We start from the raw sequence: 144,179 nt of genomic DNA, 5'->3' as shown, positions 1-144,179 counted from the left end.
CATCTAGAGTGCTGGGATTAAAGGGGTACATCACCAATGTCTGGCTTGCAAATGTCTTGAATTCTATATTTGATAGTGGAATTACTCAATAAATCAGATTAATTCTGGCATAGATCCAAAAGGTCATGGGGTTGATTCTTGAACTGCAATAGACATTTGCTGTAAACTCTGGTACTTTATAAATAATACTCAAGCTGTTTTTTGATGTTCTTTTATAACCTGCAATTGACTACATTCCACCATCTTTCTTGTTCATGACACTTATTGTATATTGTTACTTATACCACTTCATTATTGACCTTGATCGCCTGTATAACTCATGATTCACTCAAGCTTTTGCAATCATTCTCTTACATATATTTTAGCTTCACATGCCTAATTTTATGTAATTTAGGAAGGAGTGTGCCTGCAAATCAGCTAGTCTGTATTTAGATATGGTTCATTTATTTATGAAGGAAGTAAATCTTTGTCACCAGCCAGATGTTTTTCGGGCTATGTATTGAAAGTGGCATAACATCTCTTTTTACTCCACCACAGCAGTAAAGTAATGTAGTAGAGTACGAAGATAGAGGGTAAAAGATGCAACAATTCCTTGTGGGATAATTTTTATAGATTAAATAATACATCTCCTGAATATTTCATTCTCCATCATTTGGTAATGGTGGATTAAATGGTACTCAGATAAATTAATGAGAGCATTTTCACAAAAAGCACTCACAATGCACTTACCATCTGATTTTGATAAATTTATTTCACACATGTATCATCTATAGGATAAGTTCTCAATCTAGAAAATATAAACTGATAACTGTGTCTTACTCTGAAAAGAGGAAGGATTATGCCTAGGAAGTCTCTAGCATATCTGTCATCTATGTGTATTGATTGTGGCACCTCACATTCGCTATTTGATTTCTGGAGACACTGATGATGTAAGTGACAGAAACAGAGATGGTAAAAGGCAAGAGGTTTAGAGCTAAAGACTCAGTCACATAACCTGTGACTTGCAGAGCCAATACTCAAGTCTATGCAGCATTTGTTCTCCACTGCTGGGTGTCATCTCCACCCTGCTGTTCTATCACTATTATTTATGCAGCTAAGTTCATCACCATAGGAAGGTGAACAAAGGTGCCAGAACCCTGACATTATGAGGACTTGTTATTTCTAATCAACAAACTCACTTTAAATAAAAAAAAAAAAAAAAAAAAGATAGTGAATACAGGTTAGGAATCCAGAATCCCAGACCTTTCTCCATTGGGCTTAGGCATCCCAAGAGTAGAACAAAGAAATACAAAAGGGAATTGAGATTTTATTAATTTCACAGGGGAAAAGCAGTAGATTACAATGGGGTAAAATAGGAGGTACCATCGTTAGAGATGAAAGAACATGAAGTATATCCTACGTAAAATAGAGTAGTCCAGTATGTCCTAAGACTCTAACTGGTGATAATTGCTCACCATTCATTAGCTATATTAGTGATACTACAGTTTGAAAGGTACTGTATCATGGCATGATAAGTAAAGGGCAGAATCAATCTGCTATCAATTGCTAAGAAAATAATTTATGTTTTCTTCTCCTTGTACTGAAAATTCTTGTAATTCTATCTTAACTATTGTTCTTTACAAGCAAAGAATATGCCATCCCTGAAAAGAAGGACGTTTGTTTTTTTGTTTTATTTTGTTTTTTTTTTTCTAAGTTTTTGCTTTGTAGGAATTAGGGCAAGAAAAAGAAGGAAGCAGACATATCTTTTTGTAGTCAGGTAATGAAATAATGTAAATAATTGTAGTTTTTTAACTTCTAGAAATGAAGAAAATTCACAATGTTATGAATTTCCTCAGTTACTCACTGAAGAGTTCCAATGCCATTGAGTGATATAAATGCTATACTCATTTTCATTACTAAAACATTTCAGGTTATCAGGAGAGAAATACACTATAGATGCTATGGTTTGAAGTCAGTTTTGAGACAGGGGTTCTCAATGTAGCCAGGGCTGTCCTAGGACTTTCTATGTGGACTAGGCTGTCTTCAAACAGAGATTTTTCTGCTTCTGTCTTCTGAGTGCTAGGATTAAAGATGTGTGAAACCCTGCCCAGCTTAATTTAGAACATTTTTGATTACAAGAAACAGCTAATGATATCTAATATCTGGAAACACTTGGAAATTTAAAACCAGACACCATAATCCTTGGGATAGCTGTTTGACTGAGAAATTTCAACAGCATGATGATGGTGATTGAAGGGAAACAGAAATGCTAATTATGCCAATACTAGAGGTGGAAGATTGGTGTTCATACTATGAGACACAACTCATTATTGGGAATTCTAACAAAGCATTTTCAGCACTCACATGCTCCTGTCAAATAACTTGTTAACTTTTTATGTAACTAAATAGTTTCTAGGGAGTTAGGAAAGCTTAAAATACTAACTTTGACTGTTCTTTATACAACTGTTCACATAAGTTGTTGACAGTTTTGACTGTCAATAAAATGAGACTTTGAGTATGAATGTAGATACCATTAAGCTAAGTTGGTTATTCACATCAAGTTGATGATTTATAAGTTACAATTCTTCTCTATCAAAAGAACATAATACTGTTTAACCCATGGAATTAAAAAAAAAATCAAAACATAAAAACTAAAACAAAACCACAGTGAACACTTAACACAAGCATTCAAGACACTGGATGTAATTAAAATTTATGCTTTAAGTTCGTGGGTCTTTTTATACTATTTTATTTTTGTAAGTTCACCATATCTGAGGAGTGCTATTATTTTATGTATTTTATTACACATAGTCTCTAAGAGGTCATGTTGGAAATGAGAAAATAGAAAGATCCATTATTCTTTTCCTTGCTTTTGAAGTTATTATTGAAGTTCACAGGTGAATGTTCTTTAATGAAAGAGGATTCAAGGTATTCATTTGTGTCAGGGACCCATAGGTAGAGTGCAATATGGTGAATATGGGAAAATTTTGTTGCATCACAAAGTTTATGTTATGCCTTAGGATGCGCCACTGACTAGTGAGTACCTCCATACTTCCTTAGCCTCAGCCTACGAAGATGATGTCATATATAGTTTTTTGACAAAATTTGCTAATTATCCACCACTGGTTTGTGGGGAGACTCATATTGTTATATGCCTCAATGAAAATAGAAAGTCTTTTATTAGTTCTTATACTCTTGATTCAAAGGAAACTAAATAGAAGAGAATAGAGCATGTTATAATTTTGGAATTATCCATCTCCTTTGAGTGATGCAAAATTCAGTCTTTATTTCCCATTTTAAGACAGGGATTTACACTTATTCTAGTACATTATTATTTTTTTTTATTATTTAATGATATGAGGATTTGACTATAATTGAAGCAATCTATAGATAGTTATTGCTATTTATCTTATTAAGAATAAGTAGACTGGACATCTATCTTACTTTTTACCTATGGCAGTATATGCATTCCAATTTCTATTTGCAAGAGTAAATTGGTTTTCCCATTTAAATTATATGCTATTAAGTTATTGTATTTATCCAATGTGGTGCTAGAAAACTTATGCTGTCTCGTGCTTTTGTGTTTATTCATCATAATAAACATTATTATCGCTATATATTTGGTTTACTTATAACTAAAAGATAAAACAATATATTCTAAGGAGCTAATGAATGAACATTTGATACATATATGTTCTATAATATATGAATAAGGTTAGCATATTTATTTTTTCAATGTTTATTATTCATTAATTGAAAAACATGCAGAATGCTATATTTGAGGTCATGGAGATATCCAGCACATAATAGCTATACATTCTCAACTATGATTGAACACTTATGTTTCTGTAAAGGCTTGCATGCTTCTGGAAGGGCTTGTCTTTTTGATAAAAACTGTCATGCCAATTTTACAATCTGATTCTTTAATTACTAGAGTTCCTGAGCATTGAACAGATATTTTTATAGCTCCTAATTCTCTAAAACTAGGGTGATACCAAAATCTTACTGGATATATAATAACATCCCCAATTTCTTCCTTTGGCTATAATAATTCATAGTCCATTCCCTACTTCAAATATTCAACTAGTTACTATTGGCCTTACTGTTGATTATTTTTTGTCAGCTTTCCTTTTTTATTGCTTCCATTAGCACTCTGGTTTCTCTTCAGATCATATAAATCTTTAACCTTTTAATACTTCTATTAGCACTGTGAAGGAATACTCTGTTGTTTAAAAATGTGACATTTTCTCCACAAAAATATCAGTTTAATTATAGTAAATAACAAACATAAATATATGATAAGGATATGTTGTAATTAACCAATAAATAATAAAATTTGTGAACAAAGTTACTGAATAATAAAGCACTCCTCATACAAGGCATTCCATGAGGAGTCAAAAAAGTCTGGCATACCAAGTTGAGGCAGGAACAACAGCTCTCCAATGTATCACAGCTGAGCAAAACATTCCACCACAGGGAAAGGGCTCAAAAATCCTGGCACCACTGCCAGGGTCTTCCCAACAGTTCAAGTCACATAACTGTAACCCACATTCAGAGGGTCTAGTTTCATTCCCCAGCTGTCAGTTCATAGTCCACAAGCTCCCACTAGCTCTGGTTTGCTGTGTCTGTAGTTTTCCCCATCACGATCTCAAGCCCCTTGTTCATATGATCCCTCTTCCCTTCTTCAACTGAAATCTAGGAGATCAGCCCAGTGCTTGGATGAGCTGACACAATATTCTTAACATGATATCAGATGTATTAAGTTTTAGAAATTGATCTCCCTCACTTTTACTATTCTTTTAGGATTTATGTTTTAAATATATAATTCTGTCTGTGCAACATATTCATCTAAATAGATGCAATGCTTTTCTCTAATATTACAGCACAGATGGTCAAAACTCTGAAAGGAGTCCAAGACAAAAATGACACAGAAGTGACAGAATTTATCCTCGTAGGGCTCTCTGATAATGCAGACGTACAGGGCATCCTCTTTGCCCTATTTCTGGTAATTTACATGATGACGCTTGTGGGTAACTTGGGCATGATAGCCTTGATTAAGATTGACCGCTGTCTGCACACTCCTATGTACTTCTTTCTCAGCAGCCTTTCTTTTGTTGATGCTTCTTCCTCTTCTTCCATCACTAAGATGCAGTGAAAAAATTAAATTAATAGATAAATAAATACACAGTGAGAGAAAGAGAGAGAGACAGAGAGCTAGAGTCATTTACACATATTAGGAAGATGTTGGCCTCATAGGTAAATACAATTCCTCAAAACACATAATTAAGATTATTCTCTTGAGGATCAAAGAATATTTAAATTGGATCTTTAAAGTTGTGTTGGACACTTAGGGAATTATACTAAGAAAATACATTATAAATCCTCCTACTTTGTATGATGTGCAAAAAGTCAATACTTACAGGTAGGTTAAATTTGATATTTGATAACTAAAATATATTTGTGTGTTGTGTATAGATTGATATCTATTATTGTGGAAAATATATTGCATATTACTTTTGAGCATTTTGTACATATGTCCATATTTCTTGTGACTTTAAAGAATCCATTATTATATGTATGTGTAAGAAGCAGGTATATAATGGCTTTAAATAAAGACAATTTTATTATGATATCACAAATACATAGAAATCTTAAATGATAGCTCATACTGTCATTGATACCATAATTAAGGATCTGTGCTTTCCCAAACAAATGAGCTTATGAATGGGTTAGAACATAAGAGCATTTTACACACACACACACACACACACACACACACACACACACACACACACACACAAATTCATACTGTAAAGAAGATGGGTCTTATTCTAAACACCTGATTATCCTTTTGACTGTTCAAAGTCCCCCTTTCATCCCTTTTATCAAGTGTTTATATTCCATCTGAAACCTTTCCACCTTTGTTTTTTTTTATATCACATCTTGTTTTCATTTGAAAATACATTGCATAGCTTTCTGTATTATTTAATATCAATTCACGTTGCTCTGTAACATACACTCTGTGAGACTGTGATGTGATAGAAGACTGTGAGGACAAGATCTAATGACTGCTGTTGTTGAGTCATGCCAGCAAATGGAGTTTGCTGTGCACAGGAGTTAATATATTGATAAACATGCCACATAGAACAATTCTTGTTTTCTTTGGATTGTTTCTTTGCTGTAATTGGTGGTGCTAGTGGGGGTTTGGATTTTGAAAACGTGATTTTGCTATGTTGATTAATTATCTCAAGGCTAGCCAGATATTGCCAGTTTTTCTTCTGTAACCACCCAGGTTACTGAGAATTCAAGCAATTGGCACCATGGTCTGTTGAAAATTTGCTTTGATTATTGAGAGACTATCATAATTTTTTAAGAAACAAATTTCAGAGCTTCAAGGACTCTTCATTCTCTTACTGGTGGTTGTGGGTTGTAAGTTATATGCTGCATTGGATGTTCATATTTTATAATGGCTTCAAATAGATAGGACATGTTAGCTTCAGAAACTGGAAACATGTATTTCTTCATTTCCTATATGTTTGACAGAAATGACAAAGTTACATACAGTTAGAAATTTTTCCTTAAGATCATTTGTTAAAATATGCAGAAATTTATTCTACATGGATATTACTAAAAATATAGGTATATATGTGTAAATATAGATGTGAAAGTATTTGTCTATGATGAATACGCATACAATTGTGAGAGAGAAGAAGAAAGACAGTGAGACTTCAGTTTTCTTTGCTTGTCTGCTGTGTGTTTAAGATAGATACAGTGAAAAGAAAAATTAGAAACAGATAACCAAAAACTTACAAGTTGGGTATGATATGTAGGAATTTAGAAATATTTTAAAAGAATAGTAATTGTGTTGCAGATGAATAACTAATCAATCATGAATATTCTATTCATCACTAAATGAGAAGTCACCGCTTCCATTTCTTGTCACTTTCAACTTGCAAGGTGTAAGAAAATGACCCGCCTAAACCACACTGCAGGGAAGGACTTCATTCTCATGGGACTCACAGACAGCCCCGTGCTGGGGAGGATCCTCTTTGTGGTGTTTCTGCTCATCTTCGTCATCACACTGGCAGGAAACCTGTGCATGATTATGCTGATCAGGACCAACTCCCACCTGCAAACGCCCATGTACTTCTTCCTGGGGCACCTGTCCTTTGTGGACATTTGCTATTCTTCCAATGTTACTCCAAACATGCTGCATGGTTTCATCTCAGACGAAAAGACGATCTCCTATGCTGGATGCTTCACACAGTGTCTCCTCTTCATTGCTCTGGTGATCACTGAGTTTTACATCCTTGCTTCAATGGCACTGGACTGCTATGTGGCCATTTGCAGTCCTTTGCATTACAGTACTAGGATGTCCAAGATTGTTTGTGTCTCTCTAGTCACTTTCTCATACGTGTTTGGCTTCCTCAATGGGCTCTCTCAGACTCTGCTCACTTTCCACCTGTCTTTCTGTGGCTCCCGTGAAATCAACCACTTCTACTGTGCAGACCCTCCTCTCATCATGCTGGCCTGCTCTGATACCCAAGTCAAAAAGATGGCCATGTTTGTGGTAGCTGGCTTTACTCTCTCTAGTTCTCTCACTATTATTCTTCTGTCTTACCTTTACATTTTTGCAGCCATCTTGAGGATCCATTCTGTTGAAGGGAGACAAAAAGCCTTTTCTACCTGTGGTTCCCACCTGACAACAGTCACCATATTTTATGGAACACTTTTCTGCATGTATTTAAAGCCTCCATCTGAGAAATCAATAGAGGAGTCCAAAGTAATTGCAGTTTTCTACACTTTTTTGAGCCCATTTCTGAACCCCTTGATCTATAGCCTAAGGAATAAGGATGTCATCAATGCTATGAAGCAGCTAATTAAGGGAAATTTCTGTCAGAACATTTTAGTTTAGGAAGATGTTTATGGTTATTTTCTAACAAACTTTTCCTAAAGAGGACAAGGTAAAATCAAACCCTAGGAATGATGACATCCTTAAAAGTATGAAAATTTTCATAAAAGATGAATGATATTATAGGCTTTTTTTTTACAATGTTGAATTTGTTTCTACTGTTAGGAACACTACAAATTGATTGCTTTAATGCCTGACTCATCAATCAAATGATTTAAAGCAAATAAAAAATCATTACTCAAAACAATTTTTAATTCTCATTTTGTATTACTGTTTTGTTTATATATTATTAATAATATAATGAAAAAATCATTGTGTATGTTTATGGCTCATAGAATTTTTGGCACAGAAGTTAATAGCCTTAGACAGATTCCATTAATAGTACAACACAAATGAAAATCCTTTATTTTCTCTTACCCCCTTTATTATCCTTACTTTGGGACCCATCAATTCTCAACCCATCAGAATGATGGATAGATGTTGAAGATGATGGTCTCAAAAGGATAAATCATGCATTTACTGGTGTGAATGAAAATTTAAAGATGACTATGTTGCCTGTGATTTTGGTCTTTTATGGTCTAGTTTTGTGATGTTTCTGGGTAACATGATAATTTTAGAATTATTTTACTGTTTCATAAGAAAGTAGAGAAATTTGATTATTATAGACTATTTGGACTTCATTTCCTTAGTGTAAATATATAGTCCTTAAAAGAACTATGAAATCAGGATAAATGCGGAGAAGGAATTTATGATCTTTATATTTAACTCTATGAGTGAGGTAATATATACTCTTTATATTTTTGTTGTTGCTTATTTGTGTGATTTGTTTTTAGGTTTTCCAGACAGAGTTTCTCTGTATTGTTTTGGAATCTGTCTTGGGAATAGCTATGTAGACCAGACTGGTCTTTAACTCACAGAGATTCACCTGCCTCTGCCTCCCTAGTACTGGGATTAAAGGCATGAGCCACCAATGCCCGTCTCTCTTTATATTTGTTTTAAGTAAATTCATATTCATATGTTTCAATCAAGCTGATAAAATTGAGATCTTCTGCCAAACAGGAAAATCAATATTGATTTGCAGAAGAAAATGAATGTCTATAAATAAACACATAAATAATGCATTGTTTTATATTTAGCAATTGTTATTTGGTCTTCATAAAAAAATGCATACCAATGCTGGCTTCCTGTTAGCTCCTCCTTGTTTAGGTAAGCTGTCTCTATGTGTTTCTGCCACCTGGTCTTGTCCTCTCCATCTGTATCTGGGTTCTACTTCGACTCAGTGTTTATGTATGGATGTTTGTTCCTGTTTCCAACAGACATTAGTTGAGGGCTCCATGAATAAGGTAGTTGTTGATCTCATTCTCCAGGAAGGGCATTTATGGTAGCCTTTCCACGGAAGCTCAAATTGTTAGGTGGCAGCAGTCTTGTAGTTCTCTAGACCTTTCTTTGTGTTCAATTTTCTCTTCAAACCAATATTGGCTCCCTCTTTTATGTTCTCTCTCTCTCTCTCTCTCTCTCTCTCTCTCTCTCTCTCTCTCTCTCTCTCTGTCTGTCTCTCTCTCTCCTGTCTTCTATTCCTAACCGGGCTCAATCTTCCTGGTCCCAAATGTTTTCCTTTCCTCCCCCTCATTTTCTCCTGCTTCTCTCTCCATTCGCCGCCCCTCCCACTTCCCCTGTGCTCTGGGGGACTGGTCCCTTCCTGGTTCTGTAAGGGACTTTATATGAATCTCTTAGAATACACCTTGTATCCTAGTTCCTCTGGTGGTGTGAATTATAGGGTGGTGATCTTTGCTCTATGTCTAAAATCCATATATGAGTGAGTACATACTGTGTTCCTCTTTTTGTGACTGGGTTACTTCATTCAGGATGGTTTCTTCAAGTGCCATCCACTTGCCTGCGAATTTCAAGATACCATTATGTTTTTCTGCAAAGTAGTATTCCATTGTGTAGATGTGCCCCCTGACTCAGCCCCCCCCCCCCGAATATGGGTCTCAGCCAGAAGGACTGAGCAGTCTAAGGGACCTCAGACAGTGGAGCCAGGATGTATCCCTGGTACAGAAAAGGACCTTGCAAACACATCCCCAATGGAGGATGCCTTAATCTAGAGACAGGAAAGAAGCCCTAGTCCCTACTTCACATGACCTGTCAGATCTACATGACCCCAACTGGATGGCATTCTCCTACATATGGAATTGGGGTGGGGGGATGGGGGGGAGGGTGGTTAGAGTGCATGTAAGAGGGCAGAGAGGGTAAAAAGAAGTGAAGGAGGGAAGGAGGGAGGGAGGGAGAGAAGGAGGGAGGGAGAGAGAAATGGGATCTACATGTAAAATAATAAATTAAATAAAAAAATGCTTTGACTCCAAAATTTAAGTTCAAGGGCAAGTTACTGGGGACAAGGATTTCTATTTCTCTTTCCACAGAAAATGAAAAGCTGTGGATTCCTTCCAGACTAATGTGGTTTGATCAAGCCAGACCGCCTGAAACAGTGTACCAGGTGATCCTACATTCAAAACAGCTGGACAAAGCATCCTTGCAGACTACAGCCAGGATTTCTTTCTTAGAATCACCCATGACAGCGCTCCTTACCAGCAGGAAGTAGTTTGGAAAGAACGATGCCCAAATTCCCAAATATTGTCTATAAATGTTTGTTTTCATTTAAATGGATTTGGTTATATATATATATATATATATATATATATATATATATATATATGTAAATGTAAAAGAATAAATAAATCATAAAAAATGTTAAAAAATGCATACCAAATATGGAATAACAAATATAAAACTATTGACATATAAAAGCAATAAAAATAATATTTACTTGTAATTTTCACTAAAAGACAAGTTATAAAGTGATATAAAAATATTTTACTATAACATCTATTTACAAAATATTTTTATCATACTATCTCTGTTTAAATCTCTTCATTTGGGATGCATTCTTGGAATCAGTAGTTCTGAGTTAAATATTTTGAATATATGTAAATATATATATATTTATTTTAATTTTTAATTCATTTTATATACCTACTGCAGTTCTCCTCCCTCCCCTCTTCCTACTTCCCCCAATTCATACCCCATCCATTCTTCAGAAAGTTTAAGTCTTCCCATGGGGAGTCAACATAGACTGGGACTTTAGTGCTCAAGATTGAGCAAGGTTCCCATAGACAGATCAAGCTACAGGACTGTCTCCAAATGTAGGGGGCCTAGTTAGTTCCCATGCAGGCTTCTGAGCTGTGTTCTAGAGTCTGTGAGCTTCCAGAAGTTTAGGTCAACTGTCTCTGCACGTTTCTGTGTCATGATCTTGATCACCCTTGCTCATATAATCAATCCCTCTTCCCTCTTTTCAACTGGACTCCCTCAGCAAGAACACAAATCAGGATGTCCCGATAAAAATATTCGGTGTTATTTGGGAGGACTGGAAAATCTAAGGGGCCTCAGGTAGTGGGTCAGTATTTACCTCTAGTATATGAAATAGACTTAGGGAGCACATTCCACACATAAGGATACTCTCTCAGCCGAGACACGTGGGGGAGGGCCTAGGCCCTGCTTCAAATGATATGACAGACTTTGAAGAATCTCCATGGAAGGCCTCACCCTCCCTGGGAACCAGAAAGCAGATTTGAATGGGAGTTGGCGGGAGGAACAGGGGAGGATGGGAGGGTGAGGGAAATGGGATTGACATGTAAAACAATCTTGTTTCAAATTTAAATTAAAAATTATATTGAAAAAGAATATAATCAGTTTTATAGCAATAATCTGTTATGTATATGTATGACTGTAAATTCCTTTTGGAAAATGTCTCTTACATCCTAAGATAATGGAACCTTTGATGTACCTCACAGCCAGAGTTAGTAATACATCTTTACTTAGTACTAATATTTAAGAGTCTTATTCTACTGTGTGCTCAGCCTGATTTTATAACCTACTTTTAAAGAAATGACATAACAATCAAACTTACTTGCCTTGAGTTTCCAATGTATTTCAGTTTATAAACTAAGCCAGTGCATAGCTAGCTGTAATCTAAAATTTTTTGAGCTTCTATGCATTTGACCAAAATAAGCACATGTGTATCACTTACTGAAAGTATCAGCTATAAATGTTGAAAACAGCCTTCTAAAATCTACCACAAAGTTAGAAAGCAGCATTTATGGATATGGGTTGATAAACAGTGATGCTTTTCTAGTGCTGTTAGTTGTCTGGATCAGTGGGGATCAACTAGATCTAGTGACTTAATCCTTTGTAAAATTCAGAAAAGGATAACATTCCTTTCCCACCTGAAGCTTTCTGTGCTGCTTAGTAACAGCAGAGTGAAGTCTTTTTGTTAGAAACAGACACAAAGAAACCCACATACACACATGACACAAAATCAAGTCAGCTTTCTGGCAGGAACAGATTCAGACTCCGACAACAGACAGATAGGATGGAAGACACAGGGAGCATGACTGACTTTCTCTTTGTTAAATTTCATAATAAAATAGTTATTTTACATTTTATTATAATTAATATAAAAACAATTTTGCCGACATAAAATTAATGAAATAAACTTAACACTTGAGACTGCTGCCCTACTCAGCTTGTTTCTTTAGCCTGTCTTTAATAGAATTACATCAACACTTTACTTGTCTTGGATATCTCAGGTAATCAGATTGCAAGCTAAACTTTTATTTCTTTCTTAATGTGACACTGATGCATTATTGGAGACTCAGAGTTTATTGCTAAGTGTGTTTAATTCATGCAACTCTGTGTGTGTGTGTGTGTGTGTCTGTGTTTCTGAGAGAGAGAGAGACAGAGAGAGAAAATTTGAGGTTGAAATACAATCTCTTCTCCAAAGGCCTTCATTTCATTAAGTCTATGGTTTCTAGATCCTTGAAGAAACACCATGACCATAGCAACCCTTATAAAGGAAAAACAGTTAATTGAAGTGGCTTTGTTTCAGAGGTTTAGTACATTATCATCATGGTAAGACATGGTGGCTTGTAGGCATACATAGTGCTGGGAAAGGAGCTGAGAATTCTACATTTTGACCCTTAGGCCAAGTGGTCTGTGTCACACTGAGTAAGCAAAGGTAACCACAAAGCCCAACTGCACAGCAACACACTTCTTCCAACAAGTCCATATCTACTCCAGTGAAACTATACTTTCTAGTGGTGACACTTGCTGTGCATTTATGGATGCCATTACATTCAAACCACAACAATAGCTAAGTAGACATCAGCTAAGTAGCAATCAGTTAAGTAGACAAGTAAGATTTTACTGACAGAAAAAGAACACAGCAGAGTGGTGTAGTTAAATATGTTAACCATTCTTAGTGGACCAGTTTTCTTTCACCTGCTAGGTCCCCATAGCCACTTATGAAATAACTACCAGAGGCTAATATATTAAATATAATTTTTTGAACAATGCTCTGGCTTCTTATTGGCTAGCTCTACCTATACATTAACCCATTTCTAATAGTTCATATTGTACCATGAGGTACCTCACACCTCGCTTCCCCAGCAGCTGCATAGCATCTCCCTGACTCTGCTTTCCTTCTCTCTGCATCATTGTTTCGATTTCCTGCCTGGCTATATTTTTCCTGGACATTGGCTGAACCAGCTTTATCCATCAACTAGTAAAAGCAATGCATATTCACAGCATCCAGAAGGATATCTGTCAAAATAAAAAGGAAGGTTTTAATTTTAACATAATAAAATTACATACAAAAAACAGTTATTAAGCAAGGATTAGTTACAATATTTCATCTATTTGTATTTGACAAAATTAAAGAAAATACTGTATCCTCTACCTTATCTTTATGAGTCTAAAGTTATATCTAATGTAATTTTTAACATAACTACCGAAAACTATTAATACAGCTGTCTTTGACTCCATCAACAACCCCAGAAGGATATAATAATACCAAAGTAAACAGAAAATGCATGGTAAGCATTTCCACAATTTTAGAAATGATAGAGGCACCTGGCTGCATGGACAGTCAACCAAATGTTGCAGACATCTATTTTCAGCCTATAGTCTGACAGACTTCTTAGTGAGGCAGGAAATCTTTTCTTGTATTGGCAAAGTTTATCAGTTGCTTTCTCCTATCTCCTGCAGAATGTCAGGCAGGTTCCTCTGTGAAGAAGGGACCTGAAGGACTGTCCCATCTTGTTTAGCAGTCATTTTCTTGTGGGTCTTGCATGTCCAGTTTATACAGCCAAGCATTCTAGGTAAGAGCAGTTTCCTTCCATTCTCCAGGGGACCATGAATGTCTCTCTTAGTGTCCTCCTTGTTTCCTAGCTTTTCTGATGGTGTGAATTACAGGTGGTAATTCTTTGCTCTATGTCTAAAATCCAAATAAGAGTGAGTACATACTGTGGTGTTTGTCTTTTTGTGACTGGGTTACCTCACACAGTATCATTTCTTCTCGTTCCATCCATTTCCCTATGAATTTGAAGACTCTCCATGGAAGGCCTCACTCTCCCTGGGGATGGGTTGGGGTTTGGTGGGGGGTAATAGAGGAGGATGGAGGGTGAGGGAACTGGGATTGACATGTAAAACAACCTTGTTTCAATTTTAAATTAAAAAGGAAAAAGAAAACAAACAAACAAACCAAAAGAAAAAACAAACAACAACAACAACAAAAACAAAACAGTTTCTTGGCTAATTGGCTAGCTTTTTTTAAAGGAAACAAACTCTATATGGAGTATCTATCTTTGGTCCCCAACATCCTCTCAGTAATGGATTGGCACTTCCAGGAGCACATCAGCAGAATTCTAAACTATTGATGCATTTGAATGCCATATTCTGGAGGTCTTTTGAAGATTTCCTATCTTTTCAGAGTACATCTCTGTGCACCTAGAGGACCCAACTAACATAACTATGAGTGTGGCAAACATAGGTGACTATGGCCTATAATTCTCAATAACTGATACAGCTTACAAACTAAAGCTTCTTGTTATAAATAATCTTTAAACAGATTTATAGCATGAGGACAATTATCTCAAAATTGTAACTATATATAAAAGTATGTTGAACAGAGGTAGAAATGTATAGTGTAATTTGACCAAAAAATACTTAAATTGTATCAGTATAAATACATACATACAGTATGACAAAATTAATTTATGTTTTTGTGCAAAAACATTGAATATGACAAATATAATTTTGAATTTGTATCAATATACAAATATTCTTAAACAGCAATACAAAAGTAATTTTACATATGTATCAATATACCAGAAACTATATCAATATTAATTGTCTATAATTAATAGTAGTTAAAATAGTTTACAAGTGGATACATTAATCTACCTTATAATACTATTTAATTTCCTATTTTTCTTTGCTAATTGAAATTCTTGAGTCTAACTATTATTATGCCCCTAAACCTATGATAAATTATAATCAATCCAGAGAAAAAACGTCCATTCAACTGTTTTTGGGAGAAGGAGTGTCATTTTCTTAGAATTACATCCAGCAATCTTGGGTGCCAGAGTGTCTCTATGGGATCATGAAAAAACAAAACAAACAAACAAACAAAAAAAACCCCAAAACATTGTTAAGTCTCAAGAGGATTAGCAGTAACATTTGTAGCCAGTCTCTGAGTAGCAGGTAAAGCTTATCTTAGGTTCTTAGCTGAATTTGTGGCTAGAGTGTTGTAAGAAGGTAGACAATCTCAGCTACCTAATTTGGAATTGCCATGGGAAGTTTTAGTCTAAAGCCTATCCTTGTGGGGTATTTATTTGCTTGATGTCATTATTATGAACCAGGTAGAATCATTGTCATGGGGCCCATCTTCTTTCTGAAGACTTTAGAGAAGGCTGCTGAGAAAATTTAGTATTCACTGTGAAAAATCAAAACATTATTAATATCAAAACAAAATTATAATTTTTGCTAGATATTATTCAAAGAAAGGAAATGTAGAGATGAAAATAATTATAGGAGCAAGTAGAATATTGGGAAGATAGCAAAGTTTTAACAACAATTTTTATGATAATTTTTTTATCTAAATTTGAAACAAGCTTGTTTTACACATCAATCCCAGTTCCCTCAACCCCCTCCAACCCCCTCCTCACCTACCCCTCAAAACTCCTGCCCTACCCCCTTTCTGTTCCCTAGGGAGGGTAAGGCCTTCCATCAGGAATCTTCAAAGTCTGTCATATCATTTGGAGCAGGGCCTAGGCCTGACCCCATGTGTCTAGCCTGAGAGAGTACCCCTCTATGTGGAATGGGCTTCCAAAGTCCCTTTGTATACTAGGGATAAATACTGATCCACTACCAGAGATCCCATATTCTGCTCAGGCCTCCTAACAAACACCCACTTTCAGGAGGTCTGGGTTGATCCTATGCTGGTTTTCCAGCTATCAGACTATCATCTATGAGCTCCGCCTTGTTCAGATCAGCTATTTCTGTGGGTTTCTCTAGCCTGGTCTTGACCCCTTTGCTCCTCACTCCTCCCTCTCTGCAATTGGATTCATGAGTTTAGTTCAGTGTTTAGCCATGACTGTCTGCTTCTGCTTCCATCCACCACTAGATGAAGACTCTAGGATAGCATATAAGTTAATCATCAATCTCAATATTGGGAAAGGGCATTTAAGGTAGCCACTCCATTATTGCTTAGATTGTTAGTTGGAGTCATCCTTGGATATTTCCTTAGTGCCAGATTTATCTTTAAAGCTATGACTCCTTCCATTATGGTGTCTCTTTTCTTGCTCTCCTCTATTCTTTCCCTGACTCTATCTTCCTGCTTCCTCATGCCTTCCTCTCCACTCCTCTTCTCCACTTCTCTTTCTCCTAACTCCCTCTCCTCTCCCCACAAGCTCCCAATTTGCTCAGGAGATCTTGTCCTTTTTCCCTTCTCCAGGGGATCATGTATGTCTCTCTTAGGATCCTCCTTGTTTCCTAGTTTTTCTCTTGCTGTAGATTGAAAGCTGGTAATCCTTTGCTCTACATAAGAAATACATATATGAGTGAGTATATACCATGTTTGTCTTGCTGTGATTGGGTTACCTCACTCAGGATGGTTTATTCCAGTTTCATCCATTTGCCTGCAAATTTCAAGATTCCATTTTTTTTTTTCTGCTGAGTAGTACTCCATTGTATAAATGTGTCACATTTTCTCCCTCCATTCTTCAGTTGAGGTGCATTTAGGTTTCTTCTAGGCTCTAGCTGTTACAAATAATGGTACTATGAACATAGTTGAACAGATGTCTTTCTTGTATGAATTGCATCTTTTGGGTATATGCATAGCAATAGAATTGCTGGGTCTAGTGATAGACTGATTCCCATCTTCCTGATGAACTGCCATACTGATTCCCAAAGTGGCTGTATGAGTTTGCACTCCCACCAGCAGTGGAGGAGTATTGCCCTTTCTCCACATGCTATCCAGCAAAAACTGTCTTTGGTGTTTTTGATTTTAGCCATTCTGACAGGAGTAAGATGGTATCTCAGAGTTGTTTTGATTTGCATTTCCCTGATGGCTAAGGATGTTGAGCACTTTTTTTTTTTTTTTCTTATTTTACATAAGGATCCCTGATCACTCTAACTTCCTCCCTCCCTCCTATGCCTCCTACTCCTTTTCCATCCCTACCCCTCCACAGGAAGTGTGATACATTCCAGGAGGGATCAGTAAAATCTGTGAAGTCATTTGGAGTAGGGACTAGGCCCTGTACTTTCTTAAGTGTCTTTCAGCCATTTTGGATTTCTCTATTAAAAATTCTCTATTTAGTTCTGTATTCCACTTTTCAACTGGATTATTTGATGTTTTGGTAACTATCTTCTAGAATTCTTTGTATATTTTGGAAATCTGTCATTTGTCTTACAAAAGGTTTTCAGTTTCAGGAGGTTATTTGTTGATCTCAGTGTCTGTGCTACTGGTGTACTGGTGTTATGTTCACAAATTTATTGAAGGGTACATTCCATTTTCTCTTCTAAGAGATTTAGTGTGGCTGCATTTATGTTGAGGTCTTTGATCCACTTGTACTTAAGTTTTGTGTGTGGTGATAGATATGGATCTATTTGCAGTCTTATACACACCAGCATCCAGTTATGCCAGCACCATTTGTTGAAGATGCTTTTTTTTCATTGTATAATTTTAGCTACTTTGTTAAAAATCAAGTGTTGGTAGATATGTGGGTTAATATCAGGATTTTCAATTTCATTCCATTGGCCTACCTGTCTTTTTTTGTGTCAATGCCAAGCTGTTTTCAGGACTATAGCTCTATAATAAAGCCTGCAATCAGGGATAGTGATGCTTCCAGAAGTTCCTTTATTGTACAGGGTTCTTTTGGCTACCCTGGTTCTTTTTTTTTTTTTTTTTAACATATAAAGTTGAATATTGTTCTTTCAAGGTATGCAAAGAATTGTGCTGGGATTTAGAAGGGGCTTGCACTGAATCTGTAGATTGCTTTTGGCAAGATTGTTATTTTTTACTATGTTGATCCTACTTATCCAAGAGCATAGGAGATCTATCCATTTTCTGGTATCGTCTCTCTCTCTCTCTCTTTTTTTTTTTTTTTTTTTGTATTGAGACAGGGTTTCTCTGTTTAGCCCTGCTGTCCTGGAACTCACTCTATAAACTAGGCTGGCCTTGAACTCAAAGAGATCCAACTGCCTCTGCCTCCTGAATGCTGGGATTAGAGCACTGTGTCACCATTGCCTGGCATGAATACAAAGTTTTAAAATGTTAATTTTTGTTATTGTGAAAGAAACAAAATTTTGCATTAGATATTTTAGACACTAAAAATATTATAAAGAATTGTATTATGAAAGTTTAAAAACCAATAACTCATGGGACAATTTTAATTTTATTAGAATTTAGAATTTAACAGGATACAATGAAATAAAAGAAATGACAGGTTTTTTTTTATTTGTACAAGTTTTAATGCATTCAAGCATGAGCAGTTTCAATACATTTTTCTTTAATTACTTCCCAGGAATCATTAGCATTTATCCACTTTTGTTTCTTTTCCTCTTTCCCACTCCCTCCCTTGACCTTTACCCCATATCATTAAATTTTATATTGCAAGTGAAATGATTATACCTAGCTAGGCATTTCTTACTCATGCTGTGCCCTAGCGAGCAGTGAACATTCAATTACAAAAAAAAAAAAAAAAAAAAAAAGAGATTCAAGTCCTATGATTAGTTTTTAACAATGTGATACTTTCATATTTTTTGGGGTGTGGTAATCCTCTAAAGTTCTTAATTTCTTTTTTTTTTTTCTTTTAATGTTGATTCCAGTTCCCTCTCCCTCCCTCCCACCCTCTTACCGTCTCTCCCCCCTTACATGCACCCTGACCACCCTCCCCTTCCATTCCCCCACCCCAATTCCACATGTAGGGCAATGACATTCAGGTGGGGTCATGTAAATCTGTCAAGTCATTTGAAGTAGGGACTAGGACTTCTCTCCTGTCTCTAGGTTAAGGTGGTATCCCTCCATGAGGGATGTGCCTGCAAGGCCCTTTTGTGTACCAGGAATACATCCTGGTTCCACTGTCTGAAGTCCCTTCAACTGCTTAGTCCTGCTAGCTGAGACCCATATTCAGGGAACCGATTCAGTCCCACGTTGGATTCCCAGCTATCAGTCTGGGGGCCCGTTAGCTCCTCCTTGTTCAGGTAAGCTATCTCTATGTTTTTCTGCAACCTGGTCTTGTCCTCTCACCCTGCATCTGGATTCTAGTTCGACTCAGTGTTTAGTTATGAGTGTTTGTTTCTGTTTCCAACAGGTACTAGATGAGGGCTCCAGGATGGTGGATAAGTTACTTGCTGATCTCACTGTCCAGGAAGGGCATTTATGATAGCCTTTCTACAGATGCTCAAATTGTTAGTTGGCAGCAGTCTTGTAGGTCTCTAGACCTTTCTTTAGGTTCAGTTTTCTCTTCAAACCAATAATGGCTCCCTCTTTTATGTTCGTTCTCTCTCTCTCTCTCTCTCTCTCTCTCTCTCTCTCTCTCTCCCTCTCTCTCTCTCTCTTTCCATTTTCTATGTATCTTCTTTAATTTCTTTCTTTGAAGATGCAAAGTTCTTGCTATATAGGTCTTTCACTTGTTTGGTTAGCATTAGCCAAAGATATTTTATGTTGTTTGTGGCTGTTGTAAAAGATAATGTTTTTCTGATTTCGTTCTCAGCCCATTTATCATTTTTATATAGTAGGGCTAGTGATCTTTTTTTTTGAGCTAATCTTGTGTCCTGTAACTTTGCTGAAGGTGTTTATCAGCTGTAGGTGTTCCCTGGTAGGGAACTTGTGTAAACTCTCATATCATCTGCAAATAGTGAAAGTTTGACTTCTTCCTTTCTAATTTGTATCTTCTTGATCTCTGTTTTCTTATTGCTCTAGCTAGAACTTCAAGTACAATATTGAAGAGATGTTGAGAGAGCAGACAGGCTTGTCTTGTTTCTGATTATAGAGGAATCACATTAACTTTCTCTCCATTTAGTTTGATGTTGGTTGTTGGTTTGCTGTGTATTGCTTTTATTATGTTTAGGTAAGTTCCTGTTATTCCTGGGCTATTTTTGGTTGGGAGAGTTTTGATTACTGCTTCTGTTTCATTAGGGGTTTGCGTCCATTTAACTTGGTTATCTGTTCTTGATTTAAGTAATAATATATTATTACTTAATAAGTACTTAATAAGTAAGTGATATATATCCAGAAAATTATCCATTTACTTTACATTTTTGAATTCTGTAGAGTACAGGTTTTCAAAGCATGACCTGAAGATTATTTTTAATTCTTTAGTGTTCACTGTTATGTCCCCTCTTTCATTTCTGATTTTATTAATTTGCCTGTTCTCTCTCTGTCTTTTGGTTAGCTTGATTAAAGGTTTATTTATCTTGTTGATTTCTTGAAGAAACAAGTCTTTGTTACATTGCTTCTTTGTATTGTTTCCTAGTTTCTACTTTATTTATTTCAGCCATCAATTATATTATTTACTGGCACCTCCTCCTCTAGGGTGAGTTTGCTTCTTTTTGTTCTAGAGCTTTCAGTTGTGCTGTTAAATCTCTAATGTGACTATTTTCCAGTTTCTTTATGTGGGCTCTTAGTGCTCTCAACGTTCCTCATAGCACTGCTTTAAAAGTGTCCCATAAATTTGGGAATATTGTGTATTCATTCTAGGAATTCTTTAATTTCTTTCTGTATTTGTTCCTTGACCCAGGAATTGTGCATTTGTGCATTGTTCATTTTCCCTGAGTTTGTGAGATTTATGCAATTTGTGTTGTTGAATTCTAACTTAAAAGCAAAGCGGTCTGATAAGATACAGGGGGATATCATTAATTTTTGGACCTATTGAGGTTTGATATATTGCCGAGTATGTTTTTAATTTTTGAGAAGGTTTCGTTGTATTTTGATTACATATAGCAAAACAGCTATCAAGGAGGAACTACAGTTCTAATATTTACTCTGTGTGATGCTGGAATTTACAAAAGTATTATGTGAATTCAATGGGAAATATGGACTCACAAATACAGGACGATGTCAAACTCACTGTGTCCCACAATTGTACCCAGGGGAAATGTGAACGACTACAAGGCTTGCTTCTGCTCTGACTTCCTAAGATGCAGAGTGAGACTTCTTCTCCTCCCTATAAGAGACCATGTCTGCAAACAGAAGCCACACTCTGAGGTTGGTATCCCAAAACTATTGGCTGAATGTATTCTTACAATGGAGTGGAAATAGCACCCAGTTGGAAGTTAGATGTGAGAAAAAACTCCTCTGTGATTATACTGTGTCAATTTATTTCTTGGTATTCCCAACATTTGAGATTTCAGATAGAACTTTGGAGACATTTCATTAGGAATATTAGGCTCAAAAATCTCTCAGTTCTTAATGGGATGCTGGAATCCAGAACTAAGTTGTACTGTTGTATACTAATTTTTTCATATAGAAGTTGAGAAAGTTTTTCATAATCAGGTTGAGAAAGGATTCACCTGGTATGCCAAATTCTGTAGTTTTACCATGAAAAGAAAAACATTTTGACTTAGAAATGTAGAATAGTATGTGGATTGGACATAGATTTTTTTTGGATACCTATGGAAATTGAGAATGTCTCCCCATAGTCATCACACTATATGTTGACACATTTAAATGGTTTGACTTGTACTTATCTCCACATTGAAAGACATGTGCCATTGAAAACATTTGCCTCCTGACCTTGCCTTCAACTACTAATGGATACCTTGTCAAATAGTATTCAAGCCTTTTTGAATCTGTTATTAAATTTTCTCTTCAATTTTAAGTTGTAAGCCATCTTGTTTGCAAATGATCATGTTTTCCAGACACATCTATGGTTCTTGCTGTTTTGAAAACTTAACTGCATGGGTCAAATTAATACTGAGGAGCACTGGCTCCTACATAGATGTCCTTAGGACATTTCCTGATAGAGAATGTCAGGCAGGAAGGAAGGTAGATGAGTGGGAGAGGCAGTTGAGTAGTCAGAACTCCTGAACTCCTCCACAGCGTAGGTGTCTTTCCTTCCCTTCCTTCCTTTGATTGTGTGTGTATATGTGGTATGTGCAAATATTTGTATGCTGTTTTCACATACTCATGAGGATGCATCTCCATATATGTGTGCAGGTGTGTGTACATGTGTATGTCCATTTATGTGGAGACTAGAGGACAATTTGTGTTGTCTTCGTCAATCTATCCCCACATTATTTTTGAGACAGGATGTCTCTTACCCTGGAACTCATGTTTCATCTAAGATGGCTGTCCAATCAGCTCCAGACATCTGTTTCTTCCCCAACAGTGCTAGAGTTGCTGGGCACACACCTCTGCACTTGGCGTTGTGTGAGTGTGCTGGAGATCTGAACTCAAGTTTGTCAGTTCTAAAGGAAACTCCACTCCCCTAAATTCTAGTGCTTGCTTTCCTCTATCAAAGGAGCCATTTCTTTATATCTGTCAGAAGGGACAAATGGCTATCTGTGGTGCCTATTAGTACACCAAAGTGAACCTTGGCCTCCAGGCTTCCTTAGCATCTCACAAGAACTTAGGTCTCTTTTCAATCCCCCATACTTCTCCAGCTCATAGTCTCCACCCTCAAGTTTCTAATTCCCTTGTAACCCTGAGATTTTGGCTATGTGCTCTCTTGCTCCCTCTTTTTTTGTTCTGCTTTGTCCACACTCTGTCTTCCTCTCTTGTTCTCCCTTTTCTATATCTTCTCATAGGCCAGTCCAGTCTGTTGGCCATGTTCAGTCTTCTACTTTCTTTCTTTCCCAGATCTGGACTTTTCCAGATGCCTCTGGCTGTTCTCTCCCTCATATCTACAATAAAAACATTCCTCTCAACATACCTTGGAGTGGTTACATCCTCACTATATAGAGAGTTGTCATATGCCCTTCCTACTTCATCCATCCCTCCCTCCCCATCCCTCTACTTAGAGATCAGGACGTAGCTCTTAGCTACTTTTCCAGGACCATAACTGCCTGTGGTCATGCTCTCTTCCATGATGATAATGGACTAAGCTTCTGAAACTGTAAGCCAGCTCCCAGTTTTCCATTATGAGAGTTGTCTTGGTCATGGTGTCTCCTCACTGAAATTAGTGACTGTATTAGTTAGTTTTATGCAGTCTTCACACAAGCTAAAGACATATGAGAGGGGAGAACCTCAATTAAGAAAATGCTTTCATATGAGCAGATAGTAGGCAGCCTATAAGGCATTTTCTTAATTAGTGATTGATGAGGGAGGGCCCAACCAATTGTGGGTGGGGCCATCCCTGGGAAGATGGTCCTGGATTCTATAAGAAAGCAGGCTGAAGTCAGTAAGCAGCATCCCTCCATGGCCTCTGCATCAGATCCTGCCTTCATGTTCCTGCCCTATCTGAGTTCCTATCCTAGCTTCCTTCCATGATGGACTACAATGTGGAAATATAAGCCAAATAAACACTTTCTTCCCAAATCTGCTCTTTGGTCATGGTGTTTCATTTCAGCAATAGAAGCCACCACTAAGACATTGACTGAGATAGCAGACAAAAAACAACTTAATAGAGGAAGGGATCATTGTGGCTTATACTATGAGGAATAGTGCATGTGGGGAGGGAAAGCACTGCAGGAATATGAAGCAGCTGGTAGCATCACATCTGTTGTCAGGATGCAGAATGGTACATGCTAGTACTCAGCTCACTTTCTTCTTTCTATTATTTCAACTAGGTTCTGTCTATACCCAGAGTGACTTTTCACATTTCAATTAACCTAATCTAGACAATTCCACATAGACATTCCCAGAAGTATATTTCCAAGGTGACTATAAATCCAGAGTACGGTGAAGGATAATTAACACTAAAAGCCTTTTTGAAAAAAAAAAAGTGGACAGTACTATTGTAGAAACTTCCTAACATATACATATACAAATATAAAAAGAGTTATATCACAGTTTAATAAGGATCAGGATAAACAATTAAGCCAAACAGATGTTTATTAAGGGAGAAATAACTCACAACATAGACAGGTGAACAAAATCAGCAAATATAAACCTAAGTACCAGGAATAGGCTGCCTCTTTTTCAGTTATTGGCAAGTGGGGTCCCATAGACACCCAAGAATTATAGGTTTCTGTCATTGTTCTTGGTTACCCTCCAGAAATTGACAGTAAGACCCTATTGCTGAAGATACCACATTCTTGAGTTATTATGTTGAGCAGATAATGGCCGAGAGGCTTCATCTTTGCTGGTGAGCTTTCATAGTGATATGAAAGTTTCTGGAGGAGAGTAATCACCAATCTACTCAGCTGCAAACCACGAGAGCTACAGTAATGGTGTAATAGTGACATGGATGTTACTATAACAACCAACCACTCTGTGTTTGATTGCAGAAGACCTTTTACATGAGATGGAGCTCAGACCTGGCACCATTATCAGAGTCAAGAACCTGGAACTAGGAAGATCATAGGACACAAGGGAGAAACTGCCATTCTTATTCTGCTAAATAGACATAGTATTAAAACAACTCCTAATAACATTTTGCTATTTTCATAGATTAGTACATCTTTTGACCCCCATTACAGAAGCTTCTTATTGCAATAGATGGAACATAACACAGACTAGATCAATGTGGAGCAAATAAGAGAGTTGTGATTTGAATAACAATGGCCCCCACAGACTCAAATGCTTGAGTATTTGGTTACCAGCTTGTAGAACTGTTTGGGAAGGTTTAGGAAGTGTAACCTTGCTAGAGGAGGTTTATCACTGGATGTGAACTGTGAGGTTTCAAAAGCCTAGGCCCAGGCACAATGTACTTTTGTGTGTCAAATTGAGGAGTAAGACTCAGTTGAAGAAATGCACCTATGACATGCAGCTGTAAGGCATTTCCTCAATTAGAGACCAATGAGGAAGGGCACACACAGCACATTGTGGGTAGTGCCATGCTTGGGCTGTGTCTTGAGTTCTACAGGAAAGAAGGCCAAGGAAGCAATGAGAAGCAAGCCAATAAGCAGTTTCCTCCACGGCCTCTACATCAGGTCCTACATCCAGCTTCCAGCCATGCTTGAGTTCTGGTCTGACTTCTTCCAATGATGGACTATGACCTGAAAGTCAAATAAACCATTTCCTCCCCATCTTACTTTTTCGTCATGGTGTTTTACTGCTGCTGCAATAGAAACCCTAACTAAGACAAATTGCTGCCATTATAATGGTACATTTCTGTGACAGACCTGACCATGTTTTGGGGATGATTGTGGAAGGAATTTGGAAATCTGGGCTAAGAAAGCCACTGAGTGTTAATAGTTCTGTGGGATATTTTGTGGGAACTTGGAAGATAAGAATGTTGGGAACAGTACAGAAGATGGAGACTTAGATTGTGAAGTTTTGAATGAAACTTTAAAGACCCTATCAGGGCCATTTGTTATTTTGAATTAAGATTTTGTTCTGGTTAGCTGGGGTTGAAGAATTGGTTGTGATTAACAAGATATCAGAACTACTAAAGTGAAACCATTTTTACTGGGACAATTGGTGCTGGTCAGCTGGAGCTAAGAAATTAGTGGTGATTTAGAAGAGACCAGCATCACTGAGATGAAATCCGGAAGTATTTCCTGAAAGCACTGAGAAACTGTGTTCCATAGGCAGCCAAGGCTGTACCTCATCCTGGCAGCTGACTTGGTAATGTGTAAGAATCACCCAGGTGGTAATGGTTTTGAAAGCATGCATGGAGAGTAGCTGAGGCTTGCCACTATGAGAGACCAGGAAAGGCCATTGGTGAAATGGCAGCCTCAGGGTAGTTGAAGACCCAGGACTGGAAGGGTCATACAAAGAAACTGAGGCTTTGCACTGTGAGGAAAGCCTATAAGATGCTATTGGTAAAAGAATCTACTGCCCAGTTTCAGCATAGGACCCCAGTATTGTGGAGATGCCAGCACCATGAGAATAGCACCAAGAGCAGCAGCAGCTATGGAGCCAGCACAGCTGTAGCCAAGACAAGCTGTATGTGTCAAAGGGGGCAGTGGCAGATGTGGCCCAGGCCCCATGGAGGAGTCCAGAAGAGCTCGAGTGGATCCCAGATGGTTGGAATTTGGTTTTGCTTTGACTTGATTGTGACTGTGCCCTACATTAGCCCTGTGGAAAATCTTTCACTGGAACCCACAGTTGAGAGACTTTGAATTTTGAAAGACTTCAGATTTTTAAAGAGCTTGACTATTTTAAAAGGGACTGAAATTTTAATTTGTTTGAATTTGTAAAGACTGTGAGACTTTTAAAGTTTTTAAAGATCTTGGGGATGAATAAGAAAAGAAAAATACCAGCTTAAGTCCCGGAGTCCGTCTCTAAACATGCCTGAGACTCAGTCGGTTCTTTCATAACAGTTGAATGAATTTGCTAAAATCTCTTCTCAACTATTTTTTCTCACCTCCCAAAAGCAGATCTTCTTCCACCTGACCTCACTCTGTGCTCAGAAGAAGAAACAGTTGTATACCTAGTGAACTTGGTAAAAAAAAAGCCAATAAAATCCCAAATGGGGTTTGCTTGCATATTGAAATTTCTGGCACACAATTTATTTATTGTCCTTTCTGTGAATTATCTTAGGTTTTGCTGCAGTATCAGGTTGACATGTGAGTGGGATGGTACTAGTCCTTTTTCAAATCATAATTCTAAAAGTTCATTGAACATATTTTCTTCATATTAAGGATGTAACAAGTATTAAGCTGATAATAAGAGATATTCTACTTGATCTTAGCCCAAAAAGCTAATAATGATGCCAGTATACTTTTCTAACCATGTGATATTTCATGCACACTATGAAAAGCTGTGTACACAGAAATTCACTTGAGATTTTGACCCCAAAGGAAAATCAGTTCCTCAAACCATCAAATTAATATTCTTCCCCTGAGAATCAAAGAATTGGATCTTTAGAGTTACTTTTCAAACCCATGGGGCTAATTTTAATCAATATATTATCTATCTCTCTACCTAGCTCCTATAATATATGGTACATACATATCCACAGGCACTTATTTTCTGTACTTGGTAAGTAAAGATTCATCTGGAATGTTTATATATTATCTTATCACTTTAGAAGATGTATTTATTTGCTTAATTGCCCTTGACCATTTTATTCATAATTTGGCATTTTGTGTCACTGAAGAATCCACATCATATGCATGTTCTTCAAATATATACTTGGAGAACAAACACATAGTTGTCTGAGGGTGTGATGCCTGAATACTAATATATATATATATATATATATATATATATATATATATATATATATTCACCCCTTCATACAAAATAACAGAGGGCCCATTGTTCAAACACCTGTGGTTCCATAAGGTAATATTTTCATAACATAAACATAAGAACTAAAAATCTATATAGTTGTACTTTTTTTGACTATATATTACTGTTCTCAGAGGAAGAGACTTTCTAACATGACAAAATGGCTCATTTAATTTCCATAGTGTTGCTATGGAAATATATAGTGTAATTTGTGCTGCAGGAAAGGGAACCCTTGCTTTACTCATATAACCTCCCATAATGTAGCAGAATAAATAAATGGCACTTATATGTACACTTGGATAAATGTGTGGCTTATCAAGAGAAAGATTAAATTTTTATTATGAATCTTTTTGTAAAAGACTTATTAAACGAAAAATTTTGTATATTAAGTTATCTCTAGAGAACTAAAGTTGCACAAGACATCCACTGGTTGCAGGTGAAAAGAAGCACTTAATACTCACTTTTTATCTGAAATGTGAGATTACCACTGATGATAAAAGAGGGAAATCCAACACATACTTCTGGTTAATATTGTCTGCGTTTTTTATTTTGATCTTTTGGATTTACTTTTATTTCCCAGAAAGGTTAGAAAAATATAATAAAAGAATGGTCTTTCAAAACAGAGATATAATGTGAGTGTGTGTGTGTGTGTGTGTAAGGAAAGAAGTATAGAAGACATGAATCTAAACTTGTATGTGTGCCTATATATGTGTGTGTTTGAGAGAGGGGGATTATATAACAAAGATGCAGGGTGAAAATATAACACAGGAAAGATGGGGTATATACTGAGAAGAGAATCTGTCCTGCAGGTTAAAACAAGGATATGAAGAAATGAATGGAATCTGCTAGGGAGTACAGAAGGGAAAGCACTGCTTCCATTTCTTATCACTTTCAACTTACAAGGTGTAAGAAAATGACCCTCCTAAACCACACTGCAGGGAAGGACTTCATTCTCATGGGACTCACAGACAGCCCCGTGCTGGGGAGGATCCTCTTTGTGGTGTTTCTGCTCATCTTCGTCATCACACTGGCAGGAAACCTGTGCATGATTATGCTGATCAGGACCAACTCCCACCTGCAAACGCCCATGTACTTCTTCTTGGGGCACCTGTCCTTTGTGGACATTTGCTATTCTTCCAATGTTACTCCAAACATGCTGCATGGTTTCATCTCAGACGAAAAGACTATCTCCTATGCTGGATGCTTCACACAGTGTCTCCTCTTCATTGCTCTGGTGATCACTGAGTTTTACATCCTTGCTTCAATGGCACTGGACCGCTATGTGGCCATTTGCAGTCCTTTGCATTACAGTACTAGGATGTCCAAGAATGTTTGTGTCTCTCTAGTCACATTCCCATACGTGTTTGGCTTCCTCAATGGGCTCTCTCAGACTCTGCTCACTTTCCACCTGTCTTTCTGTGGCTCCCGTGAAATCAACCACTTCTACTGTGCAGACCCTCCTCTCATCATGCTGGCCTGCTCTGATACCCAAGTCAAAAAGATGGCCATGTTTGTGGTAGCTGGCTTTACTCTCTCTAGTTCTCTCACTATTATTCTTCTGTCTTACCTTTACATTTTTGCAGCCATCTTGAGGATCCATTCTGCTGAAGGCAGGCAAAAAGCTTTTTCTACATGTGGTTCCCACATGACAACAGTCACCATATTTTATGGAACTCTTTTCTGCATGTACTTAAGGCCTCCATCAGAGAAGTCTGTAGAGGAGTCCAAAGTGATTGCTGTGTTTTACACTTTTTTGAGCCCAATGTTGAATCCCTTGATATATAGCCTAAGGAACAAAGATGTCATCAATGCCATGAAACAGGTGGTTAAAGGAAAACTCTTTCAATAAATGTCAATTTATGGATGTGTTTAGTTGAAATCAGTCTGTCTTTTTAAGCATCTTCATTTTAAGTGACTTCTGTGACATGACTATTTTCAACCTGACCACTTCCTTGTTAATTTAACTCATTTAGACTTGAAATTAATGACTTTAGGGAAGATATTTGCTAAAAGTCTATGATCCTGATACAGAGAAATAAGTCATTTAGTGGAAAACGTGCAAATAGGCTTCACTGAATGTTCAATGGTTCCATACAGTGTCTTACTTCCATGTAGGTCTGTATGATCACAAATATATGATCCTTGTAATTCTTATACCCTGTCTTCTTTCAATAATGTGATCAAAACACATGCCAAAAAATTATTTAAGGCAATGACACATTGAAAATTTATTATCTGTTGCTTTCATGATACTCTAAATACACATGATAAATGACAAAGATATAAGAAAAAGTTGATTGTATTAAATACATATTCTCCCTATTTTCCTGTTGAATAGTTTGAACTATGATGCTTTTTAGTTTAGCATTTTATGAATCATTAATTGTAGAATAAATTCATGCTTCATTTTTTACAATTAAGTACAATTTTACTGGAAGGGAGAGAGAGCTCTGAATTGGACTCAAAGGAGAAATCTTCTTTAAAGGTCACCCTTATTAAATGGCATGACAATTTGATCATGTCATTCCTGCTCAATAGCCTAGACTATTCTCCACACAGTAGCTGAAGTGTCACTTTATAAAATGAAATTCAGAATGTGTTGTTCTCAGCATTCCATCCACTAAGCATCCCACTAAGCCTGTTCATTTCTCTTTGAATAAAAGCCAAAGGTTTTGTAATCAAAAGACACTGACTCTGTTTACCCACCTCCCACCTCTCAAGAATATCACCCTTTCCCTTCCCCAGTCTGCAACAGCCACCCTAGTCCTCTTGTTCATTCCCAAATGTCAAGCTTTTTCAATCACACCACCTTTGTGCCATTTTCTTTCCTGAAAATTGAGTCTCCATCCCTAGCATCCAGAGGTCAATGTCTTAATTTCGAAGTCACTGACCAAATTATAGCTTCTAGATGAAAATTTTTTTAAATTTATTTATTTTATATAACCAAGTCCATTTAAATGAAAACAAGCATTTATAGACAAGATTTGGGAATTTTGGCTTCATTCTTTCCAAACTACTGCCTGCTGGTAAGGGGTGCTGTCATAAGGGATTGTAAGAAGTTGCAGAAATCCTGGATGTACTCTGTAAGGCTGCTTTGTCCAGCTGTTTTGAATGTAGGATACCTGATACTCTGTTTCAGGCAGTCTGGCTTGATCAAACCACATTAGTCTGGAAGGAATCCACAGCTGTTCATTTTCTGTGGAAACAAAAATAGAAATCCTTTTCCCCAGTAACTTGTCCTTGAACTTAAATTTTGGAGTCAAAGCATTTTTTTTTATTTAATTCATTATTTTACATGTTGATCCCAGTTCCCTCTCCCTCCCTGATTTTTTTGAGTTTATCTTGTATCCTGCTAGTTTGCTGAAGGTGTTTATCAGCTGTAGGAGTTCCCTGGTAGAGTTTATTGGGTCACTTATGTAAACTACCATATCATCTGCAAATAGAGACATTTTTACTTCTTCCTTTCCAATTTGGATCCCCTTGGTCTCCTTTTGTTGTCTTATAGCATTAGCTAGAACTTCCAGTATGATATTGAAGAGATATGGAGAGAGAGGGCAGCCTTGTCTTGTTCCTGATTTTAGAAGAATTGGCTTAAGTTTCTCTCCACTCAGTTTGATGTTGGCAGTTGGTTTGCTATATATTGCTCTTATTATGTTTAGGTATGTTCCTGTTATCCCTGATCTCTCCAAGACCTTTATCATGAAATGGTGTTGAATTTTGTCAAAGGCGTTTTCAGCATCTAGGGAGATAATCATATGGTTTTTCTTTTTCATTTTGTTTATATGTTGGATTACGTTGATAGATTTTCATATGTTAAACCATCACTTCATTCCAGGGATGAAGCCTACTTGGTCATGGTAGATGATTTCTCTGATGTATTCTTGAATTTGGTTTGCCAGTATTTTATTGAATGTTTTTGCATGGATGTTCATCAGGGATATTGGTCTGTAGTTTTCTTTCTTAGTTGTGCTTTGTGAGTCTTGGGTACCAAAGTTATTGTGGCCTCATAAAAAAGAGTTTGTAAATGAACCTTCTGTTTCTATTTTTGGAATAGTTTGAGAGTCATGGTATTAGTTCTTCCTGAATGTCTGGTAGAATTCTGCACTGAATCCATCTGGCCCTGGACTTTTTGATGGAAGGCTTTCGATGACTGCTTCTATTTCATTTCAGGTTATAAGTCTATTCAAGTTGTTTGTCTGTTCTTGAATTATTTTTGTAAGTGACAGTTATCCAGTAATTTGTCCATTTCCTTTGAATTTTCAGTTTTTGTGGAATACAGATTTTACAGACCTGAAAATTGTCGGGATTTCCTCTCTGTCCGTTGTTTTGTTCCCCTTTTCCTTTCTGATTTTTTTAATTTGCATGTTCTCTCTCTGCTTTTTTGTTAATTTGGATAATGGTTTGTCTATCTTGTTGATTTTCTCAAAAAAAAAAAAAAAAAAAAAAAAAAAAAAAAAAACAACTCTTTGTTGCATTAATTGTTTGTATTGCTTTCCTGGTTTGTATTTTGTTGATTTCAGCCCTCAAGTTGATTATTTCCTGGCATCTACTCCTATGGGGTGAGTTCGCTTCTCTCTGTTCTAAAGCTTTCAGTTGCACTGTTAATTCTCTTATTTGACTATCCTCTGTTTTCTTAATATGGGTACTTAGTACAATGAACTTCCCTCGTATTACTGCTTTCAAGGTGTCCCATAGGTTCGAGTATGTTGTGTCCTCATTCTCGTTGCATATTAGAAAGTCCTTAATTTCTTTCTTTATTTCTTCTTTGACCCAGGTGTTGTGCAATTGCACATTGTTCAGTTTCCATGAGTTTGCAGGTTTTCTGCTATTTGTGTTGTTGTTGAATTCCAATTTTAAATCATGGTGGTCTGATAAAGTACAGGGAACTATTCCTATTCTCTTGTATCTGTTGAGGTTTGTTATGTCACCTAGTATGTGGTCGATTTTAGAGAAGGTTCCATGTGGAGCAGAGAAGAAGGTATATTCTTTTGTGTTTGGATGGAATGTTCTATAGATGTCTGTTAACCCCAGTTGAGACATAACTTCTGTTAATTCTTTTGTTTCTTTGTTGAGTTTGTGATTTGTTGTCCTGTCTAGTGTTGAGAGTGGTATATTGAAGTCTCCCACTATAAGTGTGTGAGGTTTTATATGAGCTTTGGGTTTTAGTAGCATTTCTTTTATGAATGTGGGTGCCTTTGTATTAGGGGCATAGATGTTAAGAACTGAGATATTGTGTTGATGGATTTCTCCTGTGATGAATATGAAATGACCATCTTCATTTCTTTTGATTAATTTTGGTTTGAAGTCTAACTTGTTAGATATTAGGATAGCCACACCTCCTTGCTTCTTGGTTCCATTTGATTGGAAAATCTTTTCCCAACCCTTTACCCTGAGGTAATGTCTATCTTTGCAGCTTAGATGTGTTTCTTGTATGCAGAAGAAGGATGGATTCTGCCTTCATATCCATTCTGTTAGCCTGTCTTTTTTTTTTTTTTTTTTTTGTAGTTTGAGAAATAAAAGTTTAATGTAAAGACTATTAACAGCAAGGTATTATTGGGTTCTGAACAATTGACTGATGCCTATTAAACAGGCAATGTATAAGGAAAGAATATATAGGAAGCAGAGATCTATAATGGCACATGTATGAGCCAAAGGGAAAAACTTCTATTCTAGCCTGATGGCTGGGCCCCAAGTGTGGAAGTCATGGTCATAGATCACTAGATGTTAGAAAGGTTGCTATTTTACCATTCCTGGGGAATTTTCTGGATATCTTCCAGGGAAATCTGTTCAGAGATTAGTAAGTCCATGACTAAGATATCACTTACAATATGACATGATGGGGCAGGGTTCTTAGCAAATGCATTTCTGAGGCCCCGGAGTTGATCTACAGTATTTAGATACAGCTTCTTCAATTTATCTAAATACTATAGATCAATGCCTGTGTCTTTTTATAGGTGAGTTAAGACCATTAATGTTGAGGGTGAGTAAGGACCATTGATTGTTATTGCTTGTTTGTTTTAGGTTTGTTGTTGGCAGTGGTATTGTGTATATATTTGTTCTGCTTTACCCTAGGTTTCTGGAGTAGCTGGATTATCTGTTGCCTACATTTTTGTGGGCGTAGTTACCTTCCTTGAGTTGGAGTCTTCCTTCCAATACTTTCTGTAGGGCTGGATTTGTAGATACGTATTGGGAAAATCTGGTTTTGTCATTAAATATCTTGTTTCCTCCATCTATATTGATTGAGAGTTTTGCTGGATATAGTTGCCTAGGCTGGCATCTGTGGTCTCTTAATACTTGTAGAACATCTATCCAGGACCTTTTGGCCCTGAAGGTTTCCATGGAGAAGTCAGATGTAATTTTGATAGGTCTGCCTTTATATGTTACCTGTTCTTTATCCTTCACTGCTCTTAATATTTTTTCTTTATTCTGTTCGCTAGGTGTTTTGATTATTATATGTCGAGGGGTCTTTTTTCTTTGGTCCAGCCTATTTGGGGTTCTGTATGCATCTTGTACTTTCATGGGCATGTCCCTCTTCATTTTGGGAAAGTTTTCCTTGATGATTTTGTTGATATGTTTTCAGTACCTTTGAGCTGGACTTCCTTACCATCCTCTATGCCTATTATTCTTAGGTTTGACCTTTTCATGGTGTCCCACATTTCCTGGATGTTTTGTGCTAAGGATTTGTTGGGTTTATGATTTTCTTTGGTCAATGAATCTATTTCTTCTAGTTTATGTTCTGCACCTGAGATTCTCTCTTCGATCTCTTGAATCTGTTGGATATGCTTGAGTCTGTAGTTCCCGATTTTTGACCAGTTTTTCTATTTCCAGCATTCCTTCAGTTTGTGTTTCCTTTATTTTATCTATTTCATTTTTTAAGTCTTGAACTGTTTAGAATACTAATACAATGACAAAGACTCATTTAGTAATATGAACACTGGTCCTACTTCATTTTTATGATCTAAGATATTTATTCTGGGAGATTTCCACTTACATCAAACTTTCCAGTGTTGTTTCCATTTATAGACTTGAAAATGATTTGATGTCCAGATTATAATGCTTTACATATATATGTTTTATAATCATTATAAGTACACATTGAGTTACCTAAATAATTTTATGCTTTTTTTATATATTTTTTAGTTGTTTGATATTATAATTGCAAATTTATGTCTCCTCCCCATTTCACTTGACGTATCCTCCCATGAAACCAACCCTTAATATTTTTCAAATTTCTGCTCTCTTTTTTTACACCCTCACATACACATCCCTAAATATAACCTGCTAAATCTGTATAATTATTAGTAAGCATACATTCTCGAGCTGAGTGAGTATTTGATATTGAACAACCATTTTTAAAAACTTTGATCAATCTTTATGTCTTAGAGTAACCCAAGTTTTTTAAATTCTTATTTTAAATTTTATTATTAATATTTTTTCTTATTTTACATATTGATCCCAGTTACCTTTCCCTCCCATCCTCCCATGTCCCACACAGACCTCCCCCATCCCATCGCCCATCCACACTCCAGGGATGATGAGGCTTTCAATGAGGGATTGTCAAAGTCTCTCAAATCATTTGATGAAGGGACTAGGGTATCCCCCATGTGTCTAAGCTAAGTGAGTATCCCTCCATGGGGAATTGGCTCCTGATCTGTTCCTACACTAGGTATACATCCTGGTTCCATTGTCAGAGGTACCATAGACTTCCCAGGCTTCCTAACTGAGACCCACATTCAGAGGGCCTGAGTCAGTCTAATGCTGGCTTCCCAGCTATCAGTCTGGTGTCCATGAGTTCCCCCTTCTTCAGGTCAGTTGTTTCTGTGAGTGAGAAACCCAACTTCTTTCATACATGTTACCTTCCTTAGTATAAGTGGTTGACCTAGTTTTAGGCTTTATATCACTTTTTATCTACATTTATAAGTAAAAAAAATAGATTTTGTTACAGTTTAATTACATAGTATGTTAGGTGAATTCCATTTCAGCATTTCTTTTATATATGATAAACATGAATTATTATGCATAAAAATATTTGTGAAATTTAGTAATATAATTGCTACTTTTCACATTACTGTTTCTTTTAACCTTTCAATGAAATATTTAAAACATAATTATGAAGAATTATGCAGAGAGAATAAATTGTTTTTCTGAGGAGAAACTCTTTGAAATTTAAGTCCAATGATGTTTGTGTTTAACTCATATTGCTTTGTTCACCCAACTTTGGCTTTCTATTTAGGACAGTGATTCTCAACTTGTGGATAGCATCCAGATATCCTGCAAATCAGATACTAACATTATGTTTTATAGCAGTGGCAAAATTACAGTTATGAAGTAGCAATGAAAATAATACTGTGGTTGGGGTCACCACAGCATGAAGCACTGTATTAAAGGGTTGTAACATTAGGAAGGTGGAGAACCATTGATTTAGAGTATATTACAAAGAGTGGGATTGCTTGATTAAATAGTGTGTGAATATCCATGTCTATGTGTGTTACTTATCCTTTTGCTCCGTTTGTTCTGTTGTATTCTAGTGTGTTTGTTTTTGTTTTCTGTTGTTATTAGTTTTTAGCTGATTGTTTCTTTTGTGAGGAAAGACAGAAAGAGTATGAATTCAGATTGGACAGGAAGATCTGAGAGGATCTGGGGGAACTATAATCAGAATATATTACATAAAGAATATGAAGGATTGCAGAATACTCACCTCTGGACCTGAATTAGGAGCAGACCACACCCAAACATCAGTTTCCTCCACAAAGAGACAGTTTATTAGCAAAGAAACCAAATGGCTGAATATGAATCAGGCAGAAACAGTAGTCAATAGCTTGTCAGGTATGGTTTTCAAAGGCAAAAAGTAAGAGATCTGTGATAGAATGACTTACAAATGCTTAGTAAATTCTGATTAGGCATGTAGCCAAATGGGGATTTTTGATTGCTTAATCTTGATGTTTTGATAGTTAGATTTTGGTGATTAGCATCAGGTATGCTAGTGGCTAAATAAGGGAATGGTCCTTGTGACTAGGGAAGGGGAAACAGGGAGGGGAAGACCTGCTGCCATACTTGGGACTACTAGAACCCTTCAAAATATATTTTAAATGAAGGAAAAATAGAGGAAAAAATAAAGTTAATGTGCAAAGCTTTTTCAAAAAATAAAAATAAATAAATACTTTGAATATTTTAAAATTCATGTTGATTTGTTCTGGAGAGAATTATTTTCAGAAAATGACTAAAAATTGATACTTATTGCTAACGCTTTTTGGTAAGTTCTCTTCAGCCTCTCATCAGCATCAGGGAATACTACTTAACTTGTTTTTTTTTTTTTTTTACAGATAATTTGTTTAGTAACTGGGTATAAGCAGAAACATATTAAAGGCATCATTGTGAGGTTGGGAAATATTTCATAAATATTAAAAATAATTTATATGCTACAGCATGTTATAGAGGAATCACCTGAATGTAAATCATATTTTAAAATTTAGGAGATACATTGTATCTCACCTTGGGAGGAAAACAGAGTCACTTAATACACTCTTACAAAGTGAAAGGAAGAGCTTATATGCCAGGGAAATAGGTAGAGAGATGTTATCAAGCAAGACTAAACTCAGGATATTGTTTCACCATGAGATATGATGTCTGGGATTGCATTTCCTGTCCATCAGCTCTTCCAACAACTTTCAGATCTATAATTTCAATTATATTCTCACTCTAGCTGAAACTATGCACTCTAAAACATATTCTGGTTGTTCCAGAGAAACACATTCAATCAAAACAAATTAGATAATTGTTAAAAACATTTTTAGTTTAAAATTGGAGGTGTTATCTAGGAGTTTTGTATTTGCATAATTACTATCTTTTCTTCTCCTCCACCTTTTCTCAAATTCATAGTTCCTATTAAAATTGAAGGTGTATTTTACTTTAATGGGAGACTGCAGGTGCTGAACGTTTGTCCACTTTGCAGATATTTCTTATAAACACTCTTCTCAGAGCCTGTTTCACATCCTTATTCCTCCGGCTGTAGATAAATGGATTCACCATGGGATTCACAAAATACAAAATACTGCCACAATTTTGCCTTGCTCAATAGACCTCTTATTTGCTGGTCTAAGATACATGCAGAAGAGGGACCCATAGAACGTAGTGACAGCTGTCAGGTGTGAGCCACAGGTGGAGAAAGCCTTTTGCTGCCCATCACTGGAACAGATCCTCATGGTGGTAATGAAGACAAAAATGTAGGAAATGAGAATGATAAGGAGGGAACCTGTAAGATTAATCCCAGCTGACACAAACAGGGCAGTTAGCTTGATGTAAATGTCAGAACATGTTGACATCAAAAGGGGAGGGTCGGCACAGTAGAAATTATTGATGGTGTTGGACCCACAAAAGGATAGACGTTAAGTCAATATCACCTGCATTGTTGTCCACCATAAAGCCCCAGCAGTAGGGGAAAGTGACTAGGCAAATGCAAACTGGCAGGGACATTTTTGTGCTATAGTGTAGGGGGTTGCAAATTACCATATACCTATCATAGGCCATGGCACCAAGCATGTAATACTCAGTTAGGAGCAGAGTTACAAAAACAAAACACTGAGCCAGACACCCAGTGTAAGAAATGGTTTTCTTCTCAGATAGAAAATTGACAAGCATCTGAGGAGAGACATTGGTGGAATAAAATATATCCACACATGCCAAGTGTGACAGAAAAAAATACATGGGGGTTTGCAGCCTGGGAGTGAACCTGATTAATAAGATCATACCAAAGTTCCTTGTCAGTGTGGTTAGATAAATCATGAGAAACACCACGAAAAGAATCGGCTGCAGTTCTGGTCGTGTGCTTAGTTGCAAAGAATAAACTCAGTTGCTTCAGTGCCATTGTGCTTTGTTTCTGAGTGCACCTTCATATTCCTTAATAGAGAAATGAATAAGAAATATTAGTTAAATTTTTTGTAAAAACCTACATAAGTTCTCACTCAAATAAAATACTCCTTAGAAGTATGTATGTGAATTATTAAAACAAACTGTCTGAATAACTGATCAACTGATAAAACCTTCCATGGAATATAGACTGATTGATTATAATTTCATGTGGCTTACTTTAGCCCCTAAAAATATATCCCACATCCACCTATGTATTAGAAAAACATCCTTATAAACTAATAAAAACCCTTTGGAATGTGTAACTTATAACCTTGTTTTCTACCAATGAAAGGCTAGGAATCTGAGTCCTACAAATGAGATGCCTCTGCCTGATGTAACTGCCCATGTATTTTTCTATCAATATATTTTTAAAATGCTATGATTTATAACTTCCTTTGTTTTGTCACTCTAAAGACTCCATGAAGCTGCTTCTATGTTGGACATTGTATTTGAGAACTGAATAAATACACACACACACACACACACACACACACACACAAATACAGGTATATTTAGTTGTATGTGTGTAAGAAAAGAGAAAGTAAAATTACATCCAAAATTGAAGAACTGACCTGTTCCTATTAGTTGGTTTACTGTGCTGATTCTAACATGCGATATAGGAGAGTTTCTAGACTTTGAACCATGATGTTATGGCTGCCATACATCTTTTTTCCTGAAATTTTCTATAAGGGACTTGACTTCAATCATGGTGTTGCCAATAAGGAACTAGGACTCTTGCTCCTTACTAAAAGGTGAGTAAGGAATGGGGTCATTGGATGATCACCCAGAGACCATGTGTTTCCTGACAGCAAAGGTAAATAAATCCTCTGAAATTGCGAAAACCAAGCAGCTGTTTAGAGTCCACCATCCATAGAAGTTCCACTTCTACCAAAATTGTTATTTATTTTTTAAATCTGTGATTCACTATCCAACTATTATTTGTTGCATATGGAGAAAAACTTAGTTTGTATTATATCAACTTGTGCATAAACAAATGCCAGGATCATAGCTTATATTATATAAATCATTATTTGAATCAATGAATAGTTTGCTGGCATGGTAAACTGATTTTTTCCTGAGCATGAAGATTTCTTATCTCTCTGTTATTGACATGAATAACTACAAATACTTGTTACCAAGCAAAAAGCATTTTAGGAGAAATCAAAATTAAAAGAAGAAGAAGAAGAAAGTAGGGATTTACTTAAATAATAAAGCTAGTTCTTGTGGGGCTTGATCTAAACCTTGCTAACATATTCATTAGAGATACCCATTTAAATGAATATAGTTTGAATATCAGATGCCTTTATTCTGGATTATTTTACTTCTTTTAATATATTCTAAATCAACATTAAATGTTAGAAAATCCCCCCAAATATGATACTTTCTAACATCAATTCACATTAAAATATTCTCCCTGAATTCAGAAATAGCAAAAGAAGAATTTCAACAGATCCAATAGCATTAGGTTGCCTCTAGAATATTTGAATGAAGAATCCTTTGGATATACTTTGGCTTGGGCCATCAAGACATGAATAAATTACACTGTTAAGATACTCTTCAGTCAGTGTGATTTTTTTTATTATAAGAAGTGTAGAATGAGTAATAAAATGTAACAGATAGTATTACAATAAAGTATAAGAATTGGGTGCATAAATTATTCCAGTTTCATTAAAACACTCTAGTTATGCTTAGGTAGAAGAATTAAATCCCTGTGTATAATGACATTGTGGTAGCATCCCAGGCCAGTTTCAAGCTTCAAAGAATATTTTTTGAGTTTTAACAAAGTGGTGATTCAGCATAAATGTTGAAATCTATGGGTGTTGAAAAGGCTGACAAATGAGCCTTGTTTGAGCTTAATCTTATAATGTCAAGATGTGGCAAAAAAGGTCATTACAAACTTTGTACAAGTCTGGTCTATGAACTTGCCTTTGTTCACAGTGTTGTTCACTCATCTGAAAGATCCAGGATTCAACCTTATCATCATGTTTAGGCATAAGACAACATGAAAAAGGCTTCTTGCAATGAGGAAGGAAAGGTTTTTGCCATTTGTTTCTCTCCTTGGTTTTATTCAACTCTCTTGTCATTTTGTTTCAAAGTAGAAACTTAGAAAACAATTACATGCATGTGGAGTGAGAATATATAATTTCTTGTCCTAGACTCTATGGTTCTTGGTTTTGTAAAGTTAAAAAGTTAGAAAAAACAACCACACTGAGGGCTCTAAACCTGGTCTGAAGCAGTAATGGTTACAGGACCTCTTTGCTGTCCTGATTCATCAGTTGTCACTTCAGCTTCTCATAGAAGATTCTGGGTCTGTCTGCCTATGGTTTCATTTCATTATAACAATTCTTACAGTCACTGGCCATTCTGTTTATGTTTAGAGGAGAAAAATAATAAGAACTTGGGAAAAGGAGGAGGGAGGAAAAACTGTGGTCAGTATGTAAAACAAATGAAAAAAAATGTTATTTAAATAACATAAATAAAAAAAGAAATAAAATACTATCTCCTCCTAGTTTTTCCCCCCTTATGGACAAAAGACATACCTATGAAGAGACAATGATTTCTGAATATCACAAAAAGTGGGAGTATTTATATCTGAGCCAATAACCTTGGGGACGAAGATTTCCCAAAACATTAATCAAGGATTCATCAGGGGAAATCAATAATTTACCCTCCCCAGTTTTTTATGAGGGGAGAATATACATGTATAAATATCTTAATTTATAATTTCCTTATTAAATGTTTGGAGTATTTACAGATAAACTCAAAAAGATTTGGATTGGCTTTGGTATCTAGGTTATTTTAAGGGCTGATTTAAAGGCTACCACCTCCAATTTTTAAAATCAGATATTTTCATGACTCCATTCATCAAACCCTCACAAAGAATTGTAATTTTGTATGCCAAGTTTCTTAACTGGTTTCCTCATAGTGTTTTAATATTTGTGTCCTTCTGTAATTTTCTATTTGTTTTAATTGTCTATAAATAGTCTGAAAAGAGAATGTCAATTTTAACTTTTTTTGTCAATGTTATCTTGATATCCTGTATATATATATATATAATTTAGATATGCTTTTAGTTTTTAATGAATATAATATATAAATTAATGTGATAATTAGTTTACTTAAAATTAGCCCAAATAATAATTAGTATGTTTGGTACATAAAAATGAACCATTTATATAAAAATATATTATAATTTTAGAGAGTTTTTGGATATTAGTCTGTTTTCTCTACATGTATATTTGAAATCTGATTTTTAATGCTCTGGAATTTATGGGCCAGATTTAAAATAATATGATTATTATGCATTATTAGTTTTCTTTAGGAGTCATATTTTGATATAGTCCTCTTCACCAAAATTTCATTCATCTTTTTCCTGACACTTAAAAAATATAGATTATGACAGAAGGGAAAAATTTAAATTCTTAGACTGTTTCTTTAGCACAAAGAAAAGCAAAACATGGTTGATGTTTTCAGATGGGTGTTTATTTTTCTATGTTCTGTAATTCAAGCATGTGATATCTTATTCAATAAGGTTTAATCATCAACCTTTTTTTTTTTTTTTTTTTTTTTTTTAGATGGTAACTAGAGCAATAGCAATAGCCTATACTGTTTGGAGGTCTATGGAACCTCAATGGCCAACAACTACAAAAGAAATATTCCATTCCAGGACTCAGCTTTTATTTGTTAGTGTCTGGTTTCTAATAGGGGTGTTATTGCCCTAAATTATGTATTCACATATGTGTAATACTGTATGTATATAATATAATGTGTGCATTCTTTCTTTTAGTTTTGAGACTACAGTATAATTACATCATTTTCTTCTTTCCATTTCCTCCCTCCAAACCCTCCTCTATATGCTTTCTTGCTTTTTAAAAAATCAAATTCAAGCTTCTTTTTTCATTTATTAATATTAAATATCTATGGGTATATGTATATGCATATATATTCCTAACCATAATCTGTTCAGTCAATAGTGTTACTTGAGTGCATGTTTTCAGAGCTGGCTGAGCTGTTCCCTGGAGAAGACTATTTTTCCTACCCTCAGCATTTCTTAGCTGCTTGTGGTTCTTTGTGTTGGGCTGAAGCCTTGAAACAGACAGTGATGATTACAGAAAATTGCAACTAAGCAATGTTCACAGTTGTAGAGCCCAGTCCAAAATCTACATCTAAAAAAACTCTCCTGCATCTAAGGTTCAGAATGCATTGTAGAAGAGAGGGCAGAAAGACTCTTAGGCCCGGAGGATCAGGGCGCATGATGTTAAATTGAGTCTCCTATTCATGTTACAAGATACTCCCATAAAATCTCACCACCAACAGTGATAGACACATCAAAGTATATATATATTTTTTTTTATGAGGCTTCAATAGTAGTATTTGTCTAAATACAAGATATCCCAAAGGACCTTGATATATATATCAGCTGTGAATCAACCAATGTGTTGGGTAATCACAACAAAGTGATTCAGGTTGTTTTAAAAGTTCATAATTGTGCTTATGCCATTTATGTACTCTGTATGTAAATTACCAAATTTCATATATGAGAAGGACAATGAGCTTATACCTGAAATGTTATACTGTATAGTTAACCCCACATAGTAGACTCCTTAAGCCTAAGACCCCTGTGGGAGAGCTGTGTAGCTAGGAATGCTAGCAACCAAAAGAGACATCTGACCTTGAGATGTTCTTTCTAGGGCAAATAAAGGTCAAGTAGATTAGAAGGTAGAATAGTAGTGTTTTGTTTTGATTCTCGCTTGTTTTACTTTTGAGACAGAGTTTCTCTATGTAGGTTTGGCTTTCCAGGAGACCAGACTGCTTCTTACTCACAGAGATCTGCCTGTGGCTTTCTCTTGAGTGTTGGGATTAAAGCGTGAACACAGACACAGAGAGGCTAAGTAAAGAGGCTTCAGTGGGGGATGCATTAATCTCCCTGGGAAGGAGAAATAGAATATACTTTTACCAGGGGACTGGAGTCAGGTAGGGATGGGAATAGGAAACATTAGGTGTGTGGGGTGGAACACAAAGAGAGTACTGAATGAGATAACTGAAAGTGAAGGAAATTTGTAGGTCAATGTCTAAAGCCCCTGGAATGTACTAGGGTGACCCTAGTGAATACTTCCAGTAATGAAGGATACAGAGCCTGCACCTGCCATATTCTCTAACCAGTCATGGCTTCTAGTGAATTGACTGGGACATCAACCCAGCCCCTAAACATTTGACTCCAATTTGTCCTACTTGCAAGATGTGCTGGGGTAATGGTGAAGTCAAATTTGTAGGACTGGCCAACTAATGACTGGTCCAACTTGGGTTCTATGCTTCAAGATTAGCATATGCCTGACACTTCCTGGATATCCAGGAACCAGAGGCTGGATAAGTCAGAGACCTACAAAGAATCAAACATGACTGGCCAAAAACCAAACAAAAGGAACAAACAGCAACAACCACAAAAAAACCACTGAAATGATTCCTAATGATATTCTGCTAAACTAATATATCATAGCCTAGCCCAGTTGTCACCAGTGAGGCTTTATGAAGCAAATGATGGTAGAAGATGCTGAGACCATCAGCCAAATAACAGGCAGAACTTGGGGAACCCTGTAGAAGAAAGGGAGGGATTGTAGAAGCCAGAGGATTTGAGAATACCGGGAGAATAAGGCCCACAGATTCAACTAAGCAGGATTCAAGGGACACAGAGAGACTAAAACATCAAGCACAGGGTCTTTATAGATCTATAAAAGGTCCTTTGTGTATGTGTTATGGTTGTGAGCTTGGAGTTCTCATGGAACTTCTAACAGTGGGAGTTGGGGATGTCTCTGACACTTTTGCCTTCTCTTGGGACACTTTTCCTCCAACTGATTTCCTGGTTCAGGCTTGATGTGTGTCTAGTATTTTTGCTACTTGTTAGGCCGTCTTTGTTTGATATCCCTGGGAGTCCTTATCTTCTTTTTAGGGAAATGGAGGAGAAGGAGGAGTGCATGTGAGAGAGAGGAGAGTGTGGAGAAGCACTGGGAGGAGTAGAGTGATGGGACACTTCTGTCAGTGTGTGATGTAAGAGAGGTGGATTTAAAAAAGAAAAAAAAGTAGCTAAAACAGAGCAGAAGAAAATGGGTGCAGATGTAATCAATCTTCTACATTTCAGAGAAGCTCTAAAAATCAGAAAGAGTAATAAGCTAGAATATCACTGAAAGACAATGAGTCTTAAAATGGATGTAGTATCCATTCCAGTGTGTGTGTGTGTGTGTGTGTGTGTGTGTGTGTGTGTGTGTGTGTGCGTGTGCATGTGTATGTGTGTATTGGGGTCAGAAAGTACAATATTAGCACTATACTATGACAGAAATAGTACATGTTGCTTTTTTTATAGATAAAAAGAATTCAGAGTAATTAAATACTTTTGTAAATGGTACAACTAGAGATAGGCTTCAAATCAAAATATTAGCTTCTTAGTTATTCCTTAATATTCATATGGAGAACACTCAAAATGAGTTGGCATTCCAAAGATAATAGGAAGGTAATATGGGGCCAAATACCAGACTAAGAATGTCCCAAAGAGGGAGGGAGCAGGAAAATAACTTGATTTTATTCATTAATGAACTTCTATTTACATCTCTCTTAAGTAAATTATAAGATTAATAATTAGTAAAACTTTTCACAATTTTAAAAAAAATGTATCTCCTGATATTTTTCAAGACATCATTGATATATACTTTGAGTTTCATGACATTTGGGCAATTACATTCTTTTTTCTTTGTAGAAAATTTGACTTGTGAAGCATTTCAAACATCATGGAAGCGAAATCATTATAATTCAGATGTTTCTTGGCAAAATACATAATCACAAGCAAGTTGATGGTATGATAAGAGAGTGACTATAGAGATAGAGGGTCAAGTGCCTTTGAGAAGAATAGTTTAAACTATTCCTGATAATGAGATTGATGACTAACTTATTCACTATCATAGAGCCCTCATCTAGTAACTGATGGAAACAGAAGCAGACACCCACAACTAAACACTGAGATAAACTGGAATCCAGATGCAGAGAGGGAGGAAAAGACCAGGCTACAGAAACCCACAGAGACAGCTGACTTGAACATGGAGGAGCTAATAGGTCCCCAGATTGATAGCTGGGAATCCAGCATTGAACCAACTCAGACCCTCTGAACATGGGTCTCAGTTAGAAGGTCTGGGCAGTCAAAGGGACCTCCGACAGTGGAACCAGAATATATCCCTTGTGCACATAACACTTTGTGAGCATGTTCCCCATGCAGGGATACTTCCTTAGCCTAGAGAGAGGAGAGGTCCTAGTCCCTACACTAAATGACTTGACAGATTTAGATGACCTGTCCAGGAAGGCATCACCCTACATTTGGAGGAGATGGGGGAATGGGATAGGAGGGTGGTTGGGGACATGGGAGGGTTGAAGAGAGGGAGGGAGGGGCAGAGAGGGAACTGGGATAGATATGTAAAATAAAAAATTATTCCTGAATTTTCCCTCAGAACTCATCAGGTGTCTACCATAACAAGGGTGAGATTTGAAGCTACTCGTGTGTTAAATTTCTTTACTTTTCCTATGTCATTGATGAGAACACATGAATTGACCATAAACCTGAAAAGAGAAAGGAGGAGTCATGTCTATACTAATACTGCTTTTTAAAACAATAAGGTCATTTCAGAGAAGAGGTGCAGAAAACATTGCTAAACAAAGTAAAACTCAAAAGTGCCTTTAACGTTGTCAGCCAATAGAGCATCTGCCTTCCATTTTTAGCTTTCAATATGAATCTAGATTCATAATAAAGGGACTTCAAGTCATTCTTAAGGAATGGAGAGATGACTCAGTGGTTAAGTTTACTAACGTTCCTTGCAGAGAGACCTGGTTTCATTAGCAGCACCCACATGTTGGTTTAAAACCCTCTATAACTCCAGTTCCAAGAGACCCAAAGCCCTCTGCTCGCCTCTGGGAATGCCAGGAAGACCTGTGGTATACAGACATACATTCAGGCAATACACCCATATACATTAAAATATATATTCAAAAAATATCTCTTTTAAATCCCAATCATTATGTACAAAGAAATATCCTAACCCTTTAATGCAAAATTATTATTATTATTATTATTATTATTATTACTGTCATTGTCTCCAATTCCATATTTGTTAAGGAATTATTGACTATCACCCTGGCCTGGGTCAAGAACACAGTATACAAAAAATTCTTCTGAAGTAACTTAACTTAAATTAATCCAGCAAAATTACTTATGATAGGATTGAAGATATAATCCAAACAAATTGAATTAATAGTAGCCCGGAAGAAGGCCAGTGGATTTTATTTCCAAAACTGTTTGAAAGCTAGAACGAAAGCATAATCCCATGCAGCTTTTCTCTGTGATAAACACCCAGAACTGCCATCTTAGAAGCTTGTGAGTATATTAGCGTGCTAATGTTGGATCAGGAACGTAATGAGAGGAAACATGGAGCTACTTCTCTCTCCTTCCCATTAGTGACATCTTATGGGTTCCTCCTATTAGCAAAGCCAGCACCAAAGCAACACCTCCAGAGCAGTTACTAACTAATGACTGATAGAGAAAAGGGGCGGAGGGGGAAAGGTGAGGCCAGGGTCAAAGAGACATAGCCTAAACTGTCACAGCAACTATCATGTCTATAACGATACCACATTCTCTATTTTCACTGAAAAGGTAAAGGAAAGTTTTCGAATCAATACATAGCCCAAACACATGAAAATGTACTGATGTTCAGTACATACTCTTATACTCTTTTTCTCCTGTATATTATATCACATTTTAGAGACTTCAAGCAAGAGAAACAAGGCTTTCCCAAGACAAAATTACAAAAAGCATTCATTATAAATAAAAATAAATTGCAAGTCCCCCTGCATTACCATTCTTTGGAGATTTGATTCCTCTATGATTTGAGCAGTCAAACTCAAGTCATCAATGAGTTTATCATTGTCAGAGTTGTTTACAATACATATCACTCCTAGCAAGAAATAATAGAACCATAGGGATTTGATCCCACTGAAAAGATTCTGTTATAAAATCTCGCGAGTTTGCATATCAATACTACCATTGTGAACTTACTCTACTTCTTCAGGTAGGATATACATGGTTCATTTGAAATTAAGAATTGAAACAAACATTTTAGTTAATAAAATAAATACGTTCTAAATTAAGAATCAATTATATTGAAATACCACTGCTCTCAGGCTAAAGTATTCATAGATAAATGCCCGAGAAAACAGACCAAAGTATTAGAAGTACTGACTACTTCCAATAGGAAAAACATATGTAGAAGTTGATGTATCCATAATCATACAAAAGCCAGAGCCTTAGCCCTTAAGGAGTCCATGCTTTGATTCTGAATCTTGCTCATAAACTCACGCTAATCTTCATTATAATTCTAGTCACTAAAACTTTTTAAGTATTGGCTACATATCAGATTGACTTAAATGATTTTCCAGAATTAACTTTCTCACCTAGAATTGACTTTTGTATAAAAAGATTTTATGGGTTAGAAAATTAAGACATAATGATGTTAAGGGTTCACTCAAGTCATAGAAGTAGAAACAAGAGGAACTAAGACTTATTAAACTCAGGAAGTGGATACCAGATATCTGGGCATTGTTGCATCCAGCTGACACTCTGTATTTATATGTTTATTCTCATTTGCTTTATCAGAAACGGTAGTCAGTAATTTTTGTGATTCCTTTTAAGTTCACAATATGTCACTATAATAAAAACATAGTGTCATAATTTCTATGATCACTTGACTGAAAAACTGGACACATTCACATTTCTAAACTTTATTGGTTATTAAAAATTAATCAGATGTCTATTCCAAGGAAGTGAATTGCCTAATTACCTTTCTCACTTGAAAATGAAACTTAAGCCAATTAGTCACAACTCTTATGAAAGCCAAAGATCAATGTTCTGACACTTTGGAGGATTGAATCACGAGGGAAACACACTTAGGAGAGACTTTTACTATACAGTGAATTTCAAGATTGCCAAGCCTGGCATGGTCATGTGTATTTATGCTATTTACAAATATTCAGAAGTTTTTGATTAAGCCTTCATGTAGTGTATTGTGTATTTTTTTTCTCAAAGTTCTTACCCCTAAAGTACTGAGTACATAATGAACAATTCTCATAGCTTTTGCTGGCTCTTCTCCCTTTATAGTAAAGGGAAAATTGAGGTAAGATATTGAATATTTCGAATCTTAATATTTAATCTGTAAATATATTAAAATACCATCCTAGCACCACAAAGTACTTGTCTATGTTGTACCCATAATCAAATAAGGAAATAATAAAATAATTAGAAGACTTTAGTTAGGTAATTTGTTTTGTATGTATCTTATTGTCCAAATCAATAGTTCTAAAGTCTCCAAGTGTAAATAAAGTGCAAATGGAATGCCAAAACAAATAACCTTTAATGTCAATTCACAAAATACATCATAAAGCAACTTACTTTTGTTGCTGCTGTACTTATAAATGAAGATCAGTATCCCAGAGCATCATACGTGTGTGTATGTCACTGAAGGAGGTTGCCAATTTTTGGGGTGCTCCCTATGGACACTTTCACTCTGCCTACATGTTGAGATATAATCCAGAATGGCAAGCATGCTACCTAATTTAGTGGTTAATATGGCTGGTTATTTTTATTGACTTATAGTAGGGAATCTGTATGAGGCTTGTTACTTTATTAAAGCATTTAAGAGTTATATTAATTACTACTATTGCATGGTTGTTCCAGTTTAATGATTTCCTTTCATAAATGGTCACATTGTCCCCTTCCGGTTTCCAGAAGCTGCAGATACACTGTGTTTGCCTTTGACACCAGCCTTTCATGAACAGTGAATACCACCAAGATACGTCCATATCTATATATGTTGCTCATGGTGTGTATTCACTCATTTATTTGTAAACACAAAGTATGTAAGGCACTTTTTGTTGTTCTACATGAGTAAAGTGTACTGAGCTAGTGAGAACTTGAACAGTGTATGAAAAGTCAAGAATATTTGTTGGTAAAAGGTTATTTGAGGTGGATGAGAGTCAGGAAAATTATAGCTTAAAAAATCCATATGAGAATGAAGAGGGTCAGATTAAGTTATTTTGATTTCATTACCCTATGAACTATTTTATAGCTTCACCTTCTGAAACTCATTTAACTGTGAGAAACACAGTTCAAATTCATCACAAAAGTAGGATTACGTATCAAAACAACAAAAACAAAAAAAAACATTTATATCCCTATGTTGAAAGAAATGATAAAGAAATCTGATAAACAATTGTCCACCAAAGGACACTTGAGATATGAAAAGATTTGCAGAAAAAAACTTAGAGCACCATTAAAAAATATACGTACATTTTCTATAACCCAACCCACATATCATCTATTTATTTATAATTTATCTGTGTGTCTATGTTGCTTATTGGTTTTCAACCTGCGTGTCACAACCGTTTTGGTGGTCAAACAATTCTTTCACGGGAGTTGTTTAAGAATAGCAGAAAAGATATTTACATTAAAATTCATAACAGCAGTAAATTGTGGTAGCAACAAAAATAATTATTTGGTTGTGATCACCACAATATGAGGAACTATTCAATGTTTTGAAGCATTAAGAAGGCTGAGAACCAATGATCTAGCTATTATCAATCTAACATCTACCTACATATTATTTATCTATCCACTGATATATTATCTACCTTTCTGCTGTCTATCACTTTTTCTCTATTAATTTATATGTTTAGCACATCAGCCAAATGATTACTAGGCTATTTCTGTAAGTTACATATGTTAACAGTTTGAGAAAAGTAGAAAATGCATCACATAACATGATTGTAATAATGCAGAAGTAAAAAACTCAAACACATTTTCATTTCATTTTTCAGGCTTTGTTTGATGTCAGTAAGATAAAATGCTAAAGAAAAACTACACGGTAGTGACTGAATTTATTTTGCTGGGACTGACAGATCGGGTAGAGCTCCAGCATGTGCTCTTTGTGGTCTTCCTACTTATCTACCTCATCACAGTGGTTGGCAATGTGACCATGATTTTCTTAATCCGAAGTGACACCAAGCTTCACACTCCCATGTATTTCTTCCTCAGCCATCTCTCCTTTGTAGATCTCTGTTATGCCACCAATGTCACTCCTCAGATGTTGGTTAATTTTTTATCCAAGAGAAAAACCATTTCCTTTATTGGCTGCTTCATACAATTCCACTTTTTTATTGCCCTAGTGATCACAGATTATTATATGCTTACAGTGATGGCTTATGACCGCTATATGGCAATCTGCAAACCTTTGTTATACACTAGCAAAATGTCCAGAAGTGTCTGTCTATCTCTTGTAGCTGCCCCGTATATTTATGGTTTTGCAAATGGCCTGGCACAAACAATCTTGATGCTTCGTTTGACTTTCTGTGGACCGAATGAGATTAATCACTTCTACTGTGCCGACCCCCCTCTCATGGTCCTTGCTTGCTCAGACACCTACGTCAAAGAAACTGCCATGTTTGTGGTTGCTGGATCTAACCTCACCTGTTCCCTCACCATCATCCTCATCTCCTACATTTTCATCTTTTCATCCATCCTGCAAATCCGTTCTGCAGAGGGGAGGCGCAAGGCCTTCTCCACTTGTGGATCTCATTTGGTGGCTGTCACTGTTTTCTATGGGACTTTGTTTTGTATGTACCTCAGGCCTCCTTCTAAAAAGTCTGTAGAGCAAGGGAAAATTGTGGCTGTCTTTTATATCTTTGTTAGTCCAATGTTAAACCCCTTGATCTATAGCCTGAGAAACAAAGATGTGAAAAAAGCAATAAGGAAAGTAGTGAAGAAGGAAATGTTCATGAAGTAAGTTGAGACTTATCCAGCCACTTTGCTCTCTAAACCAAGGGGCTCTCTAAAACATTTCAAATTACCAAACCACTTCTTGCCACTGTTTTGTGCTGTTTTGTAAGTTAGATATTACAGTCGATCTTGATTAATGATAAAGAAGAATTCTAAAACTGGACTGGAGATGTTTTTATTGCTCCATAAAGTCAATATGGAACAGGGAAGATATGCTATCAAAGGTAGAATTTCCCAAATCTCTGGCAGTAGGTTCCTTAATTTATGTGTGTGTATTCTTCAAAGTACTTGCCTGAAATTTCCTAACTGTAGTAGATCAGTTCTTCCTTGTTAAGACTTTTAAAAATGTGTTAACTCATACAATTTTCAGTGGTATGTCTCAGATTATTACTGCAAGTAGATGTTTCAAATGATTTTACTGATCTGATGGAATCTTTATGCCTATAATCTTGATGGAAATGCCAAATTTTTCTTAGCCAGCCTTGGCATCCTTCTGTATTGAGCATGAATTCCCATCAGTGTGCCTCTGATCCTCTACTCCATTGTCTAGTGTTTTCAAATAAACAGTAATTTGATTCTTTAACCATTTTGAAGTACATTCATTTTATGCATAAAACTCATCATGTTTTAACAGTCTCATTTGAAATTTCTATTGTGACATATCCCCGTCCTTTGCTGATTTTAATATTATAATGTTCATATTTTCCTATTAACTTAAAATTACTAATTATTAAACAATTTCTTCTAATTGTATATCTAAATATTTTTCTACCTAAAGGCATAGGTTTCCATAGTATATATTTGGTCATAGCATTGAAGTGTTAGCGAGTTTTTTTCTAAGATTTTATTTTTTGATATTTAGTATTTTATATAAGTGAGTGTCATTCCTGCAAAGATGTATGTATGCACCTGGTGTATGTATGTCCTGTGCAGGTCAGAAAAGAATGAAGAATCCACTGGAACTGGAATTAACTGATGATTGTTGGCTGCCATGTGAGTGATAGGAATCTAATTTAGGCACTTAGGAATAGTATCAATGCATTAATTGCTGAGGTATCTTCCCAGCCAAATATGTTGCTACATTACATATCCAGATTCATTTTTCATCTTATCACATTTTTGTTCCTAGGAAATTGTAGTCCACATTAACCTGCAATGTCCTATTAACTTGAGATTATATTTGTTTAATTTGAAACAAACTATTATAGCACACTATCAGCCAACACTATTACATAATTTCCCCCCTTGTAAATTCAAGTCATTTTTATCAGATCTTTGCATAATGTCACAGTTCTTTCTGGTATTTTTTTTTTATAACCAAGTCCATTTAAATGAAAACAAACATTTATAGACAATATTTGGGTTCTTTCTGGTATTTAAAATAGAAGTTTACCTGATTGCTTCTGTTTTTGTCTCATTTCCTACAGGGAATACTTGAAAGTTTCTAGATGCTCTGTAGAACCAACTCAGTAACTGTTTTTTTTTATATATTCATGGGTTAATATAACATGGTTTTGCTAGATTTCAACATCACAGAAGGAAACTGGTCATTTCCCTTTTGCAATTGTATTTTCACTAACATGGATAAACTTATAAACACTAATTCATTTCAGTGTATTTTTCATTTGCATAGTCCCTGACCATAAACCACCTGTTTACACCACGTGCATCTATTCTGTTTTGTTCTGAAGGAACAATTTTATATTTCTGCTTTCCTCTTGATATGAAATCATGCTGGCATACAATTATAAATGTATACATTTGATAAAATGCTGCTGATTTTGAGTTTAAGATATATGAACATCTCTACTCTTTTTGTGTGTAATCAATGCTCTGCCATTGTACTCCCCCCAAAAGCCTTTGTCTTGCATTTCTGCTTATGCAAAAGGATTGTAAGACTTGGTATTGGGTAATCTTTGTTCTATTGTACCTAGTTTATGTCCATACAGAGGGTTGGAAAAGAAAATGATTCATAAGCAATATGGTCAAACTTGTATTTGCTTGCCATATTGCAAGTAATTATAGTATTTGAATGTCATATGATTCTCCAATGAGCAAACAAATCAGGACCCAGATAGAGAGTGAAACATTTTATTCCCTAACCTCTAACAATGGCAAACCTAAATCACCTTAAACATTTAACAAACTACAAAATAGTTATTGTGACTATTTTTACTCTGCTGTAATATCTATTAAATACATAATGTGTCACTCTGGCCTAGACTGGAGACATAGCACTGAAGCGAAGTCCTACTCTGTTGTCTGCACTTAAGAGAATCTAATGATGAATGAGAACATAAGGTCACCTTAAAAACTGAATTTAATGAATTTGAAGCAATGGTGGCTTATGGAAGAAAAAAATATTCCCCAGTTTGAAGCCCTGGGAACCAAGGACAGTGCTACCAGATCCAGAGTCATTGAGAGTTGAAGCCAGAAAGATAAATAATGTCTTATTTATCTACTTCCTTCTGCAAGGAAGGAGTTCTGCTTGTATGGAGAAGGAAACCTTAGCATGCTCATGTTAAAACAAGAGGGTTGAGGAGGACACAGAGCTACTTTTCTTATCCAGCTTTTGACAGTCCCAAGTTTCCTCTTACTAGTCCAAGTCAGCTTTAATTGTACACCAATTCAGTCATCCATGAAATCCATAACTCCAGCCTGGGAAGTAACTAGAAATATGAGTATAGAAGAGAATACACCTGGAACAAAAAGGGAGTCTCTGAATCAGACTAGCTGTATCTGAGAATACACAGGTAGTAATAGTTATTTCTATTTAAAAAGCCAGATGAGAAGCTCAAAATCAGCAAACACTCAGTTCAAGGTAAGTTAACTAAACTTTCACAACTCTCTAGACTCCAAAATGTCCATCCAATATTTCAAAGTATTTTATATGTTAAAACATATGATTAAAAGATTTATTTTATTTTTCTCTTAATATTTATTTTGTCTCTTAATATTTAATTTAATTATAAGTACAGTCCAGGAGTGGTGGTTCATGCTTTCATCCCGGCACTCTAAGCAGAGGCACGTAGATATGAGTCTCTAGACCAGTCTGGCCTGTACAGGGAGCTTCAGGCTAGACAGAGCTTTGTAGCCAGGGCACTATATCAAAAATAAATAATAAAACTAAATAAATTTCCACTCTTCCATTGTCTCTTTTTAACTCTCTATCTGCCTTATTATTCCTTTTCAAATTAATGGCATCCTTTTCCTTAGTTATTATTGTTATATGTGAATATGTAAACAAAATATACAAATGCAACCTGCTGAATTAATTTAGTGTTGCTTGTATGTATATGAGTTCAGGACTGATCACTTAGTATTAGATAAAGAAATGGGGGCTCACCCCTGGGTCATTAGTATATTAACTATTAAAAATAAAGTTGTTTAGCACAAGTTGAAGTAAGTTAAGAGTCCTTTGGTTCACCAGCCTTGGATGATTAGATTCTCTGATGACTGTGGAGAATGAGCAAAACTGTTCTCAATGGATTTAGGGTTTAAGAACAGGATGCTAGAGGTTATTCCTAATCCAAACAACTTACTGCAAGTGATAATTGAACCATTGGGAATCAGGTTTATGGCAGCTTGCTCTTATAAACAATGCAGTTTTTTCACATGGATGCTGTCATTGCAAAATTACTCTTCTATCCCAGGTTGGAGTAGAAATCATCCTTTCTTAGTTTTAGAATCTAGAAATACACATTTTAATAGATAAAATAATCTGACCTGAATTCTACTTGACTGGCTTGGTAACATCACTACTGAAAGTCTTCTATATTTCTCAGAGTAAGTCTTCATTTACCAATATGACCTTCCTTTTGTATTTTTAATTCCATATCCAATAAAACTTAACTTAATTTGTAGAGCAACAGATTGCAATGCATTGCAGATTAGCATATGGCATGGCTAACTAACTTCTTTCTGTCAGTGGTACTGCACTTGTCATGGATGAACCATGTTACAATTCTGATATATGTAGACTCATGTCATCAAAGGTGAATGCAAGTGTTCTGTAGTATCATGTTTGTGAGCTCCTTATATGTTCAGCAACACTGGCAGTATTGTCTCAGGCATATTCACAACATGATTATTCCTTCAGGAAACTTAGATACAGAATTTATAATTTTAAAACCTGCATAAAGTGAATGTTTCAGCATGATTGTTAGACTGAAATAAAGATATAGCAAATTATTTTGATCTGAGGATTTGATTCTCATCATTTTTTTCATTATCTCCTGCCACTCTAGCGGGAAATTTTCAATGCCTCTCATGAGTATGTGACACCACCAATTTAGGCACATGTACATCTATGTACACAGGTATATGTATACATATACACAGGTATATGTATAATATTTAATTCCCTTATGTATGCTATATATGTTTATGCATGAATATTTTGTGTATTTAAATAACTAGTACTGACTTGTGTTCTCTTCCCCAACACAAGTATTTTCTTACCTAAGCAAAAAAAAAATATATATATATATAAAATATATATAAAATATATATATATATATATTTCAGCCTTATGAGGTAAGCTATTTGGGATGAGGAAATTCAATTGAAGAATGAGGGAATGGCTTGGAAGAAATCTTGGGTTTAGAAAAGTGTGCAGAGAGATCTTACACTTACGTGGCTATGTGTCATGCTTCAGTTAATTTCCAAACTTAATTAGTTAATGAAAATGAGGTAAATTTCAATGGCTAACACTTTGTGAAGCACACTCAAAAGTATATTTGGAGAAAAAGATCATTTTAGACAAAAATCATTTTAGGGGAAAAGACATCATATTTATGGGTAACAGAATATAAATGGAGGTACTATACTTTGACACATTTCACAAACACACACACACGCACACACACACACACACACACACACACACACACACACACCACAGATCCATATTAATTTGGTGGAGTTTAAAAACATTAACCATACATCCCTAAGCCACTTTTTTTATTTGTTTTAGATTAATTTATTTTATGTATCTTAGTACATTGCCTACATACATGTATTGCAGCATGTGTGTGCCTTGTACCAGCAGAGACCAAAAGAGGGCACTTTAGTCTTTGGCACTGAAGTTAGAGATGGGTGGAAGATACCATATGGATTCTGGGAGCTGAATCCTGTCTTTTTCAAGGGCAATAAGGGCTAATAGCCTCTGAGTCCTTTTCCTGCCATGTGCATTTACAAGTTTGAAGGAAGAGGATTCAGTAGCACACAGAATGGTGACATGCTGTGTGTAGTACAAAAATAATCATATACTTTAAATTTCTTCTTCTTTAGACCTTGTCTGGAGTCAAGAAAAAAAAATGACAAAGAAAAACTACACAGCAGTGACTGAGTTTATTTTCCTAGGGCTGACAGATCGAGCAGAGCTACAGCCTGTGCTCTTTGCGGTCTTCCTACTTATCTACCTCATCACAGTGGTTGGCAACGTGACCATGATTTTCTTAATCCGAAGTGACACCAAGCTTCACACTCCTATGTATTTCTTCCTCAGCCATCTCTCCTTTTTAGATCTCTGTTATGCTACCACAGTTGCTCCTCAGATGCTGGTTAACTTTTTATCCAAGAGAAAAACCATTTCTTTTATTGGCTGCATTATTCAATTTCACTTTTTTATTGCCCTAGTGATCACAGATTATTATATGCTTGCTGTGATGGCTTATGACCGCTATATGGCAATCTGCAAACCTTTGTTATACACTAGCAAAATGTCCAGAGGTGTCTGCTTCTCCCTTGTGGCTGCACAATACATTTATGGCTTTGTAAATGGTCTGATACAGACTATCCTTATGCTTCGTTTGACTTTCTGTGGACCGAATGAGATTAATCACTTCTACTGTGCTGACCCCCCTCTCATGGTCCTTGCTTGCTCAGATACCTATGTAAAAAAAACTGCCATGTATGTGGTTGCTGGATCTAACCTCACCTGTTCCCTCACCATCATCCTCATCTCCTACATTTTCATCTTTTCAGCCATCCTGCGAATCCGTTCTGCAGAGGGGAGGCACAAGGCTTTCTCCACTTGTGGGTCACATCTGACAGCTGTAACTATCTTTTATGGAACATTATTCTGCATGCACCTGAGGCCCCCTTCAGAGACATCTGTAGAACAAGGGAAAATTGTGGCTGTTTTTTATATCTTTGTCAGTCCTATGTTAAACCCTTTCATCTATAGTCTGAGGAACAAAGATGTAAAAAATGCAATAAGGAAAATTATGCAGAAATAAATGTTAGGTAAAGTTGACATGTTCACAGCTCTGTAAAATGTTCTTATTATCTGAAAAATGCTATGTGTTTTAAATGAACAAATCTTTTTCTGCCACTAATATTTTGTATTTCTTGACTCACATGTAGAATTTACTAGTTTGTATTTATTTATTATCTGTGAATTAAAGTGTGATCTCAGTTATTTTTTGTAGCATTGTAATTTAGGGACTAGGGCAGAATAGTGCTTATTTCAGTCAATACAGAACATAATTGTACCCATAGTACTTACATTGACTTAGAGTTGTAAAATATGTAATTATTCTATGTTGTGACATCTTCAGATCTTGCAGATTTTTCTTCTATAGAATATTTTTTGCTTACTTTTAATCCAGATTCCAAGGCAATATAAGTTTTTAAAGAAATATTTAGCTAATCATATCATTTCTTGAAAAAGTGTCTTTCAACTGATGTTACTGAACCAATAAAATCATTGTATATGGATGTTTGTTTGAAACACAGAAATTTTGTTGGAAAAAAATGTTATTTACATTTATCTGTGACTCTCAATTTGTAACTTCTCCTCTATTCTTTCATTAGAGTTTTAGAAGGTATTTGTGCCTGTGGATCCTGACAACTCTAATTAGTCAGGCTTAGAAACTCAACCTTAGTAGCCTAACTAACAATGGAATGCAGAGAAAACAAGCAAAAAACAAAATCATTTATTCAATAAGGTCATATTTAGAAGAAGAAGGAGGAGGAGGAAAGAAGAAGAAGAAGAATAAAAGGGTTCAGTGACATCCCAAGTTGTTCTTTGTGATCAGATCATAAAATGAGCATTAGATTTAAATACAATTCAGGAATTATGTGTACTTGTGAAGTCTTGGTCAAGATGCTATGTGATCCTGTCAATGTTCAATGACTCAGGTCTAGTCTCTCCTTCAAAATGAATTGATAGTCAATTCTAAGGGCACAAGCTCCTCCTTTGCTTGATACCAGATTCTTACGTTTTTACTTTACCCAGCATGAGACTCCTAGAGAGTATCTAATGGGGGTGGTTGTAATGAACCATTTTTTCAGCAGTGTGATAGCAGAGAGAGCAGAACTGTCTCTTTAGAACATCTTCATTCCTGCCATGACACTTACTCATCCCCAGCCTTTGAAGAATAAACCTTATCAGTGAATGGTAGTCCAATGTATCTGTGCAATTCTGATCTCATGATCACAGTATAATCTACTCATTGCTTTTCCAGTTTCTTTTGTGATAAAGCTTAAGGCATTGTTGTGTCTGTTTATCAATTATTATATTTATATATTGATAAATTTATTTTATATTTTTGTCTTAAGTATTATCATTTTCTTATTATTTGGTTACACATGTGCTTATTATCCATTTTAACTCTTTAAATGTCAGATTTTTGAAATGATTTTTTATTTTTATGTATTATCAAATAAGCTTTATTTATCTTATTGGCTCATTGTTTGGTCTTCAGTAGTTAGAATGTTTCCTAAATGCAATGAATTGGTTTTAAATGTATTATTAACTTAATTCTAGAAATTTAGTAATTGTTAAGAAGAACAAATTTTAACATTAATCAAAATTTGAAATGAGATAATGAGCCCTTTGTTATCACTCCCTAATCTTTATGTGATGTCACACTGATTTAATTTATTTTGATATTTAAATTTGAGTTTTCTCTGTAAATGCTTCTTAAAATTTAATGTATCTTAACATTATGCAGAATTACCTCAGTTGTTAGGTGTATATGTATTTGTGGAATTACACAGTATGATTTGGCTGGATAAATCTTGATGGAGATGAAATAATTCTGTGTCTATACAAGTTGTTTCATTTTTTAACTAAAACTGTTAAGTATATCCATAGTAATTATTATAACATCGGTTTTCATTGATATAATCTATTCAAATACAAGATATGATATATTTATATATAGAGAGAGATATATAGCTATAGATATAGATTCTCTACATTCTTGACAATAGGAAAAGCAAATGAAAATTGAATTATGTAAGTCTAAATTTGTCCTAGGGATAAGGTTTCTTTTAGGTGAGTGCTAATTTTGCATCATAACACAAATTCATGTATAATTAATGGTTCTTCAAAATCTTCACCATCAGAATTCTACCAGGAAAATACAAATGTTCTTCTACAACAATCCAGAAAGGACAGACCTTTTCAAATTTCATAAACATTCTCCAATCAGGAGGATTCAGTATATATTCTCATTTCTTTGGATTAGTATTACAAATAACGTTACATATTTTTAAAAATATTTTTGTGTTAATTCGAGTTGTGTCTAGTTTTAGCTAGATATTTATGTTTGTTGCCTATGTTTCAGACAGTTACTTTTATAATTTTTACTTAATTTGTAATAGTTTCTCAATATACTGTTCTCAAAATACTGATATTTTGGTGTTATATCTACAAACTCTTCTCAACTTATATTTTACTTTTTACTTGATATACTTTATTGGTGAAATATGTGCATTTAAACACACTTCAGTCTCATTGTTATGTTTAGTGGTACTTTTATATTCTGATTAACAGTTGTGTTTGAAAGGTTAATAACCTAAAGCCAATGGTGGCCTGAGACAAGAAAGCTCTGGACGAGAAAGTCTCCCTGACTGATAACTTCTGTGGAAACATCTGGTAAGTAGTTCCACTTAACAAACCTGTCAGTGTCTACCACTTTCAAGGGACCTGAACTAGTGTTTTCTTCCATCCCCAAACTTCTGCCTTTTCCATCCTATAAGACCTCTAGACCCTCATACAATGTGTGCATGCATAGTCTTCTCTCCATGGAGACACTGTGGTCCTTCAGTTGTTCTGATTAAAGAACAATTCTGCTTCTGGAGATGCCTACCTGTTTCCTTTTATTTCGAAAATATCTTTATCAATCCCATCCTAAAAATGTCCTCTTCTGAAGATATATATGCATGCATTTAGGACTTTTTTTCCTGGTTTTTCAAAACAGGTTTCTCTGTGGCTTTGGAGGCTGCACTGTAACTAACTATTGTAGACCATGCTGGTCTCAAACTCACAGAGATTTGCTTGCCTCTCAAGTGCTGGGGTTAATTAAAGGCATGCACCACTACCACCCAGCTTGTATTTAGGACTTTATAATTCACACTATTACAGTACTTATACAACAGAACATGATTCTAATATTTAACAAAAATTATCGTTTTTCTATCTCTACATTTAAATGTCTTGAAATTTTTTGATATTATAATATAATTACATTTTTTTTCTTTTTCTCCCTGTGCTCTCTTGTATATCCCTCCTTGGTTTCTTCCAAATGGCTTTTTTATTCATTATTATTGTTTGTACATATGTATACATACATACATACATACACAGTCCTAAATTTAACATGTTCAGTCTGTATAATGTTACTTGTGTATATGTTTTCAGAGCTGACCATTTGGTATTAGCTACATTGTTGGTGTGTTTTTCTCTAGGGAATACTGTTTCTCCTACTCTCAGAATTCCTTAGTTGCTTATATGGTTGAGGCAATTTGTGTCTTTCTTTGTTTACTTTGGCATGCCTATTGATTTCATCTTTGTGGAAGAGTAGGCAGACCATTACAAAAGCAAGAAGATGACGAGTTTGCTGTGAGATTGTTTCCTAGTAATGTCAGAGATACACCAATATATTCTCACGAATGTGGCTGTCTAAGCAGCTGAATTTGAAAAGCCATTAATGTATCAATTTTCCATGCATGAACCAGTATGCTCATAAGATCTATATCATAGTATCATTATTGTGTAGTGTCAGTATTGTGCCAATCTCTTGACTACTGATAGTCATCTTAAAAAAAATAAAAACAAAACAAAACAAACAAAAACAGCAGCAGATTTTACATCCCCTATCTAGAATAGAATTTCATATGAGATTAAAAAAATAGTTGTATATGGTGAAAGCATCTTTAAAATGCATTGAAGCATCTGGGTTGTCTTTAGGGATGGGATGATAGCCATTGTCTCTTTAATAGATCCATCAAACTTCATTTTTTATATCAGTGAAGCTAAGAAAATTTGAGCAATTGAGTTCAAGACAAAATATAGCCTGTGTCCATACATTTATTTTGACAGCCACCATTACAGAATTACCTGTATATGGAATAATTTTTGAGTAGGTAGTCCTCATACTTGCTGAGTGCCTCAGCCATTCTCTCTTTTCTAGCCAATCAGGGCCAATTCCTAAACCACAAGATATGTATGCTTCTCACAGGTGTTAAGCTTTACTGCAAAAAGAAAAGAAGTTGATAGATACAGTAAGATGCAATTGGATTACAGCTCTGAATGGAAATAACACTGGAACAAGGCCAGAGTAGAGACATGGCCACATGAGTATTTGTGGAAGAACATTAAGGCAGATACACAGTGAAGGGAATTTCACACAACAAGGGTTCCTTTCCCCCTGGATTGGGCATAAACCACACCCAAACAACTGTTTTCACAGATAAACCCTTTATTAAGTGGGGGGGGGGATAAAAGTTAAAGTGGCTCCTTTTTTGACTCAGGCAGAAAACAGCAGCAAATGACCTTGTAAGTGTAATTTTAAGAGAAGAAACAGGGGAGGTTTTTGTCAGAATGGGCTACGATGATGTGGTACAGCAAAGAGGAACAAGGGAGAAGGGAAAGGGAGAAGGGTGTTTTGTCCCACAGGAACCAAGGACTGCTTCTGGATAGAGAAGAGACAGATTTTTGCTAAATAAATGTCTAGGATTTATTTATGGACCAGAGTGATAAATCACCAGAAGAAAATACTTTTATTTGGGAAGGTATTTGGAAGTAAGTGGAAGATCATATAGGCCTTTAGTATATTATATCATAGTATAATTAATGTCTTCCTCCAAAATCCAGACTTCAAGCATGTTGATTCTGTTGGCTTTTCAATAAGTGTAAGGCATAGTACTTATTCCAAAACTGATCAACCATTTGTTGGAAAAGCACATGTATTAATGGCTAATGGCCTTATGTAGTTATGAGACTGTGTACAATGCCATCTTCTGCAAATAAGAAGTTTCTCTGAATAGGACTGAGGGATGTACTATTTAATGAGTGTAAAGATGTGTAGAAGATTGTATTATGTCCATTTTTTCAAATAATAGTAACAGATTCTTCCCTAGGGCCAATGAATTTTATCTTGTCACAGGTTATTGGCTCTGTTCACAGTATCAAGCATGAGTTCTGTCCCTTGGAGTATGCCTTATATTAAGTCAGATGTTGGTGGTTATTCTAATAACATTCATTGCAATAGTAAGTATATCTAGCCAGGCTTATTATAAACATTGGCTGTTATGTTCACTTCAGAGTCAAATTATTTGTGACTTTCTCCCTCCACAGCACATATAACACCTCCTGGCTCTATGAAAACTGGAAAATAGAAAAAATCTCCCAGGTAAGTACAAACTTGACTTCTCCATGACCTGTGATCTCAGTGTGTAATCTTTTCAGCAACATACTTACAATCACATTCTACCATATAACCAAGAGTAATGACAAGAGTCTATAGTGTTTGAAGATCTATTAGTTCTCCATGACCATCGACTTCAAGGGATATGTCTTACACCTGGCACTAAACTTCTCCATATTTTTGAAGATAAACTGAATGATTATCATATAAATAGAACCTGGAATATTTTATCTATCAAGTAAAAATGTAAGGCATTTGTACAAATAGGATTAAAAAAACTTGTTGCAGCAAATTTTGGAATTTGTTTGGTTTGAAAATGATAACTGGGCTTGACAGATGGTTCAGCAGTTAAGAGCACTTGCTGCTCTTCCAGAATCAAAGTTTTGTTCCAAGGTACCATATCAGATGGCTCATACTGTCTGTAACTTCAGTTCCAGGACATCTGATACATCTGTATATCCCCAAACATCTGTCTTCATGTACACATGATCATATGCAGACATAAAAGCCCACACATAATTAAAAGTAAGAAAAATAAAATTTTGCAATAAGATACTTCTAGCCCCTTAATCTTGAAGGAGTTACCAATTGATTTATTAACAAAGCAAAAAGAAATATAAAATATTCTTAATGGTATATTAATAAAAATATTATTATATCTACTGCCGGGATGATTGTGGAATTCCAGCATAAAAATTAAAACAGCAAGCAGAGAGAGAATGTGGGGATGGAGAAAAGAGAAGAGAAAGGGGATAAAGAAAAATAAATAATATAATCATTGATATTCTCATTTTATGCAATAAATTGGAAAAATAGAGGAACTTTCTGGAATTGTAGCAATGACTGAGATCACCTCATTTATTTTTAGCACATTAAAAAGGACAATAAAAAGGAATAATGCCCTCTGCAGAGCTCAGAGTAAAGGTACTTTTAAATATGAAAGTGTATAAAATATGATGGCTGAGGTGGCTAATTAGTTTCTGGATCCCAAAATGCTCCTATTAAAGCCAGGAAAGTGGTCCCCAGAGCGAAGCTTATCTTCCTGTACCTCACTCCCTCTGCAGGTTGCCATAGGATGGCCCAATTCTCTCATGCAAGTATAAGTAGGGGTGAAATTTTTTAGTTTATAGTAACATCAAAAATTCTACAGAGATCGAGAACAAAGGTGAATGCCAGAGCCAGAAGTAAGTCTTATGTTTGTACTCCCTCTGTTTATTCAAGTGAAAACAGCTAGTCTCTAATTCAGGGCAAGACATTATGACAATTAACTTTAATTCCTTGATAATAAGGATTTCCTTTAATTGGAAAATCAGTGGAAAGCAGGAATCTTGGCATTTAATGGGATTAAGGCACACCTAACTAAATCTAGAAAGGAGACCAGCTGTGAGAATTACAAACTGTGTTTTTAACAGACTATTCAGATTTTAGGCCACCTTAACAATGATTGTTCAAGAGGAGCTAGTTATGTTTCTTCTGTTCACCTGAACCATATCTTTAACTCTTGTTTTATAAGCACAAAATGGCACAATTGGCTTTCCCCTGAAGATCTCTAGGACTAATTTAACTTTGATTAATTGTCATCTAAAAGCATATTAGGGCCACTCTACAGTTTCAGGGCAGATTTGAAGTTCAGTATATTCACTGATAGCAATTGTCAGCCTTTTAAGGACTAAGTGCTTCTGCTTCCTGGAAACACCCAGCTAGCATTTTCTGCTGCTTTCATGCAATCAAAGCTCATACTCTAACTGGGAGAAATTAAGATATTCTAAAGTGACATATGTGTCTCTTAAACTGGCTCTCAGAACATTGAAAAATTGAACCCCAAAGAAATGGGAATTTTTCCCAAGCATCTCATTCTGGGAGAAGAAAAATGTCCCAACATGAGAGGTATTTGTCTTTAGTAAAGGGAATCACACACAGCTTATCAGACTATGTTACCAGATGATACTGAAGCCCAGACAAGGATGGCTCATTGGTAGGCAGGACTACATCTTGACTAGGAATGTCCAATGTGCATGTCCTTGGCCCTCTTTTTAAACTTTTAATTGTATTTCAGTACCCCCATGAAAACTTAGGGTGTTTGTTGTATCTCTTTGTTCTCTTCTTAAAGTTGCCGTAGTGATTAAATTTCCCTTTTCTGCTTTTTACTATTAATTTGACTTATAAAGTTGTCTTACTCAGGAGAAATGGTTGAACATGGAGTGGTGCAAAGGCTGTAACCTGAGTACAGTGACAACACTATTACTGCCAAAGAGAGTAAACAGTGTTACTGCCTCCTTCCTAGAAATCTCTTCTTAAAGTACTTTGAGGTCTCCTGCTTTTGTCTGGCTTTAAACAGGATCTATTTTCTTAAGCTTGTTTTTGTTTACTTGAAGGAACATCCATTTATTCAGAATCCTATAAATTTCTACTCAAAATAGTTGGGAATTTAAAAAGAGATGTTCATTTCGGTTCTTCAGTCCTTAATCTGTCTTATTCTAGAGGAGATAGATACCACTGCTTAAGCCAGTTCACAAACTCGCTAGCTGCAGCTCACTATCCCAAACACTAGGCACATCCTCCAGTAGTCTCTTTCTCAATGCCAAGTACAAGGAGCTGCTGTGACCTTCCACCTCTCACTAAAAGCTCTTCCCCTAGCCACATGCCTTGCAACTTCTAGCACTTAGGCCAGGTCACATGGTATGTGAAATGTAGCTCCTGCAACCATCCAAACATGGGAGAGTCAGGAACTGAGGTGAACAGGCAGTTTAGTTAATTATCAACTTTCTAAATACAAAGTGAAAGTGAGGTCACTAATTTTGTGATGAAATATGATTTGTGAAAAACTTTCAATAAAATATTTTAAGTATGAGGGTTGGAAAGATGGTTCAGTGATTTAGGGAAAATTTTACCAAGCCTGATGACCTGAGTTGCATCCTTAGAGTCAGAGCTGTCCTCTGACCTTCACTTGTGTTTAAATACACACACACACACACACACACACACACACACACACACACACACTACACACATGCACAAACATACTCACACTCACACATACACACACACTCTCTCACACACACAATAAGTAAAAGTAAATAAATGTTTAATTTAAAAAAGTGTTTAAAGTAAATTTGGGTACACTAGATCTCAACTTCTTAAACATTAGCTACAGAAAGAACTGTAATTTTCCTTCTTTGTAAGTATTAGTTATTATTCTTGTAATTATCTTAAAAATATTATGTTACTCATTTGATATGATATGTGCATATATGTTATACATGTATACATACATCTATCTACATGGAAGAATGAAAGTGCTGGGAATTATAGTTGGGACATCATACATGATCATATATGCTATACTAATCTTATACTGAGTTTTGACACCTGGGCTTTGTCTTTTATAGGTGTGTTTTACAAAAATTTTCTTTTTGATGTTCTGGGGAATATTTTGCATTTCTTGTATTTTTTTGATCACACTTGTTTTTTTTTTAATTTGATGGATTTTACAAAGGCACTTACACACATGTACATTTTGTGTTGTTACCACATATACTCCATGTACATTTCATCTTAACCTTACTCCTTTTTCTACCTTCAATTTTCCCTTCACAAAAAAAGTTAGTCCTATATTTTCAGGCCACTATTTTAAGTTTGCATATATGAGAGAAAGCCTGATACAGTTTTGCAAAATTTGGCTCAATTTGCATAACATATGATGTTCAGTTCAAACTGTTTTTCTTCCAAAGGTATGATTGAAATGGTAGGCAAATGTCACTAAATATTCATGTTTCCAAGAAATCTCTTTGTACAAATAATTTACATAAATACATTTTTTTACAGAAAATAAAACCAGAAGTTCTCTGTTTTTGTACTATCAATATTACATTATATTATTCTTTTATTTTCATAATCAAAAATACATATTGTATATATTCAATATATAACAAGATGTAATTCCTACCCTTAAAGAGCTAAAGTTTGATATAAATATTCTAAGTTAGAAATATAAACATTGGATTTGTTTTGGAAATGAAGAACATAAAGAGATTGGGTAATATTCACACATGAAGAAGGAATGTAAGAAATGGCTCAAAAATACCTCTAACTTACTTAGTCTTGAAGAATAAGAATTCAATTAAGAAGAAAGAAATGCAGAGAGACAGGATATTTATAAGAATGATTTGTTTATGCATGTATGAATTGGTATATATATGTATATATATACAAGATAGCAAATAAATACAGCATCAAGTGAAACATGGGCTTAGTAAGAATACTAATAAGACTAAAATATAATCTATTTTGGATGGTATAATTTTTAGAAGAACATGACTCATTGTCAAAAATTTTCTTTTAAAATATTTATTAAAAACAAACATTTCTCTAAGTTTTGGAAATTATAATTATATGATTTTCTTCTTTCTTTTTTTCCTCAGTGGCCATCTCATGAATTCCTCCTTGCTTGTTTGAAATTCATGGAGTCCTTTTGTCATTGGTTGTTGTTAAAAACACATGTGTATGTGCATGTGCATGTATATGTGGTTGCATTTATATGTGTCTGCTCTGCATACGTGTCTCTTTGTCTGTATTAATGTGCATAACTTCCTCAGTTTGTAACATGGCGTTGCATGTATGATTTCAGGGCTCACCGTAGTCTTAGATAATGATCTGTTGTGCTTGACAAAGGGTAAAGATGATTTTCTCTCTTTTTAGCATTTGCTAGTTGCCAATAGTTCTTAGAACAGAGTTGAGCAAGGGTTTGGGGGAGACAAGATTATGGTTGGGAAAACCACAGAGACAACTTACCTGAGTTCGGGGACTCCACACTGACATCTGGAAAACCTGCATGTTACCCAGCTAGGCCTTCTAAACGCTAGTGACAGTTTTGTGGCTTGATCTGTTGCAGCAGGAGAACCTAGCATTGGGCCCACGACTTATTCCAGGTGCATGAATTAGCTTTCTGAAGCCCACTCCCTATGGTGAAATTGATCAGTTTCCATACTGAGGGGAGGGGCTTGGTCCTGCCTCAACTTAGAATACCAGACTTTGTTGACTTTCCAGGGGAGGCATTACCCATCTGAGGAGTAGATGGGAGAGTAGGGTGAGGGGAGGGAGTAGAGCAGGACAATGGAAAGAAAGGGGATCTAGGGCTGGTATGTAAAATGATAAAACAAAACAAAACATATATCCATGTCTGTTTTGTTTTCACAGATTGAATCACAGACCCAGCTCTCAGGAGATGCCCCTCACAAATAGCACTGAATTTACAGAGTTCATTTTACTGGGACTAACGGATCGCCCAGAACTCCAACCACTCCTCTTTGTGCTGTTTCTGCTGGTTTACCTTGTCACTGTCTTAGGCAACTTTGGCATGGTGGCCCTGATAAGCCTGAACTCCCGCCTTCATACACCCATGTACTTCTTCCTCAGTAACTTGGCATTTGTGGATCTGTGCTATACCTCAACTGCCACCCCACAGATGTTAACTAATTTCTTATCAGACAAGAAGACCATTTCCTTCGTTGGCTGCTTTATCCAGTGCTACCTTTTCATTGCCCTTCTCCTCACAGAGTTTTACATTCTGGCAGCCATGGCCTATGACCGCTATGTGGCCATATGTAATCCTCTGCGTTACAGTGTGAAAATGTCCAGGCGAGTCTGCATCTGCTTGGCCATATGCCCTTATGTTTATGGCTTCTCAGATGGGCTGTTCCAAGCCATCCTGACCTTCAGTATGACCTTTTGTAAATCCAATGTCATCAACCATTTCTACTGTGCTGACCCACCACTCATTAAGTTGTCTTGCTCTGATACTTATATAAAAGAACATGCCATGTTAGTATCAGCAAGCTTTAACCTCTCCATTTCCCTCACAATCATCCTGGTGTCTTATGCCTTCATTATTGTTGCCATTCTAAGGATCAAATCAGCTGAAGGAAGGCACAAAGTATTCTCTACCTGTGGTTCCCACATGATGGCTGTCACATTGTTTTATGGGACTCTCTTCTGCATGTATGTAAGACCACCCACTGATAAGACTGTTGAGGAATCCAAAATAATATCTGTCTTCTATACCTTTGTAAGTCCAATGTTGAACCCATTGATCTACAGCCTGAGAAATAAAGACGTAAAGCATGCCTTGAACACAGTCCTCAGGCAAAATGTTATCAGGACAGCAGTGATGCCTCCATTTTCCAATAAAGTACAACTATAATTTTATGTCAAATATATTTTTATGCTTAGATATTTTGTTGTTGTTTTAGCAATTTTCTGCATGCATACAAATACCCATACCTTTAGTAGTAGCTTTTTGGAAAATATTTATATTTCTTTATTTAGTGCTAATCTTAAGCATATTATTCATTGATCAGTGACAGTCTGTGTACACAGTTAGTTTGTCTAGACTGAGAATCACCTTGGAGTAACACCTGTTGGTCTACCAGTTTTAGGTGTTTCAGACAGATTGAACTGAGGCAAGAAGACATGTCTAGGAGAAGGGTAACCCTATCCAATGGCTTGAGATTCTGGACTCAGTGTAAGGAAACAGACAAAAGCATATACACAGTCTTTTAACTTAAGTGAATGTAAACACAAAGTGACCAAGTCATCTCTCTCTTGCCTCTGTGGCTTTCTATCATGTATGATATATACCATCTTAAACCATGAACACCAATAAGACCTTCTCCCTTATGTTGTTCCTGTCAGCCTTTTTGTCGCATAAAAGAACACAGTGGTTGATACAGACTAGTTACATATTTATTACTAAAGCATCTGTTGAAACTTTCAATTACATTTTCAAATTTGTATTGTAGACAGATCTCAAGGAGACTGATATGCACAACAGATTTAGAGAAGAACTAGTCTAAGTGAAAATGCCCAAGTGCTATGCCAACGGGTCTGCCTGCAACCCTCCTGGGCAATGATTTACAAGAGTTAACAGGATATTTAGGCTGTCATTTCAGTTCCTTTCACTGATAAACCCATCAACCTTTCTGATGAAGGATACTTGATAAAATGGTACATATGTACTTTTCCGTCTACTTACTAGGTAAAATGAGGAAATGAATCTAGGTGGTTCTTTTCTGTTTCTTACTGATGTGCATGCATAGAGAAGGAGTCATGTAAAAAGGGTAAAACTGATGAATTATGTTTTTGTAGATGTAAGACTGTTGATCCTGGTCTCTGTCTTGTGTAAGCCTGCTTTCTCCTAAGTCTCAAGGCTGACATAACAATTAAGGTTTCATCTGACAATTTAGAGAAGGTTAACCTGAGCATAAAGACTAAAATCAGAAAGGAGTAAATACAGAAACTGAATTATCAAATGTTATGACAGATAATGATTGCTTTGTATTGACTATTCCTCCCACTGCCAACTACATTTAAAATAGTAATGTTTGTTTTTTCTTTTTTTCTTTCATAAATGCACACAACACTTGTCATGCTTATATGTAGTATGGTATTTGAAGACTGTACAAGCAAGAAAATACATTTCTTGGCCTGAACAAAAATATCAAAACTAAACTACAAATTTGTCAAGAATTCTGAAAACAAATTTTTACTGTTTTGTTTCAATGTTTTAACATAAATGAATCAAGACAATGACACAGATACATCTTACTAAAATACCTTACTGTTCAAATGTGCTAAATGTATTCAAAAGGACACTGTATTTGACATAAGATAAAAATAATACCTTCAGCCCATTCCATATAGAGGGATACTGTCTCAGCCTAGACACATGGGGGAGGGCCTAGACCTTGTTTCAAATGATATGACAGACTTTGAAGATCCACCATGGAAGCCTTGCCCTCCTTGGGGAGCAGAAAGGCAATGGGTGGGAGTTTGGGGGCAGCTGAGGATGGGAAGGTGAGGGGACTGTGATTGACATGTAAATAAAGCTTGTTTCAAATTTAAATAAAATTATCATAAAATACATTTATTTAATATTTACTCCATTACTTATTAATTGTTCTATTGGTAAGAGTTCTGTGATTTTTGTTGGTATTGTTCATTTACAATTTGGACCAAAGGAGACAGGGAATTCATCCCAAATACATGTAACATTTTTCAGAATCACTGTCAAGCATATCCTTGTAATTCAGTGTTAAAATAATTCAAGAATGCAGTCTGACTGCTGGGGAATAAGCATTGGACCAAGCTAGCTCCCCCAAACATGGGTGTCAATTGGGGGACCTGGGCTGTCTATGGGTTTCTGTCAGTGGAACTAACATTTATCTCCAGTGCAAAAATGGACTTTGGGAGCCCATTCTGTTTGGAGGGATGGTCTCTCATTCTGGATGTATGGGAGAGGACCTGAGCCCGATGGTTCCCTATTGACAGACTTACCCTCCCTGGGGAGTGGTTGGTGGAGTGGGGAGTTGGTGAGATGCTTGGGAGGATGGGAAGAAGAAGAACTGGGATTTCTTCATAAAATGGTATTGTTTCTAATTTAAATAGAGATTTATATAAAGAAAAGAATCTAAGGCGTTTTGAAAACTTAGATAACTATTACTGCACACTAGACTCATAAGAGGTGCATTTAAATACAAACTTTTGTCTTTCAAATGTGGTAGTCTTTCTTAGTAATTCTACTAAGCACTGTTATTTATTTTTCTAGATGTCTTAACAATTGTCATTGTCACTTATGAGTAAAATACTTTCATTCATTTCTCATATTTATTGGTTTCATTTCTTTATCCTATCCCATTGAACATCTTTAGAGTGATTGCACAATTTTGAGAAGAGGACAGTTAGACATTTCTCTTTACTCACCACCATGGGTTCATATTTAATACATAGCCAGAAGTTACCTATGCTATATATATTTAAAAAGTGTTTTATTGTATATTTTCATTGTAGCGAATATATGATGTTATAGAAGGCATTTTCTTAAACTGTTGGTGCACAATGACAGTACTGCTGTCTCCCTGACAATTATCTATTCTTAATCTTCCTTTTAGTATTAGGTCCTTTAGTCCATGATAAAACTTTCATCAGCACACTATATGTTTACATTACTAGCTGTTTTTCCTTGAAGGTACACTTAATCTTAAATGAGTATATGATAGTAAAAGAGAATTTCTGCATGTACTATTGGTTCTTTGAGAAATCTTTTTAGTTGACTATAAATTTAATATGTTGCCTTCATGAGATAAAAATCAAATGAAAATTGTTACAGTAGCATTTAATTGTCATTGGTTGGGAAGAACTGGTGACCTTAGGTTCATCTTAGCAATACTAAATAAATGGTAGAAATAATAAACATCTTAATGAGCCAACGTACTTTCCCTTCCTACAACTTCTGCCCCTAGTGAAATTCCTTCAGTCTTCTATGAGGTCCTATTGTGTATGACACACTTTCTGAGTCCTGACACAGAGTGTACATTTTCCTTGTTTTCCTTTCATATGTTCTTATTGTAGAGACTAGATAGAGGCCAAGCATACCTTTTCTGTTGCTCTGGAGTTTCTTACGCTTTTAGATCTCTATTCACTATTCTGCCATTGTGTGTACCATGTGGCTGACTTACATATAGAATCACCTTTTGTCCTTTTTTTTTAATTCTCCTTCCTCAAGGAGCTGTTGGGATTTACAGCTGGCCTACCCTAAGGGTTTTTTCTTTTATGTTTAACTTTCATAAAACTGCCCTCACAATTTCATTTAAGTCTATTCTTACACGTTTGAATCAATGACATTAAGAACCACAAGAGAAGACTCTCATTTCCCAATGTCACATGGTAACTTTTGTGGAACTTCTCAGAATTTTCAGTAGCATAATGAAGTTAACCACATGTCTTAAAAACTTACTAAAAAACAGACTTTTATGCACATTCGGAGGTATATATGTTATATAATTACATAATTACATTGGTTGGTGACTTTTATTTAGTTTTAATATTAGAATTATAGTAGTCTCCATAAATAAGTGGATATGTATTCATTCTATAGCTATTATTCTATTTATTGAATGATTCTAAATGTATTCCTCCTTTGTTGTTCATAAAATGCTAATTCTCTACATCTAAAGCCTAACACATTAAACATATGAATCATGACCTCTTTGGGGAAGAATGACCTTTCATAGTTGTCCCATAACAGATATACTACATATCAGATATTTACATTCATGACAGGCACAAAATTACAGTTATGAAGTAGTAATGAAGAACTTTACTAATGGGTCACAGCGTTAGGAAGGTTGAGTATCATTGCATTAAACTCATTTTCCTATATCTCTTGGCATAGTCTTATCCAAATAGCAATAATTTTTCTCTGCATGTTGTAATTTAACAGCGTAGCTCCAGCTATTTTGGAGAACGTATGCAGAGCACACAGTTCAACTTGTGAGAAATCTTAGAAACATCAAAGTCTATGGACTATGTCATAATGTTACACCATGATTATGTTTTTCAACTTGTGTCTTCTTGCAAGAAATACTGACTCATACAAAAATCCCTCAACTAAGGAAAGGGGCAACTAAAGGGACTAGAAGGCTTGGAAGATGTTGCTTAATATACAGAATATACTTGTGTGAAAATCAAACATTAAAATCAAAATTCTAAAGGAAAAATATATCCCTCAAGTATTAATTCTTGAGCAACTGAAGCATCCTCCTGGAGGTGATTACAAGGTTATGCAATTCCATTGTTCAAATCCCAAGGTTCAAGACAGTGAATATCCACACCAATAACCAATAACTATTTGTCTTTAATTAATTCTTAAGGGTATATCAAAAGTTAATTTTGAAGATAAAAGATCCATGTTATAAATTGCATATGAATCATTTTCAGCAGCTTCTTTATTATTTTTCAAGTATCTCTGAAAGAATTTTTTCCTAGCGAAGGTAGGCATTAAATTATGATATATTTGTTAAGACCTTTGCTTTAATATTTTATATATTTATCAAAAAAGCAATGTTAATGCTAGTCTTGGACCTTTCCTAGCTGAAATAAGTATGTGTTTAGAATTTAGGCCATAAAGTGCTTAAAGTTTATTAACATTATATATTTGTAATAGTTATATAACTACACAGATAACTTTCATTATTCAATAAAGAACTAAATGTACACAGGATACACATGTTGGAGGAGACACAGAAATTACTCATATCACTAGTATTGTCATAATAATTTCTGTTGAAAGAGTACACACAAATGCATTTCTTCCTTGCTGCACATAGAATATCTCTATCAAAATATTACTAAAAATTAACTTGGAATTTTATTCCTTCTGGTAAAAACTACTGTAGAAATGGAAAAGTCATATCTCTAAGTGACTAAAAGAGTGAATTATTTTCACACTACTTTGCTTTCTTTTCATTTTGCTCATTTTTCTTAACATAAACTCTACACTTACATATGTTTTCCAGCAAATGACATTCTTTCTTCCATATGATGAAATAAAATCTCATTTTGAAATGGTTGTAAGTTTAATTGAAGAGTAAGAGTAAGCTTTCTAAGAAATTCCATTATACATAGAGCTTTTGATTTGTAATTGTGTCTCCATTGTATATATAAAAAAGTAGATTTTTTTGCATTGACAATATTTCCTATGTCTTAGAAATCAGTTTTCTTATTTTAAATACTTGTGGTAATGTATTTAGCAAGACTTTGCTCTTAGGCTTACAATACTAATATGGAAACTGGATATGAATATGTAGGTGTATGGGGTGTCCTATAAACATGAAAATAGACTGTGTTATATCACATATGAGGGGAGAGTGTGAGATATTTTTCGCAAATGAATTTTAGCCTGTTTAGCTTTGCAGGAAAAAGAAAATTACTAGGCAAAAAAGAAAGTCAGAGAGGAATGACATATATAACCAAGATTTACTCATAGATGTATATATTACTATAGTAATATAATTAGAAACACAATTAAGAAAAATAAAAGCAAAGTAGAAGGGGATTAGTAGAAATACAAAGAGGATTATTTTATTATTTGCTTTCAATTTTTAACGGTCAATTCTTATCTATTTCATGTCTGCCTTGTTTTCACAGATTGAATCACAGACCCAGCTCTCAGGAGATGCCCTTCACAAATAGCACTGAATTTACAGAGTTCATTTTACTGGGGCTCACGGATCACCCAGAACTCCAACCACTCCTCTTTGTGCTGTTTCTGCTGGTTTACCTTGTCACTGTCTTAGGCAACTTTGGCATGGTGGCCCTGATAAGCCTGAACTCCCGCCTTCATACACCCATGTACTTCTTCCTCAGTAACTTGGCATTTGTGGATCTGTGCTATACCTCAACTGCCACCCCACAGATGTTAACTAATTTCTTATCAGACAAGAAGACCATTTCCTTCGTTGGCTGCTTTATCCAGTGCTACCTTTTCATTGCCCTTCTCCTCACAGAGTTTTACATTCTGGCAGCCATGGCCTATGACCGCTATGTGGCCATATGTAATCCTCTGCGTTACAGTGTGAAAATGTCCAGGCGAGTCTGCATCTGCTTGGCCATATGCCCTTATGTTTATGGCTTCTCAGATGGGCTGTTCCAAGCCATCCTGACCTTCAGTATGACCTTTTGTAAATCCAATGTCATCAACCATTTCTACTGTGCTGACCCACCACTCATTAAGTTGTCTTGCTCTGATACTTATATAAAAGAACATGCCATGTTAATATCAGCTGGTTTCAACCTCTCCTGTTCAGTCACAATCATCCTGGTGTCTTATGCCTTCATTATTGTTGCCATTCTAAGGATCAAATCAGCTGAAGGAAGGCACAAAGTATTCTCTACCTGTGGTTCCCACATGATGGCTGTCACATTGTTTTATGGGACTCTCTTCTGCATGTATGTAAGACCACCCACTGATAAGACTGTTGAGGAATCCAAAATAATAGCTGTCTTCTATACCTTTGTAAGTCCAATGTTAAACCCATTGATCTACAGCCTGAGAAATAAAGATGTAAAGCATGTCTTGAACACAGTCCTCAGACAAAAAAATTATCCGAAAAGCAATGATTTCTCAATATTTCAATAACTGCAACTATAGTTTTGTGACAAATACATTTGTATTTTAATGGCTTTTTTTTTTTTTTTTTTAACATTCTCTGTGGCCATATTTTTGGTGTCCTAGCTGAAAGTTATATGCTTTGAGATAAGTCATCTGGCCTTCTTTTCCATCCTGTTTTGCAACCTGTACTTCCTGGATCAGTGATACTCAATGTTCATAGTTTGATTAAGCTGAAGATCATCTAAGAGACTCATCTCTTCCTCTGCCTGTGGAGGCACTTCTGCAGAGGCTATCCTGAGGAAAAAGTATACCGTTGTTGAAAAGACACAGTATCATCCCCTTCCCTGAATACTTGGGCTGATAAGTGAACACAGAATAGGGCACAGACAAAGTCATTCAACTCATGCTGTTGAATATGAACACACTGTGACCAAGCCTCCTCTTTTCTGCCTTTCTGCTTTCCTTCCATGGCAACTATTTACCTTCTTAAAAATGAGTCCATATAAGTACTTAAATTGCTATTGTAAGACATTTTTCTTTTCACAGCAAAAAGGACAGCAGCTGATGACATCTAGTAACACTGATATCACTAGAGCAGATTAAATATTATAATAATATTATAATAATATAATATAATAATTAATAATATTAATAATATAATAATATAATAATAACAATAATATAATAATAATATATAATATATAATAATATTATTATAATAATCTGCCTGAGATCTGCTTGTTCAAATCCATTATTGTAGACACATCTCCAGATTGATATGGAAATCAGATTTGGAGCAGGACTATTCTATATGGAAACTTCCAACTGCTATGCCAAGGGGTCTGTCTACAGGCATTTTTTTTTAAAACAAGAGTTAACAGGATACACATGCTTTCAGTTCCTTTCATTGATAGACCCACCAGCCTTTGTGATGGACACTTAAGAAACAATGGTAGATCTGTAGTCACCCACCTACTTACTTGTTAAAATGGGGAATTAAATCATGGTGATGCTTTTTCTGTTTCTTACTGATGTGCTTTTGTAGAGAAGGAGTAATGCAGGAAGCATGAAACTGACAGATTATGCTTATGCTCTTATATATATACAACTGTTGATTCAGGTCTCTGTCTTTTATAACCTACTTTCTCTAAGATTCAGGGCTGGCATATCATTTTGGGTTTCATCTCCATCTGGCAATTTAGAGAAGGGTGACCTGAGAGTAAAGATGAAAATCTGAAGTGGGAGACACTAAAACTATTAAAAATTGTTCTAACCATTTTCTTGGAACAGATAAAATATTCTCTGTGGATCAATTCACAATTACACAAAATATGTAGCAAATATGCTTCAAAGGTGATGCAATCTTATTGCTCAAATCCCAAGGTTTTAGTGATTATATGTCTAAACCAATTACTATGTTTTCTTCAATTGTTGCTTTGGGGGTATTATGAAAAATATTTTGTGGATAAACACTTAAATACAAATAGGGCACAAATCATTTCCAGCAGTTCCTTAGTTGGACCTTTAGTGTTTCTGGGAGAACTTTTCCTGAGATCAGGTAGGAATGAAAATCATGAACTTTGTATTCCTATTTTTTTTTGCTGTTGTTGTTTTAGTTTGGATATTAATATGAGGAGACAAGTGAATACTTATCTAGGGTTTTATCTCGCTGAAATATGTATGTATTTGTTACATTGGTTATTGAAAAATATTAAAATTTTATTGAAATTATGTATTTGTAGTAATCATTCTAGTTGACAAATGTCATTTCTATCATTAATTCAAAAATACACAAAATAGTCACACAGAGTGATAATTTAATCTCACTGACATTTTCAGAATCTGTTTTAAGGGAAATCTCTAATAGCCAAATATACCTTCATCACAAATAAGTGAAAAAATGACCATGAATTTCAAAGAAAGGAAGGAAGACTATATGGGAGGGTTTAGAGCAGTGGTTCTCAAACTTCCTATTGTTGCAATCCTTTAACACTAATCTTCATGTTGTGATGATCCCAACCATTAAATTATTTTGGTTATTACTTTATAACTATAATTTTGTAATGTAAATATCTGAGTTTTCTGATGTCCCTAGGTGACTCTTATGAAAAGGTTATTCAACCTGCATAGAGGAAACTACCCCACAGGATGAGAACTGTTGGTTTATAGGGAGAAAAGAAAAGGGAGAAATGAAGTAATTCTATTACTGTCTCAAAAGATAAAATTAATAAAAATTGGAAGTAAAATTTGTAATTTTATTTCTTCTAGCAAAAATAAAAATATTATAAAACTTTTAAAGATTTATGTTTACATTATTGGAGAGAGAAAATTGTGCTAAAATTTAATAGATCTAAAAGGTACATTAGGACTTATGTGTTTAAGATTGGTAGACTCATAATTCAAAGATAGGTATGGTGGAAATGATAAGAATTTTGGAAACTACTCAATGTCTGACATTGAACAGGAAAGAACTCCAAATATGAAAAAAGGGGACTCTGTCAATGTAGATGTTACAATTAATTTATGTCTTAAATGAATTTTCTCGCAACATTAAAAAGTATACCAGTCATGTGTCTAACATGGATAGAGGTCAGCGTCATTCATTATCAGGAGGTAACATGCCTTGTCCTCTCACTTGAGAAGTATGGCAGTGGAAACCAGGAGAAGAGGAAGGTGCTGGAGTCCATGATGGTAAAGTACATGAGAGCAGTGTGCACTCTCAGGAAGTTATTCATAGGAACTGCATAACTCCACAACTATCTAGTTTTTTACCTTTGTTCTCATTTTCTACCCTATAATTTTATTTTCTCAATTATTCTTATAGGCTTCTCTACATCTTTATGCACAGTCAAGCAGTTAAGTGCTCAATTACTGAATTTCAAATTCAGTAACTCCTATTTTTACTTTCTCTGTCCTTTACTTTGACTAAAATTTTCTCAGTTTTCCCATTTGATACATTCAATCCAGTGAATAAGTAATAGCTTTTGTGTCTAAGTCTGCATGCACATGCAATAGTGATTTTAGCAGTTCTAGGCTATTCTGTTATCTTGAAATTTCCATACTGACCAGTATAGTAGGGGATATGTACATTTCAATTAGTAATATTTGATATGCTAATAACACCTGTAGACTAGGTTTTAAGATGTATTTATGGTTTTGATTATTGCTGTGACTTTTGATTTTTAATTTGTAGTATGAAAACTCTAGTCACTCCAAATTTCACCTATATATTTACAATGCATATTAACTTATGAAAAGGGGAGATATATTTAAAAGAGGAAACCATATAACTTGGCAAATAAAGTGAATACATTTTAGATTTCAAGATTTAAAATAAATATGTGTGGATATATTAAATTATCTAATTTATTTATTTTGGGTGGGGTTTCTGAGACAAGGTTTCTCTGTATTGCTTTGGAGCCTGTTCTAGAACTAGCTCTGTAGACCAGGCTGGCCTCAAACCCACAGAGATCCACCTGGCTCTGCCTCTAAAGTGATCAATGCCTGGCTATTTAATTTGTTTTTGATTTTTCCTATGTGGAGAGAAGTAATTACAGAATAAGTGAAATTTTGTATTGGGTTTATGTTTATGTTGTAATTGTTTTCATAAAGAATATATATGTTTGAAAACTTATCACTATGCATGTTGACTCAGAATTGCTCATAATTTTTTAGATTGGTCAACAACGTCATAAAGAAATGGCTACTTAAAAGAATGTTTGCTGTCTATTGCCTTTTCATGTGATTTTTTTGTGATATGTCTCACACACATTAGGTACTTTCCATTTCAACTGAAAGCCTTATGATGTTTAAATTACTTCAAAGTTCTTCTATACTTGTCCTTCTATAAAATTATTATAAATTTTTCAAACCCCAGATAAGCCTCATTTTTCCTTGCTGTATAACCTTATTGTTTGTTGGTTTCTATCCTTATTTTAAATACCATTATCTACTCAGTTCAAATATTTATTACTGAAGGATGACATTTACGATAGTTTTTATCACTCCATATGACATAGTCAGCTTTTTCAAAGCTACGATTATTATTGGTTAACTTATTTTTTCAGTAGCTAATGTCTATGTATGTGGTGTTCAGTATGCATACTTAAGTATACAGCATTCTGAGAGCACCACCAAGTCAAGACATATACTTCATACTTGTGTTTGATTTAGCTACTATGGAGAGCTTACATACTGCAAATAGATAGCAGGTGAATTGGGCACCATATGGGATTATTGCTTATGCCATAGTGAATCAAGCTTTCAGATTTCTATTTTGTGTCTTCTTTAAGGATAGATTGAAACATAAAATTAATCTATACCAATAGTTTGGTATATTTTGCTTAAAAATAATGGATTTTAATACTTTAAATAGGAATGTAATAGACTAGTAGAAGTTGGGGCTCACATTACTAGAAAATCAAAATTCCAGTCCATCAGAGTGGGCTGTTTACACAGAAAATACTCTCTGGTTCATTTCAGTTGACTCATATGCCCCCATCTTGCTCACCCAGATTGATTACATGAACTACTTTAATAATCAAATGAATTTTATTCTCTCATGCATTCTACTCTACAACTTTAAACTGAATACAGAGCCTAAATCTGTAATGAAATATACATTATATAGAGTCCCCATCAGTAATTTATTATTGTATTTACCATTAGAATTGATGATATCTGACTTCATACTATCTGAAAGCATAATATGTTAATTACAAAAGCAATTCTGTCTTTTGTACTAAGAATAACTAACTCCTTCATTCATCTTGGCTTATCTATAACAAATATGGAAGAATTTTTCTATATTCCATAGAATGATTAAATTCAATTTTTTGCCCCACTACCTGCCACAATTTTGATATATGTGGTAAAATATTTGATTTGTGGGAACAAATGAGAAAGTAAATTGAGAAGAAAATGAAAATGTGACCTAATTATTAGTGATTTAAATTTCCTATATGTGTGTCATAAAGACTGCTCTGTGAAAAACTCTTTACTTAATAACTCATGTAGATCTTTGTTATTCCAAAAATGTAATTTCATACTTTTATATTTCCACAGAAATTCTATATTCTAAAACATTAAGGTTTTAGTACTAAAATCCACCCTGATGAAATCACTTATGATATCTTCAGTGCTGTGCTTTCTAGTAAATATAAAGGGATTTAAATTATCTGAAGTGAGGCTTCTAGAGATGCACACAGTGTCAGTCAATGAAAAATCTTTCCTAATTTTTTAAGGAGACTATTGTCTCATAAAAAATTATAATGTGAATTTGGAAGTTTAACACAACTGGGACTAATATTGCATTATCATTCCCTCCCTCATCTGAAAGCAATTTGGTGAGGCAGAATTCTGTCTGGGTAGGAATGAACTGCACCTGTGCTATTGGCTATGCATGATCTTCTTCAGAATATAAGCCCTGGCTGGAGAGGTAATTCAGTGCACAAAGTACCTGACTTTACCTATTTACCATATACACGATGACATATATTCCCTAGAATGCATTCAAACTGGTGTGGTAACATGTGTCTGTAGTCCAAGGGTGCTCTTATTGATATGGTCACTTAATAATAAGAGGTACTAAAATCCTGCCTCACCAGGTGAGAGAAGAACCAACACCCAAGCTCTGTCCAGATCTCCATGTGCACATTGTAGCATGCACATGCCACTCATGCACTTGGAAGTGCATGTACACACACACACCACAAAGAGTTTCTGTTTTGTTTTTGAAGCATTCAAAAATCCAGTGAACTATCTCTGATGTTCTCAGACCTTTGTAATTGCTGTGTGAAAAGGAATAATAAAAGGGAGGTAGGAAATTAGGGTGAGAAAAGAGACAAAATATTTAACAAGCATCTTATTCATCCTTCTTCAATCCACCTAAGTGAACATGCTGGCACCTAAGAAAATGGTCAGAGGCAATTACTCCATGGTGACTGAATTTGTTCTCTTGGGATTAACAGATCGTCCAGAGCTACAGCCTATCCTATTTGTACTATTCCTGGTGATCTATCTGATCACCATTGGAGGGAATCTTGGCATGATGGTGTTGATCAGGGTAGATTCACGCCTGCATACTCCTATGTACTACTTTCTTGCCAGCTTGTCCTGCCTGGATTTGTGCTATTCTACCAATGTGACTCCCAAGATGTTGGTGAACTTTTTATCAGAAAAGAAAACCATTTCTTATGCTGCTTGTTTAGTTCAGTGTTATTTTTTCATTGCTATGGTGATTACTGAATATTACATGCTGGCTGTGATGGCCTATGACAGGTACATGGCCATCTGTAGTCCTTTGCTTTACACCAGCAAGATGTCCAAGGGGTTATGTGTGCGTTTGATTGCTGGCCCTTATATCTATGGCTTCCTTAGTGGTCTGATGGAAACCATGTGGACTTATCGCTTGACCTTCTGTGGCTCCAATGTCATCAACCACTTCTACTGTGCCGACCCTCCTCTCATCAGACTCTCCTGCTCTGATACTTTCATTAAGGAAACATCTATGTTTGTGGTAGCAGGATTTAACCTCTCCAATTCCTTGCTCATAATCCTCATATCCTACCTGTTCATTCTCATTGCCATCCTGAGGATGCGTTCTGCTGAAGGTAGGCGCAAAGCATTTTCCACTTGTGGGTCTCATCTGGTTGCAGTGACTGTATTTTATGGGACTTTGTTCTGCATGTATGTTAGACCTCCCACAGACAAGTCAGTTGAACAATCCAAAATCATTGCTGTGTTCTACACTTTTGTAAGCCCCATGTTGAACCCCATCATTTATAGTCTGAGGAATAAGGATGTAAAACAAGCTTTTTGGAAGCTGGTCAAAAGAAATGTACTTTCAAAGTAAAATCACTTTACCTTTATAAATCAAATAAAAGTTCTGTTTTTGAGAGTGACATTCAACTTTATTGCAGACATTCAATTTTACATACAACTTGAGAAGCTGTATTCTTAGAAGAAAATATGTAATACATAGGTTCAAAAGATAATCAGTTTACAAGCTATGTCAAAATGCAATCCAGTTATGAATGTGAGAAGTTTTAGTATCATGTTTTACATGTTTACATTCATGTCTTTATACACTACTTTTACATTACGAAAACTATACATTTGTTACAGTAAAATGTCCAATCAATATAAATGTACAATGTAAATGTGTGAATCCTTTCTGTCCTCCATCTTCATCTTCCATTCTTAATTCCCAGAATGACTATTGGTAGTTTTAAAAGCTTTTAGAAAAAGTATTTATCTACCTACAAACAAATATGTAATTAAGTTTTTACACACAGGCATGAAATTGGCAAAACATGTATTGGAAGGTAGAGCTGTTTCATGCAGGAATTCCATTCTAGTATAATAGGGGACTGTCAGGAGGCGTGCTCTTGACTTTTACTTGTCACCTTCAGCTTCACTGCCTGATGTTCATTTACTTCTTTCTTCTTAGAAGAATCACTTTTAAAACCGACAAAAGGAAACAACCCTCCCAACACAACACAAAGGAACAAACAGGCAAACCAACAAAAAAGAAATCACTTCCAGGAGAACACTTCTCTGCCAAAGTTGAATCCCAGAGCTTCCATATGGCTCTGTCTTTAGACATTAACTTAATGCTTTAGAGATTTTTTATATATATATTTGTTTTATATTTGTATGTTTTTTGTTCATTTTGAGTATTGTGCATGTGTGTGTCTGTGTATCACATGTATACCTGGTGCTATTGAAAATCATAAGAGGGTATCAAATCCCTAGGATCTACAGACAGTAGTGAGTTGTCATGCGTGTGCTAGGAATTGAACCTAGGTCCTCTGGAAGAGCAGCCAGTTCCATGATTTATTATTTATGAAAGTATAATTTAATTACATTTCTCTGTTTCTTCTCCCTATTTTGGATGTGTTTACTTATAGATACACATACACACAACACCCCCCCACACACACACACATACACCATGTGCTTGCAGTATCAGTAAAGGCTACAAAAAAATATTAGATCCCCTTTATCTGGAGATACGGTTGTTTGTCAGTCACCATGTCGGTTCTAAGAACTAACCGCAGGTCTTCTGAATGACCAATATGTGTTTTTTACCTTTCCAGATGCTATATATTGTCTTCAGTCAGGCAAAGAAGGGTTTCTACAAAGCATTATGGGTACTTTGTGTCCTCATGAACATTTTTTTGGTAGAGTTAGCCAGTGAATTTCACATTTCTTGAGCTAAGTATCTGTCACACCTTTCCTCATTTCTTTATTACTATCGTTTTCAGGATGTACCAAATATTTGATATTTGTGCCACCGCTTAATTATTATTCACTATTATTCTGTACCATGACCATAATGATTTATAATTTTAGAATGAAACGTCTTCCTTCTTTTGTAAGTATGTGTATGCTAAAGAAAGCAATTTTTCTTTCATGTTGTATTTCTGGTAACTTTTCCGTTCTGTTGTCTAAACAAAGATAACCAGTGTTTACTAAGTATCTTCATATGGTATGAATTGCTCCTTGTGTCAAGGGGCTTGTGAGGTGTCTTAGTGTAGTTTAGTTTTGTAGAGATTGTAACATTCTGAGGAGAATAAAAACAGGCTGTACAATTTGCTGGGTGCTATAATACAAGACTGTCCAATGAGTATGTGGGGGAAAGATATGTCTTTTCATTCTCAGTAAATTAAAGCCTTCTCTAGGACTATGACACAAAGTGGTTATTCTTCACCACCAGGCTGGAATTGCAACATCATTTAGGGACTCTATTTGTTGATTTAATTATCAATGAAAAAAAGAGTGCATAATGTCTTTATTCATCTCAACAGAACTGTTTTTCAAATTATTCTTTATACCTGCATTTTTTATGTTCAATGCTACACACAGAGTAACATTTTCAGATTATTATTTCTTTTTTCCATTTATTAATTTAGCTTAATTGAGATATAATTTACATCCCAAATTATTCATCATTTGAAATGTAGTTTTTACTATATATTAAGTTACTTGGTTATTGAATTCATAAAAATGTAAAATCTCCATTGGTTTCTAATGTTATAACATTTTTTTAGTATACCAAAAGGAAACTCTATTATTTCTATGTTAAACTACACAATTCTTTATGCTTAATGATATAATTTAAATATCTTTACTTTGAATGCCATATTGTTTATACATAATGCTAAAACACACATATGAAAATGATTTTTAAATATTTGCTAGTTTGTTGGGTTCTCCTTAAAAAATATATACACGTTGTGATCTAAACAGGCCTTTAACTGTGCAATACCATTCCTCTTATTATTCCTATTTTTTCAGATCTCAGAGTGTATGTCTAGCTCCATATTCTCATGGTAAAGAGATAAATTAAGGTTCATTCATAATGTAATATGCAGAATGATAAGCTTACCTCACTTTTCATATGTGATGTTTTCATGGAATTAATTTGTTTGCAAAAAATTTTTTACATATACATACATGTGCATATGAGGAAAGAAATCACAAAAGCATTCATTTTCAGTTGCATTACATCTATTTATTTTGTTATATGAGGTAACTTGCAGGAGTTTGTTCCTTCTTAATATTCCTGTTGAATCACACTCATTCCTTACCCTTTTATTTGCCTTTCAAGTGGTTAAAAATTATTGCCAATATGTGTACTACAAACTGAATTATGAAATATCCTCAATGCTTTCTTTAGAGCTGGTAGTGGAGAAAGTCATTGTGTTTCACCACTTTGTGGTATCTCAGACAAAATACAACTGGATTATAACAGACTACATTGTCACCCAGAATGTGCTGTGTAGTGTAAAGAAGAGAAGTCATTATGGGGTTAAGAAGAAACATGGTGCTATAAAAATTCTCAAATACATAAGTATGACCCAAACTAAAACTGCTAGCAATAGTGGAGTGGGTGTCTGATTAGGCCTTCCCCTTTAAATACATTAGTGACTACCTTAATAGTCATTATAGAACCTATATCCTGTAACTGATGGAAGCAGATGCAGTTCCTGGGCTGAGTTCCTGGAGTTCAGTTCAAGAGAGAGAGGAAGGATCATATAAACAAGGGGGATCAAGATCATTATGGGAAAACCACAGATACATCTGCCCAAACTAGTTGAAGCTCATGGACTGCATTGGACAGAACTAGATTCTCTGAATGTGGGATACTTCAATACCCCACTGTCAATACTAGACAGGATCAACAGATAGAAATTTAACAAAGACACAAAAGAACTAATAGACGTTATGACCCAATTGGATATAACAGACATCTATAGAACAGTTTATCCAAACACAAAAGAATATAACTTCTTAGCTCCATATGGACCTTCTCTAAAATACGCCACAAACTCAGCAACAGAGCAAACATCAACAGATAACAAAAAACAAACAAACAAACAAAAAAAAAAGGAATAACAAACTGTCAACTGCATCTTATCAGACCAGTGCTTTAAAGTTAGAATTCAACATCAACACAAATTGCAGAAACCCTAGAAACTAATAGAAACTGAACATTGAGCAATTGCTCCATTCCTGGGTCAAGGAAGAAATAAAGAAAGAAATTAAAAACTTCCCAGAATTCAATGAGAATGAAGACACAACATACCCAAACTTATGGGACACTTTGAAAGCAGTACTAAGAGGAATGTTCAGAGCACTAAGTGCCCACATAAAGAAACTGGAAAATAGTCACATTAGAGAATTACAGGACAACTGAAAGCTTTAGAACAAAAAGAAGCAAACCCTAAGGAGTAAAATCAATAAAGTAAAAACAAAGAAAACAATACAAAGAATCAATGTAATAAAGAGTTGGTTCTTTGAGAAAATCAACAAGATAGACAAACATTTATCCAAACTAACAAGAAAGCAGATAGAGAACATGCAAATTAGCAAAATCAGAAATGAAAAGGGGGTCATAACAGCAAAAACTGAAGAAATCCTTACACTCTTCAGGTCATACTTTGGAAATCTGTACTTCACAAAATTTGAAAATTTAAAAGAAATAGGCAATTTTCTGGATAGTTTTAACTTACCAGAATTAAGTCAAGAACAGATAAGGAATTTAAACAGACTTATAACCCCTAATGTAATAGAAGCAGTCATCTAAAGTCTGCCAGCCAAAAAAGAGAAAAACTTTCAAGGCCAGATGGCTTCAGTGCAGAATTCTACCAGAAATTCAAAGACAGCTAATACTCCTCAAATTGATACATACAATAGAAGCAGAAGGGTCATTGCCAAACTCTTTTTATAAGGCTACAATTACCTTGGTACTGAAGCCACACAAAGACACAATTAAGAAAGGGAACTACATCCCAATACCCCTCACAAGCATTCATGCAAAAATACTCAATAAAATACTGGCAAATCAATTCAAGAATACATCAGAAAAATCATCCACCACGAACAAGGATGCAGGGATGGTTCAACATATGAAAATCCACCATGTGAACAAACTGAAAAAGAAAAACGATATGATCCTTTCACTAGATGCTGAAAAAGCCTTTAATAAAATCCAATACCCCTTCATGACAAAGGTCTTGGAGAGATCAGTGATAACAGGAAAATATGTAAACATAATAAAAGCAATATATAGTAAAGCAACAGCCAATATCAAACAAAATGGAGAGAAACTCGATGCTATTCCTCTAAAATCAGGAACAATACAAGGCTATCCACTTCAATATTGTACTTGAAGTTCTAGCTAGAGCAATAACACAACAAAAGGAGATCTTTCCTTTTGGAAAGGAAGAAGTCAAACTTTCAGTATTTGCAGAGATATCATAGTTTAAATAAGTGACCCAAAAATTCTAACAGGGAACACCTTCAGCATAGTGGCAGGATACAAAATTAACAAAAATAAATAAATAAATAAAAAACAGTACCCTACAATATACAGACGATAAATGGTCTGGAAAAGAAACATCACCCTGTAAAATAGCCACAAACAACATAAAATATCTTGGGCTAAAGCTAACCAAACAAGTGAAAGACCTGTATAGCAAGAACTTTGAATCTTTAAATAAATAAATTAAAGAAGATACCAGAAAATGGAAAGATCTCCCATGCTCTTGGATAGGTAGGATCAACAGAGTAAAAGTAGAAATTTTTCCAAAAAGCAATCTAGTAATTTCATGCAATCCCCATCTAAATACCAACACAATTCTTCACAGAGCTTGAAAGAATAACTCTCAATCTTATATGGAAAAACAAAAGACCCAGTATAGCCAAAGCAACCCTGTACAATAAAGGAACGCCCTGAGGCATCATCATCCCTGACTTTAAGCTCTATTATAGAGCTATAGTACTGAAAAGATCTTGGTATTGGCACAAAAATGGACAGGTAGACCAATGGGGAAAACTGAGATCAACCACTTCTACTGTGCAGATCCACCTCTCATCAAGATGGCCTGTGCAGGGACTTTTGTGAAAGAGTATACAATGTTATTCCTTGCAGGCATTAACTTCACATATTCCTTGATTATTGTCATCATCTCCTATCTGTTCATTCTCATTGCCATTCTCAGAATGCGATCAGCAGAAGGTAGGCACAAGGCATTTTCTACCTGTGGGTCTCATCTCACAGCAGTTGGCATATTTTATGGAACTCTCATCTTCATGTATCTCAGACGACCCACTGAAGAGTCAGTGGAACAAGGAAAGATGGTGGCTGTGTTCTACACCACAGTGATCCCCATGCTGAATCCTATGATCTACAGTCTGAGGAACAAGGATGTCAAGGAAGCCATGGACAAAGTGATTAGCAAGAAGTGCTTAACAAAATGAAATTCAGCTATATTCATTTTCTGTTTGTATTCTTTCTTTTTTATTTCTTTTTAGTTCTTTGTAAAAGCTATTTCCTCCTAAATGTAAATACACTTTTTGGGGGAAAGAAATGGTAAACAAAAATAAATAAATAAATAAATAAATAAAATAGAATAAGAAATTTCTGCTAAAATATTGGTTATTCGGTGAGTCTGCATGAGACTGACCAATGCCCTCTGCATATATGTTACAGTTGTTTAGCTTGGTCATGTTGTGGGACTCCTAATGTTAACAGCTGGAGCTGTCTCTGACTCTATTGTCTGTTTTTTTTTTATACCATTCCTCCTACCAGATTGCCTTGTCTAGCTTTAATAGGAGAGGATGTTTCTACTCTCATTGCAAGTTGATATACCATGGCTTGTTGATGGACGACCTGTCCTTTTCTGAAGAGAAACAAAGGAGGAGTAGATGAGGGGGAAAGGCAGGGGAGAAACTGGAAGGAGAGAACGAAGTGGAAAGTGCCATCAGGGTATACACACAAAATATAAATAAAAATTGGTTATTAATAAAAGTTAATTGTAGGTGTTAATTAGGAGGACTGGGACGTCTATGGGGTCTCTGGTAGTGCATCATTATTTATCCCTAGTATAAGTATGGACTTTGGGAGCCCATTCCACACAGAGAGATACTCAGCCTAGACACATGGGGGAGAGCCTGGACCCTGCTCCAAATGATATGGAAGACTTTGAAGAATCCCCATGGAAGGCATCACCCTCCCTGGGGAACAGAAACTGGATGGGATGGGGGTACAGGGGGTGACGGGAGGGTGCAGGAACTGGGATTGACATGTAAAACAACCTTATTTCAAATGTAAGTAAAAACATATCAAAAATAATAGTTAATTGGAAAGAATGAATGAAAGTTACTTGGTGGTTTTAGTTAAAATGTTCTTGTTCTTGTGTTGTTAAAGTACCCTCAAAATACTTAGTTTTTCTTGTGAAAAATGTATTGAATGACAAATAAAGCAAGCTACAAAATTGTTTATTGAAGATGCCTCTGTAAAACTGGCTGAAGATATGCAAGTGTTTATAATATATTAGAAATTGGAAATCTTCACTGGAAACCTTCATTCTGAAGATGTCACAGAGATTGATATATATATTACCTGGATGAATAAATGCTGTGTAATAGGATTTCTCTTCTTTCCGAACTCAATATTAAAGGAAGAATTCTCTCTGTGACATTATACTGGACACAATATGTAATGTTACCTTTTTTACTTTAATTCTGTAATTCTTTAACCTTTAATACTGAAGGAAAAGAAAGTATCATTTCTCTACTCGACGTTTTTCCCATTCTTGTGTGAATTCTTATCATCACACAAGTATTGAGAACAATAGAAGTAACAAAAATAAAATGAGGTAAATCCTAAGGCCAAAGGAGAAAAAATCATCTAAATCTGTCAATATTAAGTTTTTGTGGACTTACAGGGACTGAACCTACCACCAAGGAGTTTGCATGGGACTGACATAGGCCCTCTGTGTGTGTATGTATGTGTGTGTGTGTATATATATATATATATATATATATATATATATATATATATATCTGTTATGTAATGTCTTGTGAGACTCCTAACAGAGAGATCAGGGGCTGTCTCTGACTGTGATACATGCTTATGAGACCCTTTCCTCTTGTTAGATTTCATCACCCAACCTTAAGAGAAGAGGACATGCCTAGTCTCATTGCAACTTGCTATACCATGGCTGGCAGACATTAATGAGTTTCCTTCCTGTATCTAAAGAGAAACAGTGGAGAAGGCATTAGAGGGGAAGTAATGGAGAAGGAATTGTGAAGAGGATAGGAAGGTAAATTTCATTTGGGATATAAAAACAAAACAAAAAAAATGAAATGTATTGGGAGAAAAATAAATCTTGAACACTGGAGTGAAGGCATGCAGGTTAAGAGCATTGGCTACTCTTGGCAAGGACATGGAATAACCAAAATTATAACGTTATATAGTTTATAAACATAACTGGCTCTATTAGGAACTTTCAATACAAGTATGTCTCCATAGATCTACATAAAACATGTATATGTGTGTATATGTATGTTTGTATTGTGATAGATTCTTCATTTATTAAGCTGTCTTAAAATTGCATCATAAAGTATGAGCTTTTATTTTGACTCTTTATATGCACATTTGTTTGTAATCTATAGTATTGGATTGTATATGATTTTTCTTTAATTTTTAATTTTTCTTGGAAACATATATCATTTTATTTTTATTAAATTATTTTTCATACCATATATTCTGATCATATTTTCCCCTCCCATAACTCCTCCAGTTGTGTCAAGATTGCAATCTTTCATTAGCGTTATCTATCTCTTCTGGCTCTTACAATCTTACTTCATTTTTCCACTTAGCCCCTGAAATACTGGGAGAAGGGCTTTGATGAATTTATCCCATTTAGGACTGAATGTTCCAAAATTTCTCACTCTCTGAATATTACCCAGTCCTGGATCTCTGTGTTAATTTCCACCAACAGCAGAACACAGCTTCTTTGACAATGGCTGGCTGTGGCAATGATCTATGAGTATAACAAAGTCATCAGGGGGCATTTATTGTTTTGTTCCTTTAGTCTAGGTTTTCCACAAGGCCTATAACCTATCAAGCTAAAGGTTCTTAATCACCTAAATAGTGTCAAGCATGGGTTCCACCTCATGGAGTTGGCTTTAAACATAAGCAGAGAGTGATTGGTTACCCCTGGAAAATTTGTGTCACAATTGTGCCTGTGAATCTTGGAGGCAATCCACCTTTGTAGGTAAAAGAGCTTGTAGATGCACTAATGCTTAGCTTTCTTTTCCAGTGCAGAATACCTTCCAGTACAGTGACCATTAGTCAGAAGTAGTGAAGGTACTAGTTAGGCACCATGTTAATGTTTCCATATTCAGTAAATTATGTAGGTTTTGTCTTTTTTAATTTTGAATATCTCAAAATTTCATTTAGGCATAAAAAGATTTGAAATAGGATAATAGACAAATTTGTTAAAATTCTTTTCCTTTTTTAAAATTGTAATTAGAAACACTCTTATATATTATCCCAGTTCTTTCTACCTCCCATTGGGAACACTCCTCCACTGTTGGTGGGAGTGCAAACTTGTACAACCACTTTGGAAATCAGAATGGAGGTTCCTCAGGAAAATGGGAATAAGTCTACTTCAAGATCCAGCAATTCCACTCTTAGGCATATACCCAAGGGAGGCACATTCACACAAGAAGGACATCTTTCAACTATGCTCATAGCAACATGATTTGTACTAGCCAGAACCTGGAAGCAATCTAGATGTCCCTCAGCTGAAGAATGGATGGAGAAAATGTGGTACATTTATACAATGTAGTTTTATTCAGTGGGGGAAAAAACACAATGAAATCTTGAAATTGGCAGTCAAATGGATGGAACTAGAAGAAACCATCCTGAGTGAGGTAACCCAGTCACAAAAAGACAAACATGATATGGATATTAGATATAGAGCAAAGGGTTACCTCCAGGGACGCTAGGAAACAAGGAGGACCCTAAGAGAGACATAGGTTGTCCCCCAGAGACTGGGAAAGTGACAAGATCTACACAAATTGGGAGCACCAGGGGAGGGCAGAGGGAGTTAAGAGGAAGAGAAGGGGAGAAAAGCAGGGAGGATGAAGACATGAGGGGCCAGGAAGATTGAGCGGGGAGAAGAATAGAGGAGAGCAAGAAAGATACCTTAATAGAGGGAGCCATTATAGGTTTAAAGAGAAATGTGCCATTAGGGAAATGTCCACAGATATATGAGGATGACTCCAACTAAGAATCTAAGTAATAGGGGAGAGGCTATCTTAAACACCCTTCCCCTATAATGAGATTGATGACTATCTTATATGCCATCATAGAACCTTCATCCCGTAGCTAATGGAAACAGAAGGAGAGACCCCAGCTAAGCACTGAGCTCAATTCCTGGAATCCAGTTTTAGAGAAGGATAAGTTGTAGTGCCCGCGCTACAATCTGTTCCACGAATCTGGCGAAGGCCTAGAGATTGAAATAAAGACAAGACAGCGGGTCATTCAATAGCAAAGTCGGAACGCCAAATGCCTAATGCCGTTTATTGAAAGGGAAGAACGGGCTTAAATACCGACTTATAGCACAGTGGAAAATTACAGGAATTTTTTTGGCTTAGCTCCTCCTTGTGTTGTCACGAGGTGTGTGTCACAAGATGTGTTGTCACGAGGTGTGTGTCACAAGATGTGTTGTCACGAGGTGTGTGTCACGAGAAGAGTACCAACACCAGCCTTGGGGCAAGGAGTTCCCGCCAACAGCTTCAGGCTAACTCAAGGTGCCTTGGGGGTCCATGCAGGGCCCTACAATAAGTGATGAGCAAAGGGGTCAAGACCATGCTGGGGAAACCCTCAGAAACAACTGACCTGAACAAGTGGAAACTCATAGACCCCAGACTGACAGCTTGGAAACCAGCATAGCACAGAATCACGACCCCTGCACACAGTGTATATGGAGACCCTGTAATCGATCAGCATTTACACAAGTGTGAATGGACACTGGGAGCCCACTACCCATAGAGGGATACTCACATGGGTGTAGGCCTAGGTCCTACTTCAAATGGTGTGACAGAATTTGATAATACCTCATAGAAGGCCTCACTCTTTCTTTGGAGCAGAAAAGGGATGGGATGGGGGTTGGTAGGTGTTGTCTTCAGCAATATGGTCTTACTGATATTTGTGAACAGCAAGCAATAGCCTGGGTTTAAAGGTTTTCCTGTGTCCCTTTTGGACAGCTCTAAAGTAGGTTTAATCTATTCCTTGCACTAGAGGTTTGACCTGGTGGTGCAAGTTATCAAGTTGAGGAATTATATCCTGTAACGAGTACGGTTTTTCCGCCTGCCGCTGCCCGGTCTTGTCCTGCCGCCGCGCCAGCCCCAAATAATACACAGAGACTGTATTTGATACAATACTGTTGGCCCGGTTAATTGTTTCTTATCAGCTAGTTCTGCCTTTAATTATTAACCCATTTCTGTTGATCTATGTATTTTTACACGGCCTTCTCTTACCGGGGAGGCGGCTGGCATCCAGCTCTCTCCAGACCCTCCATCTTGACCCCTCCTCCCTACTTCCTATTTCCTCCTTGTCTCCTAGTCCCTCCTATCTTGCTTTCCTATTGGCCAACAGTGCTTTATTTATTAACCAGTATGAGAAACATACATACATAATGGCATCTCCCATCAATATCCACTCTTATTTAGTGATTATTTTTAGATTTCTTTCATCTATGTATATAATTTAGGAAGTTTCTAGAATAGTAGATTTCATGTGTTTCCTTAAATGATGCTTAGTGGTAATTGTTCTTCTCCACATTCTTTCCCAATCCCTTTCTTCCATATATCTACACATTTAATCTTACCACTCTAGTCTCCCCCTGTCTCTTTATAAGTACATATTATATTTCTCTTTCCTTGGAAGTTCCCTTTTCCCAAATTTCTTATCTAACCTCTGTGGTTATATAGACTGAAGTATGCCTATAAAAGGCTTAAAAGTTAGCATCCACATAAAAGATAAAACATACAATAGTTGCCATTTTGTGTCTGGAGTACATCACTCAGGATGATATTTATTTTGTAGCTCAAAACATTTACCTTCAAATTTCATAATTTTACTTTTTTCTTTTAATCACAATGTCTCATTTTACATGGGTTACAAATTTTTTAAATGAAAGTTGATTTTCCCATTAAATATATTCTTATTACAATTTCTCCTTCTTAAACTTCTCCCAGAACTTCCCTCCCACCCAACTCTCCCAAAACCAAAGCAAAAAAAAAAAAAAAAAAAAAAAAAAAAAAAAACTGGCATCTAAAAGAAAAAGGAAAAAAAAGACCAAAATTAAATAATAATAATAAAATAAAGTAAAAAGAAACTAAATATACCTGAATAGCATGAAACAAATAAACAACAAAGAAAGCCAAAGAAAAAGTTCACAAAATACATATAAGCACAGATTTACACACAATTTCACTCATAGAAATCCCATGAAAGCATAAAACCTAAAACAATAGAAATAATAATATATGAGCAAAAGACTTGTAAAGCGAAGAAAAGCTCAAACAAAGCATTATGAGACTCCAAACCTCCATAAATACTATTGAGCTCACTTTGTGTTGGCTAGTCATTTACTGCTGGACATGAAGTGTACTCTCAAGTGTGATTCCTATACCCAGTGAGACTCTTCTACAGAAAACTATTTTTCCATTGTGAATGTTTATCATTTGGTGATAGTTTTTAAGATACAGATGGGTGCTTCTGTCTATTCACTCTCTCAGCATGGGACCGCATCTGGTTTAACTTCTGTAGTCCCTAAGCATGCTTCTGTAGTCTCTGAATTTACATATGATTTAGCCCTGTTGTGTCTGGAATGCACTGCTTGCTTGATGTCTTTCATTCCTACTGGCTCTTACATTCTTTTTGCACCCTTTGAACAAAAAAATTAAAAAAAAAACAAACAACAAAAACCTCTCTTCCCTAAATTGTTTTGGTCATGGTATTTTATCACAACAATATTAATCTTATCAAAGACACTAGTTTATAGTTATGCTTATCTTTCTCTCTTTCTTTTGCCTTATTGCTATAATGTTTTAAGTATCATATTGATTAGATATTGAGAGACTTCACATGATTTTCTTCTTCCTGATATTAGTGGAAATGTTTTGAGTTTCTCTTTGCTTTAGGATTGCTTTTAGTTTCTCTCTGTTGATAGTGGGCTTGCTATAAATTCTCTTTATTATGATGGGGTATGTTTGACTCTCCAGGACTTTTATCATGAATGAATATTACATTTTTAAAATTTTTTATTTACATTCTAACCACAGTTCTCCCTCCCATTGCTCCTCCCAACCCTCTCAGCCCACCCCCAGTCCACTCTTCCTCATGGGTAACTGCTCATATGAAGACCCAACATAGTCTGGTACAATAAGTTGGGGCAAGGCCAGGTTCCTCTCCCATGCAATAAGACTGAGCATGGCATCCCACCATGGACTGTAATAACTAGCTCATACACTGGGATTATGTTGTGGTCCTACTGACTCTGGGCATGACATTTCACCCTACATACTGAGCTCCAATAAGCTAGCTCCTGTACTTGGTTTGTGTCATGGCCCTATTGCTAGAGAACCTTTAGATTTGGTTTACAAGTGTTTTAGTGAGAATTTTTTAATTATATTCATAAGGGGAATTGTTCTGTAATTTTCTGAAAGGGAGGGTTGTATAGTTTATGTATTTATGCAGTAGTAGCTTGATACAAAAGAATTAGGAAATGTTCCTTCAATTTCTGTTTTATAGAATAATTTCAGGAGCATTGCTATTAATTTTTCTTTGAAAGTCTGGTATAGTACTGCAATGAATTTTGTTAGTAAGGTGGCATGGAAATAAAAGGGAGCAGACAGGCATCATTGGAAGTAGAACTGTTCTTTAATCCCTTTTCCTTCATGGTACCACCTGCATTGTACTCCTCTTCCCTTGAAATTCCACTCCATTTACTCCCCTCCGCCTTTTAGTTTCCTGTCTTCTATGGGCACTCCAATTGAAATACACATATCTAAAGATTTAAATCTAGCATCCACATATGCAAATGATCATGTGAACTTTGTCCTTCTGGATCTTCATTACCTCACTCAGAATGAGTACTAACACTCAGTTCATTTACCTGTGAATTGTGTAACTTCAACTGTGTACTCATAAAAGAACTATACCAGTGTGCAAATGTACAATCATTATCCACTAATCAATTGATGGACATTTATGCTATTTTTACCTATTTTGAAAGCAATATCAATGAACATGGGTCAAGGAATAACTCTTTCTTAGGATACAGAGTTCTTTTGGTGTTGGGACCAGAGTGACCAAGTTTCAGATAGCATTGAATGCTTGTCCAATATGCCTCCATGAGACAAGATCTGTGAAGATGGTCTCTTGCTAGCCTGTGCAGTCTCTTTTCTCTCATAATATTGATGATTCTTTTGGTGGTTTTTAGTTTAATTTTGACAGTCACACATTGGACAGATATAATCCTTCCTAGAAACCACATTTTCCCTTAAATTCTTAGGGAATGGATGCTTCTCAGGTTTCTTACCTGGAAATATCAGCTATCACTCCACACCCTGGGAACTTTTTTGATTCAGTGCTGACAGGATCAGAGGCAATAAAATTGATGGAAACATATGAGAATGTAGCATAGGGAACATTAACTATATCTCCTAATTCTGAGGAAATCATTCAGAAGGAAAAAGAGTGGCTTGTAAGGTTCAGCTTTTATAGAGAGGCTTAGACATGTAGAACCTTTTTGTACCACAAGGAAACAGTTGGAGGAATACAAGGCATTCAAGCAGTTTTTGGCAAATCACCCCTATTTCTGTAGATATGCTGTGTTAAGTTTGAACAATAATGTTGTTCTTGAGAATGTATGAATATGTTTATCACCTTTTAACTTTGTAATGACAGGATGTGCCTGTGTTGATATTTTCCAAAGCTAACCATTGCTTTTGGTTTAAAAGTTGTTTTGATATAATACTTGGGAAATATTATATTTGCTTTCTCCAGAGGTTAATGCTGGAGGGTGGGGAAAATATCTTTGTTCTTGACTTAAAAATGTAAATGGCTTGAGCTATATATTCAGGGTAGCTACTTGTGTGATACTCATCTGGCATTCAGACACTGTTTTCATTTTACCAATGTCCCATTTCCTTTTTTTGGACATGAACCTGACTACAGCAGGACTGACTCATTTGAGTATATGCTCAAAACTTTTATACCTGTATTATATGTCTAACTCTTAAGGAACTTCCTTAAGAGTTGGCTATACATTGGCTATATAAATTTGAAATCACACTTACTGTTTTCCTTAGGTTGCATCTCTGCCAGCATTGTGGTCATTTTTATTTTGTATATCTTTGTTAGTTGTTGCTCTTGGTTCCTATACTGCTGAAGTTTTGTTCAGAATATACATTTCCATGCCTATATAATTGAAGCATTTGTGTGTATTTGAACATATGTGTGTGTATGAGAGAGAGAGAGAGAGAGAGAGAGAGAGAGAGAGAGAGAGAGAGAGAGAGAGAGAGAGAAAATATTGTGTGTGTGCAAACACATGCATATGGATTCCAGATTTCAGGAATCTTCAGTTACTAGTGGTCATGAGCCACCCAACATGGCAGATAAGAAGCAAACTCATCTTCTAGAAGAACAGTAAGCCCATTTAATGCAACTCATGTCTCTATTCCTATTTTATTTCTTTTAGACAAGGTCTCTCACTGAAACTGAAATAAGTTGGTAGACAGAAAGTTTCAATGATATACTGTTCCCCGCTGCTGCTGAGAGATATGGTTATACTTATGGACTGGGCAATGCCTAGATTTTTAACATGGAGATTGGAACTGAGGTCCTTATGCTTGTGCAACAAGGCCTTTTCTAAGCTGGACCATCATCCCATTACTAGTATGCAGGAAATTTAATCAGGGATAAAAAAATTAGTCATATTTCACTGAATATAAAAGTGTCATAGCCTGAAAAGAGTTTGACATAGCCTGAAAATACACAGTTTGGTAATGCCATCAAAAAATTTAGACACAACCCCATATACTGTTTGATATCAAGAATAAGCTGTGAGGGTTAAATATCCACTCCTCCCATAAAATTCACATGGATATTTCATGTCCAGTTCAAATTTGTTTGTTTTTTATTTACTTATTTACTTATATTTTTATATTTTTTCTTATTTTACATAACCATACCAGATCCCTCTCCCTCCCATCCTCCCATCCCCCACCCCCTTCCAATCCTCCATCTACTACCCAGGGAGTAGGTAAGGCCTAGGCCCTTCCTCCTACTTCTGGGCTATGGGAGTATCCCTCAATGGGGAATGTGTTCCTGAAGTCCATTTGTGCACCAGGGATACATCCAGGTTTCATTGCCAGAGGTATCATAGACTGCCCAGGCCTCCTAACTGAAACCCACATTCAGGGGGCCTCAGTCAATCCTATGCTGGTTTTTCAGCTATCAGTCTAAGGTATATAAGCTCCCCCTTGTTTAGGTCATCTGTCTCTGGGTTTCTCCAGCCAGGTCTTGACCCTTTGCTCATCACTTCTCTCTCTCTGCAAATGGATTACAGGAGCTGGGCTCATTGTTTAGCTGTGGATGTCTGCTTCTTCTGCTTCCATCAGTTATTAGATGAAGACTCTAGGATGGCATATAAGGTAAACATCAATCAAAATATCAGGGAAGGCCTTTTAAGGTAGCCGTTCCACTATTGCTTAGATTGTTAGTTATGGTCATCCCTGAAGGTCTCTGGACATTTCCCTAGTGCCAGATTTCTCATTAAACCTACAGTAGCTCCCTCTGTTATGGTATCACTTTTCTTGTTCTCCTTTTTCCCCCCAACTCAATCTTTCTGCTCCCTTACTCCTCTCCCTTACTCTTCAGCCATTCTCTTTCTCCTAACTCTCCCTCTCCTCTCACTACCCTCCACAGTTCCAATTTGTTCAGGAAATCTAGTCCCTTTCCCCTTCTGTGAGGGACCATGTATGCCACTTAGGGTCCTCCTTGTTGTCTAGCTTCACTGACAGTATGATTTGTAGGCTGGTGATCTTTTCTCTATGTCTAAAATTCATATATGAGTGAGTACATGCCATGTTTGTCTTTTTTGTGACTGGGTTACCTCACTCAGGATGGTTTCTTCTAGTTCTATCCATTTGCCTGTGAATTTCAAGATTCTATTGGGTTTTTTTTTTCATTGAATAGTACTCCATTGTGTAAATGTACCACATTTTTTTCTTTTATTCATTCTTCAGTTGAGAGGTAGCTAGGTTGTTTCCAGGTTCTAGCTATTACGAATAATGCTGCTATGAACATAGATGAATAGATGTTCATGTTGCATAAATGTGCATCTTTTGGGTATATGCCTAAGAAAAAAATTGCTGCATCTCAAGCTAGAATAATTCCCATTTTCCTGAGGAACCACCATATTGACTTCCAAAATGGCTGTACAAGTTTGCATTGCCACCATCAATGGAGGAGGGTCCCCCTTTCTCTACATCCTCTCCAGCATACAGTGTCATTGGTGTTTTTGATTTTAACCATTCTGACAGAAGATGTTATCTCAGAGTTGTTTTGATTTGCAATTCCCTGATTGCTAAGAATATTTAACGCTTTCTTAAGTGTCTTTCAGCCATTTTGGATTCCTCTATTGAGAATTCTCTATTTCTGTACCTTTATTTTTAATTGGATTATTTGGTGTTTTGGTAAGTAGCTTCTTGAGTTCTTTGTATATTTTGGAGATCAGCCCTCTGTCAGATGTGGGGGTTGGTGAAGATCTATTCCCATTCTGTTGGCTGTTTTGTTTTGTTGACTCTGTCCTTAAACTTAGAGAAGCTCCTCAGTTTCAGGAGGTCCCATTTATTAATTGTCAATCTCAGCATCTGTCCTATTGGTACAGACGTGTCCTGTACCAATTTGTTCAAAGGTACCTCACACTTTCTATTCTAAGAGATTCAGTGTAGCTGAATTTATGTTGAGATCTTTGATCCATTTGGACTTAAGTTTTGTGCATGGTGTTAGACATCATCCTATCTACAGTCTTCTACACACCAATATCCAGTTTTCCAGCACCATTTCTTGAAGATGCTTTCTTTTTTCCATTGTATAATTTTAGCTGCTTTGTGAAAAATCAGGTGTTCATAGGTGTGTGGGTTAATATCATGTTTTATGTAGTAATATGTGGTACCAGTTAGGATCATTTGGATCTACTTGAGTCATGCATAGTGAATGAACTGTCTACTGAACAGTCCACTAACAGACTAGTTTGTTATTGGATTAAATAGAGAGTAGCTATCTTATAAAAGTGAGGTTGCCTCTGTTCCTTGTGGTTGTCTCTTCTATATTCATGAACTATATGGCATTAGAATGTAGAGTGTCCCCAGAGCTCAGAACTCTTCAAATACAACTTCTGTATTTGGTCCTCACAGCCACTAGGGCTGTGAGATTAATAACCTTTTATCAATTGTAAGTTACTCAGTCTCATGTTTGGTTTTAATCACAAAACAGCATTTAGAATAACTGTCAAACTAATTGGAACTTCAGGGAAAACGAATGTATATTAAAGGGTTACACTAAATAATGAGTATATTCTCCCTCTAGAGAAGTCTTTCCCTTGAGTCAATACTAGGAGAACATTGATTCATGTACCCAATGCAGACTTGTAAGAGATGATTTTATAAATCTTTTCAGTTTAAGTTATTTACCAATTTGTCTAATACCTGCCTACATAGTACTCAATTTTTATATATGTAATGCTATTGAAGTATTATTCTTCACAATCAGGTTTGTAACAAATATGTTTATCAAAGAAGCTTGCATCTTATATTTAATTTTGCTTTATTATTATAAAAATACATTTTCTAGATACATTATGTTTAAGAGCATAGAGACAAGGAGACATATTCTGAGCAATCATTGACTTTTATAATTACCTTTTGCTGTTGGATTGCATTTAACAATTATTCCTTGAATGTTTATTTTACTTATCATAATAAGTGTATACATAGTATACCTTAAATATATATTATTAAGTCATATTGAGAAGCATATAATAGATTTAATTTACTAATATATTGAAATAAAGAGAAAATAAATCAAAACAGACCTAATGTATAAAGTAACAAATGTAGAAAATACGACTTGGAGACAGGATTCAATGAACATCTCACAATAGAAACAGAACCCTTTAAGTAGAATATGTATTTTTCCTTCATACCTGATTTGGGAAAGAAATCCTCATAATGTTGGTAATTTATATGAGATAGTTTTATGTACATGTATGTGGTTTTGTCTTTGAATCATGAGGCATTCCATTAAATCATCATGAAGTGTCTTTTTACTTTTACACAGATGTCATACTGCTATGAACATATAATCAGTATAAGATTCCTGTATTTGCTATTGTTTTCTGTGTCCTGGTAAACTATCACTCATGTTTACTTGAATTTAACATTTGAGAAGTAAACACATCATGCTTTGTATCTTTTTTATGTTGAATCATCCTTGGTAACCCATAATCAGATCTGACATTCCAACCATTGATTCCTTTATTGCTATTGAAACAAGAGATAGAAAGGAGAAGGACTCACACATGAAGCACTTATGGTACAGTAGATAAAAGGGATGATCTGTGGATATGTACACAGTCCACATTCAGAATTGATCCTAAGATATCAGAGAATTTTTTATTATATTCTAACATATTTTTGCAATTTTATAAAGCCATATTCAAGACACTTATTTTATTCATTCATTTTTATTTATTTATTTTTTGAGACAAGGTTTCCTACAGCTCAGGGCGAATTTGAACTTCCCATTTAGCTACAGAAGACTGTTAACTCCATAGACCCTTGTGCTTAGCATTACTTAAGTACTGGGATTACAAGCTTGAGTTCTTTCCCCAGTTTATGTGATGCTAGGAATAAATACAGGACTTTGCCTTCTAGGCAATTATTCTGTGCCATATCATACTAGGTTGTTTATTTAGCTTTCAAAAAATTTTATAGACATTGTACCTCTTGAAAATGAATTATTCACTAGTTTAATCCTTAAATTTTCAGTAATTAGTCTAAGAATGTATAGTCTTTTCAAGTTACTCTGAGTTATTTAGTTCAAGTAAATTTTCTTCCTTAATTGAATGAGTGAAAAGCACTTGAGGGCTTCATTGTAGATAAGAGTCCATGTATTTTCCCTACAACAATGATGTTTGTTCTTTTTGCTTTGTACTTTTCTTTTAGATTAACCAGTGAGAATTTGTGAATACCATCCTTAAAGACAGCAAAATACTTCATGTTACACCAGAGTTGTAGTCATAACACTTGTTCTAGACATGGAATTTAGCTATCAGAAAGTTGGATAAGTATATTATTCCACTCATCATCCTGCTTAAAAGCTATTTCAAGTTCTTATTAGATAAACTTTGTTGAATATGAATATCCATTACTTTAGTAGACTATGCATCATTAATACATTGCTTTTGTGTAGTTCTACAAGTGCATATATGTATCTATGCAAGCTTCAAGTTTTTCGGTTAAACAGGAAGAGTATGTGCAATGCTGTTCTTTTCTGTTCAAATTCTTAACACATAACTCTTCTAGGTGGGTTTTGTCTCTCTAGGAAACAAAGACAATGTAAGTTCCACTATTACTACTCAATGAAAGAAGTACAAAATTTTTATTCTCCAAAATATTAGTAACAACAGTTAAGTTGCTACTGATTCTTTAGAAATATAAACTATAAAGCTGTATTGGAAACCAATGCCTGTGACCCTTAGCACATTGTCAGTGGATGCAAAGAGCTTTTAAGGTTAAGATCCTTTTTAGCTACACAGTAAATTTGAGACTTGCCTGGTCAACATGAAAGCTGATCTCTGCTTTCTGAAGAAGAAATAAGATGTGAAATTAGTGAAATGCTTTCTGGAAAATCCTTTTTTATATTGTAATTACTTTGTGTTGATGAGTAGTAATAGTTACATTATAAAGTAAATGTGCAAAATATATAGTAGTTATTATTCAAGCACTATTAATGTTTTTCAAAATATTAGTCTTTAATAAAGAATGTTCTGTTTAGAAAGTATTTACGAATCCTGGTAGCTCTCACTAATTTATTTCATTTTAGTTATACAGACTTTTATAAATCATATTATCAGAAGTAAGAAGATGCTTAATTTCACAGATGTGACTGAATTTGTCCTTTTGGGCTTAACCAGCCGAAAGGAACTGCAAGTTCTCTTATTTGTTGTTTTTCTCTGGGTCTATATTGTCACTATGATGGGTAACATAGGCATGATGATATTAATCAAGATCAGTCCACAACTTAGCAGTCCAATGTATTTTTTCCTCAGTCATTTGTCATTTATTGATGTGTTGTTTTCTTCAAACGTCACTCCGAAGATGCTAGAAAACTTGCTGTCAGAGACAAAAACAATTTCTTATGCTGGCTGCTTGGTACAGTGCTTCTTCTTCATTGCCCTTGTGCATGTGGAAATCTTCATTCTTGCTGTGATGGCCTTTGACAGGTACATGGCCATTGGGAAGCCCCTGCTTTACGGTAGCAAAATGTCAAGAGTGGTCTGCATTCGCCTCATTTCTTTCCCCTACATATATGGGTTTCTGACTAGTCTAGCTGCAACATTATGGACTTATGGCTTATACTTCTGTGGGAAAACTGAGATCAACCACTTCTACTGTGCAGATCCACCTCTCATCAAGATGGCCTGTGCAGGGACTTTTGTGAAAGAGTATACAATGTTATTCCTTGCAGGCATTAACTTCACATATTCCTTGATTATTGTCATCATCTCCTATCTGTTCATTCTCATTGCCATTCTCAGAATGCGATCAGCAGAAGGTAGGCGCAAGGCATTTTCTACCTGTGGGTCTCATCTCACAGCAGTTGGCATATTTTATGGAACTCTCATCTTCATGTATCTCAGACGACCCACTGAAGAGTCAGTGGAACAAGGAAAGATGGTGGCTGTGTTCTACACCACAGTGATTCCCATGCTGAATCCTATGATCTACAGTCTGAGGAACAAGGATGTCAAGGAAGCCATGGACAAAGTGATTAGCAGGAAGTTCTTAACAAAATAAAAAAAAATAAAACTTTTCCTTTTTGTTTTTTATTATTTGTCAGTAAAATGCAGGTTATTATCTCAAAGGAGAATAGGAATCTTGAGACTATATGAGTAGGAAGGAAAAAATAAGACAGGCAGTTTAGAGGAAATTAGTGAACTGAGATCTATAGATGAATGCATTAAAAATCAGTTCAAGTGCTTTCGAAAATTGAAATGCACAACGTTGAACTTAGAAGTTCATTTGGTTAAATATTAATTTGCTCTGCTGGAACTGGAATATGTTCTTTGTTCTTATTTAAATATGTATCATGTGAGTCTATGACCATTTTATCCATTTAGATGTTGATTTTTGGAAATATGTAACAGCACATTTCAGTTATAAGCTTAAGGAGAACACAAGTCTATTTTCTGTCTTATGATTATGTGATTGTTTCCTTTCATAACTTTTTTAAAAGTGAAGAGAGGATTCATCAAATTATTATGATTTTTAAAATGAAAACACGATTTTATAAAATTTCTCTCAGTTATCTTTATATATAATGGATTTCTCACTATTTCCCATACTTCCAGTTTTAATATTCATGTGATCACATATTCCAATTCTCACATTTTTACTGTTGAACAACGTTTAAACTGACTGAAGGGCAGGCAGAATTGGAGAGTGGATTTGTTCCAATAAAATTGGTTGTCTTGAATTAACTTAGTAAATCAAACTGACACTCCTCTAGAATATTTTGTCTATCTGTGCATATGATATGGTACCAATCATACCCTAGCTGATTTTTGCATGTGAAAGAAAAAAATTTCAGGATGATCTGCGTTTTAACAACTATATTGTATCTTTCAAATTGTGATATTTGTTTTTATGTATTAACTTATATAGTATAAGGATGTACAGACCATTTAAGAATTTACTCTCTTTCAATTTATTTTCTTAGAAAATCAGTTTTGTTTTTATATAGAAAAGGTACAAATGACCAAGTATTTTTTTCCAATCTTTATTTTCTTGAGATATTATATGTTAAAGCATAACTTTTGCTTCAAGAATGTTCTTACAATGGAATTTCTTCATAGTAGGTATGAAGAAATTTAAGACATGTAGATTTTTGGATGTTGAAGCATGCAGAGGAACAATTTGCCCATGTACAAATCTGTTCTCAATTTAGTAGAACAAACTGATATAGAATATATCTTAGAGTTGATAGACCTTTTTATTTTCTTCAACTTGTCAACCATCTAAACTGGATTTAAAGATATTCCCTCATAGTTATTTTACATGTAAGTATTTTCTTCAAGATGAGGATAATACTAATCACAATCTCATAAAGGAAGTCAGATGTAGAAATCTGTTAAAGTGAAATCACATGAATAATTACATATTTTAAAATTCTTCATATGTGATTAGTATTGAGAGAGATGGCTATCTTATGCCGTCTGAGGTCATCATGTCCACACTGTGAAAACTTTTTCTAATCTTTATCAATAAAACTATCAATGTTGAAAAAAAGATATTGGTACAAATATTCATAATGTATTAAAACTATGGTTTAGATTATAGTTGTCTTTCACTTCATAGTTCATTTAACATTGTACTGTATCCTTGTATTTCTATCCATTTGCCCAAATTCTGCCAAATAACTTACACTTTGAACCTAACCCCCTTTGAAACCTGAAACTAACGCAAAGATGCATCTTGTGTGTATGTGTACTATTGAAGTCATCTATTTGCACAAATATGTTTTAAATCTATAATTGACAATTTGCAGAGGGAAGTAGATAGAATCTTGTGCCAGTGGGAAACAAATGAGATGATGTCAAGTATGGTGATCTCAGTTTTGAGAACCATTACTCTATCAAGTTTACTCATCTTCCACTCAGGAGATGTTGCTTGTGTTTCAGCCACCATTTCTTTTGCAATTATTTTGGTAGTACCTTTGGGAGATTACTTCAGTGTTCTTAATGAGCAAGACTATATTATAAATATTGAAAAATTACCATTTTCTGTCCTCTTTGTCCTTCAAGGTAAGTCTGTACATTTTAGGATAGTTGCAGAATAGATTGATAGTTGGATATAGTGATTCTAGGTGCCACTTTCAAAGAAAAATTAATACCATATTCACTGACTTATTTGTTAACAAAGAAATTTGTCAGACTGATTACTTTTTTAATATGTATGAATGGATGCAGGAGTTGATTATAATAAATAATCCATGTATGTATAATTTTGTTGTTTATCTTTTTGAGAAAAATACAATGTTTATATAGTCAAATTTTCTTGTCTGTAAATTACACATTCTATTGTGTTGGTAGATGATGTTTCTACAGAAGTCAATTGTCATCTGATCATGTGTCAAAATGTTCATCAGAAATTAGGGAAGAATAAAGAAGTGATAGTCTTTTGTCTCTGAAGCCTAGACATCCCTGCAGTTATGAAACCCAAATTCATAGACACTTAAGTAGAAATTGAATGGTTTGTTACTGTCTTGGAGAATAATCAACAATAAATTTAAGTTGATATTAAAGTGTTATTCATCTATGCTAACAAATAAGTTTGAAAAGAGTCTATGAAAAGCACAAAAGTGCTACTAAATTAATTTCTTAGGAGCATGATCCTCCCAGTTAGTAGACATCTGACCCAAGGAGATTTTTTTAAATCTCTAACTACTTCCTTTCCTTCCATTCCCTCACTTATAGAGCAGACATGCAGACCGAAAACTTTTTAAAGCATCATTCATAAAAAAATAATTGGCTGTTCATATGAATATTTTAAACCTGGTGCTATACCAGTAGACATTGTGTATTTGTTGTTGTTGTTGGTGGTGTGTGTGTGTGTGTGTGTGTGTGTGTGTGTGTATAGTCACATATAGTCACTAAGTTAGGCAGTAAAGAATTCCTCAATCAAGGGAATCCCTGTTACCACAGAGCTATAATTGCATGTACAGAAAGAACACACATTTGATCAATTGAGTTAGTGTGTGTGTTTTAAATGCATTGATGCTGTAGTTTATATATTTATATATAAGGCTGGAATACTATTTACCACATACTGCCAAATTAAATTCTAATGAGAAAATATGAATTATTTACTTTAAGCCAAGGTTTATTTATTTTGGGGGGGCGTATTTTTTTCTTATATAGGAAAGGCCATGATGTCAGCTGTATTCCATAAAGTGAGGGAACCTTAGGCTACATTAAGATATTTTATATTATCAGTGCAGTTTCACTGATAAAAAATCATTTGTATATGAACATTTTACTATATGCTTTATATATCAAAATCATCAACTTTCCATGTTTCTCAAAATGGGTTTAGAATTTGCTATTCATACTGGTTCTAAAAATCTATGACTGAAGATTTGCATATTAATTACCCTAAGAGGTAATATTCAACTCTTTTTCTTTTTATTTATTGATCTCACATAAAATGTGCCCTGACTAGTTTCCCCTCCCTCATATTTTAAATGATTTTCACTTGAATAATATTAATTAAAATAATCTGTAAATTACCACAAAATACTGAATTAACAAAAATTCATTACAGTATAAGTGACTATATGTCACTTCTCATTATATGATTTAGTATTTAGAATAAAAATTGCTACATAGGGAATAAGTATTCAGTAAAGCATCACTATGGAAAACTGGATCTTTGGATTTCTAGAACTTTCATCATTCTAACAATTTGTAACATTTAAAATTCCTTCATAACAGATTAATTAAAATCCTGGATGTCTAAGCCAGGCTAACTTATAACAGAATTAAAAATTTAGAAGCTTTCCAGTTACATGATCAAACGAACCATTTTATATGTAGTATATTTAATTTTAACAAGAGACATATGAAAAATCTTCATCATTTTATATAGTGCAAACACAAGGATAAGGAAATTTAAGTCAAATTTTAAATTTTAAAATTTAAAATTTAAAATTTTAAAAAGGCAAACACGTATTTTTTCTTTGCAGGAAGCATAGACTCTGCGTTAAGGCAATGCCAAATTTTACAGATGTAACAGAATTCCTTCTTGTGGGCTTGACTAGGCGTCAGGATTTACAGGTACTCTTTTTTGTGGTGTTCTTGGTTGTTTACATGGTCACTCTGTTGGGCAACGTTGGTATGATAATTTTGATCAGCATCAGCCCTCAGCTTCAGAGTCCTATGTACTTTTTTCTAAGTCATTTGTCCTTTGTGGATGTGTTGTTCTCCTCTAATGTTACCCCCAAAATGCTGGAAAACTTATTATCAGAAACGAAGACAATTTCTTATGTGGGGTGTTTGATACAGTGCTACTTTTTCATTGCCCTAGTCCACGTGGAGGTTTATATTCTGGCCGTGATGGCCTTCGATCGCTACATGGCCATCTGCAACCCTTTGCTCTATGGCAGCAAGATGTCCAGGACTGTCTGTGTCTGCCTCATTTCTGTGCCTTATGTCTACGGATTCTCTGTGAGTCTTATTTGCACTCTGTGGACATACGGTTTATATTTCTGTGGAAACATTGAAATCAACCACTTCTACTGTGCTGATCCTCCTCTCATTAAAATTGCTTGTGGAGGAGTGCATATTAAAGAGTACACGATGATTGTTATTGCGGGAATTAACTTCACATATTCCCTGTCTGTGGTTCTTATTTCATACATGCTCATCGTAGTTGCTGTGTTGCGCATGCGCTCTGCTGATGGCAGGAAAAAGGCATTCTCCACCTGTGGATCACACTTGACAGCTGTTTCCATGTTTTACGGAACCCTTATATTCATGTATCTCAGAAGGCCAACGGAGGAGTCTGTGGAACAAGGAAAGATGGTGGCTGTGTTTTATACCACTGTGATTCCTATGTTGAACCCCATGATATACAGTCTCAGGAACAAAGATGTGAAAGAAGCAGTCAGTAAGGCAATAGCCAAGACCAACTTGATGAAATGACATTGAAGCAGATATTTTATAGGTTTGTTATTTCAAATGTATGTGGTCAAGCACAAAATCCTTAGCTTGGAAATCTTTCTGCATACAAGCCTGGTACAAACTGAAAGATCCAACTTTACACAGTCGTACTTTATAGCATGACTATCCCTTACTAAGCATGTTTTCTTTAAAATACTCAACTATATCATGAAAACCTACATGATTTCAGAACTTGTGATAATTCAGTTATTGGAGGCATTTGAAAATATGTTTGGTTAATGAATATTAAAGTGGAAGTTCCTTAATAGAATTGAATGTTACCTCTTAAAGTTTTGTTAACCACAACTGTCTTCATTACTGATTTCCAATAGAAGTTATGCTTCCAGCAGGAAAAGCAGAGCTCATTTATCTCCAAGGAGTTTATAAACTTGATGATTTTGTTATATGAAAGATATTATAGAATGTTCATACGCAAATGAAATTTTAGCATTGAAACTGCATTGAGAGTATGTAGCATAGTACAATTAAGGTTCTCCCTCAGAAACTTTTCTTAGCTAAAATTGCTCATGTTTCAGTAATTTACTTTCTTATGGGTTTGAGTTTTCAGTTCTTATTTTCCCCAAACCAAAGTGTAATAAAGGACAAATTCTGTGATAGATTAATGTAACATTTAGGTATAAAGTATCACTGTATTATACGTAGCATTGTTGTTTCTACCTTTTCCCACTAACAATATATTGAATTTCAATATTTGAAGTAAATTACTGCAACATAAACAATCCTATCCAAAGACTTAGAATGTATTTTAAGAGGTGTAGAGTGCTGGTACGTATAGTCCTAAATTTTGATACTGAGGGTAGGATGGATATGCATGCTTATAGCTATGATTGTACACATAACTTCTTTATGTTTTCAAATTACCTATATTTGCTTCATAGGAGTTAGGGAAATATCAATTTTATCATTGCTAATGACTTGTCATGATAGTCTTGAACTGTAACTTAGTAGCTGTGTGTGTGTGTGTGTGTGTGTGTGTGTGTGTGTGTGTGTGTGATGATCATGCTAAGGAATCTCTTCAGTATATATTATTTCTGTTTCTATTTTAGAGAAAAAATATTGACCAAACATGTAACCTAATTTCCATCTTTTCATTTTTCAGCTAGGTATAGCTTTGATACTAAATTTTATGCATACAAAGTTGTTTGCAGTACTAAAAATTTTCTATTTAAAACTTCAGCCAATCGATTTTTTCTCTTCATCTTTAAAAAATGTTCCTCTGCTTTTTGGTGGACTGATGATGGTAAATAGTTGTTAAAGAAATGGTAATTGTATACTCTAGTTGTATCACCACCGATTCTCTTCCTTGTTTCAAACCTGTGCAGATGCAAGCAAATCTACATGTGTGCATGTACACACACACACAGTATGAAAGTAAGAAGGGGACATCTTGGAAAAGAGAAAGAAATGATTAAGAGAGTGAGGGGAATACAAGATAATAATGGCTGTGAAAGTGATTAAAATTCATTATGTACATTTGTGAAATCATCAAAGAATAAAAAGAATCATCACAGAAATTGTTGTACTAGATCAAGATATGAGCTCATATATTATTCGCACTTTGACTACTGTCTTGTTATATCACTGCACTTAAAGGTGAATCACTTATTACTCTTAGAGTACCCTAATGATCCCTTCTATTGATTATCATATTCTGGCACACATCATGTCTTTGTATTACCACTTATTTCCTTGAACTAATGAAGCTCTCCAATAGTCAGATTAGTACCTTAAAAAGAACATTAAATGGACGAATAATGTTTAATATGGTAATTATTGAAGCTGGTTGAGCCATATGTAAAGATATATTTTAAAATACAAAATCATAATTTAGTTATCTGAAATGGTTTGAATCATAAATCTCCACAAAAAACATATGCAAATAATTTTACCATCAACTGTTGGCATTGTTACTGTGGTGTGCCTTCAAATGGGACATTTTATTCCCAGTTCCTTCCTCACTCCACTTGCTTCCATTGAACCCTTCCCACAATTATGTTCACTATAGGCACACAGAAATATTCCCAAAGAATCATGCACTAAGACCTCTGAGAGTATAATTTATTATTTTGAAATTTTGAAAATTAATATATAGTCAATTTATTTAAAATCATTTCCTCTATTCAGCATGGGAGTGAACTCAGATAATAAATTTACTCTTGTAGCTCTTCCTTTCAATTAATTGAGACTTACATGTCTGTCTATACTGTGAAAATGACAAATTTTCATATTTTAGTGAGCAGATAATATTTTATTACTTCACACATACTATGTTGTATTCATGCATTGATAAACAGTTCCAAACAGTTCATTATTTCCTTGCCTTTGAAGAGAGCTGAAATAATTATCCATATTGATATTTTTCCTTTGAGTCTATGACCAACTGTAGGTTAGGTTATATGGTCATTTAATATGTAATTTTTGAAGAACATACCGGCAGATTCCCATAAAGTCCATAGTCCATTCAATTTTAATTTGTTTTGTTTTGTTTTGTTTTTTGGACAAAAGATGTAATGGCTTAAAGGAGCTAGAGAGATGAATATTGTTCAAAAAGCTAAAGCAGTAGTCAGAAATTATAAGTAATTTCTGGCTTTGTATTGCATAGCAGGATGTCTGCAGTCATTCATAATTATGTCATGAAATATCTTCAAAAATTTTTGAATGTTTCAGCTCAGAGAAAAGGCAATGTTTCAGGTGACAGTTGTGATAAGTATGCTGCTTTGATGACTACACAATTCAAGCATATCAAATTATTATAATCAACTCTACATCATACAATGTAAGATTTTTAACATAATAATAATAGATCAGAAAACAAAAGAATATGTCATGAGAAAATTTCCTGACATTATTCAGCCAGATTTTGTTTTGGTTAAGTGTTGCCTATGGGCTAAAACTGGATTACTGTTCATTCTGTTTTTATTCAGCCTGGATATTAAGTAGATATTTAAATGTTTGGAAAGGAATATAGTATTTAACATCATATGGAAATTATATAAAATTTGAATTTTAATATCAAAATTTTTTAAAATTTAAATTCACAAAATATATAGTTCAATATGATAAAAATATCATCACATTAATCTCTAACATCCAAACTTAATCATATCTGTTTTAAGACAATGAATGTAAAATGACTTAAGCCCATACAGTTTTCAAAGATGCTTAAATTGTTCCTTTTTTTATAACATCACCTAAGACCTTGAACAAGGCTATCAAGACCCAATAAAACAAATACAGCCTGTTTTCTCGCATGTGTAAATTCTAGTTTTGTGTGTTTAACAGGAGTGTATTGGTAAACTAGGAAACTAATGAGTTCTCATTAGGAGACCTGCATATCATAAAACAAAATGAAAATAGAAAGGGGGATTTCTGGGAACAGATAAGCATGGAAGCAGGCATAGAGTTCAAGAAAATGTATGGGCAGAATGAAAGGTGGGTTAATAAAAATGAAAGACACATGTAAAAGACATACGGAAGCTTACTCTATTGAAGCACACTTTAAATATATTTGGAGCAGATAGAATATTTGGATATTGTGTTTAAAGATTAATGTAGAAGGGAGGCAAGGAGGAATAGTACAAGGTAAGTGGTATGTTAAATAAAACTAACCATGTTTGGACAAGCCTATGAAAACCTATTAGTTTTTAAACTAATTAAAATCATGATTCTAAAAATGTAGTTTGTACACATGCCCTTCCATGAGAATAATGTTATTGCTAGAAGGCATGAATTATTAAATTCTTACAAGTATGAGCTACTTCATTATCTGTTTAAGGAGGTTTTGGGTTACTGTCCCTTGAGTACTCCCAAACAGAGCTCAACTGTTAGATTCTTGACAGCTACAATACTGGCTACTTAGTTTTAAGACACTCTATTTTATATCTACTCTACAGCAATATCTTCTTTTTTCAAGAATTAAATATTTTTATTGGTTCCATAACAACAAAATCACCACATAGAAGGCAATAGTGGGACTAGAGATATTGGTTAGGTGGTTAAAGCACTGACTGCCCTTTCAGAGACACATGTTTAATTCCTACTACCCACAAGGCACTTAACGATTCAGGGAATCTTGCACCTTCTCCAGTCTTCCACAGGAACCAGGCATTCACATGGTACAGGGATATAACTGCACACAAAATCCCATCCAAAAAAAAATAAGTAAGTACATATCTTTAAAAGATTCCATTAGGTGGACATCCTGGGAAAAAAAAACACACCCTAAACCTAGCAAAGCTACATAGGTATTTGACTCATGTGTGGTCCAATGCCATAAGATGGTTAAAGAATAAACCAAAATGCAAAAGAAAGAAGGAAAACAGCCCCTCCTCAAGGTAAAATTTTACATGAAATTTAAAAGCACAAAATATAAAAATAAACAAATAAAAATGTAAAGTACAAGAAAATAATTTATAAATTCATCAAATGGTAAAGATATAGCTATGTTACAGACACTTTTTTTGAAAGCAAGTTACAACTTCAGTTATCATGTTTTGCAGTTTTGTGATATTTAAATTACTGATGTATATTATCATTGGAACAACTCAGACCACCCGAACATGGGTCTCAGCTGTAAGACCTGGGCAGTCTAAGGAACCTCTAACAGTGGAACTAGGATGTATCCCTGGTGCACAAAAAGACCTTTGGAGAACATTCCCCATGGAGGGATACTCCTTTAATCTAGGGGTAGGAGGGAGGGCCTAGTCCTTATTCAAAATGACTTGACAGATTTAGATGACCCCTCCAGGAAGGCATCACCCTACATGTGGAGTGGGGGGTGTGGAATGGGATGGGAAGGTAGTCAAGGGGTATGAGAGGGTGGAAGAGAGAGAGGGAGGGACAGAGAGGGAACTGGAATCAATATGTTAAATAAGAAAAATAAACAAATAATTAAAAACAAAAAACAAAAAAAAATTAAAAACTTTTTGAAATCTCTACTTTGCTTAGGTATTTGAGACATAAGACTTCAGTTTTTTTGAGATATGTAACAGAGAGAAATAAAATCTGAAAAAACTGATTTTTAGATTTATACAATGAAAATGACAGTTTGTAAAGGGATGTGTTAATTGGTTCAGTGATATTTTTTATAGAACGATAGACCTAAAGGAAATATGATAGAAGATAGATAGGTAAATGATAGATAGATAGATAGAAAGATAGAAAGATAGATAATGTATAGAGAAATAGATACCTAGATAGATAGGCACAAGATTATAGGTGTTTCCTCATGTAACAATTGGGTGACATATTCTAAAAGATAGCAAAGTATGTTACTTGCAAAGAAATATCATATGCATTGGTAGATGATGATTTTATTCAATGTAAGTTGAACATCCTGTGAGCTCAAAACTCTTCCAATGTTAGGCTGAAGAGTTGAAAACTGAGGCAGATAAGGATGAGCTTCCATAAGTCTAGAGTCAAAAGGTTTCAAAACGAAGATCTGATGCCTGAGGGGATGCATATGCTTCTGCTCAAAGAGACAAGAGAAAATCACCCTTCACTGAATTATTTGTTATGTGTGTGTCTTCAATAGATCAGGTTATGCTTGCCACCCATTAATGAAGGTTGAATCTTCTGCAGGTTTTAAGTGCTAATCACTTCTAGAAACACACTAATGGACATACCTAGAAATAAAGTGTTACCAGTTATGTACACATTGTATAATCCACTTGGCACATAAAGTTAATTGCTACATAAAGTGATTTTAGAAAGTAATAACTATTGTTGCTGTGAGAGGTACAGTTAAAATTGGTACTAGCATACATGGTACAGATATGTAGCAAGGAGTTACATAGCATCATGAAATATCCAAGGGAGTGTAGAGATTTTAGAGGTTAAAAAAACTTGCTTCTCTGGCATACAAACTTATTGCGGTAAATAAGGATCAGGATAAACAAATAGGCCGAATAGATGTTTATTCAGGGAGAAATAACTTACAACCTAGACAGATGAACACCAGGAAATTCAACCCGATCCTCTCCTGTCCAAGTCATGCCAGAAAGAGAGCGCCTTCCTGGCCCCCTCCGACCTCCTTCCTCAGGTCACCTCCGCCCATCGCTCCACCCCCCAATGGGCGTGGTCAGTGCTATAGAAGGACTACCTCACTACAATTCCCCTTTTAGTCTAAAGAAAAGATTTAGGCTTAATACAAAACTATATACAAAACAGTGAATAACAAGTGTGCTCTAAGAAAAGGAAAATCGAGAACAAAATGACCTACATATCTAGTCCTAGGGTGAGGGCATAATGGAGTTTACAATAGAGTTGTCCTAAGCTGGAAAACGTAAGTCTAGTACCTAATATATCTAACTAGGAAGAGAGAATAATAGTTGTGATAGTTTAATCTTCAACCTCATCAAGACCTGAGAAGGAAATTAACAATACTAGAGTAGACAGGAAATGCGGATGGACAACTTCCAAAAGGTGCAGCAAGGACAGAAACAGCAAGCCACCTGAACAGTCACCCTAGGTCTCACAGCGACGTTGGTACACCCAGATTTGGCTAAGGCCAAGAGAACTTGACAGACCACAACAACAGCAGGGAAATAGAATGGCTGTCTTACCCTGACTTGGCAAGGTCAAGCAGTCTTCTATATTTGTCTCCTGCAAGCACATAGGACTGCATGTCCAAATCAGTGGTCAAGGTGGGGGCAATTCTATGCCCAACAGGCCATTAGCTGAGGCGAGATTGAACTCCAGCAGGAGCAACATCAGTGTCCAACATATTTTCGGGAAAGTGCACGGTGCTGTCAGGAGCAACAGTGTCTCATGTCAATGGAGTACTAATATTAAAACATTTAAATGCCATGTTCTGCATGTCTATGAAGTGATTGAAGATTAAGCATCTATATCTGACTAATCTCATAGGTACAGGAAATGTGAGTGAAGATAATCTGTAATACTCGGGAACTTAGCTAAAAGACTGATTAAAACTTTCCTGAGTAAAGCAGGAACAAATACTTAAACAATATAACTATTTACATATACCTACATGTAAATCCCTAAAATAGAGGTAGAGTATAAGTGTCAAGACAAGAGGTAGAACTATAAAGGGCAGCAAGATAAATATCCCAAATTGTATCAATATACAAAATGTCTTGAATACAGGAAAAGTATACATACATAGAATATGGTAAAAAATAATGTGCATAAAATATTATAAGTGGAAACATTTAACACAATATAACAAAATATAAACTTAATTTTACATAGCTTACCACATAGGAATACATAACAATGTAAGCTGATAAGTCAGAGAATCTACCACTCTTCTACCTTTCAATCATGCATAATATGTACATAATGAACTTACATCCATGCAGGCAAACCATTTATATGCAAAAAAAGAAAAAGAAATAAATACTAAAAAGGGTTACCTAGAAGATTATATATTTGGTTCATAAGTTATCTTTTTCTAATGTACTAAACATAAGAGAAAGTAGAAAGTCAGAAGCTAGATTTACTGACTGTGTAATAGCTTTCTGTTCATTGACATCAGAGCTATACCTAGAGTCAATAATAATTTATTAACTCTTTCTCTCTCTCCCTGTGTGTGTGTGTGTGTGTGTATGTGTGTGTGTGAGTGTGTATGCATGTTCATGTGTGAATACAGGTATTCCTGTTCCATGACATCTATGTGGAAGTCAGAGAACAACCTCTAGTGTTGGCTGTCACCTACTACTTTGTTTGGGATAAGATCTCCTACTGTTAATCATTACCTAAACCATGTTAATTAGCTTATAAGCTTCTGAGATTCTTTTGTTTTAGTGTCCCATGCCCATTACCATGTTCAAATTTAAGTGGGAATTGTGAATTCAAAATCATAACTTATATTTGCATGGCAAGCATTTTATTGACTAAACCATCCTCTAGAAATCTATCTTTATCTGTTGTCTATCTATCTATCTATCTATCTATCTATCTATCTATCTATCTACCTACCTACCTACCTTCTATCTTCATCTTCTATCATCTATCATCAATAAATCTGTCTGTATGCCTATTATCTATCATTTATCAATCATTTATCTTTTTCTCTACCTCTCTCCCCTTGTGTTCATCATGCTAGAGAACCCTAACATGTATATAGCAAATGGGAAGACTTTACTCATCAGAAGTATGATAAAAATGAATTTATTTCAGAGATAAAAAATACATGTCTGTATATTGCATTGGTCATACTCAGGACATTCCTTTCTTGAGGTGCCTTAAAGGTACTGCATAACATTTTCCAAAGGCTTTCTTCAGAGCATTTTTTACCTCTTGGTTTCTTAAGCTGTAGATCATAGGATTGAGCATAGGGATAATAATTGTGTAAAATACTGAGGCCATTTTGTCAGTGTCGAGGGAATGGCTTGATTTTGGCTGCAGATACATGAAGATGAGTGTCCCATAGAATATAGTCACAGCAGTGAGATGAGAAACACATGTTGAGAAGGCTTTATATCTCCCTTCTGTAGACTGGATTCTCAAGATAGCAGCCACAATGTATAAGTAAGAAATTAGGACAGTGGTCAAAGAACTGATCATGTTGAATCCAGCAAAGATAAATATCAGAATTTCCTTGATGCTGGTGTCTGAACAGGAAAGAGCCATCAAAGGGACATCATCACAATAAAAGTGATTGATTACATTGGGACCACAGTAAATAAGTTGGAAAGTAACTATTGTGTGGAGCAAAGCCACAGCAAAGCTGTAAAAGTAGGGACCCATTACAAGCCAAAAGCATATCTTCTGGGACATGACAACCATATACAGAAGAGGATTACAAATGGCCACATAGCGATCATATGCCATTACTGCAAGAAGGAACATCTCTGAAATCAAGAAGTTCAGGAACAAACCAAGCTGAGTTGCACATGCATAGAAAGATATAGACCTTCTATGAGTGAGGAGGGTCTCTAGGAACTTGGGGGCTACTGAAGAGGAATAGCAAAGGTCCACAAAGGCCAGATTACTGAGGAAGAAGTACATGGGGGTGTGAAGTCGAGAATCCAACCTGATTAATGAAATCATTCCAACATTACCTAACAAAGTTAGACTGTAAACCATGAGAATGAGTAGAAAGAGAATGATTTCTATCTCTCTATGGACCACAAACCCTAAAAGAATGAATTCTGTCACTATAGTGTTATTCCTTTCAGACATTTCTTCTAGAATGAATTCTGTCAAAACAGTGTCATTTCTTTCAGACATTTCTTCAAGTGTTAACAGCTGAAAAGCAAAAACAAAATAAGACTAAGACAAATTATTGGGGGGTACAAAGACATTGTGATAAAATGTGTTATGGTTAGTGGGACAGTGTTGTTCAATACAGTAGCATAACAAATATATCAATTTTCAACTCTCCCAATGGCTTCTAATTTTCTAATGCAAAATAAGGCAAATTTTAAAAACAGAAAGAAACCAAGTGGGCTGTAGTTATTGTTCAATAGTTAATTATTTCCCTAGCATATAGTATTTCTCATTCATAATCTATTGTCTATTACACAACATTCTACTAGTTCAGTGCGGGTGGTCTAAAAATTCATTATTTTTATTTACCTTCTTCCTTTTAAACCTAAACTTAATAATATTTTTACCCAATATAGTCTTAAAAATCTAGACACCAAGCACTATTTTGTTACATACAAATATAAATGTCTATGTATGTATGTATGTATCTATCTATCTATCTATCTGCCACCAGAAATTTTCTTTATCATCCATCTAATTTGTAATTGATAGTGCCAAAGCCCATTTTGTAAGAAAGGTGTTAGAATGGAGCTGATGAATTCACCTTGGAAATTAAAACAATTTTATTAACTCATATATGCATTTTGGGAGATAAATGGAATAGGAACTCAGACAAAGATTAATACTGGTCAGTATTGGTCCAATTTCAGATATGGCAATATAAAGACTGCACTTCCATTTCTGGTCCTCTGTGTCAAAACTCATTTTGGACGCTGTGAAGAAAATAATGGTGGCTGTATTGGCACAGGATACTTTCATTTAAAACTTCACCCAGATAAATCTTATTTTCCTTCCTGATATATCTGTAGTAAAAGAAAAAGAAAACACTTTTTTAAAAAATTCACATCTTGAAAAGATTACCATCATTTGTGTGTGTGTGTGTGTGTGTGTGTGTGTGTGTGTGTGTTTGTGTTTGTGTGTGAGTAAGGCCCCCATCAAAAGTCTCTATTTGACATATACTTTTTTTCTAACCATTCAACTTTTCACTTGCAAGAGCACAGCTGATCCAGTTCTGAGTAGGGAAATTAATGGAAGACTTGAGGGAGAGTTCTACTGCAACCACTCAGCAGAATATCTCTTCTTACCTGGCTATGGGAGAAATCTTGTCCTGAGTGTTGCCATTCTCTATAAGGCTCTTCTCTAAGTTACACAATGATGCTAGTGTCTATATGCCACTATGATGTTTTCTATTCAGTGTTAATTTCTAGTATTTTTAAACAGTAGTCTCCAAGGTCACTGGCTCTCCTGGGTCTAACTGGCATTTGGAAATTCTAAGGAGAAAATGAATGGCCTCTGAAGGCAAAGGTATCATGAGGTCATATTTGAACAATAATCCTCTCATCCACCATGGAGTAGCAGGATTTGCTTACATGTATGATTTATAATTTGTGCCAACAGCCTAAAACCAGGTTTGAATGAATGCTAAGCCATGGAAGCAGCACATCCCTTTCTAATGTAGGGACTTCGTTTTTTACCTTACTATCTTGCTTTGTTTCCACCTTAGTTAGAAGGTTTCAACTCAACAGTTTGTTTTAACAGCTCCTAACTTTGTGCTTTGTGTCTGTGAGTTAGGAATTTTTAAATAGACAATTTATTCAGTTTTCTTATACAAGTGAAAATAGTAAAAATTTTCTTTATTTATAGAACATATAGCTAACTATTTTAAGTATTTAATCTTAAAAATATTGTTTGAGAGCTTTATACATTAGCACTATATTTGCATCACATCCACCTATCTCATCCACTTAAAATCCTTACATGTCCTTTGCCTCCCAAGTATATTGCCTACAATTTAAAATTTTATTATATCTATATTCATACATTTGCAAATATATAAATATATTTAAGAATTTACTTTTAAAGATTTTCTTTCCTCATACTTGCAGTACTATCAGGGCAAACTTAAAGTGACTGCATAGATAACCATAATTCAGTTAATGAATTATGTAAGTTATCTGCGTTATTGACTCAAAATTGGAATGTAGACAATTTTTTATTTTACTAAAATAATTTAATAAAATCAACTATACACTTATATGCATTTAACAATGATTAATAAAAATAGAGATCTTGAATTTAAAAACACAAGTAAAGGTATATGGGAAGGTTTGTGGATAGGTAAAGGAAGTAAGATATGATATCATTTTATGATAATCTCCAAAAGCAATTACAATCAACTAGTTTAATCCATAAAGCTTTAAAAATGTTTGAATTTTAAAGACACTAATAGATATAAGAGTTTTTACCATTTGATTTTGCAATAATTTGTAAAAGAAAAAATATTTTATGACTTAAAGTATATGTAAGTTTATACTCCAAAAAAAAAAAAAAAACAGAGTAAAATATGTACAAACCATCCACTCATTGTAAATACCCAGCACTTAGGGATAACTAGGTCTTTATTACTATTTATTTTGACTTTAATGTAGTAATAAATGTAACATTTATTTATATGAGATTTTCTCTTAGTCTTTTAAATGAGTGATACTATCCAGCCCAATAACAAGAAAAACTTAATAATTTAGTGCTCTTATGGGATTCCTAGTGTGTGAATGAGTGGGTCGCTGATTCTTGTTCCTTCTCTTGCTTCTTTTCTTTCTGTTGGTGTGTCTTATTTTTTTGTCATAATTTATTTTGTTATATTTTTGCTGAAATTCTTAATTAGTTTATTAAATTAAATTTTGTTAAATTTATTTAATTTTTGTTACTCAACAAGTAGGTACAATACACATAAATTCTGAAGCATGTCCCTGCCCAGTGCCCTCCTCTGAATCTAGACTATCATGTTTTATCTGTCTTTTCTACTTCAATCCTTTTTGATGCATAGTGCATGGAAGCCTTATTGAGTAAAAATACTTTCTCTTAGCTCATATACTTTAATCTATTCTGTTGGACTTCTGGCTTATTATATATTCATCATATCCTCAATCCACCTGTGTGTCAACAGTTACACTGCTTATGCCCACGTATGTGTCCATGGATTTTTATTTTAAGAGCAATATCCTTGATAATCATTTGTATATTTTTAGTATAAAATTAAGTGATTGCTTTTGTCAGTGCAAATTTTTGATGTTTGTTTTGTTGACCCAGAGTAGACAGCAAAATTCTCACAAAGGCCTAAGATATACAAATTGTATGATATACAACTTGGCCTGTCCCCTTTTGATTTTCTGGTTTTCTTTTCTTTTCCTTTTTTTTTTTTTCTTTTCCTTTCTTTTCTTTCCTTTTCTTTTCTTTTCTTTCTTCCTTCCTTCCTTCCTTCCTTTCTTCCTTTCTTTTTTTATTTTAGGGCATTAAGTGTAGATGTTTTTATTTATTTATTTATACATATCTGTCCCTCCCTCATTTTCTCTCCCTCTCTAATTCCCTCCCATGACCCCAGTCCACCTTCCCATCCAACCCCCCCACCTTCCGCACTCCACAGGGAGAGTGATGCCTTCAAGGAGAGGTCAAAAAAAAATCTGTCAAGTCATTTGAAGTAGGGACTAGGACCTACTTCTTGCCTCTAGGCTAAGGGAGTATCTCTCCATGAGGGAAGTGCTCCCAAAGTCCTTTTGTGCACCAGGGATACATCCTGGTTCCACTGTTAGAGGTCCCTTAGACTGCCCAGGCCTTCTGAGTCCTATGTTCAGGGGGTCTGAGTCAGTCCCATGCTGGATTCCCAGCTATCAGTATGGGGGCCTGTTAGCTAATACATGCTCTAAACCTCCTATCACCTACACTACCCTCAAACTCAGGAGGACCATTCAGCCGCATGCATTTGGACTTTTTGCCCAACTGGGAAAGAATTTTCTTAGATACTCTTTGCTTTCATCTTTTTTTCCTTTTTCTTTATTATTTTTTTCTTATTTTACATATCAATCCCAGTTCCCTCTCCCTCCCTCCCTCTCATGTCCCAGACCCTTCTCACATCCCAGGAATTCCCCCCACCCCAACTGCCCAGAGAGGGTGATGCCTTCCAGGAGAGATCATAAAAATCTGTCAAGTCATTTAGAGAAGGGGCTATGTCCTCCCTCCTGCCTCTAGGCTAAGGGAGTATCTCTCCAGGGGGAATGTGCTCCAAAAGTCCTTCTCTGCACCTAGGCCTACTAAATGAGACCCATGTTCAAAGGGTCTGAGTCAGTCCAATGCTGGTTTCCCAACTATCAGTCTGGGAGGTCCATGAGCTCCCCATTGTGTTGGTTGTCTGTGTTGGTTTCTGTAGCCTGGTCTTGACCCCTTTTTTTCTTTTTTCTTTCTTTCTTTCTTTTTTTTTTTTCATTTTAAACAATGCTTTATTATCATACAGAAAAAAAGTATCATTGAAATTTCAGTAGCATACAACAGGAATTCGAAACTAGAAATTATGAAACTCAAACACTATCTTCTGCACACCAAACATTAAGAAACTTCAATTGCTTGAGATGTTAGAGTAGTGGAGAGATCTAAAGCACTCTGTTTGAAAACAACTATCTCCAGTTCAAAAAAATAAAAAATGTGTATAGTTTCCACATAGTGAAAATATGCAGCTTTAACTAGTAAAATTACTGAAAGAAGACATGCACGATAAGTGTGATATACGTGTCAGAGTATAAACAATTTATACTATATGCTTCTTTTTTTCCTCTATTTTTTAATTTAATTTATTACTTTACATGTCGATCTCAGTTCCTTCTTCCTCCCTCCCTCTCTCCTTCCCTCCCTCCCTCCCTCTCTGCCTCCCTCACTTTTACCCTCTCTGTCCTCTGGCATGCACCCTATCCAATTCCATATGTAGGGGAATGCAATCCAGTTGTGGTCATGTAGATCTGACAGGTCGTTTAAAGCAGGGACTAGGACTTCTCTCCTTTCTCCTAAGGCAGTTATCCCTCCATGGGGGATGTGTTCCCAAGGTCCTTTTGTGCACCAAGGATACATCCTGGCTCCACTGTCTGAGGTCCCTTAGACTGCTCAGTCCTTCTGACAGAGACCCATATTCAGGGGGGCTGGAGTCAGTCTCATGCTGGCTTCCCAGCTATCAGTCTGGGGGCCTGTCAGCTCCTCCTTGTTCATGTCAGCTGTCTCTATGTGTTTCCTCAACCTGGTCTTTTCCTCTCTGCATCTGGATTCAAGTTTAACTCAGTGTTTAGTTATGGGTGTTTGCTTCTGTTTCCAACAGGTATTAGATGAGGGCTACATGGATAGAGACCTACAAGACTGCCACCAACTAACAATTTGAGCTTCCATGGAAAGGCTACCATAAATGCCCTTCCCGGATAGTGAGATCAACAATTGACCCCTTTTTTTCAACTGACATTTACTAAATGGTGTTTAAGTGCTCACTTTAGTTTTTAGGGAATCTGAATTTTGCATCACCATGGGTACTTAATCAAAGATTCGGTTTTTATTTCAATTTTCTTCATACAATTTGCTATTACTGGGACTTTATTTAGTGATTAGCTTACTTTAGGACAGCATTTATTTAAAATATCAATAAACTACAAGTTCCAAATAGTAACCAATGACCTTGAGACACAGTAGTCAGCAAATACAGATAAAATCAACAATTTTAAATGGTATGTGTTAGTGGGGCTATGTGGTATAAATGCACATTGAAACATATTTTACTGAAACATATTTTACAAAACTATATTCAATTATGAAGAAAATCTATGACTGTGGGAGAAGTGATAGCATAGGAAAATACTCTAAAATAGAAATTGTCATTTTTTTAAAAATAAATATAAGGAAGGATTAAAGGAAACAATTTTGATTGCTAGTATACTTTTAGTGAATTTCTCTAGTTTCTTCATTGGTCCATTAACAGAAATTTTATTCATCATTGTGAACCATATTTTTAAGATTTTATAGAATTAATGTCTCTTGCCATGACTGAAACTATTTTCTTATATTATGCATTCTTGGAAAATGGAGTAAAATCGTTCATGTTTTATGATGCATCTATTTTATAAATTATATATTACATACTTGTATAAATGTATACATAATTTTAGAACATATAATTAAAAAGAAAAGCCACTGGCCATTTGATTTGAATTACATATTTGTAATTTATTTTGAAGGTAGAATTGACTTCTTTGACATATACTGTTAATTTGTTATTTATTTATATTCAAATGTCCTATACTAAATTTTCTCAATTATTTAATTTTATAGCAATTCTGTGATCCTTTTATTTTTATAAATGTATATGATATATATGAGGTTATGTACACATCCCATGTATGGGTACTATCTGAGTGAATGAGTATGTACATACAACTTGTGTTCATGTTTATACCAGATGTTGATACCCATTGTCTTCCTTGTTCCTTCTCTACTTAATTTACTAAAATGGAGTCTTTCTTTAGACTCCAAGCTCAAACTGAGCATAGTTCAGGTACCTGCTGTCTCTGCCTACTCAGTTCTGACATTGATGGGTCACCATGTCCACCACGGGACATTTACTCGAGGGTTGGAGATTTGAACCTAGTTCCTTAGCTTTGTAGCAATCACTTAATCACTCAACCATTTCCATAGCACCTACTCTTTCTTTCTTGTGTTATAATCAGTATGGTTTTGTGACAGTGATGCTAGATTAAACAACTACGTATGGGTGCATTTGTTCATATATATAAATATTTGCAATTGGCTTTATAATGTCATGTCATTATTTAAATAATTTTCATTGGCCCTTCTTGTATAATCTTCAGAAATAGTAGGAAACTGTCTTCTCTTTGCTAATGCTTTAGTCTTTTTACTTACATTTCCTTGCTAGCTTTCTGTCTCTTCTATATGCCTCCTGTTACATGCCACTCTCTCACAGACCCTTACACTAGAGATCAGTGAAAGAATTGTGATGATAAAATGAACTTCTGTATTTCAATTTCATTTACTTACAAGATAACCAAAATTTATTCACAACACATAAGCTTTACTATGTTGTGTTTTCTTATTGCAACTTTCCTATTTCTATATTGACTTTTATTTCTAATAAATAATCAAACAAATTAAATTTTGTCATTGAAACAATGTCTTCCCCTTCATATTTTGATTTAGGTTTTTTATTTTTATGTATCTTTATGTGCTTGTGTCTGTGTGTATGCATACATACATGTGTGCAGGTATCTACAGAGGCCAGAGTTGGTGTCAGATCTCCTGGAGCTTGGTACTGAAGCTGTGAGCCACCTTATGTGGATGCTGGCAACCAAACTCAGATCTGCAAGAGTAGCAAGTGCTCAGCCATCTCTCTAGATTCCCTTTCTTCCTCTTTTGCTCTTAATGTATTGGCTCATACCAATAAACAGTAAAAAGTCTATGAGAATGATCTTTATAATATAAATATGAAACAAATAGACACAATTTCTTGACAAAAAATGAAATTGTCACTATCTAATTCTATCATTTTACATTCTTAATGTCCATTTTCTTTGTGGCATATCTTTTCTGTTGATAGCCTCTAAACATTGTTGAACACGGAATTACAATTTCTAGTTTGAACCCCTGCTACAGTATTCAAGGCATGATGGTATTCTTTTCTGAGGCCTTTTCATGAATTGATTCAATGAACACACAACAGCTCCTGACTTCAGATCTCAATATTGACAAAATGTAACTGCATTTTCAGTTCTACATTTGCACATTTGTGTAACAGAGTAATTTCTAAACATAAATCGGTAATATCAATTACATCAAGGTAGACTGTACTGACTTCTGTTTATTCACTTTCCCTCTCATTTTAATCCAAATTCCAGTGTACATAGACTTCCCTTACTTAATTCTTATTATGACTACTTTCAGTGTCTTCTTGTATAATTTGGGGAGACTAAATGCCTGTATTTAGATATCCTTTGTGATGCTTTGCCTTGAGAAGAAGCATGCATTAAATTATTTCTTAATCATAAAATACCAAAATTTTCATCCTTCCCACTAGAACAAGTTTATATTAGCATTTTTGTTTGTCCATGGTGACATATGGAAACATAGGTGTTTGATGCTAATTTGTTTTCAGAAAATGATCGAGGAGTAGTCATAAACACCATATTTAAGTTCAGCTCATAATGCTATTATGCTTAAGCAGGAATTAATAATCAATTTAATCATTGCAGTTTGCAGACAGACTATCCCATCTCACATTGTTAAGATGTACATAAGTAAATTTGAGTTTTATTTCATATGTCTAAATCAATTGGGCCTTTAATGATTGACTTCTGATTTCTCTGTTGAGTAAAAGAGGGGCCATCTCTTAGTTTCCTTTAATGTATTTTGTCTTTCAGTAACTTTCAGCATAATGAATGTCAAATATTTTAATTAGGTTAGTAGGTTAGTAGTTACAGTTTCCCAATCAATAGGAAAAGTTTTAATAAATGGTCATGTTCTCTGATTATATGATGCTCTGCAACATCTCAAAACAACATTTAGAAATTCCTAAGTCCTTGCTGTTGTCCACACTGTGAAACATGAAAACAGAGAGCTTGATGATTCTAATTCTAGCCAGACTTCCAAAAATTCAGAGGACCTAAGATAGCAAACATAATGGCATTTTCTTTAAGTGCAGTTTTCATCTCTTGGTTCTAATTGAACAATTACTGATCATTTGGGGAAAGAAACTGAAGCCAGAGTTTGTTTCAGTGTTGGTGATGAAACCGTCTCTCTGGGTCTTATTATAAAACTCCTCATTGCAAAGAGAATTCCCTATACTACAGATTCAGTTTACTTGCTAATCAGTTTCCTGGGACCTTATTAGACTGAAGGGTTCTTTAGTTTTTTTCATGGGGACATATTATATGAAAACAGTTTAAGCAAACACAAAGTTTCAACTTTTTCATTAAGATTAATGAATTTAGTTTGGATATGTTGAAATAATTGATACTCCCAAGGGAAAGCTCTTTCTACTACATTGAACCACTTCCCTCTGGGAAAGGTAACAGTTTAATGGGAAATTTTTGAGCTGCTTTCACTCAGTATGTGCTCAGAGTCTTTTACAACTTACCTGGGCACTCATGGGAAGATCATAAAGTTCAAACTTCAATTGCAAGATGAAAATATTACAACACAGGATTATTTAGTGTCAATATTAACAATAAGAGTGCCTATGAAATGTCCTAAACAAGTTATTAAATAAGTGTCTATACATTTAGCCATTGATCCTCACATGAGCCTTATAATTTTGATTAAATTTCATAATCATAAAATAAGAAAAAAGTCTCAAATTTTGTATATAATTTGTCTATATGTAGGGTTGATGCTATTAATCATTATTATATACATACTATCTATCTATATATCTATATATCTATGTGAAATTATGTGTCTATGTTTATTCAATGATAATTAAGTACACACACACACAATAATATTTTCCCTTTAGAAACTTTAGCAAACTTGTATATACTCATGTCATTTGTAGTAATAAAGAAATAGTGCTTAAATAGATATACAGATGGAAGGATAGAGAGATAAATATAAATAAATGAATGTTTAAGTTTATTGGTTTGACTAAATTTTACTTGGAGTATCAAGCTTTTTTCTAGGCCCATCTGTGTTTGTAAAATTCAGCTTTAGAACATAACCCTCTCAATTCAGTTTAGCAAGCACCATCAATCACTCCTAACAAGTCACTCTCAACATGCAATCAGCCTCCTCTTCTCTAATGTTAAGTGATGTCTGATCAACATGACCGTGACCTGTTTTCATTAATTGTTCTGTCTGTTTTGTTTAGCCAGAATCCCCTTTATTCCTTCTGTTTCCTTACAATAATTGAAAATCCATTGATATACCCTCAATCCTAGGGTTTAGAGCCCCACTTTTCCACTCTATTTACAGAGTAGAGCCTGATATTTACCACATTGGAAAAAGTCATGTACATTGTACCTACTGTGATGGCCTTAAATAAAATACATTCAAAGTACCCTTGGATACATTTGTTGACCCGTGCATACTACATACATTTATGCATGCAAAGTAGAATTGTTATATATATTGTATTCTACTGTATATGTATATATATTCATTCTATTGTATAATTATTAAGATTACGTATAGTAGCCAACTTAAATTTTTCAACTAAGATTCCCATTTCCTTACCTACAAATATAGTGAAACAGTCCAATTTCTCATTCTCTTGTTTCTTTTTTAAAAATAGATTTATTGTATTTTATGTGTATGTTTGTTTTGTCTGAATGTATGTATGAGTACTAAGTGTGTGACTAGTGCCCATGGAGTCCTGGAACTGTACAGTTTGAGCTGTTATGTCGGTGTTAGGATTTAAACTTGGGTCCTCTTAGAAAGCAATATGCTTTTAATCATGCTTCTAACCACAACTCCTTTTCTTTTTTATAGGTGCATACATGCAGACCTGATTTTTTCTTTCTTTAATTTGTAATTTTATTCATTTTGTGCTCATGTCCTTACTTAGTCTATTTCATATTATGATACAGAATTATACTAAGTTATAATATTAAAGGATGTTTCGTAAAACAATTTCTGGTAATATCATTCTTATGCAGCATTTCTATTACTTTTTCCTATGATAGCAGTTAGATAAAATGTATATGACTTTTATGGTTCCATGAATCTATGGCCTATTCATCTCTGCTATTTTTCCTTCCTTGCCATTCATTAGCTGCAGTTGAACTTTGTGCCTTTTCCCCAACTATGGCACTGAAATTCTTTTTATTTTACTTTGGGCCACCTAATTGTATTTCTTTAATTTTTAAATTACATTTAGATTTTTTAGGTTTTGAGAATTTCACACATGCTATTATATTTATATCATTTCCATATCTCCATTTTCCCTTCTCCTGTATCACCACCTGTTTTTATTTATTCCTATTATATACATATACACATATGAATATATGTATACACACACATGCACAAACATACACACACACACACACAACCTTTAACTGATCAATGAATAATGAGTGTGTGCTACAAATACACAGTGGGATTCTATTTAATGTCACAGAAAAACGAAATGATGGATATTGAAAATACTATATTGACTTGGGTATCTCCAACACAGAAAGACAAATGTCACATGTTCTCTTTTGTTTGCCTATTTCTACAGTCTTAGTCTGTGACAGGAATTGTTTTATGGATTATTAAGTCCTCTTCTACTATCCATTCCATGTTTTGTTATGTTATTTTTTAAGAAAATCTCATTGCTTAGAATATGTCAGTTATGGTGGCTTTTACATACTTGCTTGGAGATAGGGTTTTCCTGTAGGAATTGTGAGTACTTAGGAAATAGGGCCTTGTTTCAAAATCATAAATCACTGGGATAATTAAGAAAATTGTAGAAGCCTGGAAACCATTTTTCTTCTGAGTTGTATGGTAAGCAGTTTGCTCAAGCATGTTCTCCTTCAATCATAGGAGGTTCAAGTCAGTCAGGTCACCAGAGCCTCCTAACCATGAACTAAAATTAACATTTCTTTTAAAAGTTCATTTTTTTCAGGTTTTCAATTTTAATAATAACATCAAGATGATTTACTCACACACCTATAGTTAGTTAGTGGGAACTTTCTATTCCTGAGTACCCAAACCTGTTTCATGTTAAGTTCATGTTTGGCAATATAAAACAAAGTACATAAACCAGAACCAAAACCAACCAACCAACCAAGCAAAAAACTAATAAGCCCAAATAACCTGAAGAATAAATATCTTTACATACATACATACATACATACATACATATATATATATATAATATTTTCATATTTTACATATTGATTCCAGTTCTCACTCCCTTCTCCCCCCGAACCTCCTCCCATCCCATTCCCCTCCTCCACTCCACAGAGAGAATGATGCCTTCAAGAAGGGATGAACAAAATCTGTCAAGTCATTTGAAGTGGGATCTAGGCCCTCCCACCTATTCTAGGCTAAGTATCCCCTCATGAGGAATGTGCTCCCAAAGTCCTTTTGTGCATCAGGGATACATTCTGGTTCCACTGTCAGAGGTCCCTTAGAGTGCCTAGGCCTTCTAACTGAGACCCATGTTCAGGGGGTCTGAGTCAGTCCAATGCTGGTTTCCCAGCTATCAGTCTGGGGGGGGGGTTCCATGAGTTCCCCTTGTTCAGGTCAGCTGTCTCTGTGGGGTTCTGTAGCCTGGTCTTGACTCCATTTTCTTATCACTGCTCACTCTCTGCAATTGGATTCCAGGATTTCAGCTCAGTGTTTAGCTGTGGGTGTCTGCTTCTGTTTCCAACAACTAATAGTTGAGGGCTCTATGATAGCATATAAGGTAGTCATATATCTCATTATCAGGAAAGGGCACTTCAGGTAGCCTTTCCACTGTTGCTCAGATAGTTAGTTGGGGTCATCTTTGTAGGTCTCTGGACATTTCTCTAGAGTCAGTTTTCTCTTCAAACCTATAATGCCTCCCTCTATTATGGTATCTCCTTTTTTTTTTTTTTTTTTTTTGCTATCTTAAACTGTAATTATCAAAACAATTTTCTAAGTATCTCATTGTTCAAAATATCAATGTTACCAACTTTAAAAATATTTTTATTTTATTATTTCATGGGTCTGGGTGTGTTGACTGCATGTATACTATATGATACAAATGTGCCTGCTCCTTGTGGGGGTCAGAAGGGGGTTTCAAATCCTATGGAATGAAGATACAGATGTATGTAGGCTGCCATGTGGGTGCTTAGAATCAAACCTGCATTCTCTAGAAGAACAACTTAACTACTGAGCCAACTCTCTTGCCCCCAATCCTATCAATTTTTGAAAATATTAAAGTGTCACTTTCCCCAAATGTTTTAGAACTCCATCTACGTATAAAGAGTAAATTCCCCTTTCTAGTAAATTGTCAGAGTATGAGACCATCAAGGCAAAATCTAGACAATTTTTAGTGCACTTGGAGACTTGTCAGATTTCTGAGAAGGATCAATGCATAGTACCTCAGGAAAAAAAAATGGCTAGCAAGTGGAATCTTAAATACAACCTTACCACCAGCTCAGTGGCCAAGGAGTTGCAGTGAGTTGAAACTCGATGATAATGTGTTGTAGGTAAAATATAGCTGGAAGGAGCTCTGTGAAGGTATCCCCCTGCTAGAAACATCTGCCAAAGAAGGATTAAACTATATACCCTCACTCCCTTTCCTGATGCTATGTAGTCTGATAAAATTTCCCTGCGACCAAACCCAATGTAGCTCAGCTATAAGGCATTGTTAACAAATACAGTCTATGGGAATCAGGGGTCCTACATTTAAAAATCAAGAAGGAAGAACAAGTTGTGATTACATTCTTTGAGTTAATGTTCAGGCTTTACTAGTTTGTTGATATGTAATCTCAAGGTTCTTGACTATATAAGTTTCAGATTTCACCTTTGAAAATAAAAATAAATACAATACTTGTAGTATCATTATAAAGATTAAAGGCTTTTATCTCTAGAGCTCTTGAAATATTGCTTGGCACAACATGAGTGACATAAAAAAGTGTTTTCAGATATTGTTGCTATTAACGGCATATTTTCTTTTCATTCCCCAACAATTGATGTTGATGGACAGCTAAGATATTTGCATCAATTTGAATAGTCAATGCTTCCTCAACTGTCTATATACCCATTGTAAACTTGGGGTTATTGAAGTTGGGTTTAAAGGAGTCCACAATTACCCACATAAATAATTAACAGATATTTATTATGATGGTAAATAACAGGCATTATCTTCCTGTTCTTTGAGCTGAAACATCTGCTCTGACCACAACCCAAGAGATCGTGTGCCAGCTGCTCCTTTTTCTTCCAAGAGGTCAGAGCAACACACCTGAAGCCACTCCCTAAGGAGTGGCCACCATCCAAGTCCACTGTTGAAACAACATGCCACTTGCTACATTCCCCGTTTTTTTCTAAATAAGAGGGTTTTAATCCTGATGTGAAAACTATATACAATGTTAACAAAAATCAAGTATAGTCCAGGAGAAAGAAACACACACAACTTTAATCAAGAAACACATACTAAATATCCAGACTATTGTTAATGACATAAAACAGAGATTATTCTGATAGTTGTCCTACTATGGAAAGTCTAAGTCTTGTACCTAATAACCTTTAGTTAATAATCTTTATCTATGGTAAGAGAGGACATTAGCTATGACTATCTGGTCTTCAACCACATTAAAAAACAAAAAAAAAAAAAAAAACAAAAAAAAAAAAAAAACCTGAGAAGGAAAATAACATGACTCGAGTAAGCTGGAAGTACAAGTGAGCAACTTCCTAATAGTGCAAGAAATGATAGTAACAGCAGGCTACCTGAACAGTCACCCAAGCTCTCACAGTAACATTGGGGCAACCAACTTTGGTTAAGGCCTAGAGTATCTGACAGACCATATCAGAAACAGGAAAATTCAAAAGACTGACCTACCCTGGCTCGGCAAGTTTCAGAAGTCTCTTTTTGTTCATCTCCTGCTTGTCCAGTTAGGACAGCTTGTCCATAGTCTGCAGTTTAGGTAAGGTCAGTTCTTTGCTCAAAAGGCTGTTTTCCCAAGAAGAAAATGAACTCCAAATGGAGTGTTACCAGAGCCCATCATACTCTTAGGAGTAGCTATGTGCTGTCAGGATCAACTGTGTCTCATGTCAAGAGAGTTCTAAATCATTAAAATATGTAAGTGCCATATACTGTAGGTCTTTGAAGTGTTTAAACATCAAATGTCTATGCTAATTACATCTCTGCACATATAAAGAACCTGCTTAACATAACTAGGAAAAAGAAACATGGGTGACTATAATCTGTAATTCTCAAAAACATATATTGCTTACTGACTGAAGCTTTCCATATATAAACAGATGTTCAATATGAGAACAATGACCTCTAACTGTGACTATATACACATATATGTAAATATCTCAATCAGCAGTAAAAATTAAAAATATCTTAATCAGAGGTAGAACTTTATTGTACAAAATGATAAAAATACACTAAATTGTATCAATATAAAAATATTTTAGGGAAATGTAGGAACATACATAACATACATACACTGTGATAAAAAACTTTACATGTATGTGTCAAAATACTATAAACAGAAAAAGTATGACAAATATCATTTCAAGTTTGAAACAATATACAAATTACCCAAAGCAGGAATACAGACTTAATTTTACATAGTATCAATATAGAAGAATCTATAACAATGTAAGTTGTCTGTAACTAATAGTTGCTAAAATAATTCACAAGGAAGTTATATTAATCTACATATATCCCATCTCATCTATTTCCCTTATACTTTCCAAAAGAGATTCCTGAGTATGAACTTCATATTCCCTCCCCAACCCTACTATGCAGGTTATAATTATCCATATCCATATCTTTAGGAAAAAACAAAACACCACCTAAGCTGATTGTAGGGAAATGGGGGCATTGTTTTCTTAGAATTGCCTGCAGTTGTCATGGGGGCAAATGTGTCTCTATGTGATCTTGAAAGAAAACAAAAAACTAAAGCAACAGATAAATCTCAAAGTCTAAGAAGATTAACTGGTCTCTGAGTTGCAGGAAAGGTTTATCTGAGGTTCTTATCTGAAGCTCTTGGTAGAGTGTTGTAAGAAGGTAAACCATCATAGCTACCTAATCCGGAACTATTTTAGCAGTTTAGCCTGATCCTTCAGTCGTGTTTTTTTAGTTCAAGCACATCACTTTGAACCAAGTAGAATTAATGTTGTGGAGCCTCATCTTTTTGGAGACTTCAGAGATTGCTATTAGGAAATTCTATTGTTCACTGCGGAAGACTTAAACATTAATATCAAAGTGGAAAACTTAAAATTTTATAGGTATGTGTACAAGGAAATGGAAAATATAGAATAAAGTATTAAGGAGGAAGTTAGGATTTGTGAGAGTTAACAGAGTTTTGATAACAATGGTCCCTAGATTTTGGTTTTCTTCTGTGTCGTACCAGTTGGCTCTTCTGCTATGAGACAGAAACTGAATCTTTCTTTTAACAACATGCTGGGATTTAGAGAAGGAGAGAGCTACATTCCAACCCTGAACCAGCTTTGATTTTTTTTAATTTTTTTAAATTTAAATTAGAAACAATCTTATTTTACATATCAATCTCAGTTCCCTCTCCCTCCAACCCTCCCAGGCCTCCACTGCCCCCACCCTATCTCCTTTCTGTTCCCCAGGGAAGGTGAGGCCTTCTATGGGGGATCTTCAAGTCTGTCACATCATTTGGGGCAGGGTCTAGGTCCTTCCCCATGTGTCTAGTCTGAAAAAGTATTCCTCTATGAAGTATGGACTCCCAAAGTCCATTCATATACTAGGGATACATACTGATCCACTACCAGAGGCGACATAGACTTTCCAGTCCTCCAAACTAACACCCACATTCAGGAGGTCTGGGTCGGTTCTATGCTGGTTTCCCATCAGTCTGGTGTCCATGAGCTCCCCCTTGTGCAGGTCAGCTGTTTCTGTGAGTTTCCCCAGCCTGTTCTTGGCTCCTGTGCTCATCATTGTTCCTTCTCTGAAACTGGAATAAAGGAGTTTGTCTCAGTGCTTATCTATAGGTGTCTGCTTCTGCTTCTATCAGCTACTGATGACTACCTTATATGCCATCATAGAACCAGCTTTGATTTTTAAGTGAATCAAGACTACTATTATACTGGGAAGTAAGGAGATATAGGTGTTTAGGTAGAGAGAATAAAATTTAGAATCTTTCTCCGTAGCTATCCTCTTTTTTTTTTTTTTTTTTTTTTTTTTTTTTTGGTGTCCATTGTCTTTTGACTTCTTGAAGATGGGTATTTTCTGTTTTTCCTGTCAAGACAAGAACAGAACCCTCTCCCAAACTTTAGGAGATTTACCTTTGTGGGATTTACCTTTGCAGATGAATTATTTCTCCTCATCAATAGGTTTCTCCTGTTCTAATCGAATCTTTAATAGCTTTGATTGTATCCATAGTTTTTCATGTCCTTTAGAAACAAAAGCAAAATCCCTTCCCGAACATAGCACATATTCTGGTTTCCATTCTGAGGTCAACACATCCTTGAGGTACACTGACTTGATTTAGCTCAAAAGTATGACTGTTGTCCAATGCCTTTCTTCAGCTGTTGTTCATTTCTCATTAGTATTAAGAAAATTCAAGATTAATAAGGCATTATGTAATTTGTTTTGGGTGTTCTTGATTTCCTGTGCTTCTTTATAGAGAATTTCTTTTAAAGTGAGATTAAATCTCTGAAAAACTGCTTGTTCTATAAGATTGTGTGGTGTACCTATAATATATTTTACATTATAATGTTTTAAAAACGTTTTTAATTCACTAGAGACATATGCCGGAGTATTATTAGTTTTTCTTTGTGCAGGTATACACATAAGAGCCATTATTTCTAAAAGGTGTATAATTACAGAATCATCCTTTTCAGAGCTCAATGTAGTTGCCCATTGAAATCCTAAAAATATGTCTATTGGCAATAGGTTAGCATCCAGTACTTACATGCAGGACAATGCTGAGATTTTGAGTTAGATCCTCACCTGAAGCCATATTCTAAGGTGTGGCTACCACTCCAAATCCACCGGTGGAACAAGGTGCCACTATAGGTTATATCATTTATATTGAAATATCTAAAATAGTAAACCAGATAGAATATGACACAAAAATGAATCATGAGACACTAAGAATTTCACATGAAAGGCTGACCACACTTTTCCCTCCATATGTTATGAATTTTCAGACAATCTTAATATATTATATAGAATAAAATATTTAATCAAAATATAGAGCAAATTATATTATGTTTATATGACATTTTTTATTAAAAGTAGATTTTTTTCATACAATATGTACTCTCCTACATAAATCCACATCCTTTCTTGTTGCCACTTAATAGAAAACAGACATCTAAGAGAAAAAGAAAGTAAAATCACAAAATAAGATAAGATTTACAGAAAACAAACCTGAATAGGACAAAACAAACTAACACACAAGAATTCAAAGAAAGAGCACAAGAAACTCATATAGTCACAGAGACACATATTGACATAAAATTTATCTAAAAACATAAAGTCAGAAGCTGCAATATATCAGAAAAGACCTTTAGGATAAAAAAGAAAAAAAATGCCTAGACAAAGCATTATGAGAAAAAAAAATCCTCCAAAACTTAAATTTATTTTGTTTTGATCATCTACTGCAGGGCATATGGGGTCTGACCTTACCAGTGGTTTTTATACTCAATGAAGCTCTGTTATGAAAAAAAATAATTTTTCACTTTCAATCACTTACCAATTGGAGATAGCTTATGCACTAGGGATGAGGACTTGTGTCTACAGTGTTTCTATTGCTGGGACCATCAGTGCATACCAGTTTAGAACCTATGCATATAATCACTGTTTCTATGAATTGGTCCAGTTGTGTTTAAAATGCCTTGTTTCCATGGTGTTCTCCATGCTCCTGGCTCTTACATTCTATCTGACTCCTCTTACATTAGGTTATGGAGCTTTAGGTTCCAATTTAGGACAGAGTGTTCTAAGGACTCTGACTCTCTGCATCTTATGTAGCTGTGGGTCAATGTATTTATTCTCATCTGCTTCAGTAGGAAATGTCTCTGATGATGGCTGAGTGAGACATTTATCTATTAGTATGTATTAGTACAAAATGCTGTTAGGAGTTTTTTTTCTATGTCACTGACAAGAAATGTCACTGACAAGAACAGTTTTGTTTTCACCTAGGTCCCTGGACTGTCTGCTTTTATGTTCTTGGACACCCAAGTAGTGTCAGGGATGGATATGATATCTTGGCATGCGCCTTAAATCCATTCAGATATTTGTTGACCAGTCTTCCAAATTCCTGGTAAAGGAATATTCATTTGATTAAGAGATGCACATCTTCTTCATTATTTGATGATTTTGTTTAGATCACTTTCATACATGAATATATTTTAGGAGGCTTCTACTGTATTTGGTTTCCATACAATCTTTAAAAAGGCCTTTAGTTTTAGCTGTCCCTCCCTGTATTGACTCCCTTGTTCCCCTCTTCCTTCCCCAACTCTGTTGGATACTCCTCTGCAAACCGCACACCCTACCCAATCTCGTCCATCCATAAATATTTATTCTAGTCCACCCCTAAGGCAATTCTTCCTCTCTAGTCCTTTATTCCTAACTTCTGTGGTTCTATACATGGTACTTACCTCTCAAAGACTTCATAGCTGTTTTCCACTAGAAGTAAATGCAAACCATATTTTTCTGAAATACATTACTATGGATGATGTTTTGGTAGCTAATTTATTTACCAGAAAACTTTGTAATTTTCTAATGGGTGAGAAATATTCAATTGTATGAAAATGTCACATTTTGTTACATAACTGTCCATTGATGGAGATTTGGGCTGTTTCTGATTTCTGGCTATTATGAGTAGAGCAGTAAAGAACAAGCGTCTTTGTAGCATGATGAAATGTTTGGATATATTACTAAAGATAATATAGTTAGATCTTGGTATAGATTTATTTCCAGCTTCTTGAGGAATTGCCACACTGATTTCCATAGAGGCTGTGCAAGTTTGTAGTTCAATGAACAATGGAAGAGTATTCCCCTAACTTCATACCCTCACAGAAGGAATTTGTAGTTTGTTTTTATTTATTTATTTAATTAATTCCTTTTACATTCAGACTGATTTAAGATTAAATTTCAAAGTAGGTTTGATTTGAAGTTCCCTAGAAATCATTTGATTTTCATTTGATTAAGGATGTTGAACATTACTTTTGTTTTTCTTTATCATATACATTTTTTTCTTATTTTACATATTGATCCCAGGTCCCTCTCCTTCCCTCCCTCCATCCCATGTCTCCCCAATACCCTCCAGTCTCATACTCCCCCATTCCACAGAGAGGGTGATGCTTTCCAGGAGGTATCATCAAAAATCTGTCAAGTCATTTGAGTAGGGACTAGGCCCTCCCTCCTGTCTCTAGGCTAAGGGAATATCCTTCCATGGGGAATGTGCTCCCAAATTCCTTTCATGTACCAGGGATACATCCTGGTTCCACTGTCAGAGGTCCCTTTGACTGCCCAGACCTTCTAACTGAGACCCATGTTCAGAGGATCTGAGTGGTCCAATACTGGTTTCCCAGCTATCAGTCTGGTGGTCCATTAGCTCCTTCTTGTTCAGGTCAGCTGTCTCTGTGGGTTTCTGTAGCCTGGTCGTGTTCCCATTTTCTTATCACTCCTTCCTCTCTGCATCTGGATTCTAGTTCGGCTCAATGTTTAGCTGTGGGTGTCTGCTTCTGTTTCCATCAACTACTAGATGAGGTCTCTATGATGGTAGATAATTAGTCATTAATCTCATTATCAGGATTGGGCATTTAAGGTAGCCTTTCCACTATTTCTCAGTGAAGGGCCCTGTATGACTCCCAAGGCACCTTGAGCTAGCCTGAAGCTATTGGCCAGACCTTCTTGCCCCAAAGCTGTTATTGATATTCTTCCTGTTTTGATAACTCACACCTCTTGGAGAGGAACTAAGCCTAAAAGTCCTGTTATTTTCCACTGTGCTGTAAGTCAGTAGTGAAGCACACCTCATTCCCTCAATAAATGGCATTCAACGTTTGGCATTCCAACATTGCTATTGCTGTTTTGTCTGTTTATTTCAATCTCTAGGCCTTTGCCATGTTTGTGGAGCATAGTAGCATAGGCGCTACAGCTCAGATTATTAGTTGTGCTCATCTTTGTTAGAGATTCTCTGACATTGGTGTTTCCTCTGTTAAGAATTTTCTTTCTATTTAGGTCTTTACCACATTTTAAATTGAGTTATTTGTTTTCTTGAAGTCCAGGTTTGTTGTGTTTGTACTTTATTTTATATATTATTCCTATCTTTGATGTGTAGGTTGCAAATATTTTTTCATTGTGTAGGCTGCCCCTTTGTCCGAATGATAATGTCCTTTATCATTCATGAACTTTTCAGCTTTATATAGTCCTATTTATTATTTAGAGTTTTTAGTACTTGTTCTGTATCTGTGATATGTAGAATGTCTGTTCCTGTACCAATAAGTTGAAGATTATTTCCCTACTTTCTTTTCTATCAGAATCACTATGTCTGACTATAACTGAAGTCTTTGATCCATGTATAGTTGAGTTTTGTGCAGGGTAAAGAGTATGCATATAATTGCATTTTTCTATATCCAGCCCCAACATTTTTTTATATTTCATGTGGGATTCAGCTAAGAATGCAAAGTATTTTGTTTAACAATAGAACCTGACAAAGTAGAAGGGCTGGCTTTGGTTATAGGTAGAAAACAGAATTGAAAAGAGCAAGAGGTTACAAGAAAAAGCAGCAAATAACTACAATATATATTTGTGGTTGAGCTGTGTTTTGCAAACTTATACATATATATATATATACATATATACTTAGTACTTATTTTATAATATATTTAATTTAAGATTGAATTTGAAGTTTACCATGAGTCAGAATTTCTACTTTTAAATTTTGATTTACAAAAGCAAACACTATATGGCTACATAGCAGTCCTTAACATCCTACAAAATGAGTGTATGTAAAGATGGTAGCACTTATTACAATAAATCTACATAAAGAAGGTATAGCGATGCAAATTAGTCATAAGAGATAATATGTCAGTCTCAAAAATGAACTGAACTTTCAATTTACCATATATGCTAATAAAAGTTAAACATGGAAATGTAAGTCACACAGACACAGATATAGGCACACACACACACACACACACACACACACACATGCACACACGCACAGAGTAGGAAGAAAGTCAAACAGATTTATTTTGAGGAACATTCAAAGACAATCCTCCATTATTTTCATTAAAGATAATATAATATTGATGAAAAATATTTAATATTTTATATTCATCATACTAGTGGTTGATTGTAGTAGAAATTGTTCTATTTGACTTATTAGGCTTATCTTATTATTTATAACACTACTACTATCTTAGCTTTGTATGAATCTCTTTCAAATCCCATTAAGTATAGCTTATTAAACCTTTTACATATGCTGTTTCACTCCTCTTAATATAAAAAGTATTATATAAAAAGTAATGCTTTTACTTAATTTTAACATTGTGGAAATAATGAATTTTGTTCAAAAATCTTATTGCTGATTTTCATTTTACAGAGCTAAATTTCAAAACAATAATGAGCAAAACACTGCATTTCATCATACCTTCTTTGGTAGTAGAGCTCACATTTGCTTTAAAGGAAATATTTAATTGGCATGTTGCAAGAGTGCCCCTTCAGGATTCTAGGTAAGGGATTTCTTGAAAATCCACAATGTAATTTGTACAACTTGTCTTCCACCATGGAAAACAGAGAACAACATTTAATAACTTCAGTGTACCTCAGGAGAGATTGAGATCTAAAGGGATCTAAGAAATAATAAATCACCAAGACAACTTCAGAATGAGCTCACTGGAAGCCAAGCTTATTACTAAGAAGGTAAGTCAGACGGAGTCTGGGTACCAGTATGACAACTAGTCTGGCAGTACACACCAGTTTCCCATTAGAAAGCTTCTTCTTTGGTAAGCTGTGGTATTAAATGAAGTCAAATTGTGCTGTGATTTTCATGTCTTTGCAGCTTTCCTAAGAATGTGCATTTTACCTAAATTACTACTTTTTAAATACTTCTCTATCTTTCCCTTTCCCTCATTTCCTCTGTGCTATCTCCCCACCACACACACTCCTTGAATAACCTCAACTAGGTGATTTCTTAGAATTTATATTTTCTTTCTGCATAGTGTCCATAAAAGAGAATTAACATTCTGTGAGATTACGATTAGGTAGGATGTCTGAAATCATTTTATAAACACCGTAGCTTTCCATTTCAATGCTGGTAAAGATATTTGCAAAGCAAACACTTTAATATTTAACTTTTATTCCTAAAGCAATTGGAATAGAAAATACTTTATCTTTTTGTTTTCTTCCTTTTTTAAAGAAAGAAATCACCAAGCCTTCAATCTGCCTGCCTTGGCCTCTGAGTGCTGCAATTAGAGGCATACACCACTATATTGAGAATTTTATTTTTAGCTCTCAAACAAAAATTAGTTCAAATTATAAGTTTTGAAATATGAAGTGAAATAATCAGTTAAAACATTATTTATTTATCCCCACAGTGCCTGTCAGATATTTTTTACTCTAATGAAGGCTATAAAGAATTAACCTCAACTTTTGGCTCTAATGAGATATAAATCTACAGAGATATAAATCTCAACCTGGGGGATTTCCAGCATGTTTTTATGGCAGTCTGTATGATACATGCATGTTTGGTTTGTATGTAGATCTGGCTAAAGTTGAAGAATAGACTGAGGCTGAACACTTATGCTACATTGTGCATGTAATTGTAGCTCAGTTGCTAATCTCTGGTGAGGAAGGAAGACTGAAAGTGTACTGAAAGATGTTAGTGTAGAGACACCTGGAAAATTCTAACAGAGTCCCAAGAGTACCTGAATACTAAGCAGCAAATAAAGCAAAAAGGGTTTGCCTGAGTCATTACATTATTTCCCTCATTTTTAAATTAGTAAATAACTTTTCTGTGTAAAGCATTACTGTTGTGTCAGATTTCAAAGTTTACAAAAGTCTGAAAGAATCGACATTATTGAGCTGTCAGTTAAAAGTGAAATTTAATTTCCTTTACATGTATATTCCAGAAAATAAATGGGCAAATCAGAATCTGTAGAGACCAGAAACTGACTAATTAAAATTGGAAAGCAAGTTAGATTTTTTAAAGTATTTGTTGTACATGGTGAACTAATAAAAAATAAAACAAGTATTTTTTTCTCAACTAATACAACTAATGTTAATTTTATGTTATACATATATATGTATACATATAAACATATATTTACATTTAGACATACATATGAGAGAATAATAATTCCTAGAGTTAAAATTGTCTTACTATAAATTGACTAAAATAATCTGTCTTTTCCATTTTAAGAATGATAAAGCCAAAATTATCTTTTGTCCGTAATTTGTCTTATTAATGAAATATATATCATACTTCTGATATCTAAATGTTTATTTCCTAGAAACAAAAATGTTTTTAGCCCTTGGGGCTGGCAGACAGCTTAGTTGCTAAAATTGCTTATCACCCAGCTTCATGGTCCGAGTTCAATCCCTTGGATCAAAAAAGTGCAAAAACTGAGCAGATTCTTACCATTTAACCATACTGTTATAGCTAAGATAATGCATTTCATGAGCCATGCCCCTAAATACTCATACTTGCTCATAAACACAGACAGATGATAGGTAGATGGATAGATAGGTAGTAGATAGATAGATAGATAGATAGATAGATAGATAGATAATGTATAAAACTATTTATGTACTTTGGAGAAAAAAAATAAGTTTTCAAATGGGCATGATGTCTCATACATGCATCCTCAACCCACTGGAGGAGGACACATGTGAATCATGCATTTGTTGTGCTAACTTGACTGACAAAGCAATGTGAGGTCAAAAATCAATTAGAATAGATTTTAGATGAATTAGGGATGAATGAGAAAAATCTGAATTTTGTGTGTGAAAGCAGAGAAAGATGGGTTGTACAGATGGAAGAAAGATAAGAACTACAGATACTGACTGATACATTCTCTGGTTGATCATTTTCATAAAGTGAGTGAATGGATGTAATATGCTCTCCCAAAACTATTTGTGTACTCATAACACTTACCTTATCTTTGACTTGAATAATACTAGCCTGGTAGAGACATAAATAATTGCAACATACCATAGTAACAACAGAAGTAGTGCAACTGAAAATATGGCTTAGTCCTGCAGCTAGTCAAAGTGTTCTCCAGGATGTTGTTCACAAATATAATTCACTGTAATTTATAAAACATCCTGGATATTTTAAAGATGATGACCTCTAGATTCCATCCTCAAGACCAGAGTTCCTGTTTGTTTGCACTTCTCTATAAAAACGAAAATAGGTAACTTCACTGTTCAGGAATGTCTGTGGGAAAAACTTACTTTAAGAAAGTTGCAATGAAGCATGAAATCCTGACTCATTTTGAATAAAATCCACAGTAAAATATGTCAATGGCCTCAAAAACTGACAGAGATGTGGAAATGCTAGGAGAAACAGTAATGAAGTTGCAATTTGCTTCACAACAAGTAAGAAATGAATTGGAAAAAAAAAAAAAAACACACACACACACACACACAAGAGAAATTTTTTAAAAAGTAAGAATTGATTTAGATGACCTAGAGTTGTAAATTAGGTACTACACAAAAACACAATTTAAGTTAGTTTTGTTCTATTTTCTCAAAAATAAAGCTGAAAGATCAAGCCACTATATTCTGTGAAGCACAATGGTGACTAGAAACAATAAATACACAGCCATACTAGTACTGGTCTATTCCCTCTATGTGACCACTAATATAACCTGCTTTCTTTTTCTTTTTCAATTGTGAATCAGGGCCCATGGGCACCCTTCAGCCCAGAAAAAGCAAGTCACTCAGATGAATTTATCTACTTAAATAAATTCATGTTAGGTGTTCAGTAGAATGTAAGCTAGAAATAGAAACAGCTGTAATTAATTAAGATTGACACATTGTGGTTTTAGAATGAGAATGACCTTCATTGACTCTTATATTCGAATGCTTGGTCCACAGTTGGTGGATTGTTTAAATGGATTAGGAAATGTGGCCTTCATGAAAGAAATGTATTACAGAAATGGGAGTTTAGTTTT

General features: G+C 35.2%; 7 protein-coding genes and 1 pseudogene across 7 annotated transcripts; 6 read left to right on the top strand and 2 right to left on the bottom strand.

The window, feature by feature from the left end:
* The first annotated feature begins 6,934 nt into the window (after positions 1-6,934).
* LOC127222316 (olfactory receptor 5M10) lies at positions 6,935-7,894 on the top strand. Its single transcript, XM_051184326.1, has one exon. The coding sequence runs from the start codon at positions 6,947-6,949 to the stop codon at positions 7,892-7,894; it is 948 nt and encodes a 315-aa protein (XP_051040283.1). The 5' UTR covers positions 6,935-6,946.
* A 20,588-nt stretch (positions 7,895-28,482) lies between these two features.
* On the top strand, positions 28,483-29,418 carry LOC127222308 (olfactory receptor 5M10). The gene has a single exon (XM_051184317.1). The coding sequence runs from the start codon at positions 28,483-28,485 to the stop codon at positions 29,416-29,418; it is 936 nt and encodes a 311-aa protein (XP_051040274.1).
* An 8,060-nt stretch (positions 29,419-37,478) lies between these two features.
* On the bottom strand, positions 37,479-38,461 carry LOC127222301 (olfactory receptor 1030-like; annotated as a pseudogene).
* An 11,943-nt stretch (positions 38,462-50,404) lies between these two features.
* Positions 50,405-51,343, top strand: LOC127222306 (olfactory receptor 1030). Its single transcript, XM_051184314.1, has one exon. The coding sequence runs from the start codon at positions 50,405-50,407 to the stop codon at positions 51,341-51,343; it is 939 nt and encodes a 312-aa protein (XP_051040271.1).
* Positions 51,344-56,654: 5,311 nt separating this feature from the next.
* On the top strand, positions 56,655-57,578 carry LOC127222315 (olfactory receptor 1030). Its single transcript, XM_051184325.1, has one exon. The coding sequence runs from the start codon at positions 56,655-56,657 to the stop codon at positions 57,576-57,578; it is 924 nt and encodes a 307-aa protein (XP_051040282.1).
* A 10,645-nt stretch (positions 57,579-68,223) lies between these two features.
* Positions 68,224-76,012, top strand: LOC127221859 (olfactory receptor 5M11-like). Its single transcript, XM_051183835.1, is given in 3 exon segments — positions 68,224-68,814; positions 75,010-75,930; positions 75,932-76,012. Coding segments are annotated over 3 exon segments (1,593 nt in total).
* A 5,847-nt stretch (positions 76,013-81,859) lies between these two features.
* On the top strand, positions 81,860-109,307 carry LOC127221857 (olfactory receptor 5M9). The gene is made up of 3 exons (XM_051183834.1): positions 81,860-82,455; positions 103,464-103,536; positions 108,441-109,307. The coding sequence occupies exons 1-3, from the start codon at positions 81,860-81,862 to the stop codon at positions 109,305-109,307; spliced, it is 1,536 nt and encodes a 511-aa protein (XP_051039791.1).
* Positions 109,308-117,527: 8,220 nt separating this feature from the next.
* On the bottom strand, positions 117,528-118,493 carry LOC127222077 (olfactory receptor 1038). Its single transcript, XM_051183983.1, has one exon. It carries the CDS (start codon positions 118,491-118,493, stop codon positions 117,528-117,530), a length of 966 nt encoding a protein of 321 aa, XP_051039940.1.
* Between the last annotated feature and the right edge of the window lie 25,686 nt (positions 118,494-144,179).

The sequence above is a fragment of the Phodopus roborovskii genome, unplaced genomic scaffold (assembly GCF_943737965.1).
Source record: "Phodopus roborovskii unplaced genomic scaffold, PHOROB, whole genome shotgun sequence".
Classification (NCBI taxonomy): domain Eukaryota; kingdom Metazoa; phylum Chordata; class Mammalia; order Rodentia; family Cricetidae; genus Phodopus; species Phodopus roborovskii.
This window is presented reverse-complemented; position numbering and strand designations above follow the sequence as displayed.

Excerpts from the sequence above, each read along its gene's own strand:
- LOC127222077 (XM_051183983.1), bottom strand. The coding sequence starts at position 118,493 with ATGTCTGAAAGGAATAACACTATAGTGACAGAATTCATTCTTTTAGGG.
- LOC127222315 (XM_051184325.1), top strand. The coding sequence starts at position 56,655 with ATGACAAAGAAAAACTACACAGCAGTGACTGAGTTTATTTTCCTAGGG.
- LOC127222316 (XM_051184326.1), top strand. The coding sequence starts at position 6,947 with ATGACCCGCCTAAACCACACTGCAGGGAAGGACTTCATTCTCATGGGA.
- LOC127222308 (XM_051184317.1), top strand. The coding sequence starts at position 28,483 with ATGACCCTCCTAAACCACACTGCAGGGAAGGACTTCATTCTCATGGGA.
- LOC127222306 (XM_051184314.1), top strand. The coding sequence starts at position 50,405 with ATGCTAAAGAAAAACTACACGGTAGTGACTGAATTTATTTTGCTGGGA.
- LOC127221857 (XM_051183834.1), top strand. The coding sequence starts at position 81,860 with ATGGTCAGAGGCAATTACTCCATGGTGACTGAATTTGTTCTCTTGGGA. Across the intron at positions 82,456-103,463 it reads TTCATTAAGGAAACATCTAT|TAAGAAGATGCTTAATTTCA; the intron begins GTTTGTGGTAGC and ends TATTATCAGAAG. Across the intron at positions 103,537-108,440 it reads CCAGCCGAAAGGAACTGCAA|GTACTCTTTTTTGTGGTGTT; the intron begins GTTCTCTTATTT and ends CAGGATTTACAG.